The 121896-nt window shown below is 36.4% G+C and overlaps 1 protein-coding gene across 15 annotated transcripts; it reads right to left on the bottom strand.

The window, feature by feature from the left end:
- Positions 1-23231: 23231 nt before the first annotated feature.
- CEP120 (centrosomal protein 120) lies at positions 23232-86830 on the bottom strand. 15 transcript variants are annotated; one of them, XM_081054536.1, is made up of 21 exons: positions 86611-86828; positions 86281-86358; positions 80928-81084; positions 79164-79278; positions 76558-76699; positions 74967-75115; positions 67555-67752; positions 65653-65880; positions 64449-64662; positions 63204-63381; positions 59721-59870; positions 58845-59027; positions 56873-56969; positions 56629-56775; positions 55966-56055; positions 55748-55840; positions 54128-54289; positions 50324-50446; positions 43953-44051; positions 29924-30069; positions 23232-25092 (listed from the first exon to the last, which is right to left on the bottom strand). In XM_081054536.1, exons 2-21 carry the CDS (start codon positions 86327-86329, stop codon positions 24858-24860), a joined length of 2955 nt encoding a protein of 984 aa, XP_080910662.1. In that variant the 5' UTR covers positions 86330-86358; positions 86611-86828; the 3' UTR covers positions 23232-24857. The 15 variants fall into 15 exon arrangements, with proteins under 15 accessions (XP_080910662.1, XP_080910655.1, XP_080910663.1 ...); XM_081054529.1 differs by having other exon boundaries at positions 86634-86768; XM_081054537.1 differs by having other exon boundaries at positions 86281-86361; positions 86611-86733.
- Between the last annotated feature and the right edge of the window lie 35066 nt (positions 86831-121896).

The raw sequence follows: 121896 nt of genomic DNA, 5'->3' as shown, positions 1-121896 counted from the left end.
ATCTCCCAGAAAGCAGAAAGCAGGAAGGGTTTACACCAGCCTTGCAAACAATCCTCCATTTCCTGGTGAGAAATAGAGACACCCTGGGACCAAATACCTCAAACAAACAAACAAACAAACAAAAACCCTGTAAATCATTGATACTTGGCTCTAGAATCCTAATGTAATTCTTTCCTGTTCTAGATTTACATGTTTATCTTTCACCTAATCCGCTCTTAAAGTTATTTTGAAATCTTTCAAGAATGTGTCATAATTGTGCTCAGGAAAAGCTAGTCAAGGAATAAAATGAGACAAAAAGACTCCATCCAATAAAATAAAGCTGCAGATAATGTATACAGGGGATAATGAGTGAATGATTGAAAGAAGAATCATTCTTCTTTCTTTCCACAGAAGAATGATTGAAAGTAGTCTACCACTTTTTACAATATCCAAAAAATGTAATTGCATTTATTAATAGCTGTCAGCACCCATCCCCGGTGGCTGCCCACTTAGTGCAGCTTCTAATAAGCAGGATGCCCTAGTCAGAAATACCTGCTGAGGTGATAGGAAGAGAGTAGGTGTACACAGCAGACTGAAAGCTCCCCTACTCGATTCCAAACTCCTTGAGGGCAGGAACTTCATTACAATCACCTTTATACCAACAGTAGCACCTGGCATTGGTGCTAGCACATAAAAAAAAAAGTCAATAAATGCTTGCCACTGTAATTTCCATTTTCTTTCCTCTTCTGGCTCTCCTACTTACCTTCCTTTTCACTGCCATTACTCCATCACTGTAAAAAATGTGTCTCCCTTCTTTTTTCTTGCCTTTAACACGTGCCTTACTGCCTGATTCTACACCCCCAGGCACCATTTAACCCTGCCAGTGGCAAGCAGAACTAAATCAGGACTATTTCTTCATTCTCAGAGATGTTAAACCCCGACACATGTTGATGAGAAGGATTGTAAAATCATTTCCCCAGGAGGTCTTTGAAAACGTAGGATGTCTAGAATAATTCAGGGGTAAAGGTCTACATCCAGTTTAACATTCTTTGAATATGTATGTACACACACACACACACACACACACATTTTCCTTACTATAAAAGTCATCCATGTTCATTGTAGAAAATTTTTACAATCTAGGGAAGTATAAAGAAGAAAATAATAATCATCACCCATCACTCATCTAAAAAGAGCTACAATTAATATTTTGGTATGTTTTGTTCTATGTTTTTTAATGTATCTACCCATATACAATCACACATTCATTCAATAAATTCTCATTAGATGCCTACCAACATTCTATGGAGAAGCAGATAACAAACAATATCACTGAAGGAAAACTAGATAGTATGGTAGAAGTTAAGTGTGTGGAAAAAATAGTGCAGTTTGAATAAAGTGATCAGAGATGCTAGGTCAGTGTAGAGGACATAGCAAGTTTAAAAAAAAAAGCTAGAAAAATAGTTTTGTTTTGTTAAAGGGTTCCTTCATTTTATTTTTAAAAATTTTATTAGCGCATAACTGACTTTAAACATTATACTAATTTCAGGTGCACAAAACAATATTCGACATTTGTATATATTGTGAAATGATCACCTCAGTGAGTCTAACATCCATTGCTATACACAATCACAAAATATTTTTGTCTTGTTATGAGAACTTTTAAGATTTACTCTCTTAGCAACTTTTAAATATGCAATATAGTATTATTAACTATAGTCACCATGTACATTATATTCCCATGACTTATTCATTTTATAACTGGAAGTCTCTACCGTTTGACCCCCTTCACTTATTTTGCCCACCTCTAACCCCTGCCAGCAGCAAACACTAATCTGTTGTCTATGTCTGTGAGTTTGGGTTTTCTTTTTCTTAGATTCCACGTATAAGTGAGATCATATGGTAGTTTTTCTCTGACTGATTTAACTTAGCATAATGCCCTCACAGACCATCCATGCTGTTACAAATGGCAAAATTTCATTTTTTAAGGCTGAATAATATTCCATTGTTTGTGTGTATATATATACACACATTATAGATAGATAGATAGATAGATAGATAGATAGATAGATAGATAGATAGATAATGTTTTCTTTATCCATTCATCCATCAGAAGACACTTTAGATTATTTGCATATCTTGGCTATTGTAAATAATGTTGCAGTAATCATGCGAGTGCAGATATCTTTTTGAGTTCATGTTTTCATTTTCTATCTTGTGGGATTTCTGGGTCATATTGTAGTTATATTTTAATTTTTTTGCAGAACCTCCATACTGTTTTGCATTGAGACTGCACTAATTTACATTGTCACCAAAAGTACAGAAGGGTTCCCTTTTCTCCACATCTTTGCCAACACTTGTTATCTCTTGTATTTTTGAAAATAACCATTCTAACAGGTGTGAAGTGATAGTTCATTGTGGTTTTGATTTCCATTTTACTGATAATTAATGATGTTGAACATCTTTTCATGTACCTGTTGCCATCTGTATGTCTTTGAAAAAAATGTCTGTTAAGATCCTCTGGCCATTTTTTAATCAGATTGTTTGACTATTTTTTGCTATTGAATTGTATTAGTTCTTTATATATTGTGGATATTAGCCCCTCATGAGATAAAATTTGCAAATATTTTCTCCCATCCAGTAGGTTGTCTTTCCTTTTGCTGACAGTTTACTGTGCAGATGTTTTTAGTTTGATGTAGTTTCCCTTGTTTATTATTTTTACTTTTGTTGTCTTTGCTTTTGGAGTCAGATCCCAAAAGCTGTCACCAAGATCAATGTCAGTGAACTTACCCCTATGTTTTCTTCTAGGAGTTTTATGATTTCAGATCTTTACATTCAATTCTTTAATCCATTTTGAGTTAATTTTTGTATAGGGTGTAAGAAAGTGGTCCAGTTTGATTCTTTTGTGGCTGTACAGTTTTCCTAGCACTATTTATTAAAGGTGTATATTCCCCATTGTATATTCCTGACTCCTTTATTGTAAATTAATTGACCGTATATTCATGGGTTTATTTCTGAGCTCTCTATTCTGTTTACGTGTCTGTTTTTATGCCAGTAAGCTACTGCTTTGATTACTAGAGCTTTGTAATATAAATTGAAATGAGGGAGCATGATGCCTGTATCTTTGTTCTTCTTTCTCAAGATTACTTTGGCTATTTGGGATCTTCTGGGGTTTCATACACATTTTAGGATTGGTGGTTCTGTTTCTGTGGGAATAGCCATTGGAATTTTGATAGGGATTACATTAAATCTATAGATTACTTTGGGTAATATGGACATGTTAACAATATCAATTCAATCCAATGAGCGTGGAATATCTTTCCATTTGTTTATGTCTTCTTCCATTTCTTTTATTGTCATAGTTTTCAGTGTGCAGGTCTTTAACCTCTTTGGTTAAATTTATTCCTAGGTATTTTATTCTTTTTGATGCAATTGTAAATGAGATTGTTTTCTTAATTTCTGTTTTTGATAGTTCATTATCAGTGTATAGAAACACAACAGATTTTTTTATTTTGATTTGTATCCTGCAACTTTATTGAATTTAACAGTTTTTTTGGTGGAATCTTTAGGGTTTCTATGTATAATATGTCTTCTGCAAATAGTGATAGTTTACTTATTCCTTTTTTATTTGGATGCCTCCTTTTCCTTTTTTTTTTGCCTAATTGCTCTGGCTGGGACTTTCAATACTATGTTGAATAAAAGTGACAAGAGCGGACATCCTCGTCTTGTTCCTGATCTTAGAGATAAAGCTTTCAGCTTTTTCCATTAACTATGATGTTACCTGTGGGTTTGTCATACATATAGCCCTTACTATAATGAGGTATGTTCCATCTGTACCCACTTTATTGAGTTTTTATGATGTAAAATGTTGAATTTTGTTAAATGGTTTTTCTACATCTATTGAGATGACTATGCTTTTTATCCTTCATTTTTGTTAACGTGGTGTATGTATCACATTGATTGATTTGCAAATGTGAAACCATTCTTGCATCCCCAGAATATGAGTGTATCTCACTTGATTGTGATAAATGATTTTTTTAATGTATTGTTGAGTTTGTTTTGCTAATATTTTGTTGAGAACTTTTGCATCTATGTTCATCAGGTCTATTAGTCTGCAATTTTTTTTTTCCTGTTTCATCCTTGTCCGGTTTTGGTATCGGTCAATGCTGGCCTCATACAATGAGTTTGGAAGTATTCCCTCCTCTTCTACTTTTTGGAAGAGTTTCAGAAAGGTTGGTATTCATTCTTCTTTGAATGTTTGGTAGGATTCACCAGTGAAGCTGTCTGGTCCTGAACTTTTTGTGGGGAGGTTTTTGATTACTGATTCAATCTTCTTACTCGTAATTGATCTGTTCAGATTTTCTTTTTCTTCATGATTTAATCATGGTAGGTTGTATGTTTCTAAGAATTTATCCATTTCTTCTGGGTTGTCCAATTTGTTGGCATATAATTATTCATAGTAATCTCTTATTTCTATGGTATCAGTTGTAACAACTCTTCTTTCATTTCTGCTTTTCTATGAGTCCTCTATTTTTTTCCTTGGCGAGTCTAGCTAAAGGTTTGTCCATTTTGATTATCTTTTCAAAAAAACTCTTAATTTCATTGATGTTTACCATTGTTTTTCTAGTCTCTATTTCATTTATTTCCACCATGGTTTTTGTTTCCTTCCTTCTACTAACTTTGGGCTTCATTGATTCGTTTTCTAGGTCCTTGAGGTGTAAAGTTAGGTTGTTCATTTGAGATTTTTCTTGTTTCTTGGTGTAGGTATTATATCTCTGCACTTTCTTCTTAGAACTGTTTGCTGCATTCCGTAAGTTTTGGTTCTTTGTGTTTCAATTTTAATTTGTCTCAAAGTACAATTTGATTTCTCTTTTGCTTTCTTCTTTGACCTATGTATAATTGTACATTGTTTAATCTCCACATATTTGTGAATTTTCTTGTTTGCTTCTGGTAACTGATTTCTAGTTTCATACCATTGTAGTAAGAAAAGATGCTTGATAATGATTTCAATCTTCTTAAGTTTATTAAGACTTGTTTTGTGGCCTAACATATGATCTATCCTGGAGATTGTTCCATGTGAGCTTGAGAAGAATGTATATAATGTTGGTTTTGGATGGAATGATTGTATCTGTTAAGTTGATCTGTTCTAACATGTTGTTTAAGGCTGATGTTTCCCTACTGATTTTCTATCTGGATGATCTGTGCATTGATGTAAGTGGGGTATTAAAGTTCTTTACTATTATTGTAATGTTATCTATTTTTTTCTTTAGTTCTGTTAATATTTGCTTTATGTATTTAGATGCTCCTAAGGTGAGTGCATAAATATTTATAAATGTTGTATCCTCTTGTTCAATTGGCCTCTTTAATGCCCTTCTTTGCCTCTTATTACAGTCTTTCTTTTAAAGTCTACTTTTCTGATATAAATATAGTCACCCCAGATTTTTTTAGGTTCCATTTGCATGGAATATCTTTCCATCCCTTCACTTTCAGTCCATGTATGTCCTTACATCTGAAATGAGCCTCTGTAGACAACATATAGATGGGTAGGGCTTGCAATTTTAAATGGAATGTTCAGGGGTACCTTATTGAAAAGGTGATATTTGAGCAAAGATATAATTGGGATCATTTCAAAAGACTATTGTGCAATTTGCTTTGATCATAACATTATTCTTTTAAACATGCTTATTTAATAGATGTACATCATTTTGTCTTTTGAATGAGCATAACTTTACTTAACCCTGTTCTTAGACATTTATATCAATTTCACTTATTTTTTCTGTGGTAGACATTCTTAAATATAACATTTGTGGTATCTCTGTTCAAATATTGCAAATAATAAAATAAAAGCAAGATTTAGCTCAGAAAAGATGAGGCAGCACCAAGGTAAGAATGTTAACTTTGTGGAAAATATATTGTTTAAAATCTACATATCTATTGTTGAAATTTTTAAAATACAGAAAAGCAAAAGAAAATATAAAATATCCATAAATACATCTACCAGAATTTATCATATTTTGTGAAAGTACTTAAAGTTGCATCATATTAAACATACAGTGTTATATGTTATACGTTTTCATTTAATTAGAAGTGAACATTTTCTAAATATTTATCTTTGGGTATTTAATTTATAAATAAATTTTAAATATGCCATTTTAATGTATTCATTTCCAAACTAATTTTGTAATAAAAGTATGCTATTCATATTTGGCCATTCCATTAACTATCCCCATTTTATAACCTGAATTGTCCAATTTATCACTATTACAAAATTTTTCACAGACATCCTCGCACACAACTCTTATTATTTCCTTCTATAATAAAGACATAAATCCCTCATGTGTGTTGCAAATATTTTCCCTAGTTTGTTGCTTTTATTTTAGTTTTATTTATGTTGTTTTCGACTTAAAGAAATTAAATCTATCCTTTTCTTAAGGGTTTCTACATTTGTCTTTGTTTTAAAAGACCTTTAGCACCCTGAGTTGTAGGGTTTTTGTTTTGTTTTGTTTTGTTTTAAACTCTTTTCCCTGTTGGGAATTATTTTGGCATAAGGTATGACATTTAGTGAACCAACTTTATTTCTTTTGGAATAGTTATGGCTTATTTAACCTTTTATAGGCCTTTTCTTTTCTTTATTTTGTTATTCTGTCAGTCAGGACGGATTTGAATACTTCTTCAAACCATATGTAAGAGCAAAGGTGGTGCTTCTATTGACATTCCAAGTATTGATATACTTGGGCACAGGAAATTGATGGATTAAAAAAGGAAAATTGTTTGAAAGACAAGAAATAAATACATATAACTTTCAAACTTTAATGAGGCATGATAGGAAAAGAGCTAAATGCATAATTCCAGAAAAACTCTTTAAATATAACCCTAAACTTCACAACACGTTATCATAGCTCTTAGGAGTTGTAAAACTAGAGTAACCGACTGGAAGATTGGTGTCCCAGTTAGGGCTTACATAATGTATCTATGAGTACACTCTCATTGCTCTGAGAATACAAGAAATATAATAATAACAAGATCTGCCATTAAGTGGACCCTTAACCACATATAAGGCATTGTAACGAGCTTTTTACGTGTGGGATTTTATTTACTCCTCCCAATGCTCTAAAAGGGGGTACCATTATGATTCCTGCTTTACAGATATGGAAACAGAGGCCTAGCGGAGTAGAGGAAAACTGCCACGGTCACATAGCTGGATGATCGTGGAGAGAGAACCCCTCAACTTTATCGCAGCAAAATGTAGTCAATGCAATCATAAAAATAAGAATAAGAGGGAAAGTCCTCATCGACTACATCAGATGGTGTGTCCAACTTCCCTTCTCCAAGACATGCTTGGAAAGCTCGAGTTAATTTAAGTCACACCTGACTAGTAACAATTACAGTTGGTAATGATTTATATTCTATATAGCACATTCACCCAACAGAGTTGATGCTTACAGCATAACCCTTTGAAGGAGGCATGGGCCAGGTCATTACCATTTGGACAGCTGAGAAAGCGGAAATGCTAAGAGGTTAAATAGCAGAGCTGGGATTTAAAACCATGACCTCTAGCTCTGCCATCAAGGCTTCCCCTGATATCCACAGTGCAAATTGGGGGATTTCTCTTTGGGAACTTATTTGATTAAAATATCAAAGTATTGTGACATGGTTGTCATTTCTGCTATTATCTGACCATCTCTGACCTTTTCAGCAACTAATGTGCTGTATTTTAAATTTTCATTACTGTAATTATCGAGGCCATCTGATTATTACACGTTGAATATGAAATGTTATAGGTTTTCTTTTATCTAGTCCCTCTTTTAGTGAATGAGTTATGTAGTTTGGATTTTTTCATTCAATGTGTCTTTTGAGAAGACAAAAAATAAAATTGTATGATGTTAATAAACGTATCATTACAGATATGATTCTTTAACACATCATTATAACTACCTTCATTTTTTTTTTGGTAGCGCATATATTTACCCAAAAAATAGCTTCCCTTTATATAAAAAATAGACAAATTTCAACAACTGCATTAAAAACAACTTCTAAGTGGTTTCCAGAACAGTAATTTTAAAGAAAATAATTAATATAAGGGCATTCTTAAGTTTTTCATCTTTCATCGCCTACTCAAATGCTACCTCTTCTGTGACCTTCTACCCTGAAATATTTCCCTGTTCTGAGCACCATTGTAATAGTCTTTAACATTCCATTTTAGCAGTAATCCCACAGAATACCTTGTACAGTAGCTCTGTGCACATGTCTATTTAGATTACAGCCTCCTCTAGGGTGAGATCCATGTCTTAGCCTTCTTTCTCCCACCATATTTAGCGAATTGCCTTATTCAATGTTAGGTTGAATAAGAGGTAGTCAAAGTTTTAATAGTTAAGAAACCTTAATTTAAGGGCATTTAGTGGCCATATAGTTAATGTATGGCGCATGCCAAATCGGAATGCAAGCCTAATTTAGTTACTAATTAAATATAACTAAATGTAACAGAAAGGATAATTTAAGGTTTTTAAATGTTACTAAGAACAGAATGTTAAATATGTAATGGTAGAAACAGGATGTGTGTTATATTTATATAAAATTTCTATAAACAAATTAATATATATTTTCCACTATTATTTTAGGATTCTCTGCTACCAAGCTGAATAACTTTATCTACAAAATCCAGTGCAATGGCAACAAAATGCCTATGTATTCATATTCAATAACTTTAAAGTTGACTGGTAGTACAGGCATAATTCAAATTAAAGGAACAAGATAGTATTTATGGTTTTTCCTTTAGATAATTTTAATAAAACGTTACAACTCAGAATATGTGTGATCTCAAAATTATGTCTTCAGACCTCAGAATAAAGTCCTTTCTGGAAAGCTGTATCATCATATCATAGCATTTTAGAACCTGTAAATGCCTTAAAGATCGTATCATTTAAACCACCTATTTAATGACATTGTTTATTAATAAATAGCACTAAAAGGAAATATGTAATTATTACTAAAGGTTATACAGTGAAGTTAAGATTCTTTCCTATCTCAGGGACAATGACTAATAACAGTTTCTTGAGTATTCTTTTAGAATTTTTAAATTCACAAATACACATTTAAGCTATTTAATAACACCAGTACAAGCAATCTATAAAATTATGATGGCTTTCAGTAAATCTTCGAGATAATATTCTAATATATAAAGGTCTATAACATTTTGGTTTTTTAATATGAAATATTTTAAACAATAGTTACAGGATAAAAATATAATAGACACTCTTAAAGACACCACCTAGATTTAACAAGCACTAACATTTTTTAAAAATCTTTGCTACATAAGAAAAAATAAAGTTAAAGACCCTTTTCTATTCCTCTTAATCCCATTGTCCCCCCTTCCTTTCCTTCTGATCATTCTCCTAAATGTTTACATTGTTGTTCACATTCCTGTCCTGTTTAAAAAACAAAACAAAAAACTTTCATTACATATGTATGTTCCATAAGCACCATTTTATGTGTAACTGAATGTTATGTAATGCAAGTGTAACTGGTATATCGATCTGTCTCTACACAAGATACAAGCATGAATCTGTTTCATTTTTTGTCACTGCTTTTACTCTGTAAACTGTCTTCTCTACTTAATTACATCCTGGATAGATGACAGAACTTTCCAGTCATTTTAAGTTACTAAAAATTTTGTTTAAAATTCTAATTAAAAAAAAAAAATTCTAATTTTATCCTTTTTAATCTTAACTCTTATGTGTTATGGCACTTTATTGAGATACAAATTATATAAGATCCACAAGTATTAAGGGTAATACGAAGAATGTGAAGAATTCCACTGTGCAATGGAATATATGATATGGTGTAAATTGTATAAATCTCTGAATATGTATCCACCCATGTGACCACCACTCAGATCAAGACAAAAAGCATTGCAGTCACTCCCAAAAGTTCCCTTGTGCACCATTTGAGGTAGTATCCACTGCCCTCCTCCAAACGAGTAAACTCTGTTCTGACTTCTGTCATCATAGATTAGTTTTGCCTATTTTTGTGTTTCATATAAATAGACTCCATACTATATGTGTGACTTTTTTCACACACATAACATTTTCGTAATTCACCTATGTTGTTGCATATATCAGCAGTTCATTCTGTTTTCTTTTGAGTATTATTGAGTGGTATTTTGTGGTGTGAACATTCCGTTTGTCCATTCTCCTGTCGATGGGTTTGGGTTCATTCTAATTTGGGGCTATTATGAATAAAGCTAACATGAGCAACTGTGCAAGTCTTTTTGCGGATATCTGCATTCAGGTTTCTTGACTAGATGCCTACTAGTGAAACTGCTGAGTCAGAGAATATGTATATGTTTGACTTTGTTATAAACTGCCAAACACTTTTTGAAAGTGTGGGATACCTCTCTTGTCCAGTGCCTTCCACCTTTGAAAATGTGTAGAAAACATCAGGTGACCCTGTTCAAATGCAAACTCACATGTAGGAGGTCCAGGTGGGGTCTGAAATTCTGCTTTAAATTTTTTTTAAATTGTGGTAAAATACACATAACATAAAATTTACCATCTTACCCATCTTTAAGTGTATGATCCAGAGGCATGAAATACAGTCACGTTCTTGTGTAACCTCATCACACCATCCATCTCCAGAACTCGCTTCTTCTTGCAAAATTGAAACTCCCTACTCATTAAATACTAACTTCCCATTCCTCCTCTCCCCCGTCCATGGCAACCAGCATTCCACTTTCTGTCTGCATGAATCTTATTACTCTAGCTGCTTCATATATGTGATATCATACAGTGTATGTCCTTTTGTGTCCGGCTTATTTCACTCATAATAGTGTCCTCAAGATTTCTCCATGTTGTGTTTTTGTGACGTGTCAGAATTTCTTTTTCCAGATGAGGTTAACATTTAAACTGGTGGACCCAGTAGATTTTCCTCTTCAATGTGGGTGGGCATCATCCAATCTTTTGAAGGACTGAATAGAACAAAAAGCCGAGGAAGGAGGAATTTACTCCTGCTTTTCCTGCCTCACTGTCTCAGTTGGAACATTTTGTCTCATCTCCTCTTGCCCTTGGCCTGGGATTTACATCATTGGCTCCCCTGGTTCTCAGGCCTTCAGACTTGGACTGAATTACACCACTGGCTATCATGGGGTCTCCAGCTTCAGACAGCAGATAGTGGAACTTCTTAGTCTCCGTAGTCATGGGAGCCAATGCCTCATAATAAATCTCTTACTCTATTTCTCTGAAGAATGCTGTTAGTTCTGTTCCTCTGGAGACCCCAATTGTTACAATATGGTAATTCTATTTTTCATTTTTTGAGGAAGTGTCATATTGTTTTCCACAGTGACCATTTTGCATTCCCACGATAGAGCACAAATGTAGTAGTATCGCATTGTTGTTATAATTTGCGTTTTTCCTAATGACTAATGATGTTGAGCATCTTTTCATGCATTTATTGAATAACCATATATCTTTTTAGTGAGGCATTTTTTCAAATGTTTTACCTTTCTAAAAATTGAGTAATTTGTTTTCTTAATATTGACTTGCAAGTGTTGTTTATATATTCTAGAAACAAATCCTGTATCAGAAATGATTTGCGAGTATTTTCTCCTAAGTCGTGGCTTGTTTTATTCATTCTCTAATTAGTCTTTGAAGAGCAGTGTTTTTAAATTTGATGAAGTTCTGTTTATCAATTTATTATTTTATGAATTGTGCTTTTTATGTTATATGTAAGAAATCTTTAATCACAAATCACAAGGCTTTCTCCTATGGTTTTTTCTAGTTATTTGATAGTTTTAGATTTTACACTTAGTTCTATGAACAATTTTTACTTTTGTATATGGTGTAAAGTGTGCATGGAAGTTCAGTTTTTACTTATGGACATCCATTATTTTCAGATTAATTTGTCAAAAAGCCAATCCCTTAAGAAGTACAAATTGGTTGTTACACAGTAGTCATGGGGATGTAGGTTATAGCATAAGGAATGTAGTCGACAATATTGTAATAACTAGGTATGGTGCCAGATGGGTACTAGATCTATCAGGGTGATAGATGGAAAGGGGGTTGGGTGCAGGGTGAAAAAGGTGAAGGTATTAAGAAATACAAATTGATAGTTAACACAGTGTGGGGAATATAATCAACAATGTTGTAAAGATCATGTAAGATGGGCACTGGACTTATCAAGGGATCACTTCATAGACTGTGTAGATGCCTGACCAACGTACTATACACCTGAAGCTGAAGTAGAATAATATTGAATGTAAACTATAACTAAATATATAAGTATATATAATCATGGGATGTGGAGTACAACATAGGGAAGATAGTCAATGGTATTGTAACAGCTATATAAGATGTCAGAGGGGTAGAAGCTTGGGGGGTGGGTTATCACTCTATGAGGGGTTTAAATGTCTAGCTATTATGTTGCTTTGTAGACCTGAAACTAATTTTTAAAAATGGGGGAGAAAAAGCCAATCCTTTCTTCACTGAACTGTATTGGCATCTCAGTTGAAAATCAGCTGTTCATGTATGTGCATGGTCTTCATTACTGCGGCTTTATAAATCTTCAAATCAGGTGAAATCAGGAAGTGTTAGTTTTCCAAATTTGTACTTTTTAAAAGTTGTTTTGGTTATTCTCGATCCTCTGCATTTCAGTATACATTTTAGAATCAGTTTTTCAATTTCTACTATAACACCTCGATGGGATTTGATAGGGGTTACAATGAACTTATAGACCAATTTGGGGAGAAGTGATACCCTGACAATATTGACTTTTCTGATTCATGAACATGATGTCTCTCTACTTATTTAATTTTTTTTTTCAGCAATGTTTTAGAGCTTTAAGTGCATAGGTCTTTCACATTTTTGTCACATTTATTCCTAATATTGCAGATTTTATGCTATTGGGATTGTTTATTGCTAGTATGTAGAAATATAGCTGATTTTTCATATTTTACACATTGATATTTATCTTGTACTCTGCAGCCTTGCCAAATGCAGTTATTGTAGTAGCATTTTTGTAGATTCCATTGGATTTTTTCAGATAGTCAATTATGTCATCTGTGAACAAATACAGTTTTACTCCTAGTCAATTATGTCATCTGTGAACAAATACAGTTTTACTCCTAGTTTACAATCTGGATGCCTTTAATGTATTTTTCTGTCTTATTTCATTTCCCTCCTCCCCAAGTTTTATCGAGGTATAATTGACAAGATTATATATTTACAGTGTGCAATGTAATGATTGGATGTGTACATACATTATGAAATCATTACCACAATCAAGTTAATTAATACATCCATCACCCCACATAGTTACTGTGTGTGTGTGTGTGTGTGTGTGTGTGTGTGTGTGTGTGTGTGTGTTCAGATGCTTCAGATCTCTCTTAGCAAACTCCAAGTGTACAATAGAGTATTATTAACTATGGTCACCGTGCTGTGCATTAGATCCCCAGAACTTATTCATCTTATAACTGTAATTTTGTACCCTTTGACCAACATCTCCCCACATCCCCTACCTCCTGGCAATCATTATTCTACTCTGTTTCTTTGAGTTCAGCTTTTTCTTTTTAAAAAAGATTTCACAAATAAGTGATACCATATAGTGTTTGTTCTATGGCTGAATAATATTCCATTGTATACATATGACCCATTTTCTTTATCCACTCATCTGTTGACAGACACTGAGGTTGTTTCCATATTTTGGCTATTATGAATAATGATGCAATGAACATGGGAATGCAGATATCGCTTTGGGATACTGATTTTGTTCCCTTTGGATATATGCCCAGAAATGGAATTGCTAGATCATATGTAGATATATTTCTAACGTCTATTGAGATGATCATGTGATTTTTATCCTTCATTCTGTTAATATGTTATACCACACTTATTGACTTACATATGTTGAACCCTCTTTGTATCCCAGGGATAAATCCCACTTGATTCTTTTAATATGCTGTTAATTTGGTTCATCAGTATTTTGTTAAGGATATTTTGGTCTACGTTCACCAGGAATATTGGTCTGTAGATTTCTTTTCTTGTGCCCTTATTGGACCTAATGCAAGACTCATAAAATGTTTGGAACTCTTCCCTTCTTAGTTTTTTGGAAGAGTTAAAGAAGGATTAGTGTTAATTCTTCTTTAAATGTTTGGTAGAATTCACCAGTGAAATCATCTGGCCTTGGACCTTGCTTGTTGGGAGGTTTTTGGTTACAAATTCAATTTCCCTTGGGAGGAATTGGTCCGTTCAGATTTTCTATTTCTTCCTGATTCAGTATTAAAAGACTGTATGTGTCTAGGAATTTACCCATTTTTTCAAGGTTACCTAATTTGTTGGCATATAATTGTTCATAGTAGGTCTCATGCTCCTTTGCATCTGTTTGGTATGAAATTCTTCTTTTTTGGTTCTGATTTTATTTTTTTTCTTCTCTCTTTTTCCAACTAAGGGTTTGTCAATTTTATATTTTCAAAACAACAGCGCTTAGGTTCACTGATCTTTTCTATCGTCCTTTTAGCCTCTATTATATTTATTTCTGCCCTGATCATTGTGATTTCCTGCCGTCTGCTAACTTTGGGCTAGTTTGTTCTTCTTTTTCTAGTTTCTTAAGGTGTAAGTTAGGGTGTTCATTTTAGATCTTTCTTTTTTCTTAATGTTGGTATTTACCACTACAAATTTCCCTTGTAGAACTGCATTTGCTGCATCCCATAAGTTTTGGTATGCTGTGTTTCCATTTTTGTTTGTCTCATGAGATTTTTTGATTTCCCTTTTTATTTCTTCTTTGACCTATCGGTTATTCAGAAATTGTTAATTTCCACATATTTGTGAATTTTCCAGCTTTCCTTCTGATATTAATTTCTAGTTTCATACCATTGGGGTCAGAAAAAATACTTGATATGATTTCAGACTTCATGAGTTAATTAAGATTTGTTTTGTGACCTACCATATGACTTATTCTAGACAATGTTCCATGTGTGCTTGAGAGGAACGTATATTCAGCTGCTGTTAGATGGAATATCTGTGTATGTCTGTTAGATCCTTTTGTTCAAGGTGCAGTTCAAGTGCAATGTTCCCTTATAGATTTTCTGTCTGGGTGACCAATCTGTTGTTGAAAATGAGGTAATGAAGTCCCTGCTACTATTGTGTTGCTCTATATCTGCCTTCAGATCTGTTAATATTTATTTAATACATTTTGGTGCACTAATGTTGGGTGCATGTATTTACTCGTATATCCTCTTGACCAATTGATCCCTATATCAATATGCAATGACCTTCTTTGTCTCTTATTAAGGTAGTTGACTGAAAGTCTATCTTGTCTGATAAAAGTATAACTACCCCTGCTCTCTTTTGGTTTACATTTAAGTGGAATGTCTTCCTCCATCCCTTCATTTTCAGCCTGTGTGTATCCTTAAAGCTGAAGTTTGTCTCTTGAAGGCAGTATATAGTTGGGTCTTGTTTTTGTTTTTGTAATCCATTCAGGCATTTTATGTCTTTCGATTGGAAAATTTAATCCATTTACCTTTAAAGTAATTATTGATAGGTAAGGACTTACTATTTCCAGCTTGTTAATTGTTTTCTGGCTGTTTTCTAGTACCCTTGTTCCTTTCTTCCCCTCTTGTCTTCCTTTGTGATTTGATGATTTTCTATAGTATATGCTTTGATTCCTTTCTCTTTATCTTTTGTGTATCTGGTGTCAAGTTTTCTTGATTTTCCCCCATGTTTCTTATAGCATTGTGTTGCTATTTGTGTATTTGATGGAGCAGTCACCTCTTACAGACTTCACAGACTGGTTCTGGTGTGGAAAAAACCTTTATTGTGGTTGGGTACAAGGGTGCTGCTAAGTGGGGTGTGGTGGTTCGAAGGAAGTCCCAGTTGTGTAGTCTTCGTGTAGTTCTGCCAGCTGAAGTCAGTGTTGGCAAAGGTTTGCTGGGGTCCTCAGTGGGCGAGGTTGTGGCTGTTTGAACTAGTGGTGAAGTCTGTTGGGGTCTTTGGTGGTGAAAGCTTTTTGGGACCTCGTGATTTGTTTTCTCCCATTGGGGATGTATTGGCTGAGGAGACCCTTTCTGGCTCTAGGTATGGCTCATGGGCGCCCTTGTGGGGAGGTGGCGGGGGTTTGTGATACACAGGTGCCCATGGAGGGGCCATGGAGTTGAGCTGTACAGTGTAGGTGCTTGCAGAGCAACAGTGGCTTTGGCGTCTGGGGCACTGGGTAGCTCACGGCCATGGTCGCTCTGGTGTCTCAGATGCAGGGTTGTGCCAAGCAGCCAAGGAGCTGAAGACTGGAACAAACACACATTTGTAGAGACAGCAACTCTAGAGTCTGGGGCACTGCCTCGCCCTCAGTGGTGCTGGGTCCAGGGCCTGAAGCATGGGTATATGCAGAACAGCTGCTTAGTCATGGTCTGAAGTTTGGGGTGCACGTGGAGTAGCCACAGCTGGGTCAGGGTCATGTGTGGGCTTTGAGGGGAGTGTTGGCAGCCCCAGTTCCAGGGCACTACTACTGCAGCTCCTTCTGCCAGGGAATGCTGTGGTGCAGCATATGCTCTCTGCTAGGTACAGGGCAGTGATGGCTGTTGGTTACGTCAGTGGTGAAAGCTTCCGGCGTCCTCTGTGGTGCAGGCCTCTGGGAGCCATACCAGTGAACACTACAGTGTAGTCCGTGGCTGTCAGAGGGGCTGTTGAATTCCTCAGTAGCAAAGGCTGCCAGATCCTCCACAGAGCAGGCTATGGGGAACGTGGTGGCATTCGTCTCATGGCTGGGACTAACAGCCCCTGCCCTTCTCTTGTTCCTAGCTGTCTCTAGATGCCTCAGCTATGCCGACCTGTCCAGAGATCCATTCTGTGTGGTGATTCTCTGTGTTATTGCTCTACTGTGTTCCTGTAGGTTCTTAATTGGACTCTTGAGTCCTCTCAGGGCTATTTTCATTCATGGATAGCTGTCTGCTTGTTTTTTGTTGCGGAACAAAGGTATCTCCTACTCTGCTATCTTGTTCTTTTCTGCCTTATTTCACTGTGAACCTCCCACACAGCATCAAATAGAAATAGTAAGAGCAGATATTGTTTTGTTCTTGATCTCTACGGAAAGCAGTCACTCTTTTACCATTAAGTGTATTAGCTGCAGGTGTTTTGTAGATGTCCTCTATCAGGTTGAGGAAGGTCCTTTCACTCTCAGTTTGCGGGGAGTGTTTATCTGCAATGGATGTTGGGTTTTGACAAGTGCTTTTTCTCACCTGACCACTATTATCACTTCTATCCCAAATTGGTTATCGCCACAGTCTATAGAATGTTTTGGACCCTGCGGACTTTAAGGCCACCTTAGATTCCAACTGAGTTCACCTTCACACACAAACACACCCCCTATTTGCTCGCCAACATTTTGGAGCATAGGCTTATAAACAGGTTGATTTCTTCATTCTCATGTGCTTACCTCTGAAGTTTCAGTGTAACTAACAGCTAATCTATTGTAGTTTATGACATAAAATGTTCCTCTGGTTCAAACAGGTTTGATATTTTTAGTATGAAATGTAGTATGCAAATACTCTTACTGAGTCTGAAGAAAAGTCTCTTTTGACATGAAATAATTAACATGCAATTTTAAAGCTTTTATCTATAATGTAATTAGAACATTTTCATTTACTCTGTATCACAGCAGAGGCTATCATGGGAAAGGTAGAACAATGACTATTTTTTTTCAAACATTAATAGAGATCAAATTTAATACAGAGGTTCTTTACAAGACTGTTGGAAATTCTGTAGGAGCAAAAGATAGTAAGGTCAAGTTATTAAAAAATGAATAACTACAGGAAACTGCTAACATCTCTATACTGAAAAGGGAAAGATTCACCCAAAGGCCAGGTCACATGTGCTGCTAAGGATCCTGCTGCTGGAGCCCAGTTGTTTGAGCAGGAACCCAGTAATTTGATATAAATGGTTGGAACTGGGGTCTACAAACTCAAACTCAAATGTCTTCACGAGTTTGGCAAGCCCCGTAATATAGGAAGCAGGTGGGCCAGTGGGCATGAAATAACAAGGGTGGTAGGAACTGTGGCTAGCTGGGGTAAGCACGCCTGGCCAAAAGGCATTTGTATTTAATTTTTATAAAACATTATTCTAACAAAACTGATTTTCAGCTAGATCTGTCTGTTGGTTTTCACTCCCCCAAAATATTTTATTTTAAAGGAAAATTTATTTATTTATTTATTAGTTTCAGGTGAACAAAACAAATGTAATAGACATTTATCACTTATATCCCTCACAAAGTGATAACCCCCCTCAATGACTTTAGATAAAGGATGAGAAGGAAAATGTAGAAATGCTATTTTGTTTATTCTTTGCTGTTGATTACGTGAAGGGATTGGGGGCCCACTGTCATCTACAGTTTACTAGTAAGCAAGTAGAGTACAATCACTCTTCAATATATCATAATAGGAAGGACAATATTAATACTTTATACGTAACTATATAGAATTTTATGCTAAACAATGTACTTCCACATAGTGTATATATATATATATTATATATATATATACATATATATAATATATACATATATATTATATTATGCGTATATAACGTTTCCCCAAAAATAAGACCTAGCCGGACAATCAGCTCTAATGCATCTTTTGGAGCAAAAATTCATATAATTCCCGATATTATGTTTTATATTATATATTATATTATATTATATTATATTATATTATATTATATTATATTATATTAAAGACTTGGTCTTATGTAAGACTGGTCTTATGTGAATTTTTGCTCCAAAAGACACATTAGATCTGATGGTCTGGCTAAGTCTTATTTTCAGGGAAACATGGTGTGCATATATATATATACATATATGCAGTTATATACTGCTTAGTGACAGTTATGTTCTGAGACACGTCATTAGCTGATTTCATCATTGTGCAAACATCAGCGAGCACACTCACACAAACCTAGATGGTTTAGCCGACTGCACACCTCGGTGATAGGGAGTAGCCTTGCGCTCTTAGCCTAAAGCCTGTACAGCGTGTTACTTACTGTACAAAACAACACGAGATTAAATCAAGCACAAGAGAAAATGATGCAGTCAAGAGGCAGGGTACAACATGAGATGTAAGAGGCTGCTAGCGGTGCAGCATAGCATACTGTTTTGCAGCAAACTTTGTTTTTTAAAAGTCGAAGGAATATACTCCAAAATAACAATAAAATGTATAGTACGGTATAAACATGTAAAGCAGTAACATGGGCATTAATTATCATTATCATGCATTGTGCACTGTACATCCTTTCACATGACTGGCAGCGCAGTAGGTTTGTTGACACCAGCGTCACCACAAATGCAGGAGTAACACATTGTGCTAGGACATCACTAGGTGATTGGAATATCTCAGCTCCATCGCAGTATATATACGATATATATATAAAATACATATGATGATGAATTCCTCAATTTATTTGATCTCCTTCATTTGATAGAAGGGCGCGCTCCTGGGAATTGCTAACTATGTCCATTTCAAGTTTGGATGCCAGCACATCCCAGGCTGACCATTGTTTCTCCTGTGTCTGTATATTGCTGGAGTCCTAGGCATGTTCAGATGGAGCTGGACAATGACACTGAGGTCCAAGGGATCACATAAGAGGCAAAGAAAAATAGCAGAACCAGTGAAACCCCTGACAGTTTTACACACCTTAGTGAGAAAAAGACAAGGTAAACCAAAGGAAAATTGGGGTGTGAGCTCTCCTGTCCACTTTCTTTTTTCTTTTTTTTTGTTTTGTAAAGAATCTTCTGAAAACAAATTTTGGGTGTCCTTTGTTCCCGATAAATATACATTCACAGGGAGGTAAGAGAGAAAGAAGGGTGTATTGACAATAGAGGAAGAAATGGTAGGCCAAGTGTGGGCTGGCAAATACAATTTTCAATGGTGAAAAAAGACAGGCGGGCTAAATTACTTCTGAAGACCATTTGTAAAATTATTTCCTATTGGGTACCTTTATTTTCTTTGTGCAAATTTTATACATTTCAGTTAGTTATCTAAATAAGCGTCTGTCAGAAACCAAGACAAGACCATTAATCTCATCTGCCAACAAGGAAGCTTAGTCAGGAATTGAAACTGTCCTTCCTGAAGGCGATGGCCAGGTGAACACACCAGCCTGCTCTACTCTCTCACCCAATCTAAACAGGGTGCCTAGCGATACGTACGGGCTGCTAATGCCTCAAATCCGTGATTTGACCACCAGTCAGGGCAACACATGTACCCGCTCAACCGAACTCAAGTAACACAATAATGATCTGCTTGAAATTCTGAATTTCTCTCAAAAAAAAAAAAAAATTTTAGTAACCAAACTTTCCCAATTTGTTAGATTACAGAAAGAAGTCATAGAAATGAAACCAGGTTTTTAATGCTTTATCTAGCTCAATTTACTAATATGAGAATTTGATGAAGAATTGAGCAATCCATTGCAAACCAACTAGGCACAGACTCTTTCACTACTGGGTTGGCATTCATTAAAATTTAATGTCAAAGTAGGATTTTGCTGTAATGTTTCTTTTGCTCTAGCCAAGTTTTGCTCTAAAATATTGAGGAAAATTCATCTCTCATCCAATGTATCTGTATGCTTTTGACTAGTTAACATGTTAAGAAAAAGGTTGTGCTGTCCAACTATTAGATGTTATTTGGAAAAGAAACAATATTTGTCTATGAATTTGTGGGTGAAATGTTTCCAAGAAGAAATTATAAATGGGCCCTATTTTAGTTCTCTCCTATTATGAATGACAGGCTTAACATTCTTAGAAACGCTAAGAATATAATGACTACATCTTTAAAAGCCTCCAGGGATTACTGTACATTAACGTATCAGACTCAGTAAATTATTTATCTATAAATTAATCTTTTGAAACAGTTCTCCATCCCCCCTTCAATTTGAAAGCTAAAGTTGAGTCTCCACTTCAACTTTATATCTGAAGAGCCTACATCTGTAAAAACATTTCTAATGAAAACACAAAGACAACCCCCAGAGAAGCAACTAAAGTGAGATTTAAGTGTGTAACGGCCTTTCTACAGTTACATGCCTAACAATAGTTGATTCTAACTTGAGGCCAAATAGGTTATTTAACAAAATCAGTTGTTACCGAGAACACTCTAGTTCTCTTTGTTTCAGTGATAAATGTAGGTGTGTAAACAATTCAGTATTCCTTCATTTACAACAAGATAGATGAGTTACATCTTTGAGTCATAGAAGCAGAGGACCCACTGGATAGGAAGAAGCTTAGTTTGTGCTGTAGAGCAGGTGGCAGAAAAAATGCACACTGAAAAGTCTGGGTGCCAAGGTCTGTCACAGTTGCCAAAACACAAATATCAAAGACAGATTTAAATTTTCAAGTCATAACATTAAAAATTATTCAACCAGACTTTATTCAGCATTCCCACACAAATCACTTTATCAGTTAATAAGACCACCGGCCAACAATAAGACGATAGCCAACAAAAAGATCCTAAGCCTAATTTAGGGAACTAATAATTCCTTGTGAAAAATTCTAATTTATATCCATGGTCTGGACTATCTGCTAAATTAAACAACCAGTGGGTGGTTTTTTTTTTGGTCGTTATTCTTTTTATAAAGGATAACAAGACCTTAATTTTACAAACCTGAAGGCATTCCCATTCCACGTGTCACGGATCCTCCCATTTTAGAACACAGGATGAAAAAGTAGCCATAATTTTCACTGATTTTAGGTGTTGTGAATGGAGGTGCTACAAACAGATCATGAAGTATCAGATCTATTCCTACATCAAGGACTAAGGTAGTATCTTCAAGAATGGACTGATAGGCGACTCCTGTGCAGACAACTTTCTGCATGAAAACACTGAGTAAGGAGATTTGAAGTAGAGATTGAAGCACGTTTTTAATTGTGGTAAAATAAATGTAAAATTTTAACCATTTTAAGTGTACAATTCAGTGGCACTAAATATATGCACAGTGCTGTACAATTGTTTCCACTATCCATAATCCAGACAATATACAGTCTTCATTTGTTTCTTCATGAATGCAGTGAGTATTGAGTGCCTACATGTAGCAGGCACTGTTTTCATCCTGGCATATACGTAGTGGAAAATAAGATAGACCCAATCTGTCCTCATGGACCTTATGTTCTGGTTAACTATACTTCTCATAATCCCCAAACTCTATACAACATATGGAAAAGTGTACCACTTTGATAAGCTACCAGGGGCATGACACATGCTTTGTATCGATAATCCAGTCCCAACATCATAGGATTGCTCAGAGATGTTACAGAACATTATCTACTTTTCACTGTTATTTTTGGTCACTGCTTTAATAGACAATGGAGAGTAAAACAGCTGACTTATATTCTTAGCTGATGGACAAGTGTTATACCCTTATGTTGGCCTTCTGCATCTCTGTATCATTTAATTCACCATCTGATAAAATGTTGTATACCATAGAAGCTGGTCATAGAAAAATACTTGAGGTTTTCTAATATTTCCAACTCTAAATGTCAGTTGAGGGTTTCATCTATATGAAATGTCCAGAACAGGCAAATCCACAGAGACAGAAAGGTTAGTGGTTGCTAGGGGGTGGGGGAAGGGGAAAATGGGGAGTGACTGCAGAGTATGGGGTTTCCTTGATGAAAATATTCCAGAATTAGATGGTAGTGATGGTTGCACAACTGTATGAATATACTAAAAACCACTGAATTGTATACTTTAAATTGGTGAATTTTATGGTTTGTGAATGAAATAAGGAAAAAAAATCAAGTTAGGCATGCAATCAAGCTGGACATAATAGCAATGAGAGGCCAAATTTTCAAAGTCCATACATGCTGCTGGAGGCCCCTTCTGCAAGAACCAGGTCAGTCCGTTCTGAGCTGGCTAAGGACGAACAACATGTACTGGGCTGATCTGAGAACTCAGATTCAGGCTGGGCAGTATCTGCACAGAGCAGCACGTAGACAAGAAAGTCATCTGGCTCAACTAGACGTTTGTGCAGCTCCCCAATATATCCTTAAACTTCAAACTCCCACCTCTGTACTCAGAGTCCTCAAACTCCCACCTCTGCTGGAAGCAACAGGAACACAGGTCTAGATAGAAATTACTGGGATATACCTAGAAAGGAACTCAAGTTTATACAGAAACGGCACCCACATACACATATGCAATGTAAGCACTTAAAAACCAAAAATACAGAGACTTCATACGGAAGTGCCAAGCACTTGCCCACTTAGTTTAGCACAAAAGCAACAGACTGCTCAGAACTCAAAGATACACACAATTATGATTTTATTTGTTAAAATACACAGCCAAAAGATCGCTTTACAGAAGGCAAAATAAACCACACATCCTTTTTAGAAAAGCTCTTTTTGTTTCTTTAACTCTAAGGCCCCCTCTAGTGTTTGAAAATAGTCACACACAGCACACAGTGCAATGGAAAGCAGTCATCGTTATTTTATCCAATCCTCCCAAAATAAAAATACTTCTGTTACATTCACGTGGCACAAAAATCAAGGAGAGAAAATGTCTAACCATAATATTTTGAATTTCTACTATGATTCACATGTTCATTACACTTCTCATTCAGTAATTTCTTTCTTTGTTATTTAGTGCTGGGTTGTTTGTAGATTAATACTTTGTTAATAAGGGAAAAAAAACCCATATAAGGCATGTAAGAACTGTAATTTCCCAAAGAAGAAAACAGAAAATTAATGTTACCAAATAGCCTATTCTGCTTTTATGGAAGTTATCAGTAAACAGTATATATACTTCCTAAAGTATATACTTAAATTTATTATATTCGGGAATCAAATTTCAAACTACATATACTTTAAGACTCACCTAACCTGTAAATTTTCTAATAAACCTTTTCAGTATGGTGTAAAGGACATGCAAAGTATTGCTTTGAGGGCAAATGTTGGCTCTGAAGAATATGATATAAAAGGATTCTTAAGTTTATACAGACGTGGCACTACATAAATCCAATGACTTAATCTCATGTACTTTTTAAAACGATTGGTTAAGATTAGAGAGAGTAAAAAAGTTTTTCATTCTACTTTTTCACCCAAAGTCTTTAAGTGTCTGTTTCCAAGTTATAAAGTTGACCACTTTTACTATTATTGAGAAATAAAAAGAAATCTCTATTTTCAAAAAAAGAAAACAGCGTAATCTTGAGCAGGAGACAGACAAGACCTTATTAATACTGTTATGACTTCATGTTCTTAAATTTCAGAGTACAGTAAAAATTTGAAAATTCAATAGTTTTTGAAACAAGTTTAATATGTATTAACTTTATTTAAATAGAAAACAGTCACATTAGTCACATAAACGACTAATTTGTCATTCAATATTATCATATGGCTTCTCTGAATTGATCCTGCTTTAGGTTTTCACACTTGTCACTTTTTAATGTTATAAGTTAAAAAGACAGGACATCTAAAATGAATTAAGTAAAACTGGTTATGTTTACAAGTAGTCTAAACTTTTAAGATATCTGTATTCAAATGAATAGGACACAATGTTTTTAAAGTGCAACATATAGTCTTTTGGCTCAAAGTGACAAGTTATGTAACTTGAAATTACTGCAGTCATTTCTCCTAGAACAAATTTAGTGAAAAGATGTTATGAAACTTAGCCATGAAATTATAAATTATGAGAAACACTGAAAAGTCATTTAAAATGAGTATATAAAATGTAATTACAAATAAAATGAGAATGGGAGAGGTAGCATAAAGTAAATAAAATCAAATAAATACTATACAAGAACATATAAAATTGTGCTTATAAAAAATTGAAAGTTGGATCTTAAAACATACATTTTTCCTTTCCTTGGACTGTTTTACAATAAAATTAAAATTCAGACCTGGAATTTGTAACGATTTCCCAAATGTTATTAATTACTGGCATTGTTTTTTGCCAAAATCTCTCTGATCTGTCGGTCAAGTTCACTTATTATTCGATCCTCGTGATTATACACACCCGTCCTCATCAAAGTATCCCTTTCTTCTATGAGGCGAGTCAAATAATCGTCCAAACCTTCTTCCGTTGCACTGCCACGTGGACCCTCCACTTTTCCACTTGCAATCTCTCTGGAATCCTGATACTGTTTTTGTTCCTGTTGCCTTAACCTGAGAAGTCAAGAACAAACACCACTCTAGCAGGCGACAAATATTGTTTTGGTTGTCTTAACAATGCCATTGTAAAAGAAAATGATTTAATGGTAAAATACGTTTTTAGTAATATTTTCAGGAAGGAAACAAACACCAGTGTTACATTGGCAGGTCAGAGTTAGCACACTTACGAAAGATAGTTTTAAAAACAATACTTGGTTTTCTAATTATAAAATACATGAAAATTAGAAATTTTTGAAATGTAAATAAAATCAATCTTATCCAGAGATATCCAATTGGAATAGTAATTTTCTTTATTTCTTTTCAATTAAAAATGCATATATATTTAAATACATATTTTTCTAAAAAAATAATATATATGCAATGCTGTATATTTTTTCACTTATTAATATAAAAACTGTTTTCTGATATTACAAATGTTCTTCTAAATGGCTTCATTAACATTCTATTATTTAATCATCCTTTATTGCTGATCCTTTAGGTTGTTAAACCTTTGTTGTTTTGAACATAAAATTTTCTTCTAAATTCATTCAACAAATATTTACTTGTACCAAATAATGCTAGGATTAGAAGATACTGCAGTGAATCATGAAAAGGAGTCCTTATTGTTATGGAGCTTATTTCACTCATTCTTCATAGAAAGGAAAATGCCAGAAAGGGGAATGCCTAGGGCAAAGGGCAGGTACATTTTAAGACTTTGTACGGGTATCTTCAAGTAACGTTTGTGATGATCTCGTTTAGGCGATGAAGGAGAGCAGGTGCCAGCCTGGGCTTTGGGTATTTCTAATGCAACACTGTTGATTATGTTTCCTTGAAAATGGAGCGTATACTTAGTGAGGTAACGGCAAGTCTGGACATGGAGTATGTGTTAATTTAGAACGTACAATGAAGACAGAACTTTATGCTCCTCTATGTAACTGGCTACCAAAATGTTTTAATTTGCACCTACTCTAAATTTTGTCTTTATAATAAGATAAAGCAGTTGAGTCCAAGCCCTTGCTTCTAGATGGTCTTCAGAGTAAGCAGCCAGTGAGAACAAAACACACTTCCAAACTGACACATGCACTGGGGGAGAGAGAGAGGAAGAGCCAGCAGGCGTGAGTCCTGCTCTGACAGACGAGTAAGACTAGGCCACAGTTCATGTGTTCAGATGGCTCTCTTAAACTTGGACTGACTCCTAAGAGTCCCCACAAAAGAACTGGAAACTGAAGTACCCAGTCCAAGAACATCAAGTATCTCTTATCTGTTTTTAGAAAAAAATCAAATAGTGAGGGCGCTGCGCTTTGGGACTGAGATGGAAAATCAAGTGGTTAGTGGGATACTGGTACCAATTGGAGCACTTGATGAGAATGGAGAAGGGAAGCTTTCTGAATAGCTGTTTCCTCTGCCCTAATTTTTACAGCTCTCTTGGAGGGTAAATTAATGACAGAATACCTGAAAGTCTTTGTTCATCTGTTTATACATAAAGGACAGATGGAATTTTTTTCACATCTGATAGATTATTTCTACCAAATCTTTACTAAAATGCAAATCATCAATCACACCAACAGGAGGATTTTAGAACCTTGTAGCTGATGAAGCCCACAAAGTTATCAAAGGAAACTTTACTTCCCTGACAAACACTACGTCTGAACTCCACTCACACAATTCCTGTCATTAGGAACCTACAGCTTTGTAGAACTTCTGCTAAAAAGTTCTTTCCCAGGTTGAACTCAGTATGTGCTTTCCAATAAACGGCTATGATTCTGCTCCAGAGGATAACCTATTTCTATGTGGCAGCCCTCCACAAACGAGGTCTGACAATTAAGTTTGTGAACTTGTTGCAATGATGTTGCTAACCTTTTTGGATACCAGAGGGATTATTCATTATGAATTTGTACCAACTGGACAAACAGTTAACCAAATTTACTATTTGGAAGCACTGTAAAGGCTGCGTGAAAAAGTTAGACGACCTGAACTTTTCGCCAACAATTCATGACTCTTGCATCACGACAATACACCAGCTCACATGACACTGTCTGTGAGGGAGTTTTTAGCCAGTAAACAAATAACTGTATTGGAACACCCTCCCTACTCACATGATCTGGCCCCCAATGACTTCTTTCTTTACCCGAAGATAAAGGAAATATGAAAGGAAGATATTTTGATGACATTCAGGACATTAGGGGTTAATAAGACGACAGCTCTAAGGGCCATTCCAAACTTGCTTTGAAGGGTGGACTAGGTGCTGGAGTCAGTGCATAGCTTCCCAAGGGGAGTCCTTTGAAGGTGACTGTAGTGATATTCAGCAGTGAGGTAAGCAGCACTTTTTCTAGGATGAGTTCGTGAACTCAACTGTCAGCCCTCGTATGTGAAGACAGCTATCTCATACTCTGCCCAGGAATTCTCTTCAAGTTCAATATTCCTCACTCCCAAACTACTTCTTGGTCACATTCCATTGGAAGCTCTGTAGGTGGCCAATTTCCTTTAAAGTGTGCTGCACGTTGGTTGAGAACATCTTAGAGGGGATTTTACCAATGCTGAGTACTGAACACTACTTCTATGAATGTCCCTAACTGCAATGGTTCTTTGGTAGCCAAGTAACACTGTTACTAGTGGCCACGTAAATCCTCCTAGCCTTCCTCACATGAATTTTTTTTTCTTTTGTATCTTCCCCATCGCTTAAGAGATTTTTCTTATAATTTATACAGAGGACTCTGCTTTTGTCTCTAATATATTTAATCTTGGTGATTTCAGTTCTCTCTGAATCCTAATTTTATTAATACATTAATGGTAAGATTCAATTTTGTATGATCTGCAAATTTGACAGGCCAATGCTATCTTCATTTAAGCCACCAAAACAGTACTTAGCAAACAGTAGAGGCTTAGTATATATTTGCTAAACTGCAACCAAAAAAGTGCTAGACAGTCATGCATCACCTCGTGACATGGCAGCTGTCATAATGTCCTAGCGCAACACATTATGTGTTTGTGGTGACGCTGGTGTAAACGAACCTACACGCTGCCAGTTGTATGAAAGTATAGCACGTACAATTATGTATAGTACATAACGCCTGATAATGATAATAAACGACCATGTTACTGGTTTGTGTATTTATCTTCAGTTTAGAGTACGCTCTTTCTACCCATAAAAAAACAAGTTTGCTGTGAAACAGTATGCCGTGTTAGGCCAGTAGCAGCTGCACACATCTCGTATTTACCGCATCTCTTGACTGCATCCTTTTCTCATGTGCTTGATTTAATCTCGTGTTGTCTTGTACAGTAACATGCCCTACAGGCTTGTAGGAGCACTAGGCTACGCCGTGTAGCCCAGGTGTGCGGTCGGCTAGACCGTCTTGTCTGTGCAAGTGCACTCTGTCTCCTTCGCACCACGGTGACATCACCTACCGATGCATTTCTCAGAACGTATCCCTGTCATTAAGCGACACATGACTGTCTATGACAGCAAAATTCTGAAAGCCAAGAATTATGTTATAATGCATTAATTTGTAAAATCTTCCAAGTCTACAACATAGTAGACACCAAATAAATATTTGATGGAAAAAAGAATAATAGCATTAATTGAGCCCTGCAGCATGACACTGTACACCTTGACCTTTTCCAACTGATATTTATATATTAATTTTCTACATGCAGTTATTTAATTCAGCTCTAAACCCACCTCGTATAGTGACTTGAGTTTTCCCAGCTCATATATGGAGATGTCTTGGGATATTCTGTCAAATGTATGTGCTATGGACTGAATTAATGTGCTGAAGCCCTAACCCCCAATGTGACGGTCTTTGGCTTTGGGGAGATGATTAGGGTTAGATGAGATCAAGAGGATGGGTTAGCACGATTATTAGAAGAAACACCAGAGAGCTTTCTCTCTCCCTGCCGTGTGAGGACACAGTGGGAAAGCAGCTGTTTGCAAGCTAGGAACAGAGTCCTCACCAGAAACCAACCATGCTGGCACACTGATCTTGAATTCTAGCCTCCAGAACTGTGAGACAATAAATTACTGTTGTTTAAGACACTCATTCTATAGTACTTTATGGCAGCCTGAGCTAAGACAGTATGCTTTGCTAAAACAAAAATACTAATCTCTTGATAAACTTTAAGCTAAAAAGTCTTCCCCTAAACACCCCTCCAACAAGACTATAATTTGTGCTTATGCTGCTTCTTAATGATGACTTTTCTAATATGAAATACTGTTCACATTTTAACTAAGATGAGCATGACACTATAGAGAAGCCCAGCGTAGCACAGTAGTTAAAAATCAACCTCTGGAATCAGATTTGAACTCTGGTTTACTAACTGTGTGACTTTGGAAAGGGTACTTGAATCCTTGGTTTTCTCATCTCTAAATCGGGGGTAGGGGGGAAAGATGCTTTGAAGATAGAAAATGAGACAGGTATGTGAGGAAGTTAAAATAGCTCCTGGCACATAATAAATAAGAGCTATTATTTATATTATTATAGTAACTAAACTTGAACTTTCTCATACTATTTAATTATAAATTCAGTTTCATCAATTACTTTGAAATAGTAGTGATAATCCTGAAACAGTCAAATAAAAATAAAATTTAAAGTACTAGCGCTATGAATGGAAACAAAGAAAGCTAAATACAATTGATACAGCTACATTCACGACAAAGAATTTGAAATAATGGTCTTTGACATAGATTTTCTATTGTATAAATCAGCTATATTCCATATATGACCTACTTTTTCCCCCCAAAAGACCTGACGTTTATACTTTCCCTGGACCAATGACTAATTAAAAGGTTGTCCTTCTGGAACTTTTGTTTTTGTATGGCAAAAAAAATGAAATGTTCTAATTACTATACCTGTTCAATTCATTTCTTATATCCAACAATTCTTGTCGCTCAGTGTTTACTGTATCTTTTTCCTCAGAAGCCAGGTAACGTAGTCTCATCTGTTCCAATTCCTCTTGCTGTTTTTTAAGACGAGCCATTTGACTTTCTTGCTCCCGCTTGAAACAAACAAGCCAGATCCTTAATATTAGGAATACATGTATTTCGTGTGACTGACTTGTGATTATAATTCCCTTTGACAGCACCCATGATATATAGCCACGCACTGCCAATTCTATGAGTCACATACCCAGAAATGACCAGGTTCTCTTTTAAAACTCTTTTCGTTACTTCTCTTCTTGTGATAAGCCATGATCATTCATGGCCTAATCAGTGGTTGGGGTTAGCTGAATACCATTAAGATAATAAAAGATTATCTTAGAAGAGGGCAAGAAAGAGTCTGCTGTCAACACAATGAGTTGTCGCAAGGACCAGTGGTTAGAGCAGCAGCTAAGAAATGGTTAATTATACAAAGATATACCAAGAAAAATTCAGTAATTGTTCCTCAACTGGCCACCGATTCCACTCCCACATCAGGGAACAATATGCCTTTTCCACTTTTTTTCCAGGCTCATATAAAAATCTGTGCACATAGGACAAAATGTCTTTAAAATACACGTGTAACATTCCACAGAATGGATACTCCATGATTTTTTTCAACCACTCTCTCAATAACAGACACTTTTCTCACTACAAGCAACGCTGCAATAAAACACCCTATCGTCTAATATCACTCACTAACCTTTCTACAGATTTCTTTAGGGACAGGTGCTTTTCTTTCTTCAAGACAGAACCCCCAAATGGGAAAGTTGGATCAATAGGTATGTGTCATCTATTTTTTTAAAAAAATATTTATTGAAAAACAACAGAAAACTGCTAAACCACAAGTGTACATTTTGATAAAACTTCACAGAGTGAACCACTCACAGAACCACCATCCAGATCAAGAAACAGATTATCAGACCCCCAGAAGACCCTGTGTTTCCTTCCCGTCACTAACCAATCTTCTTTCCCAAAGATTACAACCCTAGTTTCTAACACCACAAATAAGTTCACCGCTTAGAACTTTATGTAAATGGAATTGGACAGTATATATAACTTATGCCTGGCTTCTTTCACTTAATGTTGTTTTTTTCAATTCATTAGTATTATGTGTAGTTGATGATTTACATTACTGTATAGCATTCCATTAGATGAATATACAATTTATTCATTCCACTGCTGAGGAACATTTGGGTTAGTTTCCAGTTTTGAATTATAAAGCTGGTGTGAACATTATGGTACATGCCTTTTGGCACATATTTGTACGCATGTCTATTAGGTATATACCATGTTTCCCCGAAAATAAAACCTAACCGGGAAATAAGCCCTAGCATGAATTTTCAGAATGACATCCCCTGAACATAAGCCCTAATGCGTCTTTGGAGCAAAAATTAGTATAAGACTTGGTCTTATTTTCGGGGAAAAACGCTACCTAGGATTCAATCTTCTGGGTCACAGGGTATGAGAATTTCAGTAGAAGTAAATCTTGTCAAATAGCTTTCAAAGTAGTAGCACAAATTTATACTTCCATGATAGCATTTCAATGTTCCACATTCTTGCCAACACTTGGTAATGTCAATTTCTTTGTCATTTAGACCATGTTGATAGGTTACGTAGTGCTACCTCACTGGGATTTTATTTTGCTCTTTTTCAAAAACTAATGAGGCTGAACATGTTTTAATATTTTTAATGGCATTTGGATATCCTTTATAAAGTTCCTGTTCAACAATTTGGCTCTACTTGGCTATCCATCTTTTCTTATTGTTGTTTGTAGTTCTTTGTACATACTGCAGAAATCATTTGAAACTTAACTTCCAAATATTTGCCCCTAGTCTTTGTCTTGCCTGTTCTGTTTTAATGGTATTAGATCAATACCATTTAGATCAATAATTCATATGGATTTGGTTTTGTGTATGGTGTGAGATCAAGTTTCTTCTTCTCCCCATATAGAGCTCCAATTGACCTAGCAACACTGACTGAAAAAGAATTTTCTGCCCACTGCTTGGCAGTATAAGCTATCATACTCATATGTCACCTCTGTCCATATATGTACAGGTTTGTTTCTGGACTCTCCACCCTGATCTATTTCTCTATCCTTACATTAAAAGTATACTGTCGTCAAGTGGTATATAAACCAAAAACAACAAAAGAACAAGACAAATGAGAAAGAAAAACTCATAGACACAGACAATAACTTAGTGGTTACCGGAGGGTAAGGGGGTGGGGGGAGGGAGATGAGGGTAAGGGGGATCAAATATATGGTGATGGAAGGAGAACTGACTCTGGGTGGTGAACACACAATGGGTTTATAGATGATGTAATACAGAATTGTACACCTGAAATCCATGTAACTTTACTAACAATTGTCACCCCAATAAATTTAATAATAAAAAAAAGTATACTGTTGTAATTACTGTAACTCTTGTAATAACAACTCCTTTTAAAAACTGAATTTATTGGGTTGACATTGGTTAGTAAAATTACATAGGTTTCAAGTGTACAATTCTATAATATATCATCTATATAGCACATTGTGTGCTCCTGATATCTGAAAAAAGTCATCTATCTTTGGCTATTCTTCAAAATTCTTAGTTATTCTTGACTCCCACATTTTCACATACATCTCAATTTCCAAGGCTGAATAAAAAAGTCCTGCTGGTATTTGATTATGATTATGCTGAATCTACAGCTTAATTTGGCCAAAACTATTATCTTTACAATACCGATTCTTTAAACAGTGAACATGGTTTACCTCTCCAATTATTTAGGTCTTTTAAAATTCTGTTTACTATTTCATCCTTCTCTATAAACTAAGAGTAACATCTTTTGGTGTTCCTAGGTATTGGGTGTTTTTAGATGCTACTGTAAATGGCAGAGTTTTAAAATTTTCCTCCTTTAATTGTCTAGTATGGAGAACTGAAATTGATATTTACATACTTGTTTCCCACAAACATGCTTTAAACTCATTAATTCTAGTAGATCATCTCTAGACACTTGTTTTCTAACTATGTAACAGTGTCATCTGCAAATAGTAATGGAAGTTTTATATTTTTCCCTTTCAACTGATACACCCTTTCTTTTTCTTGGGCTATTATACTGGCTAGAACTGCTAGTACAGTGTTGATAAGAAATGGTGATATGGGGGCAGCTTGCTCTCATTCCTGATATCGGGAAAATTTTCCTTATTTTAAGAAAGATAAGTTTTATGTAAATACCCTTTATTAAATTAAAGAATTCCCCTTACATTCTTAGTTTGCTAAGAATTGTTATAATGAATGGGTATTGACTTTTTCTGTATTTCTGATATGTTCACTTCATTTTTTTCTCCTTTATTCTTTTAAGGTGGTAAATAGCCAACTTGCCTTTGTTTAATAAATAAACTTGACTGTGATTTTTACAAGTTTCATATCTATGTTCATGAGACTGGCCAATTAATTTTGTTTTTATACTGTCCTTATCAGATTTTAGGAGCAAGATTATGCTTGTCTCATTTAAAAAAATTAGTGAGGTGTTCTCTATTCCTAGTTTCTGAAACAGTTTGCGTAAGATTAGTGTTATTTATTTTTAAAACATTCACTAAAATTCAAATGTGAAGCCATTTGAGTCTGAAAAGTTCTTTCACTACAGATTCAATTTCTCTAATAACTATATGACTATATATTCTGTTTCTTCATGTGTCAGTTTTATAAGCTGTTTCTCTAATTCATATATAATTTGTCATACTATGCTCTTATCTCTTTAAACATCAGTGGAATGTATAGCTCTGACCCCATTTTTATTCCTGGTATTAGGATTTTGTGTCTATTCTTTTTGTCCTTGAACACTCTTGCCAAGTTGTTTAAAGAAACAACTTTTGATGACTTTGTTGTACATTTTCCTTGATTATTTCCTTGTTTCTAAATTTCCTTAATGTCTTGTTCTTTTACTGTTTGAAAGGGATATTTACAGAAAAGATTTTATGCTTTTCTTATTTTCCAAGTGCACTTGAGATTATACATTTCTCCCTAAGCATAGCTTTCATTAAGTCTCATGTCTTGATATGTTGTATTTTCATTATTTTCCAGTTCAAAATATTTCCTAATTTCACTTGTAGTCTCCAGTTTAGCCATGGGTTATTAGAAGTGTATGACTTAATTTTCAATCACTTGAGGATATTTATTATCTTTTTATTATTAATTTCTAGTTTAATCTCACTGTGGTCAGAGAATTATGTTCTGAACTACTCTTCTGAAGTTTGGTCCAGCAAATGAGCAATCTGGCTAAATGTTCCACGTGTACTATATAATATGTATTTTGGACTTTTTTATGAAGTGTTCTATATATACCAATGATTGTGTTGTCTATATCTTTTAAATCTTTATTGATTTTCTGTTGTTTGTTTGCTCTATCAGTTCCCAGGAAAGTTACTGTAAAATCTACATTATGTATTTTTCCTTTTAGGTTTATAGATTTTTACTTTATATAAATTTGTGGCTGTTATCAGGTCCATACAAAGTTAGAATTATCATCTTCCAGGGAAACTGACCCTTTTATTATTATATTTATGAAAACTTTATCTACATTAATGCCTGTCACCCTAATATCTACTTTGCCTGATGCAAGTACTGCTAGACTGTATTTCTTTTGCTTAGCACTAATGTAATATATAGTTTCCCCTCTTTTAAATTCAGTTATTCTGTATACTTATATTCAAGGTTTATCCCTTATAAGTAGCATATTGGTTTTTTAAACTCAGTTTTTAATTTAATGTTTGTCTTTAAGAGGTATTTAGTCTATATGCTTATATTTAAAGCAATTATATTTAAAGCAATTGGTGATACAGTAACAGATTTAAATCTTTACATATTTCTATTTTCTACTTGTTCCATCTATTTTATGTTCCCTCTTCTCTTTTTTATTTCCTTTAGAAACAGTAATATAAATCAGAACTTTTACAATTTCACATTTTAACTCTATTGCTTCATATCTTTTGTACTAGTTTTGTCATGAATTCTACAAGTATTTTTACCCAGCAAATATTGGAATTGTTTTTATACAATCAATGTTTGTATTTAGTCAGATATTTATTTCCATTACTCTTTAGTTTCCTGTTTTCAGTTGGGATCATTTCCCTTCTGCGTAAAGAACAATCCTTCTGCCTTAAGTATTTATTTTACTTCAAGTTTGCTGTGACAAATTCTCCCAATTTTTGTTAGTCTGAAAAGTCATATGTCAATTTCCTTTGTGAAGGACATTTTCACTGGGTACAGAATTTTAGATTGGTAGTTATTTTCTTTCAGTATTTTAAGGATATTATTTCACTGTTTTATGAATTCCTTTACTTTTGTTGAAAAGTCATCTGCCAGTCTTATTGTTGCTCCTATGAAGGCAATATCTCCCTCCACCCCTTTTAAGATTTTCTTTGCTTTTTGGCAATTTTACTATGATGCATCTAGATACGGTTTACTTTGTATTTATCCTGCTGCGAGTTAACAGCTATTCTCGAATCTATGACTTGCTATCTTTTTCACTTTTATAGAATTCTCAGCCAGTATCTCTTCCAATATTGCTTTCTTCCTCCATTCTCTGTTTTCTCTTCAGGGGTTGCTACAGGCTGAATATTTGCATCTCCCCAAAATTCTTATGTTGAAAACTAATCCCCAATGTGATGGTGTCAAGGGATGGGGAAATGATTTAGAAAATGATTAGATCATGAAGGGAAGGCCTCATGAATGGGATTAATTCCCTTATAAAAGAAGTCTGCCAAAGCCCCCAGCTCCTTCTGCCATGTGAAGACACAGTACAAAGATGGCCATTTATCGGCCGGTAAGCAGGCCCTCACCAAACACAGAACCTGACCAAACATGCACCCTGATCTCAGACTTCAGCCTCCAAAACTGTGAAAAACAGATTTCTGTTGTTTATAAGCCATAGAGTCTGTGGTATTTTGTTTCAGCAGCCCACATGAACTAAGACAGGGGTCTGTAGTTACACAAAGGTAGTGAGTCTCATATACTCTATCCCATATGTTGCTTATGTTCTTTGTTGTAATTTCCACCTGTTTTTCTCCCTGTTTCATTTGGATATTTTTAACTGACTTATCTTCAGTTTACACATCCTTGCTTCTGCTTGCCTAATCTGCTGTTAATTCATCTACTGAATTCTTACATTTCACTTGCAATACTTTTCAGTTCCAGAATTTTTATGTGGTTCAAAAGATTCCACTTGTCTAATACATTTCCCTGTCATATAACCTATTTTGTAGCATATAGAGATAGTAGTTATTTCAAACTCTGCATCTGGTGACTCCAAAATCTGGAATACTTATTGATTTACTTCCATTTAGCAAGACATTAAAAGGCATTAAGACATGTACATGGCTAATATGAAAAGTTACTCAATGTCAATCAGGGAAACAAAAATTTAAGCCAAAAAATGATACTATTTCAGATCCACCAAACTGGAAAAAATTAATACATCGATAACAGCCACATGGTGTGATGAACAAGAATTATACACCACTCTTGGGTAGTGCAGATTTGTACAACCACTTTAGCAAGAAATTTGGCGCTATTTAGTGTAGCAGAAGAAATGAGCAAAACCCTATTTAAAAAATGCCACTTTTAGATATTGACACTAGAGAAACTCTTACATGTACAAAATTTTCAATGTTGTTTTATTAATTTGGGGAAAATATCTACTGAAAAAAGACTACATAAATAAATTGTGGTAGAGTCATATGTTTAAGTTTTATAAAGTAATAAAAATATATAGCTACTTACATCAAAATAGCTAAATTTCAAAAATAATGTTGAGTGATAAATGGTCACAGATGAATGATTCAAAGAGAATGATCTAATGTATGTAAAGTTTAAAAATATACAAAAGTAAACAGTGTTGTTTACTGATATTTAAAATGTATCTTCTAAAATTATAAAGCAAAGCAAATGAATAATAAATACCAAATACAGGAAAGTAATTACCTCTGGAGAGGATGCAGTTGAGAAAAGGCACACAGAGGACTTCCAAAGCATTGATAATGCTCTGTTTCTTAACCTAGGAGGTAGGGGTTGCAGTGTATAAGAATCTGTTTTTATTTCCTCCTTGGAATGCACAGTGTAGTTCATTTAAAAATTAATTATTAAAAAAAGGAAAGGAAAAGCATCAAATTGCTATCTCTGGCTAAGGAAGGGATAAGGTTACTAGGTTACTGGTGATTTTTATTTTCTATGTTATACGGTGCTGCAAAATTTGCATTTTTTTTTTTTTTTACATCGAGCAAGTAAAATTGCAAGCAGAAAAAAAACAATAAAAAGTTGGTAATTTAATTTTAGGTTACTTTGTAACATTTTAACTTTATAAAACTTGAAACATTTTCATTCTAAAACATAGAAGCCTTTAAATACCTTGAATTTTTAATCAAGAATCCAGCATTAATAATCACACATGCACACACAAAAATTAGAGGTTAGTGAAAGAAATCCTCTCTGCTGCCAGGTGCTGTGAGTTAAAGGCTCCTCAATCAAGTGAGTATAATCTTTATTTTGCCTTGGCTGCCTATAAATCCAGAGAGGAGATGTAAACATACATACACTAGACTAAACAGCGGCTAAAAAGTGGCCACTACTTACTCTCCCACTCACACATACCATGTAAGTCTGTGGGAAAAATCTTACAACGAAACTAAGGAACTCAAGTAAAGTTTTCTGAAAATAACCCAGAGCTGACAAGTCAGTAGGAGGGCCTGGATGGTTTCAAGACACAGTTTTTAACCAAGACTTGGACCTCCAACTGTTTTCTTAAACAAAGATTTACATCCCATCCTTGGCTAAATTACTTATAAATTAATCAAATTAATTACTCTGAGTGGATAAGCAGGAGGCTGGACAAGATAGTGCTGATGTCAGCCAATGAAGTCTGTGTTGTTTTAACTAAATATATCAGCTTCGTTTTAAACAGATCCACTGTGCACAAATATGGTAAGGGACCCAGATCCTACCCAAAATCTTACTTCTGTTTCCTATCCTGGGAACAAACACAGACAGTTTTAATATATCCGACATAATAAATTTTCTGCAACAATAAATTCGTACCTCTTAACAATGACTATTAAAAAAAGTGATGGCTTTAATTCTTTTTACATAACTATATTCTAAGGTGTCAAGAAACGTTAATATATACTTTACCACAAGGAGTAAAGCGACAATCTTAACTTGGGTATTTGTAGAACAATTTAATTCAAGTATTTATTTTGGTTTTAAAATACTTCTATAGTATATTTTTATGGAGATGGGGTAAAAGGGAAACTAAATTACCCCTAAATGTCTCACAACTAGAACTTCTTAAAGTCGGTGTTACACAGTGTACCAAAGACACCAACAGAATATGGGTATAATTTCCTTGTTTTCTAAGTTAGGGCCTGGTTTACATGATACTTTAGATTTTACAGCTGTCACCTACCTAGTTACCAAAGAACGAAAAAGTTTGCAACTTGAAAACACAGACTTTTATGGTTGTGAATCTGAAGAAAATATGTTTTTTCCCCTAAATAATTAGAAGATTATTATTTTTTAATTCACAAATCAACTATACTAGATCACCTTTGAGTAATGGAAATCCCTGTTTAAACATTCTTTTGGCAACAGGCACCAAGCATTAGATCTTACTTCCAAGCTTTACCAGCTGGGTTTTGTCATTAACATTTATTAACAATCTAAGATATGGTTTTTGCTGTCTAATCCGTACTACACAAATGTTTTGTATGGTCCTCCGGAGGATTCTGCTGTGACAAATTACTGGCAGAGATTATAGCCCCGTGGCTATTCACCAGAGGCCATGTAAAATTAACATGGTACTAATCCAATTTAAACAAAAAGTTGCACAATCTTCTGAACAAAAGCAGAGAATTCCAATTTTATATTTAAACACAATAAATGTGTTTTTAATAAAACGTTTTAGAAAAAAATTAAAGTAATTTTCACATATATGAATTGTGCTTATTTGATAGTTACTAATTTTAACCTTCCAAAAACAGTTAGTGGCAGAGCACAATGCACTATGGTAATCCCTAGGTGTATTACATTTCTCAGTGTGGTCTGTGGAACATCAATGATTCCTACTGACCTTGAAATCTGTTTACAGTGTTGTTTCTAAAGCAGAAAGTTTGTGGGATAAGGAATAGAATTGGTCTGCAATGAAGATCACTACACTCAAAGAATGAGACTGTTTTCTTTCATGAAGTAGAAGTTTAGAGATGAACCAGTAATTTAACATTATGTTTTGTTTTCTTCTCAATATACTTACAGTAACTCAAGAGAAAGGGGACATCAGAACTTTTGGGATATCCTCTGTTGTTAGGAACAAATAGTTCAAATTACTTTGCCAATGGTTTTTAGGCAAGAGGGTAGGGAATACATAGGAAAAAGGAGTAAATAGAAAATAATGAATCAACTGTAAAGATAAAAAAGATAGCCAAGTATATGGGAACCTTTTACACTGAATCTTTTTTTAAAGCAGACTACCTCAATATCTCAGTGTAACAAAGAGCCACGAACCTCGAGGATTCTATCAGAACATTATTTCCTGTATTTTACAAAGTACCTCGGTGTAAACAATGTCATCTGTCAATATACACATATGAATATAACTTAATCAGTTGACTCAAAGTAAAAAGTTCTTCCATGGATCGTTATTAATAAGAAGCATGACAATTATGATGAAGTTCTTTCAATAATTAACAATTGTTTCTCCAAAGAAAATGCCTTAATCAGCAACTAAAACTTTTTCACCTTTCCCTTACTAATTTTGGTAATGCCTTATAATTAATTACCATTAAATGAATCTCTTATCCCTTGCTCTGCAAATTCTTCAGTGGCAGGCAGGCACTATCTTCCATTTCTTCCCCATCTCCTCTCTATTTTAAAACTTGAAATGATTTCAAATCTAGTAGTGATATTTGAAACATTGTCTTTGAAATGTTTCTCCCTTAGCTTGGAGTGAAAAAAAATACAATGATAACCCTGCTGTCCTCTTGTTTTTCCTACACTTCATTTGCATTTCTCATCACCCTGCTATATTTTTGTTCAATATCAGTTTTCTCAGATGAACTTTAAGTTCCCCATGGGAGAAAACGGCTGTATCTAGAGCCTCTACCACTGTTCAAGGTGCAGAGTAGGCTCTCAGTTAGTACTTGCTGAATGAATGAAATGAACAAATGAATAACTATAAATGTTTCTTCAGACTCATCTCTTTATAGCCAAACTTTAGGGAACACAGCTACTGACACTTGTATATCTGCACATTTAGTCCTTAAGTGTTTTTCGTTCTGTACAGTTTTTTACAGGACGTTATTAAAACTACCATCCAAATACAAAGTACCGTTATTATTCAAACTCTATCCTACTCTACTCCCCTATCGCTATTACTATATAATATCCTCTTGTTCTCTAGACTTAAAATTTTTAAATTATTGTTGGTGCCTATCATTTCTTTGAACAGCTAGTCAGTCACAAATCCCTCCAATATATGTCCCGTTCACCAATGTCCAAAGCTACCATCTCATTAGGTCCCCATCAACTGAAACCAAGAATACTACACAATAGCTTTATAGCTCATCTCCTTTTAACAATAACGATTTACCGAGCGCATACTATGTACCGAACACTATATTAAATGCTTTAAAAACCACATTTAAGTCTCAGAACCTGTGAGGAAAAACTTCACTGTACAAATAAGAAGACTAATCAGAGAAGTTAAATAGACAGATAGACAGGTAGTTAACAGATAGTCAAGATACAACCCAGGTCTCTTGACTCCAAGGCCTCGTTCGAAACTATTGATGCTGCCTACGGTAGAATGTGTATCCTGCTATTTTTTTTTTAATTAAATTTATTGGGGTGACAATTGTTAGTAAAGTTACATAGATTTCAGGTGTACAATTCTGTATCCTGCTATTTTTAACAGCTACCCTCATCACATTATTTCCTTGCTCCTAATTCCACAGGGCCTCCTCCATATTGTACTATACATAACCTAAATATCTTGGCATCATGGTTGTATTAGCTTCTCTCTCAAAGTCAATGATAATTGTCATGATCAGAGTTAGTCTAATAGTCAGTGATGCCATTTTCTTTGCTAGGATATGCTAAACCATGACTTCTGCAGCAATACTTTGACAGAAATCTCTAAAGGCTTCCATGGCTCACTGCTGGAAATTCTTTCAGTATTTGGGTTCCATGAAATGACTGCATAATGTTATAAAGGGGAAAGAACCTGAGCCTGGACTCTGGTCAGATGGTTCTAATCCTATTAACAGTCCTATCACTTAGTACCTGTGCGCTCATGTGCAACTTCCTTAACTGCTCTAAGTCTCAGTTTCTTTCATGTATGAAGTGGGATTACTAGTCCCTGCTATATATTACCTATTAGGATTAAATGAAAAGATACAGATATCTTCATCTTAAATGAAAAGATATAAAAGCTCAACACCTGGCATGTAGTAAGCCTTCAATTAATGCCAGCTGTTCTAGCAGTATCATTATAATTATCCTCCTTTCTCTCCAGTTGCTGTCTCCTTTACCAGCTTCCCCTTCCTCCTTTTTAAACATAAGCATTCTAAGTCCTATCTGTCATAGCTTATCATTCTGCAAAGGACTCCTTCATCTGTTTTTAAACCCAATCACCCTCAAAACATCAGATCCATATTTCTAACTGCTTGCTGAATTTCTTTCTGTAAAAATTAAAATGTCCAGACTTGCAAGTCCTATCCCCTCTTCACACCGCAATCAACTTTTTGTCTCAAAAACCACATTTCTGATATGGAGGCTTGAGATCTTCACATCATCTTTGACTTTCTACTCTGCATTCCAATCAGGTACATTGTGCTACATCGAATCTACCAGAACCATGTCCCTTGGTCTGTTCCCACTGCTGCCACTTAAGCTCCAGTCCTTATTACCTAAAATGACCTCTAAATTTCGTCGCCCTCTCTGTTCTCTAAATAGACTCTACGCTTTCTTCAAGAATGTATGCTTTCTGACTTCATGCCTCTTTGCTGTAATCACACTATTGACTGTTTACAACACCCCTCCCCCACCCCACTACAGTCCTAAATCACAAACAGTTCCCCAGGAGTCCATCTCAAACACCTTCTCTTCCATGACACCTTTCCTTTGTTTTCCATATACAAGTATCTGAAAGTCTAGGGCAGTGCCTTATAGGAGGCCCTTAGTACTGTATGTGATTGTTCGCTCATCTATCCTCAGTCCTGTCAACATACATGAAATATTTACTATTATTAATACAGTAAGTACCCCCTTCTGTAAGGTTTCGCTTTCAGTGGTTTCAGTTACACATGGTCAACCATGGTCTGAAAATATGAAATGGAAAATTCCAGAAATAAACAATTCATAAGGTTTAAACTGCACACCCTTCTGAGTAGTGTGATGACTCTCACACACCGTGCTGCGCTGTCCCAGCCTGGATGTGAATCATCCCTTTGTCCAGTGTATCCACACGGCATATACTACCCGCCTGTTAGGCCACGTAGCAGTCATCTCAGTGATCAGGTCCGTCGCAGCAGCACAGGCTTGTGTTCAAGTCACCCTTACAGAACCCTAATGCTGGGTCACAAGGCCTACGTCATTCACCTCACTTCATCTCATCATGTAGGCACCGTATTATCTCACATCACAAGAAGGGTGAGTACAGCCCAATAAGATAGTTTGAGGGAGAGACCACATTCACGTAACTTTTATTACAGTATATTATTATAATTGTTCCATTTTATTAATTATTGTTAATCTCTTACTGTGCTTCGTTTACAAATCAAACTTCATCACAGTTATGTATGTATGGGAAGAAACAGTATGTGTATATATATACATATAGGGCTCAGTGTTACCTGTGGTTTTAGGCACCCACTGAGGGTCTTGGAATGTATCCCCCATGAATAAGGGGGGACTACTGTATTATTTTATACTTAGCTTGTAGATGAGTTGAGATTATAAGATTATAAATTAAGATTATAAGCATATGAACTGATAAGCATATGATATGATAAGCATATGATTATAAGCATTTTGCCAGTTTACCTTATTTATTCTCAAGCAGTCTAATACATACTCCTTTATGAAGGTGTTAAGCATTTAGTACAATACCACAAAGATGTTTAATAGCATCTGATGGCTATGGAGACACATTAAGAAAAATACAAATCTGAAAGACCCTATGTACCAAATTTCATTGAGAATAAAACTGACACATTAAAAAAACACCAAACTTAGAATAAATTATCCATTATCGATCCTTAAAAATTTTAGGTCAAGTAGATTCAAAATAAAAATCTTGCTCATATTTTTTTTTATCTTAATCTCTTGAAGAAATTACACCCAAAATTAAGATACATTTCTCACAAAGCTAACAGCATTTGTTATCTAGTAGCAGGAAGGAAAACAATGTCATGTAAGAAGAACTGAGGAAACTATTACTTTTAAACTCTTATAAAATTATGCAAAAATTCCCTGTGATTCCTTCCTTAATTGAATAAATTACTGTGTCTTCCTAGGAGTAACATTTAAAATACGTTCTTAACTTGAGGACATGATAAAGTTTTTTAAGTTATACTTAAATTTCTCCCCCTAAAGGTAATTCCCAATAAAAATTAATACTGTGGAAAATGATAGTAAATGAAAGTAAAAGAAATTATCCAATTTCTTCTGGGGAAGAGGACAATTGGCAATTTAAAAAAAGGACCTAGAAGCTTCAGTTTTTAATTTTAAAAAAGTAACATCTTATATATAACACATAAAAAAGGCTCATAAAAAAATAGCCCCAATCTCAAAAATAGCACTGGAGATTCAAATGCAGACATCTGAACATAATAGGTACTGCCAAATATGCAAACTTGTAAAGAATAAAGGGGGAAAGACATAAAAATAATCCATCATCAGTTATAATCCAAACAGGTATATAAACTACATACCTGTTTAAGTCTGGCAAGTTCTTTCAAAGCTCGTCCCCATTGCTGCTTGTAATGCAGTTTAGACTTAGTTGCAGATTCCAACTTTCTTTCAAGTTCAACCTAACAGTGATTAAAATCATATCAAGTGAAACACTACACCACTGTGTACAATCACTGAAAGATAATATATACAAAGAGTCTGGCTTAAGAAAAGAGTTTATCTAGTGTAACATACGACATCATCTAAAACTGTTATATAATTTACTATAAATATTATGGCACATGAACATTTTCTTGTTTAAAATATGGTCGTATTTTTACTGCCTAACAGCCTATACTGAAAGGAACTGAATTAGTCTTAACCTCCAGACAGTTACTATAAATGTATTTAAAACATGTATATTACATAAAGATCACAGAATGAAAAATACATTCTTTTTTACAAAAATAAGTTCTAACTGTTAGCATTCCAATCTAGCTGGCACTCTAAATCTTAGAAACCAAATTATTCCTTTTGGAAGCTGTTCATTATGTGGAATTTTGTCTTACAACTAAGAAAGCTAGTAGATTCTTTTATAACTATATTTTGGCAAAAATCATAGAATGCTGAAAACAGTGAAATGTTTAATCAGAAAGCAGTTTACTAAGAAAGAACACAAAGTCAAAAATATTTTAAGAATGTTAAACCCAAGTGAAAGAAAAATAATGCTCCTAACAACACTCATCTTTTATTTTCTATTTTTCCTTAAATATATAAAGAAAAACATGAAAGTGATTCAATTAAAAAAATAAGGTTATTTATACTTGCAGCAGGCAATCTGTTGTGCATGAACCAAAGCCAACTTGGCTATGTTTTGGAATGTCCTCTCTCAATGTTTCAACCCAAGCACCAAACAAATTCATGCAGCCAACAGTTTTACTATTTAAGTGATAATGTAATAATGTGCCTGAATTACAATAAAATACTGTTACTCTAAACTGGTCTAATTTTTTATATCAAGTCAACTTTTTCCCATACATACAATAATTCCTAACGTTCTGCAGGAAATTAAAACTGAAGACACTATCCAAAAATTCAAACTTCAGAAGCCTCATAAGAAAATAAAATGAAAGGAAAAACAGGTTGCCAAATTCCCTTCACAAAAGACCAGAACATTCTCTGCAGTAATATATGACTTCATGGAGTCAAGGTCTTTTCTGCTTTACAGATCCCTAGTGCTTTAGCTGTAAAATGTCAACACATTTAAATATGACTCAAACGTCTTAAATTGAAAAATACTCTGAGATTATCAAAGATGATTTCTTCACTTACACCCCAAAGATTTATACATATTACTTGGTAATTTAACAACAGGACATATGTCAGAGGAATAGGAAAAATCTTTTTATAACTGTGAGATCAAAGAGTAGCATTCAATTACAGAAGTGATCAACGGTCTTAGAAAAAGTCTAGCATCCTCGACGGACCCAAGGATGAGAGCTAGGACAGGCATGAACCTGAAGGGATTGCTTATACCCAGTGGACTAACTCCATAAGACAAAAAACTGTCTGGGGAGGTTATATTAGTTTTGCCACGATTATCAAAATAATTCACATTTGCACAGTTATTCACACTAATTTAAAACACATGTATAGTTAATAAATATAAAAAACTGTAGCTAGGAAATCTGAGACACAAACCTTGTTTTTCTAATTTATTCCTATTACCAAATCAATGATTCCAAACTTTATTTTTAAGGATACAGATAGATGCCTCTGTGATTCTAAAGAAATATAGGGATTCAATTCCCAGAAAAATGCACATAACCAAAGACTGAGTTAAGAGCCCTTATTGTGAGTAGATTTGAGTCTTTGGGAAGCCTTTGCACTTGTATGTCATATAGATTTCTCCCTTGAAATATTTTCCAGTTTTATTCTTTCATATTCCTACGGCCATTTCCTTAGCTCAGGCTCTTCTTGTCTCCTTGGCCTCAAACCTATTCTATCTACAACCCTGCAGACCACCATTAGATCAATGTATTCTCTACTGAGAAATCTACGATCTACTTCTTGCCTGCAGTGTTGATAAGCCTGAAGTCTTCTGCCCAGGTTCCAAGGCACTCCACAACAGAATTTCCATCCTACCTGCACCACCTATGTTCTTGGCATTCCTCAACAGGATACCCTCTGCTCCAACCACTATGCTGGTATCCCCTGTGCACCCCTCTCCTTGCCCAAGTTACTTCCTGAGCCTTTCGATTCTTCCTTTTCTTCTCTGCTTACTTAAAACTTCAGGCTCAGTTCCAATTCTGCCTCGACCTGGAGCTGTCTTAAAACTACTATATTCTGAAAACCAAATTGATTTTTCTGAATTGCAAAGAGTTTCTATCATATTACTTGGTATTTGATTATACATGGTCATTTAAGGCTCTCTGAGACATCTCCCCAATTATATTATAAACTCTTTAAAAGTGAGGTCCCAAAAGGATAATGTACTATTTCTCTTACTCTTTTTCCCCTCTCATTTTCCCCTTTGCGCTAAGGGGTGAACACACAGTAGACACTCACCAAATATTCTTAAATATGCAAATTTTAGCTTCCGTCTTCAACTTCTGTATGCCCTACAAAATTATACTTTCCTTATGTTATTTTTTTAAAGTCTCAATTATTTTTAAGCAATCTAAAAGACATTTCCTAGCTAAAAGCAAATCATAAACTACTAGTCCCTTGTTACATAATAAAGGGAATCAAGAATTACATTTGGTCTTTTTAAAATAAAGAACCAGTCCCTCCAAAAAAAAAAAAAAAAAAAAAAAGAATTACATTTGGTAAAACTGTATCTTAATGTTAACTTGTTTTTAGACCATTTCAGTGAATATGGGAAAATTTGTGTTATATTGAAGAGAATGGGTAATCACCAAAGAAAAAAGCTCTGGGACATAACCAGAAATTATAGATTTAATTAGATACTTTTTCACTTATGTCTTCCTTTTTGTGCTTGTATGTCTTTGTTACTACTTCAGAAATAAGATTCTGCCCTCTTCTGGCTCCAAAAGAATTTACAAAGAATTTTCAAATGAGCTGAGAAGCTTGGATTTACTAGGCACTTAAAAATGCTGAATGAATTCATTAGATCTGATACTGAGGCAGTCAATTATGCATTTTTCCCCCCTCTCTCAAATTCATGGTGCTGTTTATACTTTTAATGTTTAGTGATTTTTATCCTTTTGGTAGAAGTGTAGTTGGAAAAAAGAATTTAAAAAATCATTTAAAATTTAATTTCTGTGGTGGATATTATCTAGTCTATATTTAGAAAAGATTAATAAGATAATGCTTCTATTCCAACTTTGAGATATTTGGTTTCTGAATTTCCCCAAGGTAAAATGGAAATACTCTTTGATACCCACTTAACAGAGCTTGTGAGACTAGATGAGATATTGTCTGAGTGCTTCAGATCTCTCTGGTAGGCATCACAGAGTTCGTATTTATAAACACAAACACTTTAATACTTGGTTTTTCAAAAGAGGAAATGTCTAGCTGGATTCAAGTTTGTTGGTAGAAAAATGAGAAGGCCAAAAATGGAGAAGTGAAGAATTTATGTAGGTGTGTAAGAAGCAGGATCAACAAGACTTTGCCATTAAATAGATGTGGGGGTAAAAGGGGAGCCAAAGACAGTATGACAAGTGATAGGCTGCAGAAAATTTAAGGAGTTCAGAAACACTAGAAGAAACCAGCTAATTAACACCCTCCTCAAAATATATATATATTTTTTACCCTACTCTTATTCTGATCTCTAAATCTTCTGTATATTCACACTTTTTGCCTTGTAGTGTTTCTTCTTTCAAAGACTAACTCTTCTATCTATGCTCAACCACCCCGTCCTCTCTTGAAGCATCAGTTTCTCCTTGCTACAAATTTCTTATCCACAATCTAAAAAATATCCTTCATTTTCTCTACATCACAATAAGCTTTTCTCAACAGTGTTAGGCCCCTGAGCTACTTCCTTTCTTTCTAATGCCAAACTTTCTATTACTCTCTGCAATTCGGCTTCTTAAAAGTCAGTGACTTAACTGCCAAACACAGGGCCTTTCCCTAACCATTCCTGACTTTCCCTTACATGAGAGATGACGTTTACTTCCTCATTTTCTTTTGGGCACCACACTAGACTTTTTTTATTACTTCTCTTTTGGATACCACACTAGACTTTTTTCTTATTACTTCTCTAAGTCTTTTTAGCCTCCTTCGCTGACTCTTGCTTTTTGTCTATGAAGCTGAACTTTCCCCCTAAGTTTTATTTTCACTTGTCCTTCCTAAACATTTCTTAAACAATTTCAAGGCTATTAACTTTATTCAAATGACTTCCAAATCTGTATATCTAGCCTTTTTCTCTCTTCCTACTCTATACTTTCTCATTTTAAACCATATTTAGTGAACTTCTCCACTTAGATTATTCTGCTAACGTATCAAATGTAATATGTCTTAAACCAGAATTCTCTAAAACTTCCACCTCCCCAAAAAGTTCATTAGAATTCTTCATTTCTATTAACATTCATTAAGCCAATCTTATATACTTGAGAGTAATCTCTGACTCTTCTTACCAGATAAAATACAAATTTTTTAACTTAGTACATAAGGTCTTCCCACACATAGCCGAAAATTACCTTTACTTCCCACATTCTCTTAACAGGCCTATTTTTATTTTGAAACTATTACTATAGTGATTAAACGCTAGATTCTAGTCAAGGTATTATCTAAACATGCAATAGACTTTTTATCCTCTGTACAACTATACAACCTCTGTTTGGAATACCCTCACCCACATATTTACCTATATAAAATTTCACCTATCCTTTCGGTCCATATCCAATTTTACTTTTTTGTTATGCTTAACATGTTGACTGAAGTAGAAGTGACTTTGTTTTCCCTTTACATTCATAGTATTTGGTAAGAAAATGTTATATGATACTGTTATCATTTGCCTTTCACTATAACAATTTTCTTCAGTTCCTTGTCTCCTTTTGTAACTTATTGATTCTATCTTGAACATTTTTGAATCATTCATAATCGCATTTAGTACAGTGTCATAAATAACATACATCTTTGCTGGATAATGAAAAACCAATTGTATCAATCAGCATTCTGCCAGGAAACTAGAAATCACTCTAGGTCTTTCAAACAGGTAATTTAATATAGGCAATTGGTTATACAGATCATGCAAGAGCAGAAATGCCAAAGAGGATATAGTGAGATCACCCAATGATTAGCAACAGCAGGAAGCCCCTACCTCTCCTGAGTAGGAGGGACTGCAAAAGGAAATACCCAGAAGCAGTAGTTCCTGCTCTCAGGAACCCAAAAACTTGGGGCTGGCCAATGAGCTAGAAACACAGTGGGGACTGCCCAAAGGAAGTTACAGAGAAGGGATGTGTCGTGGGAGATGGAACCATAAGAAGATGCAACCTTTGCCAGAGAAAATAAGGGAACTGGAGAGAGACCGAGAAGAAAAGGACCACCCTCGTATCTTCCCAACTCCAGCCCACCAATTTTCTGTTAGTGCCCCCTAGTGGCTGAATCTACAGAAGCAATAGAGCAAGGAAGCCCTCTACACAAAGCTGAATGGGAAAAGACAGGCAATGGCTGACAATTAAGTCCCTAAACTTCTAAAGGTTATTTTCCTGTTTATTCTGTGTTATTTTCCTGTATATGCTATATCTTTTTAATAATGCCTAAAACTTATCAAACTAAAAAATGTAAGAGCACATATTGTCAAACTTAGGTTGTCTGTTGGACATTACATGTTTTTTAATGCCTAAAACCTGAACATTCTTTCTGTTTGTAGGGAATCCCACTAGAAATGAGACGTGGGACCTGGCTTCCAACCACAGAAATCAAAATAGGGTGAATATCCCTTCTTCCAAGCTCAGAGTAGAATACAGGTCTGTGATTTAAATAAAAGCTCCCGTCTGGGGCACTGAATCCAAAGGGTAGTAAAGATGCAGAAAGAGTATTCACAATACAGATGCAGCTACTGCAAAACTGAGAGTTCAACAGTAGGACACTAGAATCGGGTTACAGAACCCAGTGACGAGGCAGTGATGGCACCAATGGTAGCATCTTGAGGAGACGGTTTTGTGACAGAGTACACATGCCTTGCTTACCCTGGTTCCTGCCCATATTTTGAAACTGGTTCTTCAGCTATCCTGACAATTTTGTGAATTCCTTTATTCCTCGAGTTAGTCGTTCTGTTTGCAACCAAAGACTCTAATCAGTACAAACTACTGACACTGTCATGTGCTTTGAATTCTCTGATGTGTCATTTGGTATCAGAATACTACAGTGAATTGTCACACTGTCATTTACAGATTTTATGAATTATCATCAGGTCTAGTTAAGTTGCCATAAGTGACATGGGTACCTTTTCCAGGGTGAGAAGATTTATTTCTGACTGTAGACGGATTTCTGGTTTGTTGCTTTGCTGATCTTTGAACTGATGAAACTCTTTTTCCAAAATCTTATACTTATTTTCAGCATCTTTAAGCTGTATTAAAAAACAAAGTGTTAAAAATAACAAAATGTTGTAACCATTTTAAAACAATAGTATGTCAATTTTAGTATTACAGAATTCAATTCAACAGTGTCATTTTTTTCTTATTCTAAAGCATGTTCATAGTAGAAAACTTAAAAACAAAGTAGAATGAAAAAATTAAGATGGTTAGTAATGCTAAAAATTTAGTAAATCAATTGATTGACAACATACAAAACTTTTTAGGAGTATGAAATTTCTTATAAAACCAGTATCATGAGAACATTTTTGTTATATTTTAGATGGCAAATGAAAAAGTCACTTTGTAAAAATATTGATACTTTATACTAAGATGTCACAGGTAGGACTGAACATTATCAACATACCAGATTATCGATGAAAATTAAGTTTAATTTTTAATGCAGTATTTCTTAGACTTATAATTGGATACTGTATGAATTTCATAATTCAAATGCGATTACAACTTAAGGTAATTTAAAGATTATTTGGCTCAACCCCTTCATATATATACGTAATGAAACTGAGGGTCAAAAAGCTAAATAACTGAAGCAGTGCCAAAGAACTAGTGAGCAGCAGAGGCATGAATAGAATTCACATCTTTTCATCCCCTAGAATAATGATCTAATGTAAAGCAGGCATTAGTTCCTTAAATAAAAAAGAGATAGACTGCTTTGACTCAACACTCTATAATTTCCCTTAGAATAATTTCAAAACTACCAAAAAGCATGAGGATATAAGTTGTTCGTTTCAAATCTGGGATTTTTTTGTTTCAATCAAATGCAAACAAGCACTATTAAAGATGCTTTCCAAAAATATAAACCAATATAACTATCCATTATTAGATAAACCTATGATCTCTTTACTAAGAAATAAGACTTAAATAAACTAAATTAAATAAACAAACTAAATTTGAAATACTGAGAAAATCTGCAGCAAAAATGGAACTTAAATTATCAATAATAAATTCTTGTTTTATGCCAATAAATACAAACAATTCTAATTAGGATTTATCTAGCATCTTTAGGTAATGGGTATTCCAGACCTAAATATTCCAACATAACAGAAGTTTACTTCTTTGATTATCCAAACCTTTATTTTTAAAGTTGAATAGGAACCTTTCTAAACTCTCTCACTTTTCTATTTTAAACAAAACCTAATAAACTTGGAATTTTTTTCCACCATTCAGAGACAATATTACAAACAATTATTGTGGTTACCATCAGGTTGGAAAGCAGTAAGCTATTAGGCATCCTGGGCTCATTTTTGTTTGCTAAGTGGTACATAACTACATTGATTTTGAGTTATGGTAACTGCTTTTATGTATTTGAATATAGACACTTTATCTTCATCAGCTTTTGGTGACAGTATTTCTATCTATCCCTTCTACCTGTCTAGTTAGCATTGTATGTATAGTGCCTGTAACCTGGTTCACAGTAAGGAACTAAAAAGTTTGTTTCCTTACATGTGAAATGTTTACAGTCATGGGCTTAGCAATTTGGGCATCTCAGAAACTTCTGCTTTCACCACAGTTTTTTTTCCTAGGTCTTAGATTATGTTTTAGGAGTGGCCTGGATAACTTTTCTAAAATACCAGTTCTTCCCACAAAGATGTAAGCTACTTATACCAGTCTGGGACAGGGTAGAGACCTGGGCTTTTTCCAACAACTCCCCTGGTGATTCTAAATGTTACAAGCCTTGGTTCTCAAGATGGCTGAATCTTCCTGATAAGTGGAAGAAGAGAAGTATTACTGGTGAATCCTGTCACAATTGCCTACTTTTACAACTTTATCTTTCATATTTTAAATGAGATCTCCATAACGATGAAATACATACTATGTTTTCCCAAAAATAAGACGGAGTCTTATATTAATTTTTGCTCCAAACGATGCACTAGGGTGTATTTCCAGGGGATCTCTTATTTTTTCATGTACAACAATCTACATTTATTCAAATACAGTAATGTCATCTTCTTCTGGAACATCATCATAACGTACTAAATGAGTGTCTGCCTGGCTGATGATCTTAACTGGGTCTTATTTTTGGGAAAACACGGTATTTATAACCACCTAAATAATGTGACTCCTAACTGACCCTGAACTGCTATGGAAACTATTCTTCAAGCCAGAATTTACTGAAGACTTTGGAGGCATTCATCATATATTATCTAATCTACAATGAATTTTTTCAGGAAAGATAAGCTTATTTTTTAACAGCTTTGTCCTCCCCCCCCCCAAGCAAATATTTATAGGCCCCAATTATATGATGAAGACTGGCTGGGCTCTAGGCATACAGATATAAAACAAAACAATTTTATGGAGCTAACGATCTGATACTGGTCAAATTATCACACTCATAAAAATAAAAGGAAACTGCCATAACATACCAAAGGAAAAGAAAAGGAGAATAATTTCTTATGAAAATTATACAACAAAAACTTGACTTAGACTTGGGGAGCAGGGGTCTGCAAAGATTTCTCTGGGTAAGTGATGCTTCAGCCAAAAACTGAAGGCTGAGTCTCGTTCACTAGCCAGGCCCAGGAAAGGTAGCAGCCACAAAGATCCTGTGGTGAGGCGAGCATGGTATTCTTGAGGACCTGAAGGAAGACTGGTGAGGCCGGGGGAATGCATGCAAAGGTGAAAGTGACAGATGAGGAGATAGTAGGCTGGGCCCAAACTATGACGAGGCTTGTAGGGCAAGGTAATGATGCTGATCTTTATCCCATGAGCACTAAGACAACATTGAAAGGTTTTAGAGGAGGGCGCCATGATTCCCAAATGTCAAAAATACCACTCTGGCTGCAACGGGAAGCACAGAAATAAAGAACACTCACAGGAAGCCCATGCATGGATAGGAGGATCATATTGGGTTTGAAATTCCTTTAAGACATCCAAGGAGAGACGGCAAAAAAGCAGGTGGATGGGTCTAGCGTACAAAGGCCTGGGATATAAATGTGAAAGTCCCAGAGGTGGATTATCTCTGAAGCCATGGGCATCGGTAAGATTGTTTAGTACAAAGTAAGTTTTGAATTTGGAGGAAGTCTAACCTTTACTGGCTAAAGGAAAATAAGCCTGTTATAGAACCTGAAGGGCGGCCAGAAGAGGAGAGGAAAACAAAGAGTGGTATTACAGAAGCTGAGAGAAGAGAATATACAAAAACAAGGACAGTAGTGTGGGTATGAGTAAAATGAGAAATGAGAAATGCCTGCTGAACTTGGTGACTGAGGCATTGGTGGCTTCTTTGACAACCGGCTGGCTAGAGCAATGGGGACATAAAGCAAAGTGGGATGGCTTGGGAGGTGAGTGTGAAGCAAGGAAATGGAGAGGAGCAGACAATTCTACAGCGGAATTAGGTTCTTAACTGAATTCAGTTCAGTGATACATGAAGTACATCAATGTTTGCTACAGGGAGATTTATCAGAAAAACATTTTAAATTTAAAGTTACCTGAAATATAATACAATCTCATGCAAATAATTATAAGGGAAAGAAAATTATTCCAATATAGTCCTCAGCTTTAACTTAGGAAAACAAGATCCAACTTAAAGTATATTTGAATCTCAGTGCAATAAATGTGAATAATTATCTGTGAATTTTTATAACAGTTTAGTGAACTGTATCTATTATTTCTAGAATCAAATAAACTCTAAGTGTAAAGAGATGACAGGCAGTTCATCTGACCTGTTGCTGAAGTCGGTGTTTATCCTCTTCTAGCTGCTTGACCTTTAACCTTTCCAGTTCTACTTGGTGAACACAATCTTCCTTGGCCCTACGGACAGAGTCCTGAAGTTCTTGCAGGTTCCTTTCACGTTCTGATTTCAGTTCCTTTCTTTCTCTTTGAAGCTTAAAACAAGTGCATCTTTAAGAGTTAGCCTATTAAGAGCTGCATGATACTGTTCAATATTCCTTTATCCTTATATATAATCAAATGTCCAGAATATTTACAAATTTATTTTCATACTTTTTTCAGTTATTAGAGGAGAGTTAATATTTAAGTACACTGAAATTATAAACTTTCAATCATCATTTAATTCTAATATATAAAGTATATACAAAAATCCATATATGACTTGTATAAATTCAACTGAAAATGCCCTAATCACTTAAAATTCCTTCTTGAATAAAACCCATTTTGTTACATAAGCAAATATGCCCAAGATTCTTTTTTTCTTTTAGAAACTTCTTATTTTCTGCCTAATCATATAGAAGATAACAGAGCCTTAGTATTAGGAACTATACATTATATTTAAATTTAAGCATCTAAATAAATTTAGAAATCCCAGAAAGTATATAAAGATACGGTTAGGGTGATATGGTGAGATAATTTTAAGAAACACATTTGGGTATGGAAGGAACATATAAATTTAATGTGGAAGAAATTCTAATTATTTTGAAATAAGCTTTACAGTAATTTAAAGAAGACGATAGTTTAGTGGTTACCAGAGGGTAAGGGGGTGGGGGGTGGGTGATGAGGGTAAGGGGGATCAAATATATGGTGATAGAAGGAGAACTGACTCTGGGTGGTGAACACACAATGGGATTTATAGATGATGTAATAAAGAATTGTACACCTGAAATCTATGTAAATTTACTAACAATTGTCACCCCAATAAATTTAATTTTAAAAAAAAGAAAAAAAAGAAAAAAAGGGAAGAGGGAGGGGGAAAAGGGAGAAGGAGGGAATTTGGAATGACACCACTAGATCAGAAATGAGCCATGACTCAATCTGTGATTGAACAAAAAAGAGAATGAAACAAAAGTAAATGTGGAAAAATTAAAGAATGAACATGTCTAGCTAAATGAAAAAAAAAAAAAAGAAGTATTTAGGGTAAATTTAGGTAAGGACCTAACAAAAATGCTGACTAGGCCTACTACTAATATAAGTTTTCATCCATTCTTGGGATCTAATGTTTAATGGGCAAGAGAGGGATATTCCCTTCTTACTGAAAACAAAATCAGGATTCCAAAGCCCACCACGTTTTCTCTTTTCTCTAGGTAGTGCAACTATCCATTCCTTTCACATAATGGAAAAGTTACCCAAATATCTCCGCTGTTGCAGAAGTCAGCCACAGCTAGCTGAACAATAGTTAACCATGTCAAATAAAAACTTTTCTACCTATTCCTCACATCCTAACATATAAAATATGCTTTACTCAGTTGAACAGAAGTTTTCTCCATAATGTGTGAAAGAATTTCTATGAAATATATTTTATACAAGTATAAAGAAAAAGAGAAATGAATGGTATAAATCTAATATATGGATTCTGTGAAATAAAGATATCTGATAGACAAATACAGTACCTCTGTTTCTGTGATAGCAAGCTGTTGCTCTCGCTTCTCTAAATCAATTAGGGTTTTTTGAAGTTTTCCTTCTAAAATAGTATATTCAGCCACCTAAAATATAATAAAAGTTACCTTATCTTTTCTCCAAATTCCAAACAAAATTTTCAAAATGCATACACAAGACATTATCATTATCAGTTTTCCTTTCCTCCTTCAATTTCTATGCAAGTTAATACCTTTTTCTGTACTAGTGATTCTCTCTCTCGATCCCTTTTCTTCCATTCCTCTGCAAGAGCTTGCATATGAGCCAGTTCTTTTTGCTTTAGCTACAAAAGGAAGAAAAATAAAGTCAGGGAAAAACTCAAAGTATTTCAAATAAACAAATCAGTTGTTTGCATTTTAAAAAAATAACGGATCATTGATATGTTTCTTTCAGGTGTTCTATTTTATTCTTAAAAAAAAAAAAAAAAAAGATGCCCAAGGCAAATAATACCTCATATAATTCAAGAGAGCACATGACACTAAGTTTTGTTTTCTAGCTCTCGTGTTTAGGGACTGTGGATTCCAGTTTCAGGAGGGTATGCTAAATGAGGGCCTGAAATTTAAAAAAAAAACCTTCAAGTTCTTAACCTCTGAACTCTAATCTTCAGTCCTAATTTTGCATTAGAATCATGGACTAAGTTTAGGGGAATCCTTCTGAGAGGCTTCTGCCAATCCTTTGCAGTTTAATCATTTTTTGGTCTATATACATATATATATATTTTATTTAAGGAGTGAGGGATTCTTGATATTCAAAGGGATTAAGTAAGGTACCCATGAAACAGAGAGAGAAAAGCTTATGGAGTAGGCAAACTATACCAAGTAGACAAAAATAGAGTTTTAAAGTAACACAAAGTAACCTGATTTTCAAAAATGTCTTCCTGCATCTCTTTCCACATTTCTAGCTCAAGTGCTGCTTTGTATTCTAAGGTTTCACGAGGCTCTGTCTGGATTTCTGAAGGTGCTGGGGGAAGAGAAGATGGCTTCTGTTGTACAGCAGGTAAACCCTAACATAGGAATAAAAAAGCATATTGAAACAAATACTCTCACATCCACACATTAGATCCATTTTAGAGAGTAATTTGATAATTCAGTGACATTTACCTGAGATGAATCAGAGACAAAAATCTCACGCATTTTTACTAGTCCGTAATCTTCTAGAGTCATTGTGTAAGAAAGATTTATTATCCTATTATTTGAGCTACAAATGAAATCAGAAATACATTAAAATTCATGGAAATACTTTTATATTATTTTTTCCTCTTCTGTCCCCAATGCTATAGCATTGAGTAGGCAGCGACTTGCATTTGACACTCGCTGCTGAAACTGTAGCAGCTCCTATAAGTCTCAAGACCTTCCATACACATGATTTTATTTGATCACAAATACCCTGTTAAGCTCATACCTGCGTTTACTATAAAGGGAGCTATAACAGCTGTAGATTCCTTGGAGAAATTGAAAGTGTAAAGGAGACATTTTAAATCTCACTGCCCATAGGTTAATACGGCTAAAATTTAGTTTATTTTCTTCCTCTCTTTGTTTTATGTATATGTAGATACACATGTATTCATGCATGCTGAGATCATACGGTTTTGTCCCTTTTTTCTATTCACATCAGGAAGATTTTTCTCGTGTCATAAACATTCATTTGAAATGTAATTTTTTTATGCCTGTAAAATATACTAAAGAATTTATGTAGTAAAATAAAAAAAGTAACAATTCCCCTATTCTTGAATATATATAGGTTAGTCTGAATTCTTTTTTCACTTTTCCTGGGATGAACACAGTCATACATAAATCTTTTACTGGATATAAGCATTGTCTCAGGATAATTTCTAGAGCTAGAATAACTATTATGTTATTTTTATCATAATGAGCACCTCTCTGTAACACAGAATTACATGTAGCATTTATCATTAAATAAATAAAAACAAGACAAAATGTCAGAGGAAAATAAAATCTTGGCAATAAAAATTCATGGCTTTATCTAAATTAAATATTTCATAAACCCTTGGTCAAACCAAACTTTAATGAATGGATCCCACACAATTAGAACTCATAATTAACAACTTTCCCGTTTTCTTCTAATCTCACAAATTTTAGAAGAAATAAAATGAAGCACTACGACATCTGAAGTTTTCACTTAATCTCTTAAGACTTCTCTGTCTAAAGAGTAGGGTGGGCAATCAAAGTTAATATTCATAACAAACAGTACTAAAATAACTTTAACAAGTAATGATATGATTATTTTCAGTATATTCTAGTTATGGTGACAGAAAGGAATACTAATTTTTAAGAGAGATCTTTCAATAACAGGAGTTGAAACAAAAATAATTTTCAGTTAACCAGAATATTTGATTCTCTAAAACACCTGTTCCTGGATCTTCCAAGTGAATAAAAATTTTACTAAATCCTTCCCTCTCCAGAAGTGGCTATAGATGGGCAAGAGTAAGGGAAGATAGTTCAATGCAACTTTTACATCTCGGCCTATTACTGAGTCTGGCTTCCTTCTTTCTCTATGCTCTAAAAATAAAGGCATGTCATATATAATGTCAAACTGAATTTAAATTTCTATTGTAAATTTAAAAAGATCATTCAACAAATATGTTTTGTCTGAAATATGTGAACTCCAGCTTTTCACTGTGGCAATTGTTTTTAAACATGCCAAACATTTCTAACATTCTCAGACTTTTGATATGAGGCAAAAATAGATACATTTTTATATGAAAATATTTTTAATATTTTAAAAATATGTTAAAATACTTTTCAAGTAGAAAAAGTCATTCTCAATACAAAATAACATAAAAATACTAAATAAAAAGATCCTGAATTTAAAATTATCAGGCTAAAGAGAGGGAAGGGAAATATACAACAGTCTGAATAAATAGTATTACAGTAGCACAGATTCTTCATTTTGGGAGGAATATAATGGGTACAAGAAAGCTCAAGAGCAAACTGGAATATAGCCCCCACAGGTCAAAGAAGAGCTCAGAAAAAAGATGATATGAAAAGATAAGTTGCATCGAGCTAATCAGAATAAAAAGCAAGCTAAGACCGATTTTGCAAAATGCATTACCCTTGTGCTGCTATAATGGGCACACTTTCACTGTATGTCTGACGCCAACACTGTTCACCATTAGAACCTAAAAAGCGAGTTTTTTCTGAAGACAAGATATTAGAAAGCTGGATTCTGGCGATTCCCAGAAGTAAATCTTTACTCATTTTATCCTTGTGCCATAATTCAATCAGCAATGGAATCCTGAGGAAGAGAGAAATGGGTGTTCATACCTATGAACTCTGAACTCAGTCTTTTCTGGATTAAAATCTTTGAGTTCCTTTAATGCGGTCAAAGTTGTTTTTGTTACCACAGGTAACAAACAGAAATTTCTATTACATTTTCTACATTTCTTTCTATGCAATAAAGAAAACCCTTCAAACACTATTACTCCCACAAATGGTTAATTTTTAGTTACCCTTCAGTCCTCCTTTTAAAATAATACACAGATTTGAATTTTGATACTTAGAAAAATGACATTTCACAGATCTCATTTTTCTTCATAAATCCATTTCAGAGAGTTGGATTAACATCTCTACTTTATATAGATGAAAAATAGAAAAAACAATACGGTGCATTCAGTGAATCAACAATAAAAAATTAAATAGTTCATATTTATCTTCACATATTATACCAGGAAAAGGCAAGACTACTTTTCAAAGTTCCTTCATTACTCATAGATTGTTTTAACAAACTTCTAATATCTAAACTTAGGCAAATAAGATATGAAAATCTGAAAAGAGCCTTTAAAACCACATAAAACTTCAAGGCAGAAGCACAAATGTCACAGACATTATTAGTACATTTGTTTCTATAGGTTTTCCTCTTTTTCATAAGATATAAACTGTCAAGAGTTGACTTGAGAAAATAATATCATACACACAGTGTATACATTACCTTAAGAAAGTATCTTGCAGCTGATGAGGCATAGTTGCAAAATCAAATGCACAGTAAGATTGGGGAAGAAAAACTTCCATGTTTTTCCGAACTTCTATAGGGGGATTTGTCATAATAGGAGCTGCACTTCCAAAGAACGGATATGAGTACCTACAATTTCAGAAAAAAAAAACACCTTAGAGTTTACAGATAAAATTTATAGTCTGTTAAAAAAGTATAATATGAATATTATGAGCAAATAGAATTGTTTTAAATAAATGATACAAATACATTACGATTTTTACTCTTATCACCAACTTTAAAATTATTTTCAGTGTTGATATAAAAAAATGACAAAAATTATACAGAGTGCATTATTTGCATGGTACTAGTTCCCAACTTGCTTTACAGGTAATATTTCAATGGAAAAGAAAGAGAATTCTGGTATTTTGAAGGCAATGACACCAAATAAGGAAGGGGCGGGCAGTCATTTTGATACACTCCAAGTAAGACCAAGATTTAGGAATGTGAATGATTCTACTAAACAAAGACCAAGCTCCCATTAAAGAGTTCCTTGAAGGCTCAGGTCCTATCTTTTCCATGTTTGCACTCCCAAGAACAAACAAGCAGTGGCCTCCTTATATTAAACATTCAAGAAATGCTTGCGGAATTTAATTTCTAACACTATTTTCCCTTATACAATAACATCCTGATCATTTATGAGCTAAAGAGCCTTCAGTCAACTCCAAAAGGATGCAGTTATGGTATTCTGTCTTTGAACAGAGAATCAAGGATGAAAGCAACTCAAACATACAGATGAATCAGAGTGACATAACGCTATTTCTTTCTTTCATCATAAAAATGACACTAGGGTAAATGGAAGAATGCCTGACTACTACTGAACTTATTTTGTATTTAAAGCCAAATATAAAGATATAATGCTCACTTAAATTTCACATTATATCTTGTTATTCATTATGAAAACCAGAATTTAAACCCACTGGTAAAAATTGCTTTTCTTATAAGAAGAATCCTGTGCATTCGTTCAATTCCTATATAATTTATACATCCAATGAAATCAGATCATCTCACAGAGAGTTCATGCTCTAGAAATTCAGCCCCCAACCGCCTCACTATAAGATGCAGTGATTAAAAAGGAAACACAAACTTTTTCAAATATAAGTGTTACCTCGCAAATTCCATTACATTATTGCAAACTACAATTTCATACCAAAGCAAAGCATGATAACATACAATTTATCACACAGAAAAAGTTAAACGGCCAGTGTTTTTAATAACTTAAAATGAATCAAAGACAGAACCAGTAGTCCTTTTTAAAATTTTTATTTTTAATTTAATTAATTTAATTATTTTAATTTAATTTTTAATTTAATTAATTTAATTATTTAATTATTTTTAATTTATAATTAATTATAGTTGATATACAATATTAGTTTCATATATATAATAACACTATATATAATTAGTGAATTATATATATAGTGTTAAGTGGACCATAAAACTACTTCCTCAGTTTCGAATATTTGTTCCCATTTTCTTTGCCAACTGAACTACTAGCCTCCCTCATATATTGACTTATTTCTGAATCTGTCTTCTTCACTAGGTTGAACTCTTTGTTTATATGGCTCGTGTGCCCCTAATACCAGGCAAACTGCTGGAACACTGTGGACACTTGCTGAGCAAACAAATGGCCGTTACAAGAAGGAAACACAGAAACTACTATTAGTGCTTTCCAAGGGGGCTTGTATAAGGCTTCCCCTTCACAGCACCTAATTTTAGATCGTCCCTGTATCTATGTTTCTGGCCAATACCTTCTATAGGTATCCTAAGATCAGCAGAAGTGAGATCTCAGTTAAAGGAGTAGAGGGAGAAAAGACAAAAAACTGAGATAACAGATAAGTATTGATTCTATTTCTAAAAACAATTTTAAGAGATGTTATACATACCCTTTGAGAAAAGCTACGGCTGTAAGAGAAAACCTTTTCCAGCCTTCAGTTTTCAAATAAAAACATTTTAGTAACGATTCTCAGCCTCCAACATAAGGTAAAATGCAGAACTTAAGCTGCAATGAAAGGACTTCCATTCTATGAATTCACAACCACACTGAGTGCTAGATGTCTTTGATTGTGTCCTCACGAAAACTTGGAGGACTTTGTAAAACAACTTCATAAGAAATCAAAGAATTGAAAAATTAGATACAAGTATGAGTCGATTTATGCATCTGAAAGGTAGGTGTGTTTCAAATAACAGCGGGAAGCAATGTGCAGTTGAGGACATTCCCGGGATGGCAATCCAAGATGACACAAAGATTTCCTTAATCACATAAAGACCAACAACTTTATTACAAATGCTAATGCACGCTCCAGAGAAATTTATGAGGAGAAACCAAATACTCCAAACTAAAACACCCTATTGTATTACATTTAATTTGTATCTCAGCCAGAAAAGTCTATAAAAACGTAATGTTGTTAAAAACAAACTATTGTGCAAAGCCATTTAACTGACTGAAATATATATTCCAAATTTTTTACATTAAAAAATGTGGACACATTCCACTTAGAGTGCATTAAGTATGGTTTTTAGATTCACAGCTATAAAATGTAGGTTTTAGGAATATAACCTTTGATTACAATACAGTTTTTACTGAAAAATCAGAAACTACCATTATTTTGACTTGTGGCACCTTTTCCAGAAACAACACATTTTAAGTTCAAGAGTCACTGTATTTTAAATAGGACCATTAATAAATTATTATAAATACTTGCAATTATTATACTGGAATACCATATTTTGCCATGTATAATATGCACTTTTTTTGCCCAAATTTGTGAGGGAAAAATAAGGATGCACATTATACATGGGTAGATACTAATTCCATATTTATATAAATGTCTTTAATTCTTTTATTTATGCTTATGAGTTAAAAGTGTAACTCTAGAAATCAATAACAATATCCATATACAAAATAATACCCTGGAATACGATAATCGGTTTTGTTGAACTTAAAGAGGAACTTGCAAAAACATCCATGATGTGTAAATATCGTAAACTTTCTCGTACCTTGTATCTATTCTTGTGTTTTGTAATTATGTTACATAAAATTTCTTGTACCATAATATGTTACGAAATAAATGCTAAAATTCCTTTATAATACAAAACACAAATACCTAAGTGTAAACAAACAAAAATTTGAATTAAAAAATTAAAATGAAAGATGACTTTCCCTGAAAAGTTTGGGCCAAAAAACATGGGTGTGCATTATACAATGCAAAATATGGTAGTTAACGATTGTTACCTTTCATACCACCAATGCCACCCTGGTTTAAGTTGAAAGCATTAGGACATAGGCTTACCCTCTTTTAGTACACTGATTTAATAAATACTATAACGTTTTTCATGACATTTCTCTCTCTGCAACTTCCCAAATACAGGAAAGGCATTTCTCCTCAGAAAATAATACTTTCAAACAAAATCAAATCATACCTTAATACACAGTTGATTGGAAAACTGACTTCCAAGTCATGGATACTCCTTAAGTCGATGGAAAAGCAAAAATGGTGTGATGTTGCTGGAACAGCAATTTTCTGTCCTGAAGCTGTTTCTGAAGCATTAGCGATAGTCACTGGCTGGGCCACTGAAGCAGGTACAGCAGGATTGATAGCTAAAATGAACATTAATAAAAAAAATTTTAAAAAGCTGTAAACAGTTTCTCTTAAGTTACTCAAATAATTTCAAGATATCATCTTATTTACTTTCAAGCAACAAATCTATTTGATTTTATAAACATATGAACTGAGTCATAAACATCCTAAAGTGACTTGTCCCAAAATTTGCAGGCTTTAATTCCCTTTGTGTTTAAAAGAAGAAGGAAGAAGGAAGAAGGAAAAGGAATAGGAAGAAGGAAGAGGAAGAGAAAGAGGAAGAAGAAGAGCTTCCTCTCAACATGTATTGCAAAAATAATAGCATACAGTACCAATGCAGTTATGTATGACAGCAGCCCGGCAGGCACTAACTTACTTCCAAGAGGCGGCTGAACTGAACCTAGCATTCAAAGGGTTCTATTTAAGACTTAATGCAAATATAATCACATCACTTTTTCAAAAGTAGTTTTGGTTATTTTTGGCACATATGTTCTAACAAAAAGCTAACACTTGAAAAGACAGAGCTGTCTAGTCCAGAGCTGTATAGACCAGAGATGTTTTAGTGAGTGACCCAAGTAATACACCCAAAGTTCTAACTCCTAATGCACAACTACTCTACTTACACCAAATAGAACTATAGATCCTTATGCAATGGATGGAAAAATTTCATAAAGGCAGATAAATATGCATTTTCAGATTCTCTCTTAACTTTAGGATCAAAAATGATTATTATGAGTTTACTTATAAGAGGTAGTTTGTAGCTCTTTCCTCTAAAATTCCAATGTATTGAAGATATTTGAGAATTACCTAGTTAAAACTCTATTTGAAAGAACTATAATCTTTAATTTCTTTTGGATAGACTATTTCTCATACAAAAGTAAAAGAAAAACGTTCTTATCTTTTAGCAAGTTTTATAACGAAGTTAAATAGATTACAATTACTTTAAATTGAATTTTTTTTTACCATCGCCACACATATTGGCTCTTAAACTCACAATTTTCACTTGGAACCCATAAAGAATCTAATAGTCATTTATTAGGTGACTGCAAAATCTATACCTAAAAGATCTGTAAAGACAACATCTTACCCTTTGGATTTGGTTTTGTGTCCTTATCATACTGTAAGCTTTCCACTTCACTTTCTGTGGCATCATCTTTTGTTGGAGGAGACTGGTTGTGAGGCGGAAGAGGGGACTCGCTGGGCGACTTTGGCTCAGTAAGTTTTTCCTTTATGGGGGTTAAAACTCTCTTCTTTGAATGCTGTGGCACATGTTCATTCTGGGTCTTTAATTGAATTAAAGACTAAAAACAATTTTTAAATAAAGCATAATTTGCAAAGAACTTTCCATCATAATTACTCAAAAAACTTGACATTTTTTATTAAAAAATATAAGCTTCCTTTCCCAGTTTGGATATTCCTAGTCTATTTTTCTTGATAATTTGCAAATTGTCTTATAGCATCTAGGACCAGAAAAAGGAAGATGAACAGGAAGGAAATATATCCAGAGCTAACTACCAAAATGCATCCTAATGAGTAAGAAGGGATACAGGATAAAAGGAGTCAGGTATAAGTGTCCCTGGGAATGGTTATTTCTACCAAGGCAGTATCATGGATGCCTATATTCCTTTAAAAAACAAAACAAACCAGGCATCTAGTGTGATTTTCTTTTTCTCCTTTGCTATACTATCCTTTAAAAATATATGCATATATATTTTTTAAACTCTCACTTCAGGTTTTTTTATCTTTAATTCATAAGCTATATAAAGATCAGTTCTTTAAAAGAATAGGATGCTAAGGTGATTGGGGATATATAAAATCAAAACCCACTGACATTCAAATCAATTCCCATCTCTGTTGCCTAAAGAGAGTATGAGGACTATAAAGCACTTAATGAACCAAGAACCTTATCTTAGCTCAGAGCGAGTCAACCCCCCCAAAAAACACACAATAATTCAGGTTCCCAGAAACTAGGTCTAAAACGAGGTCTTTTCTTTACTGGAGCTCCTTTTCCGCCATAGTCAGTGACTACGAGTTGAGGGCGGGGGAATGGTTTCCACTACATGAGAAGTCTGTACCAAAAGACTGGATACAGTCATTTATAACCCACAGTGGTGGAAGCCACAGAGCTTTTCAGGAAGGTCTTTTCAGAGAAGAGATAGCATATAACATAGGCCATAATTAAGAGTAATGAGTACTTTTATGGTAGGTGACTCTTCCAAAGTTCAATTTGTGTGAGTAATCATGAGCCACAGTGTAGAAGCTGCAGTCGGGGAAGGAGGGTCACTACTTGCCTGGGTGTCCACGCCTTCTCTCTGCAGAGCCACAGAAACTCCCACAGTTGGGGCTAGCTCCACAGGAATAGGGGCAAGCTTTTGTTTGGCTCGGTTTGGAGGGTCAAGGACAAAAGCACCCTCAACTGTGACTGGGCGCTGGCTGATTTCTGCACTGCCCTTTTTCAGTAATCCAGTTAAGGGTATTTCTGTACTTCCAAGTGACTGGTCTCCACAGCAGAGATGGATCTAATATGAAAGGGAAAAATTAAAACAGGGCTCTACGTTTTCTCCCTTCTTGTAAACATATAAACTTAACAAAAAGTTATCAAACGATCCGCAGAAGGCAAGTATAATGCAGGTTATCTTACTGACCAGCAGTGACTTAGTAATCGAGTCTCATACACGATTGTTAAAACTTGATTAGGCACAAAGTTTACCAAGAACTCAATAATATATTCTTTCATTTTTTTCTTTTAGTACTGTTTACACATGTGATCACCCTTTTATTTTTTTCTGTCTCTTTGGTGACCTATGGTTACTGTAATACTTTACTATGCTATTTTATTTACATATATATATGCAAATTGTGTCATGAATACATGAATTTACACAGAAAAATACCTCAAACATTTTTTTTCGATTTCAATTTCAATATTAATTTAAACAGTTCTAAAAAGCAAGTTAATGGATCCAGCCATATTTGGAAATTAAAAACCTAATATAATTTTTTTATTCATCCATAAAACACCGTATTTCTTTCTCTTTTGTTCATTTGCTTCTCATACTTTATAAAATGGTGTTCAATAGTAAAAGGTGAAGGAGAATATCTCTGGGATGGAAAGCACTGTTAATCACTGATAGCTAATCAAAACTTCAACATTACCACCTTTTGTAACAACAAAAAGGTTATTCCAGGTATAAGTTATATACCTCATTTTCCCTTACTATATTGAAGCCTTGGCAAACTTAGCATTCATATGAACAATAAGCAATCACTACATGATAATAGTTTTAGTTCTAATATCAGCAATGACTTGTAACTTAGACTTAATGTTATTAGGTGTGATGATTTTAATGGGCTGTAAAGAAGGAATGTTTATGACTTAAATGTCCATGAGAATCAAACTAATAAGTCAATACCTTTGATAATAATTGCTATATTATATACAGAATAAAATTCAATGTGTTTTTTTCCTACATACTTCATCATTTCATATAGTCTTCAGCTTTCTAAATATCTTGCATTTAGCGAAACCGCCTCTAAAATTTAGTTCTACTAAAATTTCTTTAATTCCTCTTGTCACCTCCCACACAAAATGCAAGACTGACCACTTCACTATAAACAAATGACTACCTAATGGTATATTTCACTACCCTGTTTCAGGCTCATTTAAAGCAATTGTAATACAAAATAGAATAGTGATTCTCACTAGGTAAGGTTCACTTTTAAACAGTCTAAATTAAAATTAGTTTGTAAAAAATACTCAATTCAATGGCAGGTTTTAGAAAATTGTGTTTTCTTTTTGAAAATTGTGTTCTCTCTTTGCTTGTAATAGCAATAAGGAATATAAATTCTGAAATCTGAAATGTGATCTGTGTTCCTATAGCTACTATCCCCACTAACAATAATGAAACCTTCCTTGTGTCCATGGATTTAGGGTCCAGGTACAACTTTTCTTTTTATTATAAAGGACTGATAACTGACATACCTCTTTTCACATTAACTGGGTTAAGGAGGTATACCTCTTAAAATTCTGAAGTAACTGTTATGCTATGACTTTACAACTCAGGATAATTTCTAAAAAAATTAAAAGATGTGATAGAAAGAAGACCTCCAGCACTGAAATAAGATAGTTCAGGTACTTCTCTAATGCTTAAAAAAATAATCTCTAATAAAAACAAATTTTCTGCATGACTTACCTGTAGTTTAGGCTGAAGGGCCAGGTAAACACGAAGAATTTCTACACTGCTACGTATTCGAACAGACGCTCTCTCTGGCTCAAAGTTTGGGTTGATCAAATCATTGAAGGGTTCATTTGTAACATCATTTCCCAGTAAAGAATAGTAAAAGAAAAACTCAGGCTGTCTTTCTGGAAGTTTCATGGTACATGGAATTAACTAAACATTTAAGGAAGGGGAAAAAAAAATATTACTTCGTAAACCACTAAACATGCTTATTAGTATCTGATGAACTCCAAAAACATTTGCAAAAACATTAATAATTTTTTTGTCAAGTCTTAAAAGTCAATCACTCAAAATCTCTCATTCTCTGCCAAATTAATACCAAATTACTAGTTTGATTAATTTTTTAAAGTTTGTGTTAGAAAAGCACAAAGAGATTAAAATATTTTTAGTTTTATGTTGTTTTAAAGTTTACATTTCATTCAACAGGTCCATGAATAAAAACACAAAAGTTCTTTTCGAAGAAAATAATCAAGTGTTGTAAACTGAGCTTTCCTTATTTCCACATAATTTATACAATCTAATCCTCATTCTGCCATCCTCTTCTTAAATGAGAGGTTTTTCAAAAATCATAATCCAGGCTGTTTAATATAACATCTTAATCCAGGCTTTTGAAAAAAAGCTTTAGCCGTGCTGTCAAAATTTGGAGACCTATAAATTAACAGTTGTCAAAGGATGCCTTCTGTACTAGGAGTGTCACTTTTCCAAGCTGGTCACATATGATGAAGACATGGGATTCTTGTTCCAGAAAATATAAACTATGTTCTAACAAAAACTTAATGTTTGCTAGAACATTGTTAAAAATATAATAAACTATAAACAACTGATACGTTTGTCAATAGGCTTAAATATAGTATAGTACTCAGTGTCTGCTAAATAATGATATATTGACATGAAAGTTACCTGAGATATACTACTAGGTTAAAAAATAGTTATAAGACAGTATAGTTTGTGAAAAAACAAAAGTGCAATCACTGCTTAGATTAACACAGATAAAATGAATACAATTTACTTCATGTACTGAGCACCTAGTAAATATTCAAGTTATTTATCTTAGGTAAAGTATAAAGTAAAACAGGCAGTCAAAATGGCAGGGTAGCTAAACTCTGTGCTTGCCCCCTTCCGTGACCACATCAAATGTACAACTAAAGTACAGAACAATCACCGTTGAGAACCACCTGAAGACTACTGACCAGAATTACTATAACTGAGGATATAAAGAAGCCATTTCGAGACTCGTAGGACGAGCAGACATGGGAAACAGGCTGGTCCCACACACACGTGTGGTGATTAAAAATCAGGATATCTTGTCTGCAGAGGTCCCACCTGAGAGGGAGGGGTTCCAGCCCCACACCGGGCTCCCCAACCCGGGGCACCAGTGCCAGAGGGAGCAGTCCCCATAACATCTGGCTGGAAAACCAGCAAGGACTGTATTCAAGAAAGACAACAGACTGCTATAGACCTTGGTGCTGCAAGACTTAAAGGGCCCACGCACAGATTCACATGATTCACCTGCTCTGAGCTCCACTGCTGGAGCAGCAGCATGAAAAGCTCCGGGGACATACAGGGAGGAATTAAACTCACCAGCTTCAGGGCGAGGGCTAGAGGGGCAGGAGTCAGAGCAGGTCTCTCCAGAGAAGGAAGTGTTGGCAGATGCTACTGTTCTTTTGTTAAGCCCTCTCCGCCACACCACACAACCTGCAGGCGCAGGTAGGCACCAAATCTGAGCTCTCCATTAACCTGGCTAACACCATCAGCCCTACCCTGGTGATTCCCTGGGACCCCCACCTCACCCAATTGCATACCCAGCCCGAAACTTTTTTCAGCAGCTTTCCCACACAAACAGCTTGCCTTGGCTCGTGCTGTGGACTTCCTTAAAACCTCTCAAAGGTACACAAACCCCCAACAAGTAACAATGAGCCTTGGCATACCTGGTACCTCTTGTAAGCAGCACCAAGTCTAGCACTAGTGGCAGCCAGCCTCAGTTTACAGCACAGCCTCTCCCAAGTGCCTTCAAGCCCTTCAGAGGTGGTAACCAACAGCAAATACTTTGTAGCTCCTACCAGGTGGCCTGGGCTGGGCAAAGGCAGTGATTGACCTTACCTGTAGCAGAACACTTTCAAAAGGCCCCAGAACCAACAAGCTCAGTGGGTGGCTTCAGACCACACCAGAGCACCACCCAACCAGCTCCAAAAATGACATACCCAAAGGGTAGAAGTGGCAGGCACCAATACCCTACTAAAGTGAATCTTGATCTGTGGGGTCAGCCTTCCCACCCCACAACAACTCGTGTGCTGTAGTCATGGCCAGTCCTCACAGCCAGTCAACATGTAGTTCAATCCCACCCACTGACATGCCAACTGCAATGAAGGATCCACTACAACAGGAGGGCACACACAACCCAAAGAAGGGATAACCCTAGAGCAGCCAGCTCAGGTGGCCAGGGAGATTGTGCCATTAGGCCCACAGGATACCCATGACATAAGGCCACCTGTTAAGACTGGAAGACATAGCTGATCTACCTAATATAGAGAAATAGACACAAGGAGTCAGCTAAAATGAGAAGACAAAAAGACACGTCTCAAATGAAAAAACAGGACAAAACCCCAGAAAAACAACTAAACAAAATGCAGACAAGCAATCTACCAGGTACAGAGTTCAAAACACTGGTTATAAGGATGCTCAATGAACTTAGAGGAAGAATAGATTAACTCAGTGAGAACTTACACAAAGAGATAAAAATCATTTAAAAAGAACCAGTCAGAAATGAAGAACATAATAATTGAAATCAAGAATACACTAGAGGGAATCAACAGCAGACAAGATGAAGCAGATGAACAAAGCAGTGATCAGAAAGGTAGCAGAAAACATCCAATAGAAACAACAAAAAGAAAAAAGAATTTTAAAAAATTAGGATAGTTAAAGGGACTTCTAGGACAACAACATTAAGTATACCAACATTCACATCATAGAGGCATCAGAAGGAAAAAGAGAGAGAGCAAGTGAAAGATTAAAGACAAAGAAAGAATCATAAAAGCAGCAAGAGAAAAGCAGTTAGTCACATATAAGGGAGCTCCCATAAGATTGTTCGCTTTTTTCTTAACAGAAACTTTGCAGGCCACAAGGGAATGCCACGAAATATTCAAAGTGATGAAAAGTGAGGACCTACAATCAAGATTACCCTACCTAGCAAAGCTGTCATTTAGAATCAAAGGAGAGATATAGTTTCCCAGACAAGAAAAGCTAAAGGAGAGTTCCTAACCACTACACCAGTATTACAAGAAATGTTAAAGAGACTTCTTGAAGAAGAAGAAGGAGAAGATCAGTAATACAAATCAGAAAATACAGGGAAGAAAAAAAATTCTCCCTGACAAAGGCAAATACTTAATAAAAACAGTGGACTAAATTACAAAGCTAGTGCAAAGTTTAAAAGGCAAAAGTTGGAAAACCATGTGTAACTACAACAATAAATTAAGGAATAAACACAAACACACAAAAGAAGTAAAAAATAATGACAAAAACATAATGTGTTCGAACTTAAGCAACCAACTTAAAATAGATTGCTAAAAACATAGTTTGGAATATATAAAGCACATGGAAACCAGAAACCAAAAATCTATTATAGATATGCAAGAAATAGAGAGAAAGGAATTGGGCGGGGGGCGGAGGGGGGGAATGGATGATAAAGGGGAAAGAATTGAGATGCACAAAAAGGCAGTTGTAAAAAGTGACTGGATATAAAGTACAGCAAAGGGAATATAGTTAATAATATTATAATAACTATGTATGATGTCACATGGGTACTAGACTTACTGGGGTGGTCACTTCTTAAATTATATAAATGCCCAATCTCTATGTTGTACAGCTGAAACATGTTTTGAGAGGCAGTACGTATATACAGTTGTTAAGAACACAAATTCTGGATTAAGACTCCAACCTCTAACCTTGGTTCCATCAATGGCTTTCTGTGAAATTTTGGACAAATTACTAATCACGGTGCCTCCATTTATTTTAGGTTTGTTGGAAGAATCAAAAGAGATATATATGTTTAATTTTACAACTCTGTCTTGCACACAGTTAGCTGTTGCTATGTGAATAAGAAAATGCTTGAGGAAAAAATATACTACACTTAACGATTATTTCTGAGGACTTTAATTAGAGACTTTTGTTTTCTTTTACTTTCTTCCATAATCAGAAAGCAACAAAAATTTTAAGAAATAAAGATGTCCTTTATATATTTCATAGTATATTTAATTCTAAGTAATTCCCACTATGAGAAGAGATTCTTTTCAAATCCTTTATCATCGCTGTAATTAAAAACTTTTTTTACCCTTAACTTTCAATAGTTAAGAAAAGAAGGAAGCACGATTATCAGCATCTAGTCTTCCTGCTCCAAACTCATTCCTCCATTCTATAACTCTATAGTATCATGTTCTAACTCACTGATTTGCATCTGAAAAGCTATGTTCCTTTGTTTATTAATAGATGATTTCTCACATTGCTTTTGACTAGCTTGAAAAGGAAAAACTAAACGGCTAATTTTTTAAATCCTTGGCTTGTCTATAAAAAGTGCAAAAAGCAAACAAGAACTATGAAGCAGTATCAAAAGATGAAAAAACTATGAGGCTTGTTTGTTTGTAAAAATTATTGTAAAATACACACAACAGAAAATTTACCATTTTAACCATTAAAAAGTATACAATTCACTAACATTAAGTACACTCACACTGTTGCACAACCATCACCACTATTTCATTCCAGGACTTTTTAATTATCCAAACAGAAACAGCAGAACCATTAAGCAGTCATTCCCCATTCCCCCCTTTTCTCCAATCCCCGGAAACCAGAAATCTGATTTTTTTCTCTATGAATTTGACCCTTCTGGATATTTTATATAAATGGAATCATACAACACTTCTTTCTTTCACTTAGCATGTTTTCAACATGCATCCATGTTGTAGCAAGTATCGGTATTGATGCCTTTTATAGTTGAATAATATTCTATCGTGTGTATATATATTTTGTTTATCCATTCACCCATTGATGGATATCTGAATTGTTTCTACTTTTTGGTATCATGAATACTATGATACCAAATTCAAATTTGGTATTCAAATATTATGAATATTTGTGTAGAAATTTATTTGAATACCCGTTTTCAATTCTTGTGATATATACTTAGGAGTTAAAAAGTGATGGGTTATATGGTAATTCTGTTAATGTTTTAAGGAACATATGTGACTTCATTTTTAATATAGATAGCAAGCAGCTTACCAGACATCAATCTACTTAAAAAAAAAAAAAAAAAACCTAAACTGAGTGATTTGTCCCAATAAGTCACCTTTATTACCAAAAACTGTATTAGTTTTAGTTGTGGATCCAACAGGTCAATTAGTTCCACAAGCTTTTACCAAACAAATATAGCTTCACACATACAAACTATATGCTAGGTGCATTAGTTATTATACTATCTCATTCTTCATACACATCTGCAAAGTGGTAGTATCATCACTATACAAGTGAGAAAATTCAAGCCTCAGACAGGTTAAGTAAGTTGCCCAAGTGAAAGAAACTTGTAAGTAGTGAGAATGAGATTCCAGCTCAAATCCATTACTGTAAATGCCATAAGAGGCAAGAGAGCACAATATTGGAACAAAAGAATGTGAAAAGTGACCATCTGACCTGAAATACCTGGCCCATTTACAAGCTGTAAAACCTTTCTGAAATTTGGTTTCATCTTGCAAATGAAAATAATAATCCCTTAAAGTTGTGGTAGGATTAAATGCAACATATGCAAAGTAGATGGCAAGATGCCTAGTTCACAGAAATAACACAGGATTGTAAATAGTAACAATTACGCCTCCGTAGGGAGTTGAAAATATTAAAAATGAAGTGACAATTTAAAATGCTTTGCAGGTATTTATTAGCACAGCAAAAGTACAGTAGACTTACTATACTATCTACTGTATAGATAACTGTATACTATACTATACTATAACTGTATAGATAGTATACAGTTGTGTTCTGATATGTTTAATAAAAAGCTAGTGGACACTGGCTTTGCCCTCAATCACAAAGGCATGCGATGCTAGGCAATCCACAAGCAGAGATTTATGAAAAGAACAAAATAAGGAAATTGAGGGAGAAAGACAAAAGTACAAAGTGTCAATGAGGAAATGATAGTACCCAATTAGGAGAGAAAGAGTAAAGCTCAAAGAATACATATATTAAAAGTGCTTTTTGTAGTGGGCGTGAACTCAGTGTGACCAAGTTAAATATATTTAAGAAAAATATTTACCTGATAAATCTTACAAGTCAGATAAATATCTGGTCACTAACCCACATTCACTTGTAAATGTGGATTATGTGGGAATCTTGTACCTCTAAGAAAATGAATAGTCTGATAAAAATTTTAGAGTTTTAAGCCATAGTCTCCATTTTTGAAAATATTAATTTAGTTCAGCTGCTACAGACCAACATAATTGCAAGAAAACTAGACTTGATCTGTGAAGGACAATAGAATAACAGCTAATTTTGTGTTGAGCCATTTCGGGGAAGAGGCAATCCACCATGGGCCCTGAGCATCCCTACACAGGCTTGCTGACTGTATCAAGACTCTAAGTCCCTGACCGCTTACCCAGGCCATTTCCTAGGGTTGTCTCCGCAGCTGGTAACCTTCCGGACAAAGACCAGGACTGCTGACAATAAAAGTGGTGTGTTCCCCAATTTCTGTGCTCCTCAGCTATGACGCAAACTCACTGCACGCAGAGCTACCATCTGGGCCCACTGTGTCACCTCCATGGGACATGGGGTTAAAGGAACTGAAGGAAATACACCGATATTCATGTTGCTTGCTGTGTTGAGTAATACAGTCCTTTGTCTCTGACCCAAGAAACTTGTATCTTCTGGCAGCATCCAAGCAACAGTAACAGGCTAATCTGCTAGTTTGTAAATAAGATAAAAGGTAAAATCTAATCTCAGACCCTACAGCTCTCAAGGTATGACTGAGACAAAGTGTTCCCAACATTGCACACTTCTCCAAAAGGTAAATTAGTCAGTACTTCAAAAAACATCCTTTCATACCAGTCCTTACAATGCCCTGCAGTACAATGGGAAACTATGTTTATGATGTTCATTCTTCTAAATTCTGAGAGATTTCATTTCTTCTCTTATTACCAAGATAATCAGAATTTATTCTTCTCCTAGAGCAAAAATGTTTTCTGATATGAAAGGAAACACTTTTCTAAATTATTTTTAAAAAGTAAAAAAAGTCTACTTGTAAAACGTTGTAACACCTGAAAGGCAGATTTGAAAAATAAAATTCAATTTTCTAGTTCTTTGTGATTCACTAATCTGAGGGCAAGTCTCACCTGCTCCAACTGGGTGGCGAATGCTATGGTCACCGACATAACAAAGAAGTCGGTACAAGAGTCTGCTGGTCCGATCTGATGGTAGCCTCCCTCCTCATTCAGCACTGCCACGATGTCCTTGGGCTCAAGTCCAGAGAGGCTGGCAGGTACTTTGTGGAGAAAAACACAATTAAACTACATTGCAGTTTGCCATAAACCATTATAAGAATTGGGAAAGTTGCTTATGTTTTTTTTATTTGCTTGGCCGTTTTCATGGATACAGTTAATATTTCATTAAGATTTCCAGTGATTTTTTTTTATATATAACCACCATTTTCTCTCTGCATATAAAAGCCACATTTTGAAATAACATTTTTAAAACTTCAGTTTAATAAACCACATAGAAAAGGCATCACAGATTTCCTGAAGGAAGTGAATCTAAACTGGGAACTGAAAAATAAGCAAGATTTGGCTAAAAAGAGGAAGGTGACTGAATAGAGATTGAGGGAGTGAAGAGTGTTTTAGGGAGAAGGAACAATATTTGCAAAGGCACAGAAGCAAGAGAAAGCATGAGGTTAGACTGAAATAGGTGTGATGTGCTGGATCACAGATGGAGGACTGACAAACAGAAAGAGAAGAGGCTGGAAGGATAAGCAGAGGCCATACCACAAGGGGTCTTCTTGAACGCCATGTTAAAACATTTGGGTATTTCCCTAAGAATAACAGAAAACCATGAAACAACTCTGAGAACTGATATAATCAAATAGGCTTCAGTATGAAGAGAATGGAGATGGACAGGGCTTTTCAAATTGATGAAGGAGAAAAACCAAAACTACACAGAACTAAAATGGACAAAATTCATGATAGGGCGCATGCAGGAAAGTGAGCATAGTCCACGTTGGTAGGTATGGACTAGTATAACCTTTTGGAGGGTAATGTCAGGGCTTATCAAAATTGTATACACGCGTACCCTACAAACACGTAATTCTTCTTGACTCCTCCAGGATATAAACCTGAAGAAATAAGCTTTCTGAAGTAATGACTACAAATAGCCCAATGGCTAAGAGCAGATTCTAGCATCACACAGAAGCAGGTTCCAATTCCAGATCTGCCATTTACTAGTTGTATGGGGAACTATGATCTATTTTAGTCTCCATGTCTTCTTTTGCAAAGCTTTTAGTGTTGAGAAGATCAAATTAAATAATAAAAGTAATGCACTTAGCACAGTATCTGATAATTATGCACTTTAATAAAGGTGGTCAGCAGAGCTTGAAAGTCAAAATAATAATTGTGACAGGTCTCTCACTGTCAGAGAAGGGAGTTACAAGTACGGAAATTTTCCCAAATAGCAATTTTTTTAAAATGATACAAAATTCTACTTTCTTCTGTTATGTATAAAATAAAGAAAATCTTTCCCAATTTCTAAGTTTTGTAAACAAAAGCTAAGAGCAACAAGTGCTGCATGTGAAACAATGTCACATTTGTTTGATACACTGGAGTAAAATCAGTTTACATTCCTGCATGTATCTCCCTAAATACCCTGCCACCCCCCCTAAAGTTCTACCCACAGATACAACTTTTCAGAGAATGTCCTTAGAAATGACGCACAAACCTTTTCCATCTCGAGGGGGAGCTCCCTTTGCTTTAAAACTATCCACTGGTGCCTTTGAATCTGTTTCCAAAGCAATGCTTATCTGTATCTCAGACTTGAACTTGGTGTATTTATTACTCAGTAATGGGTACCATTTTGGTGCCTGGAGATTGACAATAAAACAACAAAACACCTTAACAGATAATAGGAAATAAATAGTAATGGGAAATGTTCTGTAAGGTTCTAACTATATTTCCTATAGTTTCTCAGTACTTTCTCCTCTTTTAATATTTTTTTTCCACATTTTCCTCAAAAGAAATTAATCCTGCTTAGGAAGCTAACTGAATTTCCTCTTGAAGTAGAAGTTTAGTATGTCTTCTGTGCTCCTATTCCTACACTTTAACAAGTAATGTGTTAAAGAGAAGAAAACAATACATTTTTTTCTATTTTTACTGTATGTACCCAATCTCACTTCATCCCATAAAAAAACAGAAAAGACCAATTTTCCATTTCCATAACCCCTAATTTTTCACTTTTTCTCTTATACCTTTTCTGCCTGCCACATTTCTGCTTTGTTCTATTTATATCCAATGAGGAAAAGAAAAGCTTCATGTTTATAAAAACAGTAACAAAATCTAAGTTCGGGGTTCTGAGCCATGTACTTGACTGTTATTGAAATATAAAGGCTTTCTCACAGAACCTCCAAAATTCTAGTACCCAAACCAGCCTTCAAAATCTCATGGCCCAACACCATGTTTATCATTACTGCAGGAACCACTGGTCAGCAAGGGCACCATTTCGATACCTGGAAACAGCATTCTTAGTCTGACCACTGTTGTATAAAGGCATAGTAACAGGTGCTTATACTAATCAAAACCAAAAACTGCTGTTCTATATACGAGTTCTGTTTGATAAGAAAAATAGGATTAACTAGGCCACAGGTTTAAAAAAATTCACAACCAAGTGTTTTTTTTAAAGCAAAACTTCCTAACTTGTTGTGTTCCTTTTGTTATACTTATGACAAAATGTATTTGTTTGTCGTTATACTTATTTTCTAATTTTAAGCATAAGCCTGAAAAAAATATTCTTATTACTTGCAGATTTTATGATATATTTCTGTTATGTAGCTTAGAAAAATAAATCTGGATTTTTCTATGTTTCCATTTATTTACAGAAAATCAAACTATTCTTAATATAAAAGATTCTACCAGCCAACTTCAAATATTTCTCCTGGCAAACAGAAAAGAATTAAGTAAGAGAACAATTGGTTTTCCTCAAACTAGTGTAATTTTGAAACATTTTTCCTTAACTTTGATCACAAATATGATGACAAACTGTCAAAAAGGATGAGACAAAGGAAAAAAGAATGCCAAGCGTATTTAGAGGCAGTCTCTCCATTGCCCAGGCATTCCTCTCAGATATCCTCCTTCTAAGAGGATTTACCGAAGCGACTGCAACAGAAGTGTCTTCTAGACACTTGCAAGTTGCAGCAGAGAAGTTGGGTAAGAGAAACATGAGGAGCACAAAAAAAAAGAAATCCTTTTTGGGGACCTAGGAACAAATCGGTGATGAGTACCCAAGGATTGGGGATAAACAAGTCTTCTTTTAAAGCATTTTAAAATTTCAGTTTCTTTTGAATGATTCCAAATTTGGGCCCGGCTGACTGGCTAATTTGCAAATACTACTGTTGTCAGCCGCAAGCATCTTAGTAACAGATATACTCTTCACAGAATTCAACTTATGGTTCAAATCAAGAATAGAGAACTTTAAAAGACATTAATTTTTAAAATTCATTTCCTTAAAAAAATTGTGACAAAGATATCAAGAAAAACTAAAAGTAAGCCATGTCTAAAGTCAATAATGTACAAAAAGGTGGGAAGATACTCCAAATGACATAAACATTTTCAATAACAAAAGCACTAACACAGGAATCAGGACCCTGAGTTGCTTCCCTTCCTTCCTTCCCTCCATCCTTTTCCTGTGTGTGGGTGCCGGGGCGGGGGGGGGGGGGGGGGGAGGTGGAAAGGGGGGAAAGACTGCTATTTACATAAAGCACATTTCTATAAGTTCACTTACTCTCACTACTATGTACCAAACGCAAGGAGCAGGAAGCAGGGAAACCAATTAGAAGGCTACTATGATAGCCAAGGTAAGAAATGATGGTGGCTTTGGTTCAGCAGGGAAAATGCAGAATAGTAGATGAATCAGGAGGGGAAAATACCAATTGGAAAGGGTGGCTATGGAGGCAGGAAGAGTGAGGTGTCAAGGAAGACTTCTATATTTTTAGCTTGTATAACTATAAGGAGAGTGGGGACCATTCCCTGAAGCAAGGAACACTAGGCGAGGACCTTTGAAAGCCAAGCCCAGGAGTTGCACGTGCTAAGCTTGTTTACAGCAACCTGGACGTAGGTGTGAGCTCAAGAGAAATTTCTTTGAGAAAGATACTTCTAGGTCAAAGAAATGATTAGAAGGTCAGGATTTTCTATACCCAATTCATAAACTAAAACATAAGAACTTCCATATTGGCTGAATCCCGTGATACCCCAGGTCCTTTCCATCAATCGGATATATAATGAAAACATTCAACTATCTAGTATAATCAGTAACAAACATCAAAAGGGCAGTACCTGCTTTGTCTCTTGAGCAGTCCTTAAGTCTAGAAGAATGTAACCTATAGTTTCCTTGGCTGAAGATACAGGATCCAAGGCAAAACACTGGAGTTTGATAGGAGTACGCTGTAGCCTGTAACAGAACAATTTATGTAATAAATAAAATAGCTTTTACGTAATAGTAAACTTTCTATTACCCTGGAAAAAGCTGCCTACTACTTTCAAAACAACTACAATTTTGTTGGATAACAGATATCTATTCCATATTTTCTGAAAAACTTTTCAAGTGGCAAAAATTATTCATTATATCTACTTATAGCTATATCAACTAAGTACACTGTAACGTACTTGTACAAAACATGTCAAAAATCTGTCTCTCTCATTTAAGAGGCTGTCATCTAGGTCAATGTTTCTCAAGTTTCTGTAACATACAGAACTCTTCTAAGTCAAAAACTACCATGAGCCCTTAAGATTTATTTTAAATTGTTTTTCTTATACTGTCACACACACAAAACTACAAATACACATTCATGCTCACAGCTCTTTTTGTAGTTAAAAACAGAAATAAACTAAGAAATTAAGTACCGTAAAATCATAAACTATTAAAATTAATAATAATTTAATGTAACACATGACAATGTTCTGTAAGCATGACCTTGACTGGTGGTATAGCTTGGGTTCTTTTGAGTCTGGAACCCCTATACTGGCTCTTGTAGTAAGCTGATTAGATTTTGCCATCACTTTTATCTAGTAGAATAACTACGAAACTTGCACTTGGCACAAAAATCATCATTTATATATTCCATTTATCTGTGTTATTTTCTTAACTTACTAATTTAGAGTGGAACCCCTGGGCAATAACACAACTGTACCCACCACCACCACCGATGCAGGCACTAACATCTCTGATCGGCTCTGTCTAGGCATATACTCCAGAAGCCACTTGAAAGAATACAAAATTCTAATATTCTCTAAGAATTTAATACCCTTACAGATAAATCCATGGAATGATCTACCCATAAAAGAAAATTAATTTTTCCTTGCTCTCATTTTTTTAACTTTGCATTTTGATTTGATTTGGCATTCAGAAAGAGCAAATACTAAAGTAATTCTGTGCTTCCCAGAAGGAAATATATTTTCAATCCTTTTTAAAATGATAGCATCAGTGTTCTTGCCTGCTTTTGGTCATCAGAGTTCATGAAATAAATAAGAGGCTATTACTTTAAGTCTGCTTTATATACTAATAAAGTGTTTAAATGTTTAAAATCAAGTGAAAATTAGAAAGAGTCCCTTATATAATTATACTGCATATATATATCTATATCCCTTTGGTAAGCCAGGTAAAATATAAATGAATTAATAGAAATTACAATGAAGTCCAAAGCATATAATGGCTAACCATTTAATATTGGTTAGGCATTATTATAGGACTTCCAGGACAGAATATCTATTCTCTCATACATTAGCGGGGGAAAAAGCTAGGGGAAGTGACTAAAAGCTCTGGAGTTGTACTACCATTATCCAGCTGACTGACTTTGGGCAAGTTACTTAACCTCTTAGGCCTCAGTTTTCTCATCTGTAACATGGGGGAAATAATACCTACTTCATAGGTTTGTTCCAATTTTTAAAGGAATTATTGTTGCAAAGGACTTGCAAAATTTTCTGGCACATTAAAAAGCAGTCAACAAATATTATTATTATCACTATACTCTAATGAGATACATAAATTTATTTATTCATAACAGCCTAAAAAGAACATAACAAATTGAAAATAACAGTCACCTATGTTGATGGAGTGCTTTCCTGTCAATTTCCCAGGCTAACTCGGTAGCAAATTCTGGTTGGTCGGTATGGTCCACAGGATCAGTAGCCAACTGTTCTCCATCAAACTTGGCTTCTACTATAAGCATATGCTTTGGACGTTTGGGGAAATGGTGACCTGGAGTAACAGACTATACAAGTTAATCAGAAGTACACAAAAATCAAATACAACCATTTAGGATGTATTTTAAAAACTGACATACAGAGGGTGCCAAAAAAATGTACACACATTTTAAGAAAGGAAAAACCTATTAAAATTGTAATACTCAATATAGACCGATAACAAAAAATGAATACAAGTCACGTTTGACTCCTGCAATTACATGAGGTGCTCAAAGTGGTTACCATCAGCATCCAGACACTTCTGATGATGGTGAACTACTGCTTGAGCAACGTTGACCAAAGTGTCCATTTGTGTACATGTTTTTGGCACCTCCAGTATGTTGAGAGGTTGACTTACCATATAATCCACAAACAACCTTGCTAACACATGTTCATGTATACACTCAAATTCACGATTCATAAGAAACACGAATTATACTGAAAGCTATAATTTGTAAATTAGTGCTTCTCAAATATTAATGTTCTAATTTCAAATATTAATGTAAAAATACTCTTTTTACACATATTAATCACCTAGGGCCCCTGCATATTAACCACCTAGGGCCCCTGTATGACTGTAGGTACTAGTTCAGCAGCTCTAGGGTGCCCTTGAGAGTCTGCATTTCTAACAAGATCACAGGTGGTGTCAATACTGTTGTCCTTGGTTCACACCTTGAGCAGCAATGATCTCAGTAACATTGAAAAAAAGAGTTACAAATGTGATTACACCAAGTTTTAGATATTACCACAACAGTGCTTAATGCAGAACATAGTCATCTGGAGAGTTGGGAAATAATCAAATTAGCAAAAACAAATTTACCTGCATATTAGGTTTCTGGTTAACACAGTTAAGAAAATTTTGCAAATTAGCTGAAGAAAAATAAACACATGTATTCATTCATTCTATTTTTAAGGACAATGTTGTATATTTCCAAGTACTATTAAAATATTCTATTTAGACATCATTTTTCATTGGTACTGCATGACCCAGTGTGGGGACAGAGCCAGGAGTGCAGTTTCCAGGCTCTCGGCCTCACGTGGAAAGGTGCTCACTTGGGTAGTAAATGGCCATCAACTGTGATTGGATGGTCATCAGCTGTGGTTAGTTGGCTGTCAGTTGTAACCAGGGAGTCACTGGCCACTAATAGAATTGCTGTGGCTACGCTAGCAGAAAAATGGGGGCTAGCAAGAAGGTGGTGGCTGAACTAGCAAGCATGGATTGCAGTTAGCACGGCGGAGTGCGGGTTGCAGATTGCAGAGAAGTGGATGGCAAGCTGTGGATAGTGTGGCTCCTGCTTCCTGTGTCTCCAACCCAGCCGCCAACGAAAGTATAGTGGTTTGACTCCCCTGTCTATGGCTCCCTGGGTGTTCCTTTTTGGCCTCACCATATCCTGTGTTCTTATGTGGGGAGCAGGACTAGAGACCCCCCGGACGCCTTGCATGACACCCAGTTCTTTCTTTGTTGACTGAAGGCATATTCAGAGTCAGGTATTACGACAGGTGACAGAATGCAAAGAGTAAAACATAGTACTTTCCCTCAAGGAATGGAAAGTCTAATGGAAAGAAACAAACCTAAAACAATGAAAACAGGAAGCTAAAGAACTAAGGAAGCAGCAGCAAGAATCTTACTGCCAACCTGTTTATACCATGTTTCCCCGAAAATAAGACCTAGCTGGACCATCAGCTCTAATGCATCCTTTGGAACAAAAATTAACATAAGCCCCTGTCGTACAGGAGACCCTGCTCGCTGCGCCATTTGTCACGCGGGGCGGCCTGCGGAGTCTCTGGTCCTGCTCCCCACATAAGAACACAGGATCTGGTGAGGCCAAAAAGGAACACCCACGGAGCCATAGGTAGGGGAGTCATACCACTATATTCTCGCTGGCGTCTGGGGTGAAGACACAGGAAGCAGGAGCCACACTGTCCGCAACCTGCCGTCCTAACTGCAATCCGCGCTTGCCAGCCACCATCTTCTTGCTAGCCCCCATTTTTCTTGCTAGCCACCATTTGCTACTAGCGTAGCCATGGCAGTTATATTAGTGGCCAATGGCTTACTGGTTACAACTGACAGCCAACTAGCCACAGCTAATGGCCATCCAATCACAGTTGATGGCCATTTACTACCTGAGCCAGCACCTTTCCACGTGAGGCTGAGAGCCTGGAAACTGCACTCCTGGCTCTGTCCCCACAGACCCAGTCTTATTTTACTATAATATAAGACCGGGTCTTATCTAACATAATGCAATATAAGACCCGGTCTTATATTAATTTTTGCTCCAAAAGACGCATTAGAGCTGGTTGTCCAGCGAGGTCTTATTATCGGGGACACATGGTAGTACTGGTGAGGGGAACCTTGGCAAGGGGAGTTATAACCACTGTTAATACATCCCTGCTGCTATTCACCCTGGTACAAGCTTGGTTAGGAATTAAGCTAGTCAGAAAGAGCTTGATTGCAAACCTGTAAGTTTCACCTGAGGCTTTCACTGAACCTCCCTAGTAGGAAACTTGCCATATTTGACAGGGCTCTCCCAATTAGCAGTCACAGAGGCTTCTCTGTGGACCTCATTTTCAGCTGCTCTAAAAAAAAAAATCACTAGGTTCCCCAAATGAATTTCACATATGTCAAAAACCCTATGATTTTTCAGACTATCATACCCATAACTATTAAGTTGGTGCAAAAGTCACTGAAGTTTTTGCAATTGTTTTTAACCTTTTAAACTGCAATGACTTTTGCACCAACCTACTATTACCTCCAATAAGCTTGAGAACAGAAGCTATGTAGTGAAGTAAACAGGTGCATGCCTCGTCCCAAAGACAAGGAATACCTGGAGAACAGAAACTCTGTTTTTTTCATCCTTAAAATCCACTACATGGCCCAAATTTGGCTCCTGGTAGAAACCCAATCATTTTCTTTTGAATAAAGGGCATTTCTAGAAGTGCAGTCAAGAAACTGCAAGCCGTTCAATATAATCGAAGAGCTGGGAACATACGAATAGGTGGCAGGACGAGAGATGAGACTGAAAAGGTAGGTGAGCGGTCTACCAAAAAGGGTATGCTATTCTAAGATGTATAGACATTATCCTTTAGGACATCGAATGCTTTTAAGAAAATTAGATTTGCTTTTCAGAAAGTGTACCCTCAGATAGTAATGTGGACAGACGTTTTCTAGAAAAGAAGAAAACATTCATGAAACAGACTATTGAAAAGATTATTCAATAGATTAGATGGATAATGAGGGCCCCAAAGCAGGGCACTCACAATGGAAACCCATTTATGTAAAGTTTATATGAAACACTTGCTGTCATTTTAAAAATAAAATCATTAACACTTGGTGATGATTTGGAAGTGGGAGATGGAGAGGGAATCCAGGAAGAGGAAGACTCCCAGGTTCTTGGCTTGAGGCAACAGCGTGGTTATGATGAATAGAAATGCAAACAAAACAAGGAACAGTTTGGAGGGAGGACCGCGTGCTAGTTTCAGATGTTTGTGGCAACACCTAACTGACATCCCTGATTTCAGGTTCTATTCTCTGCACACTGATACTACTAAATTATACTTGCAAAACACTTTCTCCTACTTAGGAATGTATGCAGCCTCCCTATTATTAACAACATTAAACTATTTGGCTTTCAAGATCCTCCAAGGCCTATTTACTCTATAGTTATACAAGTTTATTTCTCAACACGATATTCCTATATATTCACTTTCCTCTGCCCTGGTCATCTTGCTACCTCTGCAGTGTTCCACCCACCCTGCTCAGGCCCACACCGTCCTGGGTTGTCCAATCGGCTGGAATAACTTTCTTCTAACCTCACCTATATAAAGCTTGCTTACCATTTAAGGCACCTGAGCCATCAACCCCACTCAACCCCAAAACCTATGTTTACAGCGCTTTCACATGTTTTTAACATTATATTGCAACATAGTGTGTCCTGCACATTAACCTGATCTTCCCAAGTTGACAAAACCCAACATCCTTGAAGGGAAAGAGAGTGCCTCATATTTCCATTTCTTCATAGCATCGGGCACAGTTCTAAGTCCAAAAGCTTTTGTTAGCAAAATTACAATGGGATTTCAGTCCTAGGTCTTTAAATAATCAGTATCCTAACAGTTAAAACTGCCCCAACTCTTTATGGCTTCTGGTCATTCTTCTGTTCCAAAACTCAAACAGTAGGTTTGCAATGTTTACTTCCCTCTCAACTCCCAAAAAGTGTCAGATCTCCACAAAATACCTCCCATGTAAAAACAAAACAAAAACCCAGTCATGCCTCTGGCCCACTCAACATGATTCCTTTTTGCATGTTATTCATAACCTATCCTCAGTTTACCTATTAACTCCTATAGCCTCCACTTCCTGCAATCTGCTCTCCCACCACACTGAATTTCAGCATCCCAGAACATGCCTCGCTTTTCCATACCTTAGGTGCCCTTTGGGCCCCCCCTTTGCCCGGAACCCTCTCCCTTTTTTCCGCCTGACAAATTCCTAACCAATCGTTAGGACCCAAATAAATGTCACCTCCTCTGGGAAACCTTCCCTACACAGAGGTACAGGTGGTCATGCCTTCTTCCTTCCCTTCATGAGTGATTTGTTGCCACACTGTCCCTGCTCCACCCGTAGCTTTTAGAACCAGGCAGGACTGTTTTATTCTTACCCTCCCAGCACAGCGCCTGATACTCAGTGAGTCTCCAATAAACCAACGCCCGTCCTTCAACCAACTAAACTTCGAGGCAGGTACAACCCCAGACCCTCTTGACACCCGGGGTCCTGTAAGTCCCCCCCCAAGACTTGGAAAGGCAACGGCCTCCCCAATGCTCTGAAACTGCAGGAAGCGTGTATACGAGCCAAAGGGAAATTCTTGCCCAGGGCTGACCGGGAGGTCGCCGAGCAGAACGTGCTTTGCAGGCACGCGTTCAACTCACCTATGAAAGCCATCGACATGCTGCTTCTGCTGGAAATCGTTTTCTCTCCACTCTCTGGGGCTAAAGCTACTCCCGCTAAATATCACCTAACCTTAATAGCTCGCAGACTCCCTTGAGAGCGTTTTAAATCAATTGCCTAACAGACCTCACTCCGTACCACTTGGCACAAGCCTTTGGGGACCTAAACAGCAACGATGACAAGGGTCTTCAGGTGCACCGAGCCGCGTTCCCACGCCCCGCTTATAATCCAGGAAGCAGCGGCAGCTGCAGAAGCAAGTCCCGGGCCGCTCACCTTCCAGGATGGACACGACGACGAGCAGCTGGTCGGACTTGGAGACCATGGTCGCGGTCTGCGGCCCGCAGGCGGGGTCTGCTGGGGGGGAGGGGGGGGAGAGGGGCCCGGGTGATTTTCGGGGAGCCCGTGACGTCCGGCGGGGCTGGCGGCGGGGCGCCCACCGGCCGATCCCGGCTCCCGACGTGCGGACCCCGCGCTGCGGCCCGGTCCCGCCGCCTCCTGCAGCGCGCCCGGCTCCCCTGGCGCGGGCCGCCAGCCCAGCTCCTAACCCAGCCGGGACTCAAGGAAAAAGCCGCCCGCCCCCCGGCCCAGCCCGTCTGCAGGTACCGGCGCGCCCGCCGCCTGAGGACCTTTTGCCGCCGGCGCAGCTGCTTTTCAAACGCCCGCCCGGGCAGCCGCAGCGGCCGCCGCCGCGCCCCGCTTCCGCCTAGCAACCAGGCCCGCAGGCCCAGCGGCCTGGGAAGACTGGAGGACAAAGGGTGATAGAGACCAGGGCGGTGGAGGATAGAACGCCCCTCCGCCTGCTTTGCCTCCTGCCCTTTCACGCTTCCTTCCAGAACCTTAGGGCGAAGACTAGGCCATTACCTCACAGCGCCCCCTACTGGCCGGACGGGGGAAGGCGGGCGAGTTGATGGGAACCAGCTGCGCAGGCGCACTGCTGCAGTACACGCTTCCTGAAGTTCCCCTAAAAGGAGGGAGCTTAGTTAATTCTCTGCTTTGTGCCCCAGACGCAACCTGGGAAATATGTCAATAGAGATTTTTTTTAAAAAGGCTAACTCCGTGGAGGTCCCAGTGTCGGCCCTGCTTAAAAATCAAATCACAAAAAAAAATAATAATAACTGAAGTCTGAACTCTAAAATCTCTCAATTGTCCTGGCGGGGCACCTCACATGTGTACGCATCAAAAACAAGTAGCGTCAATACGGTAATTACTGTAACTGTTGGTGGTGACGTAAGCTCTCCAAGAATTTCCTGTGCAGCAGAAATTACTCTAAAACAAAAACATTGTCACGCGGGCAGGGGAATTAAAGGTATAGGTTCTTGTTCTTGTCTCCTTGATCACAAAGTAACCAAGTAGCAAAATCAAGACCAAAAATTAAACAAGGCGTCTAAGTGCTGTCAACCGACATGTTTCCCTTTACATTCCGAACCCACAAACGAAAATAAAAAGAAAAATAAATCAGGCTTTGGTTTAAGAAAGAATATAAATCTTTTGGAGGTTATCTAGCTGGGGAGTGGGGAGGATAGAACAATCCACCCTCTCCCTCTCCCCCCCCCCACCCTTTGTGCCCAAAAGAAAACGCGGGAGGACGTGGAGAATTGGATTAGATCACTTCTAAAACACTTACAGTCTCCTTCAGAGGCCTTTCTGAAATGAGGCATTATGCAACTCAAAATCAAACTAACGATCTATTTTGGATTCATCGTTAAACGGTGCATTCTTTTGTGGAAGATGTCAAACAAACTCAAAAGTAGAAAGAATAATACGAACCTGCAGGTACCCAGAACACAGATTCAACAATTACCAACTAAAGACCAATCATCTTCACCTGTTGCATTTTTGCAAAGGAACTCCCAAACAGCATGTCAGTTCATCTCTTTCAACATGTACCTCTAAAAGATAGACTTTTAAAAAAAAAAAATCTTAAAATATTAGATACCTAACCACAATTCCAGCATTACACCTAAAAATTAACAATAATTCCTTAATTAATACCATTAAATAGACACTATTTAAATTTTCTTGATTGGCTAATAATTCGATTTTCAGTTGGCAGGATACAAACAAATTCCAAAACACAATGCATTTTGTTGGTCTGTTTCATCTCTTTTGAACTGTAGGTACTCACTCAAGGAATTTTTTCCTTGAAAATTCAGTGAAGCAACTGGTCATGTATCCTGTAGAGTTTACCACAGTCTAAATTTTGTTGACGCAATACCAGTGTTGTTATTTAACATATCCTTTGTTGAAAGGTCCAGTACATATGTCCACATTGACAACACTACAGAAGATTAGCAAACAAATCACCACCAATAAGCAAAATGCAAGGTTATCAGTGGTGTAAAACATTACTTGGCATTAAACTCTTACTTTCCAAAGAGAGGGCACAGCAATGAGACCAGTGTCTCCAACAGAATACTCTAGGAGATCGGGGTTTGGGACCTACGTTAGTCAAGTCATTGTACCTTTTGAAACCTCAGTTTCAGCTATACAATGGTAGTATACATGATTCCTTAGTTCAAAACTTAAATATAACAAGTGCCATTAAGTTATTATCCTTTTTATATGAACAATCTCAGTAGTTGTAAAAGAACTAGGAATTGCCATCAATTCAACAAGGCAAACAAGTTCAACAAGGCAAAACAAATTGCCTTGTTGTTTTGCATGAGGATATCCAGCAGGACTTAAAATCTAATTTATAAACAAACCATCACTGAATGCCAGAGAATAAACTCAGGTCAGAAAAAAATCTGACACGTCATTAAAATTAACTAAGAAACTTTTTCACATTGTAAAATATCACATAGATTCCTTTATCTGGATTCCCCCACCTCCCAAATGTCTCTATTACTGCACTTCTAAAATTATCTCATCACAGCCACTGAAAAGTCATCAACTTAGTTGGCAGGGTGTCATTTGTTTTGTTTTCTTTTTAACAGAGTGTACAAAATTAATGACATGAAATTTCCCTTCTACTTCATTTAGAAATGGAATTATAATTCCATTTCCAGCATCTATAGCCTCTTTATTTGTTGTTCTATAATCTAATTTCCTTTCATATGTGATATTAAACAGTGGTAAATTCAGTTCTAACATAGATCATTATATTTTAGCTTAAATTCATGAGAGAAAACTCTGTTATAAGTTTATAAAGCATCCATTACTGTTTCAAAATATATAAGTAAATTATAATAAAATACAAAATTTTTGTCTATTAGACAATGTAAGATTCATTACACCATAAACATGCAAATTCAAACTGGCAAGTTTGATTAAATGCTTGATTCTGAATTCATTAGTTTGCCAACCTTATTGCCAGCTTATCCTATTAGCTAGTTTTCTATTTCTATGAATTCACACACACACACACACACACACACACACACAAAGAAACAAAGCATTTTGACTCATATGAAGCCTTTCTTTTTCTGCAGCTATTTTGCATTTTGGAAAAACACTCTGCTTGTAGTGTGTCTCTATATTTTTTTATCTTTTCAACAACTTCTGGGGCCCAACATAGCAGGGATCACGAACTGCATTTCGCTTCCTCAGCCCCTTCCCTCTTCGTGTCCCCTCCCTGCCACAGAAATACACACACACACACACACACACACACACACACACACACACACACACACGTTAAGACAAACTCGTGGGATTAATAAAATTAACACATATATTGAATAACTGCTATTTGTGAAAGCATGATGCCAGACCCTGACCTTTAAGAGGTGTTTGGAAAATAGCCTCCTTCTGGAAGAGGGAGCAGGCTGGAGGGAGTAACTAGTATTCATTTAGTGCCAAGGTGATTTGACTTCCAACAGGATCTGATCTCATTAAACTTGGCCATTAATTTGGGTGCTTGTAATCCCTTGAAGAAGGGCCGCAGATGTCTATGGTAGGTGAGGCACTATGGCCTGTAGCAGAGTCACAAATACCTGCACTGTAAGATCCACAATGTAATTAGCTTTGTGACTTGGCCAAGTCTGTTTTCTCTGAACCTCACTTTTCCCTTTGGTAAATAGGATGAATAGTCTTTACCTCACATGGTTGTTGCCAGGACTCAATGGCACTGCTTTTGCGAGAGGCATAGGCTATGATGAAATCTCTGAATGTGCTTAGCTATTTTTATTGTTATTGTGGAAGGATAATTTATTCTGGTATTATCTTGTGATTTGTTGCTTTTTGAGTCCCGCAAAAATAACCAGAATCTTACTTATACTCCCTCACCTTGGCCTATGCATATGTTCTAGGGGTGATACACCCTGTTTCCCCGAAAATAAGACTTAGCCAGAAAATCAGCTCTAATGTATCTTTTGGAGCAAAAATTAATATAAGACCTGGTCTAATAGTATTATTATATTATATTATATTATATTATATTATATTATATTATATTATATTGTATTGTATTGTATTGTATTGTATTATATTATACCCGGTCTTATAGTAAAATAAGACCAGATCTTATATTAATTTTTGCTCCAAAAGATGCATTAGAGCTGATTGTTTGGCTAGGTCTTATTTTCGGGGAAACACAGTCCTCCCAAACAGTCCTTCTCCCTTTATTTTGTGAGAGACCTCAGCAGAACATCCCAAAGTCAAACAGTCTTCAGGTCAGGCAGGTGCTGTTAACTGACCAGTGAAGTGGGCTGGGCCAGGTCTGAGCAGAAGCAAAGCATTGTGGTTGTCTAAAGGGACAGCCCTTTTCTGTCCCAGCTGGTTACTGTGATGCAGTAAAAGCCAGTTTTTTTCCCCAAATTTCCACAAGAAACTAGAATTATAGTTTTTTATGAGAACTCATCCAATTTTTAAATGCTGGTAACTCTAATTTCAGTTTTAAAAAAAACAACCACAAAACATTGCATGAGTCAAAACAAAATTTCTGACAACCACAGGTTAGCTATCTCTGGCCTAAATTCACTAAAGTAATTATAATAGACATCCCTGAAAAGTATAGTGAGTGTAGTACGAAAAGAAGTAGAGATTACCTACAAGTGGGAAGAAGAGAGAGTGATGGGGACCCACATTTCATTCCCTGGCAGAATCTTTGGGAGGGGGCAGAAACAGGGACTGGCTCCATGGAGTCCTTAGGGAAGTGAGACTTTAGGCCTCAATTTATTGTCATTGGCATGGGTTTGTATGCCCCTAATATGACACAGAATCCACAAACTCATTAGACTTCAAGGGCCCAGGGAGGCTTGAATAATGGACAGCTTCAGTGACCAGCACAGGCAAAAACTTGCAAGGCCTTCCCAAATATTTGCTTTGTGTCAGAACCCCAGCACCTCTTCACAGCACTATGTATGTGGAGGAGGGAGCCCCCAATGACAACTGACGTTGAATTGCCTGATGCCTGTCAGAAGGAGTTTGAGACTGAATGTAAGAGTCTATAAAGAAAAGCAACATTTCTTGCACTCCCTTTTTTGTGGCCTAAGTTTCATGGGGTTACTTTAGGCTGGGATGAGCTCTGACCCACCCTGTCATGGGATATGTCACAGTGGCTGTCTCTGAAAGAAAATATGCAGTAGAGAACAGGAAAACTCTCCCTGCTCCGTAGAGACTAGACAGAGCTGCAGACTCTTTTGGAACTGTGGGAGAGGGTGGCAGGCCATCAGAAAACACTGCTCAGTTTTTCTGTGGAAAATTTACTATGCCATTAGTAAAGTACCCACAGACTAGACGCAGAGAATTTGGAGACGGCTTCATTTTAAGGGTGGAGGGTAGAACAGATGGTAGAGGTCTAAATAAAAGACCCCTCCCTATAATACTGTGACACTGAGAAGCACTATGTGACATTGTGGGACTTTGATTCACCTATTATGTAATGTCTGACGTGTGTCCATTTTTTTTTTCCTTTAAAAAAATTTCCTTTCAAAACACTGAAGCCAAGAGTGAAGAAAGCGCTGGTGCCAGCCTACTCAGCTGTCTGGTGGAGAAATTCCCCAGGCTTCTAAGTGAGTGTTTTGGCCCCGAGAAGTCTGACCCATTAAATGGTAACAAGGAGTCTTCTGCACAAGCTATCTCTGGCACAAAAGTTCTAGTTAATGCTGATATTCCAAGTACACTCAAAGCATATAAAACTCTTCTCTACCTCTATATTTATCAAATAACAAAAATTACAACAGGCAAAAAACAAGCAAAAAAAATATACTCCCTTAAATTCAAAGAAAGGCTCTAAATATATCGCCTGGATAGAAACCTCTCTCAGCTTCTCACCCAGTTCCCTAAGAGATAGCACAAGCCGCTTCTCCTGCCAGCAGCCAGCAAGCTTCGTCTTCGTCGCACATTTTAGTGAGTGGTATAACAAAGCCCTTATGCCTTGACAATTGCATACATCACAAAACTGTCTTTCCTGAATTACTGCATGTGCTTCTGCTGCCAACATCCTACTTTTTATTTGCATAAATGGAAATAAAACACTTCCAAGCAGATTGTAGCAAGTATAACAGGCAGCAGGATGTGGAATGGAGGGACTTTGTTGCCTTGGAGTTGCCACCCATGATCCAAAGTATGACAAAGAGATGTCATGTCTCCCTCATTCTGAAGAGCACCCAAGACACCTGAGGCCCAGACACGTCTCCCAGGCTTTGTAAGAGGTGACCACACTGGCTTTGCTACCCACAACCATCCGTCCAGCATGCACCTAACGCTGTGTTCAAAGATGATGGGCTGAGTTGTGGTGAGTGATAAGCCTGAGGTCCTTTCTGTTGTAGAGGGTGGCAGTGCTCCTCCTCCTCCCCCCAAAGCTGAGTAAAAGGGAGGGGACCCCAGGGACCTTCCAGGAGGACAGGCCACCAGTTGTGGAGATTGCAGCATCAAGATGCTGTAGGGGGTAGAATCCAAGATAGAAACTGGTCTGGTTTCAGAAGCAGTTGATTAGGAGTCAAAAGTAACTGAGTTATGTCTCCCACAAGAGAATATATTGCATTGGGAAGCCCTCCAAGCCTGTCCCAACATTGTCCCTAGAAATAAGTCATATGTGTGTCCCAGGAGAGACGCAGCGTTTCGCTGGGAGTCACTCAGAGTGCATCAGGGACTTATGGTGTCATGTGGGGTGTCATGCGGGGTCTCAGCTCCCGCTCCCCACACAAGAATGAAGGATATGGTGAGGCCAAAAAAGAACACCCACGGAGCCATAGGTAGGGGAGTCATACCATTATATTCCCGAGGGCAGCTGGGTTGGAGACACAGGAAGCAGGAGCCACACTATCTACAACCTGCCGTCCACTTCTCTTTGCCAACCAACCTCACTTGGTAACAGCAATGTGCGCTTGCTAGAGTAGCCACAGCAGTTATATCAGTGGCTAATGGCTAACCGGTAATAGCTGAGGGCCAACTAATCACAGCTGATGACCATCTACTACCCAAGCCAGCACCTTTCCATGTGAGGCCAAGAGCCTGGAAATCGCTCTCCAGGACTCTGTCCCCACAGATGGTTGTTGAAAAGAAAGATCAACAGACACAAGAGGACCACCCATGTATCTGCTAAGGTAGGGATGTTTGCACTCTTTCTCTACCTCTGACCCTGATTCTTTGGTAGAGGAGGAGAAGGGGTCCCAAAGAAAGAGAGGAGAAGGAGTAAAAAAGTTGATATCATTCCTTTCCTAATCTTAAATCTCTTAGATGGAAACTTAGTTGGAACAAGTGGGATGGGAGGAGGTGATATTTAAAACAGAAATGAGGTGAGATTTTTCAATTGGATTAAATTGGCCTGGACTGATATTTTAGTAGCTGAAAGTGATCAGAAAGCTACGGGATCTGACTAAGTTGTTATTAAAGGATGAGAGAAGACTCAGTGGAGCACAGCTGAAAGCAGTAATTGGAGAAAAGTGGAGCCACTTCATCTTTGTACCCTGGTCCAAGTTCAGATTTTGAACAAACCAGTTATTAATAATAATAAGAAGAATAGTGATGTCCTATTGACTTCTGATCTTTCCAGCAACACTGTAGAGAGTAAAGCAGGGATTTTATCCCTTTTTAACAAGAAATTCTGAAGTTGGATCATTTGAGCAGTTTGATTAACAGGCAAAACTAAGGGCTTCTGAGTCCTTGTATTAAGCTACCCCAGTGATTCTCAAACTGGGGTACACATATGACCTGAGAACATGGAGCTCTGCCAGGAAACTGGAATAGAAATTCCTGTATCACATTGTGGAGCAACAAAGTTAGTCAATGGCAAGAAACTGAAACATTGTTTGTATATTAAAACAAACATGAAGCTATGTGGATACAACAGACATTTTGCATTTTTTTTTTAAAGATTATATATAACACTTCAAAGAAATTTGTTTTCTTACATCTTCAGCCCTCACACCACCAAACCCTATCCAGTTAAAAGGTCACTTAGTGGACCCTTTGAAAAGCTCCTCACTTACATTCTTTAGCCAGATTCACCTTAAAAGCTGTTTGCAATAGTGAAAGGGGGAAATATAATGTCTAAAGAGAAATAATGTCCTACTTCCACATCACGCTCCATGGGGTTGGAAAAGACTAAAGTTATTCTAATTATATGTTGGAATTGTCGTTTCAATAAAGTGAATAAAGTTTGACTTCCTTAATCTAGTTTCTCCCACTTTATATCAAGCTGAGAGGTACTCCTAGGATTGTTGAGTGTGATAAAAGAATGTTAGTATATGCTATAAATTGTTACAAATGCTAATTGCTTTTTTTATCATAAAAATGATTAATGTCCCAGATAAGAGTTTAATACAAGGTGAAAACAGTGATTTTTAAAAAAACTTTCCGGCTAAGAATCTGCAGTGTTAACATTGACTGGCTTAACCTAACATTAACCAGAAATACATAATCTTCCAAAAATCAGTAAATGTACATAAAGTAAGTTAGAGAACATGTCTATTTTGTTTGTTGTCATGTCTCTAATGCCTACAAGAGGGTCTTGAATGAATTTGTAGTAGAGGCTCTGTTGTGCGGGGCGGCCTGCGGGGTCTCTGCTCCCGCTCCCCACATAAGAAAGCAGGACATGGTGAGGCCTAAAAGGGATACCCACGGAGCCATAGGTAGGGGAGTCATACCACTATGGTCTCACTGGAGGCTGGGTTTACACGACGCGCGACCTGCTGTCCGCTTTGCTGCCAAACGACCAACTCTCCTCGACTCTCCTTACTCTCCTTCAGTCTCCTCCTTCACTCTCCTCGGCTCCCCTCCGTAGCCAAGGCAGTTATATCAGTGACCAATGGCTTAATGGCTACAGCTGATGGCCAACCAGTCACAGCTGACGGCCATCCACTATCTGAGCCAGCACCTCTCCACATGAGGCTGAGAGCCTGGAAACTGCTTTCTGGGGCTCTGTCCCTACAGGCTCAATAAATTCCTGTTAAGTAAAGTTAAACTTACAACAATGTTAGAATTATATCTGCACCAGTGATAGAGAGTAATAGAGACATAATTGCTACATGTGTAGAAGACAAAAGCGAATACTTAATTTGGTTCAGATGAAGAAATGTAGCTGCAAGATTGTCTTGTTCAGACCTCCCTGGCCATTCTCTGACACGTTAAGAAGTACTTTGTGATCTACTTGATTTCAGGAACTTTGTAACAGTAGGAAAGGAAATGATTTATTGGTCTAAAAGAGAAAAGAAATATTAGCAGTGATGCTTTGGGAAAAGCCTCGAAAGTTAAGATGACTATAAACAGATGATTTTGCTGTCATGTCAGGGATGAGAGTGAGTGGGTACAGTTTGAAAAATATGATTATTCTGCAAGTGTTAAGGGGAGAAGGAGGAAAATTTCACAGAAAAAAAGAAAAAGAAGAGAGCTATGAGTATATTAAACCTCTATGTTTCATTAATGTTCTCAGTGACAGTGCCACAAGAAGCCTGATAAGCAAAGAGGATGAACTCCATTAGGGAGTGAAAAGGGTACTCAAAATAAGAAAGAAATATTTTAAAAACCAGACTTCTGTGAATTTAAAGCAACACTCATAATGAGAGGTATTATCTAAATATTTTTTTTTAAATTCATTTGTCAGCAAGTTATAATAATTCTTATTTAAATAACATCTGCTTTGCCCTAGGATATAGGATATTATAGTCTTGTCCACCGTACAGGCAGTGTGTATTAGGAAACTGGTTTATGTTATCTTGATCAAGGAATATGAAACACCAAAATGATATCTATTCAGCAGGCTGAAGTGAAAATGACTTTTTTGTTACTTTTTTATTATTTTCTTGTTGGGAATTTTAATACCATTTTGATACATTGTGTCCCAAATTCTTGTTTAAATTAACAAGTCGTTGTGTTAATAGCACAAGTCCAATGAAGTAATATCTATTAATTAAGTTCCATAAGATAGGGACCTTGTTTGTTCAATTCTCTGTCCCCAGGATCTCGAATAGTGCTAGGCACACATAGGCATTCAATAAATATTTGTTGAATGAATGAACAGAACTGTAATGGATTTTAGCCAGTAGATGGACTCTAAACCTAACCTGATATGATACGTTTAACTAATATCTTCTATTAGAAATTAAATCTATCAAAATCTTACACATTTTCTTGGAATATTCATTTCTTGGAAATAAAATGCTGTAATATTATTTTTGTTATATTTGGCCAGTAGCTTTATGCTTTTGTCAAACTTTTATACTTCAGTTTTCTTAAATGTAGAAATCAGAGGCTTTCAAGCACTTTCTCCTGTTTCTTAATTGGACCAAAAGAGAACCATAAGATTCCCAGGAGTTTCTTCAAATTTCAAATATCCAAATTCACATCGCTGTCTATCTTGGAAAATTTACCTCTAAACTTAATCAGAGGAATTGAAAAAATTTATCATATATCTATGCTCAGTCAAGTTCACTGGGTGATTTTCTTTTTTTTAAATTAAAGTAAGCTTCTAAGTTTAGGAAAACTGAGCAGACATTCCAGGGCTTGAGCTTGCATCCATTTAAAAAGTATTAAATGGTATAACAAATGCATTGCAATGGACCCAATTATCATCCCATCCAAACAGGTAACTTACCACTTCTAAGAGTAGAGCTCAGGGAGCGCTCATTTTACAAACATGGTCAGGTTTCTTTTCTTCTTGTCCTTTTCCCAAATGTTTCTGCCTAGATCAATTAGCTTTCTCTCTACCAAACCTTGTTCTCATGCATTTGGGTGCCTAATGTTATCATTTTGATATGGAAAGGGGAACTTCATAGCAATTCTCTTTAAATCCATTTAAATCAAACAACATACTTTAATCTGGGACCCAGTAATCACACAAAAAAATGTCACACTCCCTTTTCTTTCTGTTCCCTCAAATCAATTATGGCTAGATTCAAAGATATGTTATTTATTGTGGTCAAAATTTCATTTATTGAGATATTTTGTTTGTAAATCTCCCACCGTCCCCCCCCTGCCCCCACCAAACAAAGTTTTATTGGATTAAAATGTTTTAGATTTTAGGAAATAGAATGTACAAATTAGCTCCTATTAGTTGTTTGGATCTTATCAGATATGGGTTTGCATTCTAAAATCTCAAACATAAACCTCCACATGCAAAAAAGAATAGAATTAACTTAATACATTTCCCTTAATTTAAGAGCTTTCTCTTTTGGTGTAGCTATTTCTTTTTCCTCCTTTCGTATGTCAGCAAAATAGAAATCAATTTAAAGTTAGATGATCAATATTCAGCTGGCCTGAATACTTTGTTTCTTCTGTGGCCACATGCTATTATAATGTGTAGGGATGTATGAATCTAGCAAATTAAATAAAAGTAAATAATGGAGGGTGGATGGCAAAGGGCCTATGGATCTGTAGTCTTCTGTATAAATACTGCAATATAAATACTGCTGAGTTTAGTGGAGAAAAGTGGGAACCTCGAAATAAGCATCTTTGAAGGGCAGAAGGTCTTCTGTCAAAATGTAACACAGGTTCTCCACAATTATTTTGGTACCTAAGTAATCTTCCAAACAATGCACTTTCAATGCAGTTACATTTCTCCTAGAAAATAATAATGTGGAATATCTTGCATCTGTTTTTTATTACCTACCCTTCTCTCCACACCCTTAAATGTACTGATTTCCTAGACATACAAGCTATGGGACAAAATATGAAATGATTTCACCAAAGAAGGAAAAAGGTGAGCTCTTTTTGTAAACATGGATCTGCTTTTATTTTTATAATTTTAATGTTGTTATTTTAAAATATTTCAATAAATTTAAAGGAATGAATAAATTCTCTAAAAAGGCACCACTTTTTAAAAAAATAAGGTTTATTTTTGTGATATTATAAATAGTTATTTAAATCTCTCTTCAATGTCAGTCTTCAACCTGATGATGTGATGCATAAATTATTCACAAAAAAAATCTATCTTAATCACTTTTTATCAGCATTGATATTTTAAGATTAGATCTCAAGGACACTACAGGTAAGACATAGTTTAAGCTCAAATTCTATTACTGAGATTTGCTTTAAGATCATTGGCATTTTGTGATTGCCAAAAGCCCTCATCTTTTATAACCAGCCAAATTATTATGCTGTATTTAATGGAAACTTTTAGGTTTAATATTTAAGATGGTATTTAAGGTGATTAACGTAAATCAATGACCTCTGTAAAGAGGCTAATGTCACTTCTCTTTCTCCATTCATTCCAACCTGAAGTGAAACTCAGTTCACATTAAAATCATAAACTTGTATTTTGAGGAATTATTCAATATTAAGTATATTGTATAAGTATTAGTATGCTTTCAGCTGAAAAAAAAAAAAAAAGTAAAACTTGACCCCAGCTGGTTTACCGAATAAGGAAATGGATGCACTGTCACTTTAGCAGGAGGAAGGGTTTTAGTGTTAGTGCAATCCCATTTGTGTCCTATGCTTTGAGTTGTTTCATTCACGGGTCAGCTTTTCTCACCGGGGAGAGAGAGGCTGTCACAGTCCTGGGCTTCACAACAGTACAAAATAATTTCTGAAGAAAGAGCGTGTCTCTTCTGGGGACTTTCTCCTAACAGCAAGGACTTTTCTTTCTAAGCAGTGAGAGTCTCATTGGCTCACTTCGGCTGTCATACTCATTTCCGAAGAACCCTATGGTCAGGGAAATGCCACCGTTGACGTGCATGGGCCCTATTCCTAGACCAGTCACTGTAGCAAGGAGTTGAGATTACCTATAAACAATCATGCCTAGCTCTGTAGCTGGAGATGAAGTCATCTTTCCCTGAAGCACATGGGTTGTGAAGACATAAAAGAAAGTCAGGGTATAGTAAAGAAGGGAGAAGCAAGTAGCACTATCAATGTTTAGCAGAATACAGTCAAGTTTTTGTGTTGTTTTTTTTTAATTCAGTAGTTGCCTATGATGTTGGCCTAAATATTCAATAAAAGGCAATGAAATATTATAGAACAGCAATTATCAAAGTGGAGAGGGCATATCAGAGGCATCTAGGGAGTATTTTTTAATCCAAGTAAAATTCCCCTCCTCATTCTGATATGCACGTGTATGAGGCTTGCTTTCTTGTTCCATTGAAGATTAGTTACTCTTAGAAGCCATGTTGGATCTGACGGATCATGAGGTTAAAACGATTGAGAACCATTGCCATAGCAACAGCTTTATAATGTGAGGGGCCAAAATAAATGTCTGTAAAGAAGTAAAATAATATATCTGGTTATGGATATTTCATCCTAGTGTCAGCTTCTTTTCACTTGCTGTTTTGGTGTCACAATTCTGTGTGAAAAACTATTAGTGTTTTTTTATCTCTTCAAGGAAAAAGAATGATTTCACTAACCTAGTGCTAAGGAAATCAGCCAAACTTGTTTTTTTGACCCTGTATCTCACCTAAGACCATGTCTCTTGGTAGAAAATGGTTCAGGAATAATGATAGTATTACTATCCCTTTCTCAGCAGAGGGCAAAAGAAATTTCTCAAAGAGCCCTGGCCAGCAATGGTCAACATTTCAGATGGTAAAGACTGATCTTGGAAACATTTGAATAAGAGAACATTTTTTTTTAATCATGAGCTCTGCTTTAAATTTAATATTTTTTCCAAATTTTAAGCAAAATAAAAATTAAGTATCAAACATATGGTGATGGAAGAAAAACTGACTCTGGGTGGTGAACACACAATGGGATTTATAGATGATGTAATACAGAATTGTACACCTGAAACCTATGTAATTTCACTAACAATTGTTACCCCAATAAACTTTAATTTAAAAAAATTAAGTATAGAAAATTAAGAACATGTAGAAAAGTATAAAGAATAAAATTAAATATTTTCATAATCTCTCCAGCTAAAGAACCATATGACATAGTCTTTTAATTATATATGAATCCATTGTGATATATAAAAATTTTACTTGGCCAGAAATCCTGTTCTGTAAACTGTTCTCTTTGTTTAACATACTATGAGCATTTCCCCCATATGCTAATAGTTCTTCTAAAACCATCATATAGTTAGTTATGTAACAGATTATTTAACCAATCTCAATTTCAGAGATCTTTTACTCTTACAGATAAACATTTCACAAACCTAGAATGTCCAACACAAGCATAAGCCCAGCCTCCTATTTGAGCTCTCTGAATCCTAAAGTTAGCATTAAATCAGAAATTCAGTAGGGAAGCAAGGAATAAACTCCAAATTATAAAACAAAAGTGTGACAAAGAGAGAGAGAACATGCTGGGGAAAGATTTAAGAATCAGGTATGTGCTGGAATTTCCCAAAGTTTTCAGATCCAAGTCAGAAATGTTGCTCTGTCTACATGTGGCCTGACTAAACTTCTGTGTAGCGGCTCCTTTATTAAGATGAGGACCTTACCAATGTCAAGGTTGGAACTGAAGTAAAACAGAAAAGATCCAAAGACTGCACCCCTGCCCTGTGCATAGAGATTTGTATAGATACTTGATATGGCGGTTTTCAGGAGAACAAAGGGGAAAGGCAGCTCTGCCCCATTCTGTCTCCTCAGAGGCACCCCGGAGAAGGCGCTTACTTTGGGGAGTGGACCAGGCCCCTGTACGCAATTGTTGACAATAGTATTAAGAGTGGAGGCTCATGATAGAGGTAGAGGTGTCATTGCTCTAAGGAGTAGACAACTCAAGAATCAGTAAGACCAATATTTCTGCTTATGTTGCATGTTAGAGCAGCATTTCTCAGACTACAGATCCCTTGTAAACCACCTTAATGATTTTTCCCTATCTGCCTATTACCTGTGTTATCATTAATATTTTTCAACTTACTTTTTCCTACCTTAAATATTTCATGTTAAATAAAAAACACATCATGATTTTAATTGGAAAACAGAATCACGTACCACAAATGGAAATGGTGGGTGACCTCATGATTCATTTGTTTGAAAACAAACACGCAACAAAAATAGTGTTTAGTTAGGGCTAGATTCTTTTGCTTGCCAAAGGCTCTTGAGCTTGAGGCCTGATTTCTGTTCCTTTAGGGGAAAAAGAGGGAGGAGTGGGTAGGGAGAAATTAGCAAGTGTTAAAAACATTACCGGCAAATCCAGACTGCCGAGGGACTTCCTCAGAAGGACAGAAAGGGAATTGAATCACTTTCACTATGTGATTCAGCATTATTTATACCACCTAGCTTCCTGTCCAGTGGTGTACACCCCTCCTAACAAACACTGTGCTAGAGGAAGCTGCCTTCTGTAAAGGCGTAGGGAGAAGATTCCAGTGTTGCCCTGAGGCCAACCTTCGTAGCTATTAGTAGTTGAGGAGTTACCATAAACATTTATACTCTATAACTGAGTGAGTGACAGGCTGCATGGAGAATGGTCTCATGCCTTGTAAACTCTCCTGTTATGGGGCATATTGTGTCCCCCTCCCTCATCACACTCCCCTTTCATATGTCGAAGTCCTAACTCCCAATAGCTCAGAATGTGATTATTTTTGGAAATAGGTTTTTAAAAAGGTAATTAAGTTAAACTGAAGTCATTAAGGTGGATCCAAATCTAATATGACCAGTGTCCTTTTAAGAAGAGAAAAACTAGGACACACACACACACACACACACACACACACACACACACACACTAAGGAGACCATCTGAAGACACAGGGATATGACAGCCATCTACAAGACAGGAAAGAGGCCTTAGAAGAAACCAACAGTACCAACACCTTGATCTTGGACTTCTAGCCTCCAGGACTATAAGAAAATAAACTTCTGTGGTTTAAGCCACCCGGTCTGTGGTATGTTGTTATTGCAGCCCTAGCAAACTAATACATCTTCCAAGTGGACAAAATGCAAAAGAGACAGATTTTGTACAGATTTCGTTTCCTGAAATATTACAAAGGTGTTAATATTTAAAGCACACATGGAGACTATTTGGATTTAGTTTCTTGGTGGTAAGGGGTGTGTTTAAAGGCTACTAATGGAAATTATGTATAGAGAGACCTCTAGTAATACATATACAAGGCACCTGTTCAAGTCAAGTGATTAAAAGCAATCCTGTGTATCGTTGATGTCATGAGGCATGTATTTCAAGGGAGGAAGAAACAGTCTTAGGTTAAAATGGACCCAGGAGTCTGATTGACACTGTTCTGAGAGGTGTGGCCCTTGCCACACGATGCAATTGGAACTTATTTCAAAATGTACCCTCCAACCCCCCCAAAAAAAATCATAAAATAAGCAATACATGAGATAGTAATCAGGTTGTCTTCATCAACTGATAGCCATCTGTCCTGATATACACATTTAAAACTCTGTCCTTGTGCACCAGGTGGGTGTGAGACCCAGTCTGGCCCTTTGAGAAGCAGCTGGACTCCTGAGGCTGCCAAGCAAGCTTCTGCTGGGGAATGTGGATCCTCCCTCCAGGCCTAGCTGCCTCTCACTTCCTTCATGGTTGGAGGAATGAGCCCGCTGATATGTCAGTAACACAAATCAGACACTTTTCTGTATTCTGTTACTTCCGGCTCCTTGAGACTGAGCCAGGGCCGGACAGCAGAACATCACAGGTGCTGCTGCAAGAAATTAGTTGGCCCAGTAATGTAGGAAGAACTAATGGACTCAGCAATGCCCCATCCCAGGAGGTGTAGACCTGCCTCTCACACAAATATAATGATTTTTGTCACTTGTCTTTTTAAATGTTTTTGCTATTCGTCTCTCCGGCTAAGCCCCATTGAGGTCAGGAATTTTCTAGTTGACTACTTTATTCTTGGCATTGTCACGCGGGGCACCCTGCTCGCTGCGCCATTTGTCATGCAGGGTCTCAGCTCCCACTCCCCGCCCAAGAACGCAGGACACGGTAAGGCCAAAAAGGAACACCCATGGAGCCATAAGTAGGGGAATCAAACCAATATATTCTCGCTGGTGGCTGGGCTGGAGACACAGGAAGCAGGATCTACACAATCTGCCTAACAGCAGTCCGCGCTTGCCAGCCACCATCTTCTTGCTAGCCCCCATTCCCCTCCTGCTAGCGTAGCCACAGCCGTTATATTAGTGGCCAATGGCCTACGGGTTACAGCTGACGGCCAACTAGCCACAGCTGCTGGCATCTGATCACAGTTGATGGCCATTTACTACCCGAGCCAGCACCTTTCTATGTGAGGCCGAGAGCCTGGAAACTGTTTTTTGGGGTTTTGTCCCCACACTCCACCCCTACAGGGTCTCGCCTCACAATCTACGCGACAAGCGTCTTCTGCGAGGGGCCCTGTGCAAGGAGCCTGGAGGTGAATGCACTATCCTGAACACAGCCAGGCTCTCTGGGCACAGCCAGGGTTTCTCAGGGCACCACCAGTACTTCTGGGCACAGCCAGACTTCCTGGGCTTCTTAGGGTACCACCTGTCTCCCCGGGCACAGCCAGGTTTTCTCAGGGCACCACCACAGTACTTCTGGGCACAGCCAGACTTCCTGGGCTTCTTAGGGTACCACCAGTCTCCCCGGGCACAGCCAGAGTTTCTCAGGGCACTGCCACTCTCTCTGGACACAGCCAGACTTCCTGGACACAGCCAGGGCCTCTCAGGGCACTGCCACTCTCTCTGGGCACAGCCAGACTTCCTGGACACAGCCAGGGCTCTCAGGGCACTGCCACTCTCTCTGGACACAGCCAGACTTCCTGGACACAGCCAGGGCCTCTCTGGGCACTGCCACTCTCTCTGGACACAGCCAGACTTCCTGGACACAGCCAGGGCCTCAGGGCACTGCCACTCTCTCTCTGGGCCTCTCGGGGTACTGTGCTGGAACAACAGCGGCTCACATCAAGGTGCTTACATCTTATCAATGGCGGCCAGTCAAGACACAAAAGCAAACATCAACCAGTCCCACTACATGATGGTATGTTCCCAAACAGTCAAGCGTCCATTAAATTAGGGATAGAAGGCAATTCCCCATAGTCCATAGTCATTCGCCAGGGCTGTCCTGGGGGTGAGGGATAACCTTGACCTCACCCTCATGTCCCATGGAGGACTCAGCATGCATTTCCTCCTGGGACAAGTCCCACATCCAGGCTGCGTCAGCAAGCAGTTCTCAGCCCACAGGGCTGCAACAACCTTCGCTTTCTCCGCTTTCTCCGGCCTCTGCTGGTTGGGGAACCATCCACGTCTTTCCACCCCTCCACGGGAATCGAGCTCTCCGGCAGCTGCTCCTCCTCGTCTTCCTCAGACTGAGCTTTCATACACACAAACTGCTCCACTGCCCTTCGGAAAGCTTTGGCCAGCACCGTATCCTGCCGACTACGCCATGTGTCACGCGGGGCACCCTGCTCGCTGCGCCATTTGTCATGCAGGGTCTCAGCTCCCACTCCCCGCCCAAGAACGCAGGACACGGTAAGGCCAAAAAGGAACACCCATGGAGCCATAAGTAGGGGAATCAAACCAATATATTCTCGCTGGTGGCTGGGCTGGAGACACAGGAAGCAGGATCTACACAATCTGCCTAACAGCAGTCCGCGCTTGCCAGCCACCATCTTCTTGCTAGCCCCCATTCCCCTCCTGCTAGCGTAGCCACAGCCGTTATATTAGTGGCCAATGGCCTACGGGTTACAGCTGACGGCCAACTAGCCACAGCTGCTGGCATCTGATCACAGTTGATGGCCATTTACTACCCGAGCCAGCACCTTTCTATGTGAGGCCGAGAGCCTGGAAACTGTTTTTTGGGGTTTTGTCCCCACAGCATCTAGCAGGGTGCCTGACACACGGCATATGCTCAGTAAATATTTTTTGAAGTAATGAATGAGAGCTAAGGGCACAGGCTTTGAAGCTCGTGCAGCTAGATTTGAATCTCAGCTGTGCCATTCACTGGCTCTGTGACCTTGGGCAAGTTACTTAACCTTCCTAAGTCTCAGTTTCTTTACCTGTAAAAGTAATGCCTACTTCATATTGTTGTAAGTATTCCATGAACTAGCACAGCACCTGGTAATAACTGACTAGTAAATATTAATATCATCATATTGATTGTAAGATAACAGAAAAACTGAATCTATTTATTTAATTGACAGAGAATGGACTGTTTGCAAACCATTCGTTTTATTATCACTTTTTTTTATTTGCCATGTACACTCCCATTAAAAAAATTCTGGCCCCCAAAACATATTATACTATAATAATTATAAGAATCACAGTGGATTTTTTTATTTTAGAATTTTTAGTGTTTAAATCTTGTCAACCTACTTCATGCATAATTGACTCATAATTCATCATGTAGACTAATATTGACATTTATTGAAAATAGTCTATTATAGCATAAAAATGTATTAAAATATATTTATGATTATCGTGTGTAACAGAGCATTCCACATACTTTTCATTATTAAATATCCGTAAAGGATAATGACATTAATGCAACTCATTCTGAAAACTTTGGATTATGACTGATTTATATAAACACTTCTATAAAAAAAATAATGCATTCAGTAAATATCTTTTAATCACCTGTTATCTACAAGTAAGTATAGGTGTGTGGGTGTGTATTTCAGGAACACAGTTGCTCCTGAGCCCTCTGAATTTAAAGGGTTGTAGTTAAAAAGGAAGGATAACAAAACCTGAAATTCCAGTTCAGCCTTAGAGATATACTTTTTAATTCCAGACAACCTTTTATGGAAGAACAAATACCTGTTGGTCAATTTTCCATTTTGATTGTTATTTCTGCAGGAAAAACAAAGGTTTCTAATAATTTATTCTTACCTAGGAATCAACCTTCTAAAATGCTGTGATTATTTATTATGTCTGGGACTAAAATTTATTTTCCACCATGGTAGGAAATTAATATACACACAAACGCACAAACACACACGGTATATACAGAATATGTAGTGGCCTATTTTCAGTGGAGAGTCACTCCACTCGGTGAAAGCTGTTAAACATGACTTTATTTAATTATTTTGAAATAAACCCTGTCTTGCAGAATTCTTTAATAGAATTTATAATATCTTCTTCAAGGCACTATTTTATTATGAATAAATTGTGTCACACAATTATAGATACTTTTAGCTCATTTTCCCAAAGCCTTGCAAAACAATCTATAAACAAATACTTATTGTATATGCTGTGAGGGAATATACAAAAATTATGAGATAAGGTCCCTGCCCAAAAGGAGTTTGCAATCTAATTAGGAAATAAGACGTCGTCATAAAACCAGTAGTGAACATATGAACGAGACAGGATTTCATATACACATAAAAATCACAGTTTATTCCGATTTTATATAAATGTTTGGCATCCTCCACCCTTTCTCTAAAAGACAATGAGAGTAGAGGAAGAAAAAAGCCCCACTTTTATTTTTCATTTTGTGATAGTTGTGGCTGGACACGCATGAATGATCCTCTGCCTTCCAAAAGCAGAGTATTGTGTTACAGACATACATATTTCTTTCCACTGGCTGGGGTGAAAGGAGAGACAGATTAAATAAGCTGCATCCTCTCTCTATGAGACACATTGTTTTTGCAGGTAAAAAGGCTAAGACGTTCTGTTGTGGATCGCTTTCTTGATGACCTAGAATTTAAGTCAAATTGTTTCCATATAGGAAATCTCCATATATTGTATTACTGACTTGATGATGGGTTAAAACATTAACAAAAAAAATCTATACAATCTATACAGCAACAAACACATATATGTTATAGTTTCGCTCTCTAAGATCTTACTCTTTGCAAACCTGGGAGGCTGGCACCTCCTTTTTTCTAGGCTCAGAGAGAATAAAAAAGGCTATGGTTTGCCTGTACATCACATTCTTTATAGCCTCTGGAATAATGCAAAAACTGGAGACTTAGTTGAGTAGATGTCTGAAATTTATCAGGAAACAATGGAAATACCTTAATTTAGAATGGCTTGCTCTCCCCAGTGTCATGTGGGTTACCTAACTAAAATATAACTGGAGACACACAATTTTCACAAAAGGAGCATGCCGAATGCTAATTTACTTCTTGAGTTCCAGTTCTTTTCGGTAAATGATACAGAGAGTAGACCTTATATATTACCATTTCAGAGTGCAAAAGAACAATTCACAGGGACTATGAACTGAAGGCAGTGTGTATGCAGACATGGATTAATCTTGTATTCTTTGATTTGCCTTGATTTTCACTGCTAGTGAATAACTGAATTTGTCAAGTAATGACTATTTTAAATTACTTTTTACAACTGTCATTTGAACTGTCTTTTGAGAGTAGAAAATAAGCCTTTAAAATCACTTTGTCCTAGCAACAGGTGTTTTTTTCTTAATAGAAGTCTAGTAATTTGTCTGTGAGTTTAGGGATAAGATTTAAAATCTGAGGCTTCCAAACAGAAATGTAAAGAAAGTAGCTCCATTAGAAATTCAAAAAAAAAAAAAAAATCAAAAAAAAAAAAAAAAGAAATTCAATAAACTCATTTTGCTTAGACTAATATATAGTGAGATCTTTAGTCAACAAGAAAAATATTATCTAATTGAAATATGGCACAGGACAAAATTAATACAAATGGGCAATTGGTAAATGAAAATATGCTTTACTTCAGATTTAAAGAAATATAAGCAGATAGATACAACATTGAGATACAATTTTTCACCAATAAGTACTTTTTTTTAACCTATCAAATGCGCATGGTTGGTGAGTTGGTGAGAAAAATGCCAACTCTTTTGCAAAGTCAGTAGGAGTTAGATTGGTACAAACCTTTTGGAGGGCAGTTTGGCAAAACATAGTAACCGCAAAAAACTACATAAGCTTTAACTTGGTAATTATAGTACTAGTAAGTTATCTCAAGAAGATGATAAAATAAATCCTCAAGAATATTTTATTTGACCTTTGCATATCAAACCAAGAAATTAGGATAACATAATTGCTAATGAATAAGAGATTTGTAAAATAAATTATATAACTACATGATGGAATACGATGCAGCCATCAAAAAGGATGATGATTAGTTAGGCCTATATTTAACATGGAAAGATGGACAGAACATAATTCAGGTTGAAAAAAGCAGATTACAGTATAACATATGTACTATTATCTTAATTCTATAAATCTATACATTGAGAGACACCTGGAAGTACGTTACCAAAATATTAATAGTAACTATCTCTAGGTGCTGAAATCTGGGGTGATTTTTATCATATTCTTAATATTTTCCTGCATTCTCAAAATTGTTACACTGGATATGCTTTACTTTTATAGTTTGAACAAAAAGCAGTCGATTTTTCCTTATTTTTGAAATAAAATCTCCTTTTATTAATGACAATGGTACTTTTAAAGAGCTGGAAAACACCTCAGTTCATTTACACACTGTAGAGGAAAATGAATATTATAATCATGCAGTATTTTAAGTAAATCGGTTGTGAGTCTTTTGTGTCTGAAGCTTTGTATGACTAAGAGTAACCAGTAAAACAGGTGTGCGAGGCGGGGTAGACCATCTGTTTCTCTTTGTAGAGATTTTTTTTTTTTTAAGAGGATGGAAAAGGACTTAAAATCTATCCTCAAATGACTGAAAGATAGAAGAAGAAAATTAATACCTTCCCTACAATCCAGCATTACCTTCTGTTGTTATTTTCAGTGAACATATATTTAGAAACTGCCAACAATATTGTTCACAAAGTTTTGGAAATACAAGCTTTGACTCAGGCCAGTCTCAAAGTTTACTCGCCAAAAGGATGTTAATTAATAGCTGAGCTTGAGGTGGAAACAACCATAAACACTAAGTTCTTTTCAGAGATCCCCACTTATGATCAAAGGTTTGTTTTGTACTAGGAAGGCTTGGGAGTCTCTTGAGTCAAGTAGAGAAAATCTCTACCTGTCCGCTCTGCTTTATTATTTCCTTCTACCGCCTGAAGAGACAATCACATTTGGCTCCCTAATCAGGAAGTTGATAAGATTTTCCTGAGGTATTATTTGTGCTTTTTTTAAAGGGGCCACACAAAAATTGTCTTATAAAAAAGCTATTAATGTGGTACAGCTACTTTGGAAGACATTTTGGCATTTTGTACAAAACTAAACATATTCTCAACATATGATCCAGCACTCACACTTCTTTGTATTTATCCAAAAGAGTTAAAAGCTTAGTGGTATTTACCCAAAGAGGTTTTTAAAAACAAACAAACAAATAAAAAAAACCTGCCACATGAATATTTATAGCAGCTTTATTCATAATTGCCAAAACTGGGAGACAACCAAGACTTCCTTCAGTAAATGAACAGACAAACCAACCTTGGTACATCCATACAATGATAAAAAGAAATGAACTTTCAACTTCCATAGAACCTTAAATGCATATTGAAAAGACATGGAGAAACCTTAAATGCGTATTACTGAGTGAAAGAAGCCAGTCTGAAAAAGCTACATACTACATGATTCCAATTATGTGACAGTCTGGAAAAAACAAAACTATTGTGATCAGTGGTTGCCAGGGATTTGCGGGGAGGGGCGAAGAGGAGATGAATAGGTAGAGCATAGAGCACAGAGGATTTTTATGGCAATGAAACTGCCATTCAAAACCTACAGAATTCACAACACAAAGAAGTGAACCCAAATGTAGTCTGTGGTCTTTAGTTAATAATGTCTCCACATTGTCACTTCAAAAGTATTACACTAATACCAGATATTAGTAACAGGGGAAACTAGAGGGGCGCAGTTAGTGAAAGGGGTATTTGTAAATTCTCTGTACTCTTTCCACTGAGTTTGTCTGCAAACTTAAAACTGCTCTAAAACATAAAGTCTATTAATTAAAAATAAACAAAAAGGTTATTAACGGCTGCTATGTTGAACATCTGGATTCATCAAAGAACTCTGAAAAGTATCTGTAGCTTTGCTCTTACAGACACTGCCAGACCTGGGTTCTGGCTTTGTGTCCTACAATGTATAGCACACTATATGAACGATAGACTCATGAAAGCTATTTAATTAATTTTTATCCCCTGATGCTTTAGAATATGCTGGTCTCAAAACATATTTTCAAAAATGTTAGCACTGAATTCCTAAAAAATTACCTCCGTTGCCATTTGTTGTATTCATTTCTGAGATATCCAAGTATGCGGAAGATGATTTGGAGGACGTGAAATATGACACCATGTCTTGATAACGACATATCTTGAACAGACAGAGCATATACTGTTTTTGTAATTATATATTTTATGTTTTTGAAATCACTTGGTTTAACACTCCGGTAGCCATGAAAATGCACCCCTCGGGTGTCCCTTTGCAAGGTGGAGGGTACGATGGACAGCCCAGACCTCTGGTCTACCTCAGTGTTGGAGCTGAGACCACACTTCCCCTGGCTGCTTCCAGCTAGTGACCAAGCAGAGAGGAACTGCCACATGTGGGATTAATCTACAAGGCAACTTTTCACTCAAGGACTTCCCCCCTTGGAATGCCCAAAACTTAACTTAGACTCCTACAGTCTGAGTCATCTTTCCAATCCTTTCCTTTCCCCTCATGGTTCACAGGTGTTAGACCTACACTGTGGTCTGATGGCTCTCCCTGCCTATTCCTATTTCCTCCCCTTTATCTTCACAAGCGTTTCCCCTAAAAAACTTCTTACATGCCTAATCCTGCCTTGGCATCTGCTTCTTAGAGGACCTGAACTAATACAAAAACCAATCTTTAACACATTGGTTAAAGACACATGGTCATTTTTATCCTTTGAAGCACAATCATGTCAATGAAAATCTATACAGCTCGCATCTCTACTTTTATAAATTAAGCTCTGATATTCATGAATCCAAAACTCTTTTTGTTAATATAATCACATATTCTGAGTAATTTTTTAATTTGAGGAAAATCAGTTTAATTGTGTGTGGTTTGTCATGCAGTTCCCAAGGGACATTGTATTCATATCTTTGGAACTCATGTGTTCCTCTCTTTCTCTCTCATTGATATGAAGAAAAAAGGTAAGAGAGAGGTTTCAATATAACACAGGTTGCTTAGTAAGACTCACTGTTTCCTCCTTTATTTCCCATGAGAATGTTTTATCCTTTCCGTGTAAACTAAAATTCTCTTCATTTTAAAAATCATACATTTTCAAGTTTTTAAGAAATGTTTTATTCTGAAATAATTATAGACTCACAGCAAGTTGCTGAAATAGTAGAGAGATACCATGCATCCTTCATCCAGCTTTTCCAACCACAAAGATTAACATAAATTTTTGCACACAACAAAATATTTGCAGCTCTAGTCAATGGCCAACTTATTTCTAATTAAGCAAATGGATCTTTGTGGGAACAGAGTGCCAGAGAGCAGTTTCCAGACTCTCAGCCTCATGTGGAAAGGTGCTGGCTCAGTTATTAGATGGCCATCAGCTGTAATCAGATGGCCATCCGCTGTGGCTGGGTGGCCATCAGCTGTTAACCATTAGCCACTAATCTAACTGCCGTGGCTACTCTAGGGAATTGATTTTCAGTTGGTTTGTTGGCAGAGAAGCAGATGGCGGATTGCAGCTAGCAAGTGGGTTGGTTGGTTGGCAGAGAAGTGGACGGCAGATTGCAGATTGTGTGGCTCCTGCTTCCTGTGTCTCCAACCCAGCCGCCAGCGAGACTATAGTGGTATGTACTCCCTGTCTATGGCTCCGTGGGTGTTCCTTTTTGGCCTCACCATGTCCTACGTTCTTAACTGAAATGCGTATTCAACCTGGACTATAGCCTAAAGTGGTCAGACTTGGTGACACTAACTACTGAGAACATTTAATTATCTCTTAATCATTACACTTGCATATAGGACAGGGATGCTATTTACCTCTACTTTCTGACAAGCTTCTGATCTGCTTGGAAATAATATTTTCATATAAATGGACAAGTCAGCATTATGGACTAGCTCTCAGTCTGTACGTGTTTTGTTAGTACCTTGAGCTGTATCAACTCAAAAGACCCAGGCACTACAGAATTTCTGGATCTGCCAGTCCTGGTAACTAGAAGGGCTTATTGGGCTTGTCGTGTCGCATTCCATACACACAGCTGTATATCTTCTCTATATGATAGCAAAACAACTGTTCATACATCCGAAAAAAATCATCCGTGTTAAACACATGAATGTCTTTCAGTATTACCAAAACTCCACAGAGACTACTATGTTTCCAAGGTAGTTACAATGTGAATACTGTCAAGAAGTGTGAAGGTTCTGAGATTTGTACCCTACTGGCTACCTCACACGTTAGCCCGCCGCAGTATCGTGGATGCTGGTAGAAAACGGGAGACCCCTGGATCAGAGATGAAGGACAGCGGTAGCAGTAGCCAGAGGGTCAGCATTTTTGTGCTGGTTCCCTGAGATCCATCTTCCACAGGACAACACAAAGAGGGCCAGGTGACAGCTGGAACACACAGTTGGATGTGTGACAGGAAAGAAACCCTGAGCCGAGAGTGCCAGAATCTTTTATAATGGGCAGTAAGCATGCCAGCCCTTTGCTCTGGAAGGAGGTGTTATCTTGGTTATTTTTGATGTCAAGAGTGCCTGCCCATTGCTGCAGTGGCTAATACCATCCCTAAAGTTATGTTTCCTAAAGCTATATGAGAACCTGCCCTTGGCTCCTAAGGGCAGGCAGTACATTCTCTGTTTTCCAAGTGTGTTCACTATACAAATATCCTTGAGATTGTCAGTGACTCGCTTATGATACATGCAGAAGTGTTAAAGGCCCATAGAAAATTGTCTGCCAACAAGTATACACTTGCAAAAGTTCTCTGTCCTGAAAACCTTAACTGATAGATTATGGTTTACTTCTAGAAATCGTGTCCCTCCATGACATGTACGTGTATATATATGTAAATTTTATATAGATAAATATATAAATATATATTTAAATATATATGTAAATATATATATATGTATATATGTAAATTTTGAGTTCATCCCCTTTCAAATACTGACTCTTTTTTCCCCTTGATATTTCTAATTATTTCCATCTTTGCAAGTTTTCATGATGAGTATTTGGTTTCTGTTCTTCTTGTCTTTAGAAATGTTAGAAAATATTCTGATTCTGATTTAATCCTGCAAAACAACTCACTGGTTTAGAGTCACTCCTGAATTTGGGACATTTTGAAAGGTTAGTAAAATGTTATGTTGTTTCGTTATTACTGTGGTTCTTCCATTTTCTTCTCCCTTCTGCTTTCTGTGCTTTTGTTTATGTCAGGCTACAAAATACTTTTGATTCTCCCTTGATAACTTGTACCAGACATAATGTCTCCTATCAGAGATTTGAGACTGCAGGAGAAAAGAAAATCTCTATTGTCTGTTTATGCTAATTGGAACATAACTGTTTTGGTCTCCTTTTCTCAGGGAGATATAGAAAATGATAATTTTATCTTGGTTAATTTTTTTTAAAACAGCATTTAGCATTTTACACAGAATAAGAAAGTGGTTGTCTTTAAAATACAGTGGATAACCTTGAAGAAACTCCCTGTCATATGTAGTTAAACTCTAAGGGAAAAATGATGACAATTATTTCTAATTATTGCAACAATCATTGTCTATGTCAGATTCATTTGATGTGGATTTTAGATTTGTAGGCAATGGAACACTCTCAACTTGAAGTCTGCTATCCTTTTATTATAAGCAGGCTGCTCGCTGTAAGAATAAAAAGAGTTTTAGCCTCTTCAAAAGCTCATTATTTTGAGGGGCTGGCTTTGACTTGATAACTGGACACATTTCTGGCTCCTAGCCAGTTTTCTTCCACACAAACATTCAGCCATTGACTAGAATCAGAGAACTGTAATGTGGAAGATACATTAGGTATTATTGAGTTCCACTGTTTCTCAACATTTTTTGGGTATAAATCCACAAGCTCCGAGGTCCCATCAAAACAGGGAAAACAAAACAAAAACAAAACCCCAAAATACAAAATTTTATCTGAGAAGTTTTGTGCTTTCTGCATTTTAATATCTTACAATTTGGTCAGAGGACTCAGGCATGCCATCTATGCTACTTTTATGTGTTTCTTAGCTGAGAGCCACTGCTACTTAGTTTCAAGATTAGGAAATAGGCATTGATCAGCCGAGGTCACACAGCTGGCTAGTTGGTGGCAGAGTCAGGGGGCCCAGATGTGTTTTTCAATATCTTGCCTCCTGGGGCACCGAGCAGATGCTCAATTGCCCCTGCAGTGATCTAACCTGGCTTCTTAGGCCTGTCCTCTGGGCAGGACTTCATTTGATGAGTGATTTAACCTCAGTCACAAATTAGGCAGCTTTCATTAATGTTTAAAGGTCATTAGGGTACCATTAGCAAATTAGAGTTTTAGTTTAACTAAAAGGCACCCTTGTAGCCTGAAAGAATTTATGTACCTCTAAGTACATTAAGTCAGAATTGAGGATATTTAATTTAGTAATTTAACAAATAATCCAAAACTTTTGTCCTCTCAAAAATTATTTCAGAGTCTGCATTTTTCATTTGATGAAAATTCTATCATATTTTCTGCACATAGTCACCTTGATGGCTTAATGAATCGCTGATGGGTTGCATGTTTATTCATCTCTGTCACATGCTTTTTTTGCCTCTGTCACATACTTTTATTGAGTGACAGGATTTTGAGAATAAAGATAAATCCAATATTTCCTGATCTCAAGTCATTCAAAATCAAGGAAGGACTAAAATATAAACAGAAAGTCACTTGTCTTGAGTAGGAGTGCAGAACGTCGTGTTGTAGGACCTTTACTTTCCAAAATACATTGGTAAAATCCCTGTTTTTGCTACTAACATAAAATCTTGTTATATGAAAATAATGAAGAACTATTAAGGGAAAATGATAGCATATAATATAATGTCAAATATTTCAAAAACTGTTTATTAGTTAAAAACACTATTTTTGTAGTTTTCTAATACATACATGTACATCATCTTATTTAATATTTAAAACAACTCTGGGAAGTAAGTAGAATATATAATGCTATGATCATTTTATAAGTGAGACACCAAGACTCACAAATTTGGCACCTAGCATATGGTAACCAGTTAATACACTGTGAAGCCATTGGGATTTATCCTCCTCTGATCTCTGCCATTGCTTAAGGTCCTGTGAGCTGGGGCTCAAACTTAATGCAGCTTTTAGTCATAAGCAATGCTTTGGGGCCCTGAATCCATTCCTACTTTGCCTATCATGGGAAGCCAAAAAGATCTGTCAATTCACTTTTGCGTCTGTCTTTTAATCCTGGAGTAAAACTTGAACAGAATTTAGTCCATAGTTCTAGGCACCCTGCTCAAAGATCAATTAATCTTCTATGCGTGGGTTGATTTCCCAGCTCTCCGTTCCGTTTCACTGGTTCATATGTCTGTCTTTATGCCAGTACCATACTGTTTCCTAGAGATGAAAGAAAATGTGGTATATACATACAATGTAATATTATTGAGCCTTAAAGAAAAGGAGGAAATCCTGTCATTTCAAACAATATGAACAAACCTGGAGAACATTATGCTAAGTGAAAAAAGGGCAGTCACAAGAGGACAAATATTTCCCGATTCCACTTATTTGAGGTATCTAAAATAATCAAACTCACTGAAGCAAAAACTATAGTACTGGTTACTAGAGGCTGAAAGGTAGAGGAAATAGTTATTCAATGGGTATAATGAAAATTTCAGTTATGCTAGATGAGTAAGTTCTAGAGGTCTTTGCACAATGTGGTGTTTATAGTTAGTAAGATGGTATTGTACACTTCAAAATTTTTTAAGAGGGGAGATCTCATGTCAAGTGTTCTTAATACACACACATACATGTACATGCACACACATGTAAACAAAATGTAGCCCACGTGAGAGGGTTGAAGAAAAAGGTCTTAACCCCTGATAGGCTAAATGCTCAAAGACTAGAACTTTAAAAAAAAACAAAAAACAAAACAACAACAGTACTACACATGAAAATATCCCTAGCATTCCTAATGATCAAACAAAACTTTGTCTCTTCAGATGCAAATGCTATCCTCAATTTGTAATGATTCTACTTTCTGAAAGTAGAATGATCAAAATAAAGAAAGGCTGCCCTTGCCATTTCCCAGAGTTGGTGTTATTCTGCTTTCTCTCCATTTCCTAACTAGCTTACTACTATAAACACTGTTGGCACATTTCTGGTGGTTTCGTGGAGTTCCTTTCTTGTCATCTACTAGAACTTCTCATAGAGGAAATTCAAGTAAATATGGTAAAATGTGTGGCCAAAAACAAGTGGAATTTGTTTTTTCTTGCTTCATGTCCATTGTGTACATCAAGCTCTCTCCACTACCCTCGTTATATTTTTGATTTTGCTTCACTGATTTGATAGTTATCCATGAGCATTTATAGTGCTCAAATTAAGAAATAATTCCAGCATTTTTATACTAATTAGCCACCCAAAGTTAAAGAGCCATTTCCCTTTCAAATCAAACTATACTTAGAAATCTTTCAACACTAATTAATTTATAGTGACATAAACGGTCTCTAATTTTCACTTAGAATTATACGGGCTAGATGATATGCTTAAAATAAAATAGAAAATCACATATGTAGCCTAACTATTCTCAGACCTTTGAGGTTAATATGGCAAGATGGTGTAGTAAAGGGGTAATGAGTGGGGTCTGCCTATGTGGGTCTGATTTGGGGCTCTACCATTTACTTACTGTGTGATCTTAGGCAAGTCATTTACCTTCTCAGTGCCTCAGTTTTCTCCTGTGAAAAATAGGAATGAAAATACTGTCTATCACATGAGGTTGATGATTTAGGACATGTAAGATGCTCAGAATTGTTGTTTGTGGTCATTATTGCACACAAACTAATATTCACGGGAGAACACTAGTTCATCCCCCTGCCTGTTATTACAGGATTTCTGGCTCCACTTAAAGTCTCACCAAGTTATTTGGGAGATTTTATAATGATGGTTCTCATGAGCTCACACAAAAATTCATATTGTTCCACTTTGGCGTAAGCTGGTCTTGCCACAAGGCTGATGTCTATTCATCTCCAGATACTTCCAACTTCGGATTCCCACTGCACCAAAGCCAAGGTCTGTTCCACGTGGAAGGCTAAGGAATACTCCTCCTGCCTCCCGATGTCATGTTCTACCCCCTTGAGGGAATTGGCTTCTATGTCTCATGCCTAGTGCCTCTTGCTTCATAAGCTCCACACTTGGGGCCCCGGCTGTGAGAGCAGTGATAGCAGAACCTAAAAACACCTTGTCCTCTCTCCTCTTTCGCTGCTCTTCAATGAGAAAGTCTCCTGCAAACAGACTCATGAGCGTCCTGCCCAGCAGTTCCTCGGTATGCTTGGATGGAGTGGCATCTCATCGCAGGCTACGTGGCAGAAAGATACTAATGAAATACTGAAACCGTCTTTGAGCAACTAGCAAAGAGAATCTGTTCTTAGTACTCCCTTCTGGGCAGTTGTACATCCTGTATTATTTTCAGTAGATATATTTTCTAAACAAAGTAAAGCTTTCCATATGTTCTTTGTGATTTTTAGCATGCCACTAAATGAGTTCAGTAAAAGCCTGAAATGTGTGCATTGCTGGTAAGACAGTCCCATGTGTATATACTTCCCTAAACAACTTTCCATCAAAAGTACTAAATTTCTCCACAATATCAACAATTAGCAATGTTTTCAGTTCAATGTTATACCAGTTGAGGCAATTAACTCATCTAATGTTACCTAGAAGGCTTTTTCTTTGAGATTCAGAATGGCAGACAGAATGGAAAACTAATATGCATAAAGCTCTGGGGGAAAAACATATGAAGGTTTTTATGATAGTGGGAGTGGCAGATTATTTTTTTCCGCAGAGTATTGCTGACGGGTACTTTTTTTATGCACAAGTATGTAAACCCACTGTTTCTACAAGCTTAGCAGAAGTATAGTTGGCTGCAAGTGGTACACAATAACCGGAAGGCTAGTGTAAGCCCCTCTCTTTATCTCCCACTAATAGGCCACACACTGGTGATTAGGAATCCTTGGTCCTGTTGTTATTCCTTTCTGCTATGAACATACTGCCAAACAATTTGTGATTGCAGTTGCTGATATATCTTGAAGTATATCTAACCTCCAGGTGATGTTCCATCTGGTGGTGTTCCCAGTTTTGTGAGTTTTGTGTCTAGGTCAGCTTTCATAGAAAATGGCAATGTTCTGCAGCATTACTACTAACTTGGTTCTGGAACTCTACTTGCCCGTATTTCAATATGGATGTTTTTATTTAACTCCAATGAGTTGGAAATGCTGAAAGAATGCTTTACATAGGATTCCTAATAGCTGCACTATTGCAGCCTCTATGTCGCACCCATTCAAGTGTATTGTACAAAAAGGGAATGGAACAGCCTAGTATGGGACAATTGGAAACAAAAGCTCAGGAAAGATATTAAGAGTAAAGACACTTGCTTACCCTCAAGGCCAAGATCCACAAGTAGCTTTGTAAGCCTGAAATGAAAAATTGATATGTACAGGTGGAAAGAACTATGGTTCATGCATAAACTTTTCAAAATTACTATGATCGCCCCTCATCACCGGCACTAATATCACCTTGATATGAGGGGCGATCATAGTAATTTTGAAAAGTTTTTAAACACTATGTTTAAAAATAATCTGCTTAGAATCCTTTAGGATGATTGTTTTAACACAAAACCAGATTTTATGTTATAGTAAAGTATATGTTATTTATAAAGGAAGAAGAAAACCCATAAAGGAAATACCCCAGTCATTCAGAGAATGCAAATGTTCCTGTTTGGGTCATGCATTCACTCTAATACCACTCTGATACAGCATCCCGGGACTACTGGAAGCTTCAAATAGTCTTTCTATTGCTAGGGACTAGAACACATAAACCACCATTCACTTAGCCTCCTAAAAATGACAGAGCTGATGAATAGCTTAAAGTTTCACAACTTTAGAAGAAAACAGTCATCACCTTAGAATACCATACTGCATCTGAATATATGCAAAGGATGAAATTATAATAATTATTCAATCTTGTGCAGTCACAGAGACACTAGGCCTGCCAACTTCGTTATGGTGCCAGTAGGCTGTCCATCAGTGTCAAATTCATACTGCCATTTCCATTAAACAAGGAGGACGGGGGAGAGGGAAAGATAAGTGAAAGAACAAAAATCTTAGCACTTGCAAGTAGGCTCACGTATTTGCACTTAATATTTTCTACGCATTGATGATTTGACAGGTGCAATGGGAAAGACTAATGTCCAACTTTCTTCGGCATTTATCTCAGCTTATTCTTCATCCCCAGACACAAACTCAGCTGAAAGCATCATGCAAATCACTCCAAGAGGTAAGCACCTTAAATCAACGGGCTATTTTGTATATGAAGATACCCTACCAAATGAATAATTTCTTAGAGATTTTCCCCCAAAGGAGTAATAGATTTTCACCTAATCATCTATGTATACTCATTCAGTTCCTGCTGGTGACAAAGTCCAATCTTGTACCAGGTGATTACCTAGGGCATAGAATACAATGTATGATCACACGGACAGAGATTATTCTCCACAGAGTGGGAGGAGACCCGTACAGAGTGAAGGTTTGACCCAAGACCCCTAAATACAATGCACTTGCCAACTGAACTTATTGGCTAAAAAGAAAGACAAACAAACAAGCAAACAAACAAACAAAAAAACAACAGCAGAAAAAACCGTTTCCAACCAGGAAACAAACCAGTAGTTTCTACTGAATGTTAAGTTATTCTCAGCAGTTTTGTATCAGGTTAAAGAATCCTGTCCTTTTATTCTTTAACTCAAATGCTCTCATTTCCAAAGACCTAACAACCAAGCATGTCTATGAATGTTGATTGGATCCTGATTTGGAAAAAAAAAAAAAAATATATATATATATATATATATATATATATATATATATTGAATCATACTTGAATCATACTCTCCACCCCATCCCTCCTCTATCTTTGCTCGTCTACCTCTTGAGAATCCTTTAGGTATCATATGTCACTTCTTGCATGAACTTTCCTTGACTTCCAAATTCATCACCTTGGCAATACCACTGTCTACTTACCCTATCATTCCACTTCACACACCATATTTTAATTGCCAGTTTAATACCCTAGTCAGTGCTTAAAAATTAGGATGGTGCACTTCTCACTATGAACTCTGGCATCATTGATAAGGATAATAATATTGACAGGAAACATCAGTTGGATATTAAAAGAGTTTTCAGTTCTTTATATACAGAGAGTGACAAAATATGTATACACATTTTATAAAAGGAAAAAACTATTAAAATTGTAACACTCAGTATATACTGATAACGAACAATGGATACAAGTCACTTTTGACTTCTGCAATTATAAGAGGTGCTCAAAGTGGTTACCATCAGTGTCCAAGCACTTCTGATTATGGCGAACTGCTGCTTGGGCAACGTTGACCAAAATGTCCACTTGTATACATTTTTTGGCATTTCCGATATGTGTAACCTAAAAGTAATGGTTATTGTCATACGTTGCTAAGGGAAACTCATCTAGTTAAGAATTTCCAACAGAGATAGATGGCAATATATTAGTTGCCATTTATTGGGAATTGTTATATCCTCAGGAGCATGTAGGAAGTAAAAACTCAATCCCATTATAACTGCCTGGTATGATAGCATCTGCCTATGAAAGGCACACACACATACACAAACAATTAAAATGAAATGGAAGAAGTGAAAAACTCATAATCTGACAATGTGCTTATCAACCCCCCTAGTTATTTGTTGAAATAGTCATTAAAAAGCCTTCTCTGTGTCCTCTCGTAATATAAATACTAAGTATAATCATAGGGAACTTTATGCTTTACTGTGTATGTTTTTACTGAGTGCCCTCTCTTACATTTCTCTTTTCTTTCTTTCCCTTTTTCCTTCTGTCATGGATTATTAATGATGGCCGGCTGTGATTGATGAGCCTTCTCACCCAGTGTTTCTTAAGTATATATCATTGACATTAGCTACTTGCCAATGCCATAACCCTGCCATAATCCCTGTCACGTTTTTTTCCCATTTAAACACTTGCCGTTTTGCCCGATATTCATTCATTGCTAATATCCTTCTAAAGACCAAACAAATTCAGCGCTGTCTACGATGCTCTATTTATAGTAGTATTTTGATTTAGCATATTTATTTCAAGTCTGAATTTTGGCTTAAAAGAAGCTCAAATATAACATTATATATTGTCATGCATGTATCTTTAAATATTGCCTTTATAGTCTTAAAAACCCACTAGTTCACATAAAACAGCAGTTACTAAGCTGAAGTGATAATTCATTCTCCTTTGTAAAATGAGAAGTCATCCAGATTTGTAATTTGTACCATACATGTATGTTATACAAAACATGTACCATACACGTTTTGTCATACATGTATGTATAACAAAAGCATGTGTACCTAGCATTCTATCCTCTGACGCTTCCAAATATCTACAGAAAATGATGTTCATAATGATGAACTTGAAGAGACTACACAATCCTGAATATTAAATTATATTCAGGGTATTTTTAGTGTTGAGTACATTTAATTGTTAATCCCCTTTGAAATGTCACACAAATGTTGTCTAGGTGTTCTAGGTTGAATATATATTTTTAACTGTTAAGTGTCATTAGCCTCTTTTTTCTTAATCGAGTGACTGCTCTG

This window comes from Rhinolophus hipposideros (assembly GCF_964194185.1).
Source record: "Rhinolophus hipposideros genome assembly, chromosome: 7".
Taxonomy (NCBI): Eukaryota; Metazoa; Chordata; class Mammalia; order Chiroptera; family Rhinolophidae; genus Rhinolophus; species Rhinolophus hipposideros.
The sequence above is the reverse complement of the archived record's forward strand: the minus strand, read 5'-3'. Positions and strand labels throughout refer to the sequence as shown.

What these genes read in the sequence shown, in the direction of transcription:
- CEP120 (XM_081054536.1), bottom strand. Translation starts at nt 86,329, where the DNA reads ATGGTCTCCAAGTCCGACCAGCTGCTCGTCGTCGTGTCCATCCTGGAA. An exon ending in CGTCGTGTCCATCCTGGAAG is followed by an intron (nt 81,085 to 86,280) that starts GTGAGCGGCCCG and finishes CTGTTACTCCAG; the next exon opens with GTCACCATTTCCCCAAACGT. An exon ending in TCCCCCTCGAGATGGAAAAG is followed by an intron (nt 75,116 to 76,557) that starts GTTTGTGCGTCA and finishes TTCTCCACAAAG; the next exon opens with TACCTGCCAGCCTCTCTGGA.